Source organism: Pipistrellus kuhlii, unplaced genomic scaffold (genome assembly GCF_014108245.1).
Source record: "Pipistrellus kuhlii isolate mPipKuh1 unplaced genomic scaffold, mPipKuh1.p scaffold_m20_p_6, whole genome shotgun sequence".
NCBI lineage: Eukaryota > Metazoa > Chordata > Mammalia > Chiroptera > Vespertilionidae > Pipistrellus > Pipistrellus kuhlii.
In genome coordinates this window covers 68,631,574-68,753,134 of record NW_023425562.1, presented here as the reverse complement: position 1 = coordinate 68,753,134, position 121,561 = coordinate 68,631,574, and the positions used below count along the sequence as shown (strand labels likewise).

Genomic DNA, 121,561 nt, shown 5'->3' with positions numbered 1-121,561 from the left:
TTCTGGTCATTTCACGATCAAAGCGTGGTTCAAATTGATTATTTGTTGTCAGTAGCAATCAGTATTAATGGTTTTACCTGGTTTTAGAAGCTCATAATACACCACACCTTCCTGATCCCACCAAACGCAGAGCATTGTCTTCTTTCCGAAGCGATTTGGCCTTGCAGATTATGTTAATGGTTGACTTGGATCAACCCATGATTTTGTGCATTTGGGATTCTCAAAATAAATCCACTTTTCATCACCAGTCACAATTTGATGCAAAATAGACTTTCTTTTGTGCTGTTGAAGCAACATTTTACCAACAATTTTTTGGTTTTCCATTTTTCTTTTGTTCGGCATCCATTTTCCTTCCTTTAAAAATCTTTCCCATTGTTTGCAATCGATCAGAAATTGCTGAGCAACGTTTAATCTTTCTGCAAGTTGTTCTTGAGTTTGACACACATCTTCATCCAATAATGTTTGTAATTTTTGGTCTTCAAACTTTTTCGGTTGACCTGGATGCTCTTTGTCTTTCACCTAGAAATCATCATTTTTAAAGTATTTAAACCAGCGTTCACAAGTATCTTGAGATGGAGCATGTTCACCATAAGCTTCCTGAAGTATACGATAACTTTTTCTTCAAAATAAAGTAATGAATTAAAACTTCCCACAAATGCTCTTGTTTTTTTTGTGTGTTTTTTTTGGCACAAAACTCGACATTTTAAAGTGTAAAAATATCTATGATGTTAACACCTTCAGCAAATTAGACATATGAAGTTTTGAAGCTTGCTGTCAATAAAACAAAATAGCATAATACCTTTCTGAAACACTCTCCCCTGTCATTAGAGGCATTTGGGTGAAATAGTTTAAGAAGCATAGCATGCTGAATCAGTAAAACTTGAGTGTGAATTAGTCTACTTCTCTCTCTCTCATGCATACACAAGCATGTACACACACACACACACACACACACACACACACACGCCACTGAGATAACACCTAGAACTCTGTATGTCTGTAACTCACAATGAAATGGCACTATAAGAAGGAAGGAAAGTTGCCTAAATTAAACTGGCTAACTGACTTCTGCCCAGGCCTGGATTTTTTCTTTCTTTCTTTCTTTTTCTTTTGATACCCTCACCTCAGGATATTTTTTCCATTGATTTTTTTAGAGAGAGTGGAGGGGTAGGGGTTGTAGAGAGAGAAACATCAATGTGAGAGAGATATCTCAATTGGTTGTCTCCTGCATGCGCCCCTACTCAGGCTGAGGATAGAGGCTGCAACTGAGGTACATGCCCTTGACTGGGAATAGAACCCAGCACCCCTCAGTCCTCAGGGTGACACTCTAACCACGGAGCCAAACTGGCCAGGGCAGGTCTGGATTTTTCTGACCACAGTGACCAATAGCAATCTGAAGAAGAGTGTCAGTGGGGTGACTAGCTAAGTTTTCAGTCTCTCCAAATAGAAAATTTCTGCAGCACACATTCAGATTGGAAATTGAGGGTTTTGCGAGCCGAGACAGTCTGCTTGATCTATTAGCTGGTTGTAGGGCTTGCCAGGCCAAAGGCAGAAAGCTGGACTCAATCGCCCTACCAGTCATTTCAGGATTTCTTTTTTTACTTCTCGTTTAAAGACTCTCTTCAAAACTCTTGATAATGATGTTTTTAAGCTGATTAACAGGGTTTGAGAAGAGCACACGATGAGTAAGTGGCTGAGGAAAAGACACAGAAGAAAGCTTTAGGAAGGAAGGAAGGAAGGAAGGAAGGAAGGAAGGAAGGAAGGAAGGAAGGAAGGAAGGAAGAAAGACAGGCAGAAAGAAAGAAAGAAAGATAAAAAGAAAGAAAGAAAGAAAGAAAGAAAGAAAGAAAGAAAGAAAGAAAGAAAGAAAGGAAGGAAGGAAGGAAGGAAGGAAGGAAGAGGAAGGAAAGGAAGGAGAAGGAAGGAAGAAAGAAAGAAAGAAAGAAAGAAAGAAAGAAAGAAGAAGAAAGAGAAAGAGAAGGAAGGAAGGAAGAAGGAAGAAGGATGAAGAATAAGAAAAGAAAGAAAGAAAGAAAGAAAGAAAGAAAGCAAGCAAGCAAGCTTTTTTAAGTCTGGAGGAAAGAACCCAGAGGAGGGGATAGAATAATGATTTTTAAGTGCCAGGCACTTACTAACGCACTCCATGAACACTTAGCAGGGAACACAGTGAGGTAGGAGTGATTTAGGACAGACATAAGAAAGGAGTTCCTGAAGCTAAAAACAGCTCATTACAGAACTGGAAATCACAAGGAATCCAGAAGGAAAACACAAGACTCAGACCTTTCACAGATTCTTATCATTATTGAGGAGTTATAATTCCTGTGCACAGAATCTACCAGCAAACCATGATGCCCAGTTGTGTCACAGCAGCCTCTAAATGAAGGAGGTGATGGGGAGGTGAGAGTGGACATCCTTGTCTTTGTGATTTTAGAGGACAACTCTCAGTTTTCACCACTGAGTATGATGTTAGCTCAGGCTTTGTCATATATGTCCTTTATTATGTTGAAGTACTTCCTTTCTTTAAAATTTTTTTTTTATTTTTTTTTATTTTTTTTATTTCAGAGAGGAAGGGAGAGAGAGAGGGAGAGAGAGATCAATGATGTGAGACAGTCATTGCTTGGGTGCCTCCTGCATCCCTGCCCCCCTCCCCACACACACACAAACTGGGGATCAAGCCTACAACCTGGGCATGTATGTGCCCTTGACTGGAATTGAACCCATGGGCCTGCAGTCCACAGGCCAATGCTCTACCCACTGAGTCAAACCAGCTAAGTAGTATTTCTCTTCTAAATCCATTTTGTTGAATGTTTTAATCATAAATGGATGTTGTATGGTATCAAATACCTTTTATGCATCTATTGATAAGGTAATATGATTTTACCCTTTGTTTTGTTAATATGGTATATTACATTAATCGATTTGCATATGTTGAAAGAGTGATTTTTTCTTTAAGTGTGTAACAACATTACTCTGGTTTTGAGTTACAATACTGCAGAATTTATTTACTTATTTATTTTTAAAATATATTTTATTGATTTTTTACAGAGAGGAAGGAAGAGGGACAGAGAGCCAGAAATATTGATGAGAGAGAAACATCGACTAGCTGCCTCCTGCACACCCCCTACTGAGGATGTGCCCGCAACCAAGGTACATGCTCTTGACAGGAATCGAACCTGGGACCTTTTAGTCCGCAGGCCAACACTCTATCCACTGAGCCAAACCAGTTTCGGCAATACTGCAGAATTTAAATTGTATGGAAAATCAGAGTCTTTGCTCTAGATTTTGCAAAAGCATACAAAGTGCTGGCTGTAGAGTAGAAGGATCTGCATTCTGTTTTAAAACCTTTAAACCATAAACTAGTGTTCAAAGGAGCTCAAAGGGCCTTACATTCATGCACTCACTTGTTCATTCATTCAAGAAATATTTATGGGTTTTGGACCAATACTGTTGTTGCTCTGCTCACATCTCCTCTGCCATCCCTGTGCATATCAACAGCCTCTGCTTTTAAATACCAGCAACCTTCTTCCCCACAGCTTTCTCCGGGGTGTGGGCTGGAAATGCCAGGAGCAGCCTTTGACCAGTGATGGATATGAGTTGGTGAATAAATACTCTGGCACCCTCTTTTCTCAGTTTGGGTAACTCTGGGGCATACTTGACATGGTCTCCCAGAGTTCTTCAATGGATTAGACTTCAGCTGTCCACGGTGGGACTTGTTGATGCTGCACTATCTGTTGGCTGTCTTCCCTTCCTTGTCTCATGTCTTGACTTTCTTCCTGGTGATTTCTGGGATCACCTTCCAAATAAACTGGCATCATTCAAATCTTCCTCTCAAGGTCTTCAGTGGAGGAGATCCAACTTAAGGTGAATTTTTACCAGAATCAAGGCATTGAGCTATGTGTTCAGGGAACATAATGATGCATCAGATAGAGCCACTGACTCTCAAGTCCAAAGTCAGACAGGGAATGAGACGTGTGCATAAATATCAACATTAACATGTACAATATTTCATTTTTGTAATATGCTGTGTTTCCTACCCCCTTTCTCTCTCTCTTTCTCTCACACACATATACACATAAACACACTCCACTCAATTAAAAATTGAATGATATAAACTTTTTACAATGAAATAGATTATATTAAAAATAATGAATACCCAACCTGTCACCACAAGTTATTTGAATACATTTTACTGTAATATATCACTTGAGAATACTTATACGATTATCTATATGGTATATAATGTTATATTCCTGCAAATTTCTCTCTACCTTCGTGTTTGCAATCAACTATGATGGGAATATTTACACCACAGAAATTGGCAAATGCTACAAATTAAGAATCCCTCCACCCCTGCAATCTCCCACTTCCAATAGCCAATTGTTACATATTTACCACACAACAAACATATCTGGAATTTTGCAAAAGCCTACTAACTGATGCAGGAGCCTCCATTACACCACCCTAGCTATTCTTTACATCATTGCTAATGTAATCACCTAAAATGCAGATCATATAATATCTCTACTTCTCTGACATTTCTCTTAGCATAACATCTTCTAGGTCCATTCAGATTGTTGCAAATGGCAAGATTTTGTTTTTTATGGCTCAGTAATATTCCATTGTATATTCACATCTTCTTTATACATTCATTTATTGATGGACACCTAGGTTCCTTCCATATCTTGGCTATTGTAAATAATGCTGCAATGAACATAGGGGTGTATATATCTTTCTGATTTAGTCTTTTCATATGATTTCACTTTTAGGTATATAAAAAGCAAAACAAATAAAACAAAACAGAAATAGACATCAAGAACAAACAAATAGTGGTCAGAGAGGAAGTGGGAGAAGGGTGAAAGGTAAAGGGAGATAAGAGGCACACATTTGATCTGAGCATTAAGTAATTTTACTTATTTATAGGACATCTTGAATAATGCCTGGTGTCTAAGACCTAAAAATGTTATATATTGCTATGATGCTTTCCCCCCCCCCATGTGACATTTTATTCTGTTTATCATTTATCATCCTTTCAGAGTTGTTGATAAAGCAAAATCTCCTTTACACCGTAAGATATAACATATTCTCATATTTCTGCCTAGTCTTTTAAAATAATACTTGCAATTTATAATAGAAAGCGAAGTACTGTCACCGTGGCTGGTGAGTTCAATGGCTAGAGCACTGGCCCGAGCATTGAAGGGTCGTGAGTTCAATTCCTGGTCAAGGGCACATACCTGGACTGCATGATCCCTGGCCAGTTGGGGTACAGGAGTCAATCAATCTATATGTCTCCCTTTTACATGGATGCCTCTCTCATCTCTCTTTCTCTCTCTCTCCCTCCCTCATTCCCTTGCACTCTCTCTAAAAATCAATAGAAAAAATATCCTTGGGTGAGGATGAATAACAACAAAAAGAAACCTACTAGGTAATTATTCTCACATGTTTACTTTTTCCTAATAAAATAGCTTTGTTTTAAAACCCAATAGATTCTTTGAATCAGGTTGATTGAATTTTAATTTGCTGACAAACTAAATTTTACTGATTTCAGAGAGGGAGAGGGAGAGAGATTGAAATATCAACGATGAGAGAGAATAATTGATCAGCTGCCTCCTGCACACCCCCTTCTGGGGATTGAGCCTGGAACCGAGGCATGTGCCCTTGACGGGAATTGAACCTGGGACCCTTCAGTCCACAGGCCAATGCTCTATCCATTGAGCCAAACCAGCTAGGGCTAAATTCATTCTTTTTAAGAGTGTATAATTAGATCATGTAACCATCACTATCACCAAGACATGGAACATTTACATCGTCCCCCAAAAGTTCCCTCATGCCATTATGATCACTGTTTGAGACTCATCTCTTATCCTCTCCTTCATCCTTCAGGCTCTGGAGAAACACAGTCTGTAGTTGCCCCTTGTGAGTCATGCTGAGATCACCAGGCCTTTGCCCAGGCTGTTGCTGCATCAGGTGGGCCTTTCACCCACTTCTTGACCTGGCGAACTCCATTCAAGCTTCTCTTGTCACTGTCCTCAGGGAAGGTTAACACCCCTGCCTGTCTCTGCTCATCCCTGTCTGTGGGCTTCTCTCTCTCTGGCCTGCTTACACATGACAGTATTTCATTGGACTGTCATCCAGAGCGATGGCAGGCATCTGTTTCCCAGGCTCTAGCCTGGTGCCGGGCACTGAGCAGATGGGCCTGGAGGGCACTTGGTGATGGGCTTTCTCTCCTGCCGTGGAAGACTGTGTGATCTGGCAGATACAGGTCTATGGCAGACAAAGCAGTGGGGGCAGGCACTCACTCCCATGCAGGCAACCCTCTCCATCTAGTCCTGGGAGGTTCTGGTTTTCCCTAGATACACCTTGGGCGGGAACAAGGCTGAAATACGCTGATGAGGCTGAGCAGGGCCAAGGATGGTGGTTCATGGGTACAGCAGTGGCCAGGCCAGGTCAGAGGATGGGGGGAGGGAGGGGTGACCTGCCCCTGGTGGAGCCTGGTGGAGGAACACTGGACAGGGAGAGAGGAAAGGTTTCCATACTGGAACATATCAACACCCCTTACTCCTAGGGAGTTTGTAATCTTATATTTATTTAACAACATTAATAGAACATGTATTTACTGAGTCTCTACTCTGTGCTGGTACTGGGTCAGAGATGGGTAGAAGACACTATCGCCCCAGCTCCTCGGTGCCCTGTAGACACTCACCTTCTGCCAAGGGATTCTTGCTACTTTGCTCTTGCTGACAGTGCATGAGGACAAATTAAAGTCCCCCCAGAAGAAGCCTTCAACCAAGGACTGGGAGTGGGTAGGTAAATAACCCACTTTTCTTCCTTCCCATCCCACTTTTCTACCATTTTCCTGTGATCCTCTCCAAAATGAGTCACTTAAACCCAAACCCTCCTGTCAGAATCTCTCTCTCTGAGCCGAAACCGGTTTGGCTCAGTGAATAGAGCGTCAGCCTGCAGACTGAAAGGTCCCAGGTTCAATTCCAGTCAAAGGCATGCACCTTGGTTGCAGGCACATCCACAGTAGGAGGGTGTGCAGGAGGCAGCTGATGGATGTTTCTCTCTCATCGATGTTTCTGGTGTGACAAGAGAAGCTTGAATGGAGTTCGCCAGGTCAAGAAGTGGGTGAAGGCTCCCTTCCTCTCTGTGAAAAAATCAATAAAATATATTTAAAAAAAATCTCTCTCCCAGAAAACCTAACCAGCAAATAAAATAAAGGAGGTTTCTGCCCACAGAAACGCCCTGAGGACAGTTGGGTCTTTACTGGGTCAGTGTATCACTCAAGTCTGCTTGCCTATAGGCAGGCACTCAATAAACACAGATGAATGAATTTTCTGTCTAAAACCCAGAGGGGCAATTATTGTCCATCTCACCCATTTCAGAGATGTTAACTGGTTTACCCATGCTCAGTTAGAACTACAATAGATGGTGGCATGTGCCAGCCAGAAGCTGGATTTCTTCCTTTCCTTTTTTTTTTTTTTTTTTAGAAGCTGGATTTCTTGATTTTTATTTCAAGCCTGAGCTTGCCCCAGGAAAGCTAATCCAGGTTAATTCCCGTTGATTAATCATTAATATGCCAATTTCAATACTGAGATTAAAAATAGGAATGAACGGTTTTATTTCACCCCAGCCCCTCTTTATTTCAACAGCTTATATTTTCCACTTCTCCCTAATACCCACTAGTACTACCAGTGACAAAAAGGGGGGTTATATAAAAAAGAAAAAAAAAAGGGGGGGTTATATGAAATTGGCCAAGAAATGGATAACAGGAGCAGGATTCTCAGCCATAGGGGCCAGGGAGATCATTTGGGGGCAGACCAGGCTGCTGCAGCCCTTTTGGCCTCTCAGAAACCTAAATTTCAAAGACCCTAGCTTTGGATCAAGTTCAAAAGAGTTAGGTTTAAGAGAAACTGATATAATAGTTAAAACCGAGGTTAATAATGATCTTAATTAAAAGATTCATTTGGTTATCAAGAGAGGGTGTTGGCTATCATTGGGAAATAACGCCATGTAATGAAGAAGTACTATTTGCTCACTTTTCTGGAAATGGGTGTTTTCTTGGGTCAGACCCTCTCTCCTTCCCCATTCAAGGAGTAAAAGCCAAAGGAGGGCCTGTAATTATTACTCTGCCAACTGTGGTTTGGATGAGATTATGCCTCAGCTATACCCTCCCTAAAAATGAGTGCAATGACGTCCTCTTCCACTCTGTATGTACCTCTGGCCTTTCCACCCAACTCCTCTATTTACTCAAGAAAATTCTTTTTCTGGTGCTGATTGCAGTCTCTTTGAAGATAGGGACTTGCCCTTCCCTGATCTGATCCCCAGCAGTCTTGTCCTCGCAGCCGGGGCCCGGAGAGGGCGCTGTTCGGGGGGGGGGGGGGGGGGGGGGGGGCGGGGGGAAGTTAGTTGGGTTTAAATAGAGTATTTTTCCCGGTTATTGATGGGTTGTGCAGGGTAACACCCACTGCCATCTCAGCTCCTCGGGATGCAGGGGCGCAGGCCCAATGCCACTGGGACTCGAACCTCCTACTGCCCGTCCAGGCAGAGCCCATTTCAAGTCAGCCTCAGGGAGCTGCACCACAGGCCCACAGTGGGCGTGGGCGGCCGGCGCCCCCTCCCCCGTCTGGCGGTGCGGCCAGCCCCGTCCCGCCCCCGCGCGGGGCCGAGCGCCGCGCAGCCCCGCCCCTCCCCGGCTCCGCCCTCCTGGTTCCCTGCAGCTCCTCCCCTCTCCCATTGGCCCAGGCGGAGACCCGCCTCCCTGCCCAATGACCGCCGCCGCTCCTTGGCCTCCCGCGCTCTGACTGGCCAGCGCCCGGCGGAGTGGCGGGGCTCGGGCCAATGGGGAGAGGCGGCCCGATGAATGGCTGGCGCGGGTGGGGAAGGCAGGAGGCGGCGATCCCGGCGGAGGGGGCCGTTCGCCAGCTCCGAGGCAGAAAGTGCCACGACTCCACACGCGCGCACGCAGCCAGCTAGCGGCCGGAGCGGACGGCGGACGGGGCGGGCGGTGTCGGGGTCGCGGTGTCTGCAGCTTCTCGGGGGGTGGCTTTTCGGCGTGAGGCTCGGCCGGCTCCTCTCTCCCGGTTCCGCGGCGGCGACGCGGCTGCTGCCCTCACGCTCTCTCTCTCTCCCGCTTCTCAGGCTGCAGGTAAGAAACTTGGCCCGGCCCTGCAGCGGCCGCCACGGCGCGTGGGCCGGGCCGTCGGGGCGCTGGGGCTGGGGCGAGGGCCGGCCGCGCCGCGAGTGACACGTCTCCTTGGCGGCCCCTCCCCCGGCAGCGGGCGCCGCCAGACGTCGCCGCGGCCGCGGCCCCTCTGGACCCTCGGAGCCCGGTCCGGCGCCGGGGGCGTGTGTGCCGGGCCGAGCCCGTGCAGGGGCGTCAGCCGAGTGCGCCCCACGGGGTGGACTCAACGCTCCCGGCCGTCGGAGTGGCCGGCGGCGGCCCCGCGGTGCGACGTGGCGACCCCTCCCACTCTGCCGGGCCGTCGGGCCGGCCCGCGCGCTCCGAAGTTGGGCTAAGAAAGTTGTCGGCGGGGTGGGGCGGCGCACAGCTGGAGGAGGAAGGGGTTAAGTTTCGGGAAGCGGCCGGATGACGTTGCCGGGCTGCAGTCCGGGCTGGAGGGGGGTGGGGGGACGGGCGGAAGGCTGCGGAGGCTGGCCGGAGGGGGGTGGGGGGAGGGCGGGATTGAATGAGGGGCCCGCGGGCTGAGCGCGCCCGCCTTCGGGCCGCGTCCTGGAGGCGCTTTGGGGGGTCGTGTGGCCCCGGACGGGAGGGCCTGGGACGCGGGGCTGCGGGGGAGGCCGTGCGGGGACCGAGGGCTGGACGGGGTCCGGGCTCTCCGGCGGCCGCCGTGGCAACTTCCCGGAGTGACTGAGGGAGGGAGGCGGCTCCCTGCTCCCCCTGGCGGCAGGGCTGGGGGCACCCTTTTCCCCCACGGCCGGGCCGTGCGGAGCTCAGCGCTCGGGCGCCCGGCGGCGGGGGTACGTGGGCACCTTGGGCCCTGCCTGGCCCGCCCCGCCCGTGCCACGATGAATGGGCTGGCGGTGCCAGGCCCTGGCGGAAGCGGGCACCTCCGGCCCGGCCGGCCAAGCGCGTTGGCACCCGCCCCGGCCGGCCAGGCTCCCCGGTTGCTCTCTGGGGCAGGGGAGGGCAGGCTGGGGTCCGCGCTTCCCTTTGGGGCTCCCCAGATTACTGTTTTTTTTAAATATATATATAGTAGGTTGGGATGTTGAAATGGTTAAAGGAGGGGGGGGTCTTCTGAAATCCCTGCACCGTTGAGGGTGACCTAGACCCAGCTGTTTGACTCCGGGTTCCACTTCCCTGTGTGGAAAACAGGGCTGCTGACGTTCCTACTTGAGAAAATTTGTGCAGCACATGCATGGAGTAATCAACAAGTGCTGGCCGTTGCTGTTGGAATGAATTTTTAGGGGCGTGTGGGGCTTGGGAGGGAAGTGGAGTCGCTCTGGCTCCATCCTATTTGCTGCAAATGCCAGGCTGGATTCCACCCCTATGCCACCATGCTTAGGGCTTTCTTATCTTTAGCCTGGAGATAGTAAAACACACTCACAATTAGGAGCTGGGCAATCTCCCAGGCAAGTGCTGGATAAAACAGGGACCTTGTGCAAACAAAAAGGCAGTTTGGCAATAACTCCTAGGGGTTGGAGGTCAGCAGAGACTAGGAAGCAGGTCAGAGGTCAGCAGAAACTAGAAAGCATCAAGGAAACGAAACTTTGAAGAGTTGTGAGCCTCCCACATTACTGTTTGCTGGAACCTTTAGGGTGAGGGTGCCTGGCTGGCACTTTCTGGAATTTGGGCCTCACATCCCAGGCTGGAGATCTCTTCAAGAACACTGCTGCTGAGGATCCAAAGACCTGGGTCTTTGTCCAGCACTCCCAGGAGTGATAGCTGCATGTTTTACCCCATCCCTATGCATTTGGAGAGCATGTATTCCCCGCTGACCCTACCTCCTTCCTGTTTTACACTTTCCCTCTGTGTTAGTCCTCTTAACTAACTTCCTGTTAAACTGACACCAGGGAAGTCTTGGTGATCCTGCCTCATGCTGCTTGCTTACTGTGGTGATGTCTCAGTTCCTTTATGAATTTTCCAAAGGTCAGCCAGACTATGGTTGCCAACCTGTTTCCCTTTCAGAGAGTAGCTTCCGGCTCTGAGGTCCTGGACCTGCCACTTCCCTCTCTAAGCAAAGAACAGAAAGTGGGGACAGACCTAGCAGGTTGTTTCCCTTTACACGGAGCAATTTGAACTTGGCTTGCAGAGCTTCTGGGCCCTGTATAGTGCAGAACAGGAAAGGTGCTGATTTGGAAATAGAGGGTGGCCAGTGGGTAGAGCTAAAGACATGCTATAACAGAATTCTTTCATAAATGGGAATCAGCCTTTGAACATCTATAAAGAGGTTAAGATGTTAGAGTGGTACTTTGGTGTCTTATTATTTTTTGATGTTGGGAGAGTTTTAAATAAATCTGAAATCATTGAGTCACATTTGAGCAATTTTGTTCTTTGCTGAAATGAACCCTAAGTCAACAAGCTGCAGAAATTATAGCACTGTATTTCATATAAGTGGTTGAATACAAGTAATTTAATTGGAATATTGGTTTATTATAGAGCAGGGATACTTTTAAAAGTGACAAGACCTCATACTCTTCTTACTTGTTCTTTTATTCCTGGAAGCTTATACTAATAGATGAAGGACACTTAGGCGGGGAGTCAAGAGTTCTTTTGAGACACCAGATTTTTCTTTGCTAAAATCTCGTTTTAGGGGGAATATGGTCCATTAGAATTGTGAAGGCAGTGTTATTTCATCTGTACATCTGGAGCTGCAATGGTTAGGGTCTGGCCTGTAACACAATAAAAGTTGACTAAATGAGGTAGACCACAAGTGATATAGTCTCATTAGTTGCTTCTTATCTCATTGAACAAATGAAGATGAGCCCAAGTTTATTTTTTAAAAGTTTAGAATTAGATTCCACAATAATATATATCATATATCTAGGTCTTGCAACAATCCTATTCTAAAGAGTAGGTATGGTTGTCCCTATTCTGTGGGTGAGATCATGGAAACCCAGCCTGCTAGGTGGTTGTCAAGTGAGTTCCCAATGCCCAGTTGCTGGGTGATGTGGGCATAGCCTTCATAATGTTAACCTATCCTATATAATAAAACCCTAGTATGCAAATTGACCCAACAGCAGAATGACCAGTTGCTATGATGTGCACTGACCACCAGTGGGCAGATGCTCAACACAGGAGCTGCCCCCTGGTGGTCAGTGTGCTCCCACAGGGGTAGCTCCACTCAGCCAGAAGCTGGGCTCAGCTGGCGAGCTCAGAAGCCTCTCTTGCCTCCGTGGGAGTGCTAAGGAGCAGCGAGCCGAGTGGTAAGGAGCAAGGGATCCTGGACTGTTAGAGGGTACAGACCGAGCTGAGGGGGAATCACCCCCCCACACACACACACACATACTGCACGAATTTTGAGCACTGGGCCCTAGTAGGTCCTTATAATTCCACACTTGCTGGGAGAATAACTGCCCAAGGGAGGACATAGAACTAGAAGATATAAATTAAAAGCTTTAGTGGAAAGAAGGTAGGAACTCAGTTGAAAATGTGGCAGTGCAAGAAGGTACTTTTAATTTCATTTCTCAAGCATCTTGTGTGCTGGGCCTTCAAACACTATAAATACAAAGTTGTGATATCTAGTTCTTGTCTGAAGAAGCTACCATCTAGAAAACTGTGTTGTCCAATATGGCAGCCACAAGGAATTATTTAAACTTAAAGTTAAATAAAATTTAAAATTCAATTTCTTAGTCATGCCACTCAATTTCAAGTGTTGGTTGGTGGAGATTTAGATCACTTTCATCATCATAGGAAGTTCTAGAGATAGTATTCTCTAAACATTCAAGTCTCTCTGTTCCTTGGAATATTTAGATATATTTATATGTTGAACCATATGAAATTGCCCATTCTATAATAAAAAAGTTGACTAGTGGTATTTCATGCACTTCAAACTAATGAGATATATCACCCTTAGAAAACATTACTAACTCTTTGTGTGCGTTGTAAATTGCATACCAAGAAAAAAGAAAGGAGGTGGGTAACGTAGATACCATAGTGTCTCTGCCTTGGAGGGATTCTTACCAATAGCATCAAAGCGATCAAACCAAACACACACAAAAATTGAACATCTATAAAGAGGTTAAGATGTTAGAGTGGTACTTTGGTGTCTTATTATTTTTTGGGCAAAAAGCATATGGTTTGTAGAGAAAGTAAATATTTAATTCTAAGTGAGAGAGCCTGGGCAAGAGGGCCACTTAGCATTATAGAAAATTAACTTGGGTGCTTTGTAGGAGGCAAATTCTGATGAGATTCCTGAAACAGGTAACCAGACTCCAGGTCTGAAAAAACAGACATATCTAGTATATTTCTTTCAAGTGCTATAAGTGACATGTGTCTCCCACTAGCAATGGGAAACAACTTTATAAAGAAAGTGTTATCATTTCTACATTTAATTATGTTTGCAAAACTGGAACAGCTGCCAGTTCCCAAATTTTGTATGTTCCAATATACAGGCATTTTTATACTTGGCTGACATAAGTTGTTTCCTGGGTCAATTATTATTTGCAAGGCTCTATTATACTAGTGGGCTGATCTTGGTACTCAGAGTAGAATAACATAAAACTAAAGTTAACAACCCAGAATGATGGGCAGCTGCTTATTCTCTTCTTGGTTAGAGAGGAGGTCCACTAAGATTGTGCCAGAAGTTATGAGCTATTTATAGTGATAATGAATATCATCTGCTGGCTCAAAGCTGGAATAAAAGACTATTTTAAGCCCAAACCTTGAATTCCATAAACTATCCCTGATTGAGATATGAGCAAATAAGATCTGCTTTGGATTGTCTTAAGGCTGGTGCCTTGGTCTGCACGTGAGATTTGCTTGGTCAACCTCATGTTACTAAACAATTAAATCACCTTTTAAAAATGGAGAATTTTTTTCATAAAATCTAGATTATTGGGCTCTTGGGGAAAAAATGGGAATTTCTGGCCACAGCAGGTCTGCTACCTTTAATACCAACCATGGACAGTGGTCACACTCTCTGGTCAGGACCTGTGATCTCTTTCACCAGCATCCTACCCTGATTTCCATGACTTGTGTGGGCATTGGCTGTCCCTGAGAGGGCACCTGAGTGGTCACCAGTGTCTTTTGCTTAGCTGGTGGGAGTTTCATTACCAGAAATAAGTAGTTCGACCTTGGACATAACTTTTCTCTTCTTTGGACTATGGTGTCCTCCTCTTAAAAAATTAAACTAGGCCAGATGGCTCCATCTTTCAGGCCACAAATCTTGGTTTATCCTTAACTCTGCTTTCTCATACTTGTATCCTGTATAATAGCAAATTCTGTCAGCTCTACTTTCAACTCAGAGCCAGAATTCAGCTATTCTCACTACTTTCACTAGCACCACCCTGATCCAAATCCCTCTCATGTTGCCTGGGTTATTATTTTTTTATTATTTGATCAATATTTATAATTTTATTTATTTATTTATTTATTTATTTATTTATTTTTTGCCTGGGTTATTTCATTAGCTCTGAAGTGGTCTACTTGCTTTTTGCTTTCAACCCCTGACTTCTAGTCTGTCCCAAGAGAAAATCATGTCACTTTCCCGTTTAAGATTCTCCTTGGCCACTCGCTCTTACCATCTCCTTGCTCTCTGCTCCAATCACTCTGGCCCCCCTCTTTTTTCTCAGGCGTGGTTCTACTTCTGGGCCTTTCTACATGCTGTTGCTTTCTGCGGGGAGCTTCTTTCCAGATGGCCACATGGCTTGTTCCCCACGTGAAGAGTTACTTCCCTGACCACCCTACTTAAAGTGACAAACCCTGCAATCCTTACCTTTACTCCAGCTCCCTGCCTCACCTCTCTGCATGGTTTTCTCTTCATTATCACCATCTGACATGCTGCCCTTGAAGCATAAGCTCTACCAATGGAGGGATGTGTCTGTTTTGTTTCTCCAAGGTATCTCTAATTCTTGGAATAGTGACCAGCACACAGTAAGTGCCCATCCTTGCTGAACTAATGGAAAGATGCCATTCTGCTTGTGTTCTATGAATCTACTATTTATCTTGAAGTCATCTAGATTCTTAGAGCATCAAGTATAAACATATTCCAAAACTAGGTGGTTTTTGGATTTCTTCCAGCCTGGCTACAGTTAGGAAATTAACAGTTACATCCATGGATGGGTGCTCTCAAATGTGGACAGATAGTCCTGCTCTGCCAGCAGAGGCCAGGGATTTGAAGTGACCCTTAGAGGGAGGCTTGGGTGTTTGCTCTCTTCCTAGGGCCCCAAACCTCCATGTTGCTTGTATTGATCTCAGTGCTACCTGTTCTCCATAGTCCATCATTCACACCAGGATCTCTCAGCAGACCGGCCCCTTACCAGGTATTCACACCAGTTCTCTGAGAATTAGCTGATGAGCATTAGGTGAGGCTTGCAGGTGGAATTTGTGTTTGTGTCATGAATGTTCCATAGTGATAGGAGGGAAAATTTGTTCCTTTTAACTGGGATTCCATTCTCTCTTCTTTTAGTCAGACTGAGGAGTACGAAATGTTGCTAAGATTAACCTCCTGCCTCCCCATGTGGTGGTTTTCTTTCTTCTGGGAGAAATTGCCAGTGGAAGCCAAGGAACTGGAGGAAAATTATTGGGGCAAGTGGTCCAGCAAGGGGCCATGCCAGGTCTAGCCCCCTTCTATGTCTCTGCCTTTTTCCCTACTTTTGCTGTTAGGCAAAGAAATGAAAAGCAGATAGTAGATTCTTAGCTGTTTCTAACCAAAGAATAAATGAATTGACACCCTGAATGAAAAGTCTCATTTGTAATGTGCCAAGGGACAGTGAAAAAATCAACTTCAGCTACGACTCTGAAGCCCAGACACTCTTTTCTGTGTTATGGCGCTTTCCTCTTAAGTTGGAAGATCCTGAGCCTTACTTTGAACAGTTTGATTTTTAAAAGTGGTGAGAAGGATGGCACAGTGGGCTTGGCCTTGGACAGTGAGGGTCTTGGGAAGATTAAAGTAAGAGGTGACTTCCCACCTTGACCTTGGTTCTAGCTAAATCGTGTATGTGTGTATGCACAGGTGAGGTCTGGGAGGTGGCAGGATTAAAAGTGCTGCAACAGCCCTAAGTGGTTTGGCTCAGTGGATAGAGTGTGGGCCTGCAGACTGAAGGGTCCCAGGTTCGATTCCGGTCAAGGGCATGTACTTTGGTTGCGGGCACATCCCCATTAGAGGGCATGCAAGAGGCAGCTGATTGATGTTTCTCTCTCATCCATGTTTCTAACTCTATCCCTCTCCCTTCCTCTCTGTAAAAAAAAAAAAAAAAAAAAAAAGCAAAATATGTAGTATATAAAAAAAAATAAAAGTGTTGCAGCAGATTCTCCAGTCATTAATGATGCACTTCCTTCAAGATTCACATGATAATTTTCCTACCAGAGTTGGCATCTGTGTACTATTTTTCTCTTTACTGAAGTAAAAATGCAGTCATAGTCTGTAGAACAATACAGAGTGGGCAAACATAAGTTTACAGTTGTTTGTACGGACAACCATATAATACAAGAATAAACTCTGTTTCACATACCCACTACTGTAAACCTGCTTTTGCGCATCCTGTATAAACTTTGTTTCACAAGTTAAACATCCTATTTAACTAGCAGATCAGGATGATCATATCCCATACTGCCCCCTGCCACGGCTCCTCTTGTGCCCACTTTAGGTGCTGCCCAACCCCCAGGATATCTGCTGTCCTGACTCCTATTTAGCACACAGATTCATTCAGCCTGTGTTAAAACTTTATGTAAATGGAATCATATGGCATATGCTCTTTGGGTCTTTCATTGGTTGTGTGTGAAGTTCATCTATGCTCTTGGACTAGTTCATTTGTTTTTTTCTGTTTATTTTTTGTTAATCCTCACCCGAGGATATTTTTCAATTGATTTTTAGGGAGAGTGGAAGAGCGAGGGAAAGACAGAGAGAAACATCAATGTGAGAAAAACACATCCATTGGTTGCCTCCTTCAAGAGCCCTGACCAGGGCCGGGGTTGGGGAGGAGCCTGTAACCAAGGTATGTACCTTTGATCTAAATCAAACCCTGGGACCATTTGGTCTGCAGGCTCTGTCCACTGAGCCAAACCATCTGGGGGGAGGGGGGGGGCGCTAGTTCATTTTTGTTGTGTAGTACTCCATCATGTGAATGCATCACAGTTTATCCATTTCACTATGGATGAATACTTGGATAGTTTCTAATTTGGGACTTGTAAATTACATTTCAGAGTACAAAGTCTTGCCCCTGACTTTGGTGACTACTTGGCTATATTTCTATTGGATCTCTTCCTAAGAACTAGATTTTGGGACTACAAGGAGACATATGCTCAGCTTTAGAAGGGAGTGCTAGACTTTTTCCCCAAAGTGCTGGTACGACCCTGTTTCCCCGAAAATAAGACAGTCTCTTATATTAATTTTTGCTCCCAAAGATGCCCTAGGTCTTATTTTCAGGGAATGTCTTATCTTTCTATGCGCTAGGTCTTATTTTTGGAGGATGTCTTATTTTCGGGGAAACACGGTAGTATATATTCCCACCAGCAATATATGAGAGCTTGGAATATATTATACAGTAGTTGACTTTAAAAAATGAGTCAAAATGAAGTTTAATTTACCATTGCTGTTAATAAGAAATAATTTTCATGCCGTAGTTTTCCTTGTCAGAGAGAGGATGGTTTGGCTGCAGAATTCCTTAATCAAAGATGGGCCTTTGCAGAGGGCTGTGAAAGAGGGCCAGGTTTTATTGCCTCTAAGCTAATGCTGCCTCTTAATCACAAATCTGAGCAGAAAAGGCAGTTTCTCTTGCCTTAGTTAAATAAGGGAGAAAGAGCTCAGCTGTACTCTGGGCCTGAAGATTTGAGTTCTTCACATGCTCCTCTCACCCAGGTTAATGTAATTACTGGAATATTAAGCAAATTTCTTAAAAACAAAGGAGCCATTAGTTGAATACTAGAGTTTATTTATTATTGGCCTACACTTTCTAACCTGAAAGTATGCACACCTCCTGTTCCTGGAATCCTTGTGCAGAGCCCAGGGTTGGTGGTATAGGACACTACATGCTCCATTCCTCCTGGATTGTTGTATATCCAGGTTTCGCTTTGGAAGGCTCCCTAGCACAGTCACATCTCCTGTCATGCAGGAGAGATGATTTCCTTTTTCTTTTAAGAGTTGATTGGCTGGGATTTGCTTTGGCTATGAGTGACAAAAGTTCCACATGTCAGTATAAAGAAGGAAAAGGGCACTGTATTTCTGATGATAGGATTGACTGGGTGAACTGACTGGGATTGGGTGGGGCAAGTACTACAGATACAGACATCTTCCGAAAGCATTGAATGACTTGGAACATATTGAGGAGGCTGAAGTTTCAGTAAAAGTGGAGTAATTCTGGATAGTATGCACAACCCTGAAAACATTGGGCAAACTGAGTTTTGATGGTGTCTCTGGGCACAGGGGGCAGTATGGTGGAAGACCCTCACTTTTAGAGTTGAAATCACAGAGGGCTCCCATGTGTTTAGGGTGAGGGCAAGTCAGGAGTAGGCCCATTCACCTGCTGTGAATTTGAACTGACAAGTTTCCCCTCATGCAGATCCCATGACCCTAAGTAAGAAATTCTCAGCCAATTTTTAAATTCTTTATTTTAGAGTTTACCTAGACAGGTAGCACTTCTGGGCCAGTCCACCAACACACAGATTTTTGAAGGACTAGACCTTTTTTATAGGCTCAGTGAATTCCCAGGTATCTATGTTTATAAAAGCCTAATATGCAAATTGTCCCTTGGGAGTTTGACCAGGAGTTTGCTTAGTATAATGCGCACTGACCACCAGGGGGTGGCGCAGAATGAAGGAAGGCCCCATCCAGCAGCCAGCAGCCAGCAGCCAGGGAAGGAAGGCCCGGATTGGCCTTGATTGCTGGCCAGGCCTAGGGACCCTATCTGTGTACAAATTTTGTGCACCCGGCCTCTAGTAATTTATAAAGGAAAATGAGGATACTCTAATTAAGAATAACTTAACACAATGCAGAGATCAGGGAGGATAGTCTGAGAAGTGTGTTTAATTGGGGTTCCAGGAAGGAAGAGAGATTATGAGACAGAGTCAGAATATGATGAGATAATAATGAAAAGTTTTATAGAACAGATGAGACACCCATCCCCCAAAAGAAAAAATAAAAGCCACATGTAGATAGTGTAGTGATTGATACATCAACCAAAGAGAAAAATAAAGAGAAGATGAAATGAAGGTAACTTTTAAGACAAAAAACAAGATAGTTTTTCCTAAATGAAATTCTCATGGATGTTCCTGGAAGGAAAGTAATGCTAAATGGGAAGAGTGAGATGTACAAGCAATGAAAAATAAAAAATGTGACAAATACTTTTATTTGCGTAATTCCAAGCAAATGTAAAAGACTAATAATGTTGACAATGGGATTATAAACAGTAACGTTGAATTAGCGCAGAGGGGTAAAGTTTTGTTTAATTTGGTGAACTCTGTATGTTATTTTTTAAAGGTTATTCCTAAGGAATAGAAACAGCATATTCTATGATAGTAGAGAGAGCAAATTGAATGATTTAAGAACAATAAAATAAAGAGATAAGAAAGGAGATGAGGGGGGAAAAAAAATGCCAGGACCATGGCGGAATAGCACAATATAAGATGCTATATTAAAAGTCAAATATATTGGCAATCATATTAAATGTAAGTTTACTAATCACTCTAGTTAAAACAAAGATATATCAGATTTTAAATAGACTAACACAAAATAGTTAAAGAAAAGGTCACTTCATGGTTATAAAAGTTCAATTCTGCTTAAAGATACAGCATTTTTAACTTTGCATCTTATTAACATAATCACAAAAAAATACAAAACAAAAATTGATAGGACTACAATGAATAGCCAAATCTATAAACTATTATAATAGAGAATTTTAGCACATCCTCTTAGTAATTGACAGCTAAACAGACACATAAATAAATGAGGATTAGAACTTAGAACAAAATTATGAATGTGGTCTATGTATGACTGTTATAAATAAAACACTGCAGCCAGCTAATACATATTTGACTTCAAAATTTTTGAAAGATTGGCCACATCCAGGACTTTAAAGTAAGTCTCAATAAATGTCAAAGAATTGAACTTATCTAAAGTAGGTAGCACAATTCAGTTAAACTATAATAGAAATATGAATGAAAAGATAAATAAAAAATCTGTGTATGTGGAAATTTTGTAAAAATCTGCTTCTAGCCCAACTGGTGTGACTCAATGGTTGAACATTGACCTGTGAACCAAGAGGTTATGATTCAATTACCAATGAAGGTCATGCAGGAGGCAGACAATTAATGATTCTCTATCCTATATAATAAAGGTGTAATATGCAAATGGTCGTTGCCTTGAAGCATAAGGACCTACCATATAACAACCGGATCATGGATCAGCAGGAAGGTGGGGCAGTAAGCTACAAGTGGGCTTCGAGAGAGAGAAGAGGACGGTGGCGAGCTACTGGTGCATGGATTCATGCGCAAGGCTACTAGTCTTTGATGTTTCTTTATCTCTATTTCCTCCCTTCCTCTCTGAAATCAATAAAAATATATGTATTTTTAAAATAAAAATCTTCTTCTAGTATTTATTATAGGCCGAAAAAGTAAAAATGTTTTGAAGTAAATAATAAATACTACATATCAAAACTTAAAGGGTATAACTAAAGTATTATTTACAGAAAAGTGTATAACTTTAAATACATATATTAAAAAAATAAAAAAAATAATTGAGCTAAATAATAAGCATCTCTTTCTAGAAATTACGAAAGATGAAATAAAGTTAAAGCAATCAAAGGGAAGTAACAATATGAAGGAATTAATGAAACAGGAAACAGACATATAGTAGAGAAGTTCAATAAAGTAAAAACGTCATTCTTCCAAATGATGAATAATGTTGACAGATATCAAGCAAAATTGACCAAAAAAGGGCATAAGTAATTAATATAAAAAATGTAAAATGGGACTTTGCTACAGATGTGGTTAACATTGGAAAATGTGTAATTATTATGAACAACTTATGCTAAGTAAAAATAAACCAGTGTTATTTGTGTTCATTAAAAACATCTGAAAGATCCAGAGGAGGGGGTGCTGTGCAGAGAACACGTCTTTCTTACCTCCTGACAACATAAATCAATTTCTAGGGAAATACTATTTATCAACACTGAGTCAAGAAGAGAACCAAGAACCTAATAAAAAATATCTCTACAAAAAGCTGCTAGCAAACATCACACTAAACAGCAAGACACCTAAATTTCCCTTTGAGATAAGAAAAAAACAGGATACCTGCTATTATTCCTTCTCTCTAGCACTGTGTGGGAGGTCCTATCCTGTGCAAAGTTCAGGAAAAGTGAAGCAGAAGATATGAAGATTGGAAAGAAAGGAACAAAAACTGATTCATAGGCAATGAACTTTTATAACTGAAGTGACCTTTTCTGTATGCTTATATATGTAGAAAAAAAATTTTTTTTTTTTTTTTTAATCTACAGATATGTTACTAGAATTAGGCAAGGTTGCTTGGGGGGGGGGGGGGGGATTAGTTATATTTCTGTATACCAGCAGCAACAGAAAATGAAACTTATAAAGAGAGACCATTAGCAATAGTGTAAGAACTAGGAAGAACCAAGAAATAATTCTTTCTAAAAGCATGTAAGTCATTGCAGTGCATTATTTTCCTTTATCAGGATACTTGTGTACATCCTGATACACAAGATGACTTAATGGTTGGATCTGGTACTTATAACCATATAAGTGAGTGACTCCTATCCTGATGTCATTTAGTAGAGCCTTCATTCAGTTGATGTGCTGAGGTTTGCTTGGTGGATACAGTACAGAAGAGACTGATCTCTTCCTGGGAGCTTAATGTCTACTGCAGTAGGAATTCTGTTGTGGGCTAGCACATTTTAACTGTTCTTGTCCATTTTGGGAAGTCAGGATTCTTGATTTTAACTGGTAGGCTATGTTGTCTTCATAAATGAGGTGAAGCATGTAAGTTTCTTATAAGCTCTCAGATTTAGGTCTATTTAAGTCCCTACTTTTCCAAAGACTGTTATTGTGGATAAATACAAAAAAAAAAAAAAGAAAAAAAAAAAAAGTCAATTCTTTATTTTTCCCCCCTTAGGCATAGAAATTGAATCTGAAATGGCCGATGAATAAGCAAAGGCTTATAATAGAATACATTTCTATTTTTAGTGTTTAAGCCTTTCTTTAAAACGAGTAGCATTGTTTCTTTAAAGTAGAAAGCTATTTCCATCTTATTAAAGCATGAAATAAATTATTTCAGATCACATCTTTTAGTTACAGTATTTCTCTGTTTCTTTGAGTTAAAAAAATCAATGATTATGCTTAAAATTTTAAATCAGATCTGAAATTTATCTAGAAATGTTAAAGTGAATAAACATGCTTTTAAAAATGTAGTTGAGTTTATAAGGTAGTAAAAGAGATTGTCAGAGGCCATCAATCAAGGAAGGGTGAGGGGAGTGACTGGGACCCAGGAGTAAATTAACCCTGGGGTACGGGTAAGGTGTTGTCAGCTAGAGTTTTCTTGGGTCTTAGGCCTTTGGCTTTAATGTCCAGGTGGTGATAGGGGTTGGTCTAAGGTGGGGAGTGGGACTTTAGTCTCCCTTCATACATCCAAGTAAAATCTGCACCTTTGAAGGTCCGCATCCTCAATGACAGGACCAATTAGTGGCAAGGGGTGGTAACCTGTGGAGCTTATCTGTTTTGTCCCAGGGCTGGGGAGAGAAAATCTCCTGAGAATTATTAACAGGAGGTTCATGCTGGTTGTAAAAAAGTAGTCTAGACCCTGGTTTGAAGAAAATATAGAACCGCTCTGCAGAAACAGCTCCACAACTGAGCCCTGACAGGATTGCCACTATAAAAGGCCCACTAAAGATATACATAATCATTATTAAATTCATAAAAGTAGATAATGAAAAATGTTTATGGGTAAAACATTAAAATGTTTAGGGGTAAAACAAGATGACTTAAAAAAACAAATAGAGCTGAAACCGGTTGGCTCAGTGGTAGAGCGTCGGTCTGCAGACTGAGGGGTTCCAGGTTCGATTCCGGTCAAGGGTATGTACATTGGTTGTGGGTACATCCCCGGTTGGGGGTGTGTAGGAGGCGGCTGGTTGATGTTTCTCTCTCATTGACATTTCTAGCTCTCTATCTCTCTCCCTTCCTCTCTGTAAAAAAAAAAAAAAAAAAAAAAAAAAAAAAAAAAAAAAAAAAAAAAATCAATGAAATATATTTTTTTTAAAAAACCACAAAAACAAATAGAATAAGTTAAAGGACTAATTATACAGCTGGTTAGATTCAGCTGAATAGACAATTGGCAAAATGGAACAAATGTCTGAGGAGTTTTCCCAGATGGTAGCACAGAGAGATTGAGGTCTAATTAGGAGTTCTATCACAAAGAAACAGACAAGAAATTTTTCAAATAACTAAGTGGTTAAAGTTTTTCCAGAATTGATGAAAAATATGACTCCTCAAACGCAAAGAACAACAAGCCCAAGTTAAGATAAATAAAAATAAATATACATAAAAAATTATTTTGCTTAAATCCTTAGAACCCAAACATGGATCTTAATAGTAGTGAGAGATTTTTAGAAAGGTATTATGAAGAAATGACATATTGACTGACAGTCTGCTTCTCAATAATAGCTACCTTTCACCCCCCCCCCCCACCCTCTCACTCCCCACCTCCAAAACAGAGGACAAAATATATCTTCAAAGCAGTGAGAGAAAATAACTATCAGCTTGGAATGCTATACTCAGTTAATCCATTCAGTTTCTTCAGGGCTATAGGACTGAGAAAGTTCATCAAGAGATCTTTGCTCAAAGAACTGGTCCAGGATATACTTTGGGTGGACCAAAAAGAAGTGAGTAAAATGCAAGAAGCATTGATGAGCAAATAAATGGGTAATATAAACATAAGCTCTGGTGTACCAGAGTAGAAAAGGGGCTCACATGAGATGGAAAGGTACCAAACTTCAGGCCTACTACAGGTCTATTGGGGAAATGACTAGAGGCAATGGTGAATGTCAGATATGATTGTTAGGAAAATGCATGGGTAAAAATCATATAAATTATAATTTGAATAGTCATTAAAAAATAGAAAGGGAATATATAACTTTGTACACCATAGCAGAAAAGAGTGTGGCTTAAATATTCCAATAAAATGTAAAAAAGGAAAAGGGGGGAGGGGAAAATAAGCAAAGAAAAAAAGAATTGTGAATAGGAATCACAAAATAAGGGTATAAATAAGTCCAGTTATATAGGAAATCATAATAGATATTGATGGACTACATGTACCAGTTAAAAAGATAATTTGACACACTAGTCTTAAAATTTAGGCAATATGATATTTAAAAAATGAAATATATTTTTATTGATTTAAGAGAGGAAGGAAGAGGAAGAGAGAAGGAAACACTAATGATGAGAGGGAATCATCGTTTGGCTGCCTCTTACATGTCCCCTACTGGGGATCCAGCCCACAACCCATGCATGTGCCCTGACAGGGACTGCAACTGTGACCTCCTCATTCACAGGTTGATGCTCTACCACTGAGCCATACCAGCCAGGCACTATATGCTATTTTTAAGAGTTCTATGTAAAATATATGAAAGATTTGAAAGTAAAGAATAAAAAAATGATTCCAGGTTTGTATTAACCCCCCAAAAGTGGGTATAACTTTTAAGACTTTAATGGGGAAAAAATTCATTGTAGGGATAAAGACCATCACTATATAATAGGGGGGAAATAGCAGCTATTTTATTAGGAAGATGTAACAATTCTGATCTCATCTTCACCTAATTCAGTGACCTCCAAATAAAGCACAAATTGATAGATTCCCAAGAGAAATTGGTAAGTCCATGTTCCTGGTAGGCAGTTTTTAAAGCTGTTAATAACTATTAGATTAAACAGTTTCTGTAAAAGATTATTAAGCTCAAACTAAAGATACAGTGGAACTCTTTACTCCATAGAATACACACATCTCTATAAAAATTGATCACAACCTAGCAAAACTCATCAACTGTCATATTCTAAATTGGTGTTTTTCAAACTATAGAGTTTTAAAGACTAGTTGGTTGTGAAAACCTTTAAGAGATTTTTGATGGCAGAAAATACCATTGTATCCCACATACTAATACTGAGTTATTGTTTCATGAAAGTTTATTTATGTGTGTATATACAGAAACATGCAAATTGTTTGTATCTCTGCTATACCCACAAGCCACGCTCAGCAGCCAATCAGGAGTGAGTGTGCAGATTAACCCAACCAAGATGGTGACAGCCACAGAGCTGGACCAAGCTTCCCCTGCCCTGGCCTCCACTCAAGACTATAAAGTTTCAATTGTAGAAGACAAATCCCAACAAAGATGGCAGTGGCCACAGAGCTGGAGCAAGTAGGAGGCTTGGGTTGTCCCCGGCGATAGAGGAAGTCACGTTTCCCGTGCACCCTGGCCTGCCCTGGCCTCTGTTCAAGGCTATAAAGTTTCAGTTATAGAAAATAAATATATCCTAGATACCTGCTTCCAGCCTATGCTTGGGTCTCTAGAGTGTGTAGCTGGCCTGCAAACCACCACAGGCCCCTTGGGATCCCTCACCCTGAGCCGGGAGACCCTTCAGGGCAAACCAGCTGGCCCCCACCCATTCACCAGGCTTCTATTCTATCTAATAAAAGAGCAATATGCAAATTGACCATCACTCCAACACAAGGTGGCTGCCCCCATGTGGACACAAGATGGCCGCCACAGATGGCCAGTGGGGGAGGGCAGTTGGGGGTGATCAAGCCTGCAGGGAAGGGCAATTGGGGTGGACCCAGGCCTGCAAGGGAGAGCAGTTGGGGGTGGGGGGCCAGGCCTGCAGGGGAGGACAGTTGGTAGGGACCAGGCTGGCAGGGGAGGGCAGTTGTTGGGGACCAGGCTGGCAGGGGAGGGCAGTTGGGTGGACCCAGGCCTGCAGGGGAAAGCAGTTTCAGGAGGGAGGGGATCAGACCAGCAGGGGAAAGCAGTTAGGGGCAATGAGGCTGGCAGGGGAGGGCAGTTAGGGGTGACTGGGCCTCAGGGGAGGGCAATTGGGGGGGACCAGGCCTGCAAAGGAGGGCAGTTAGGGGGGACCAGGCTGGCAGGGGAGGGCAGTTAGGGGCAATCGAGCTGGCAGGGGAGCAGTTAGATACCAACCAGGCTGGCAGGCAGAAGTGGTTAGGGGCAATCAGGAAGGCAGGCAGGTAAGCAGTTGGGAGCCAGCAGTCCCTGGATTGTGAGAGGGATGTCCAACTGCCTGTTTAGGCCCGATTCCAGTAGGATCGGGCCTAAACAGGAGTCAGAGATCCCTCAAGTGGTCCTAGATTGGTGAGGGTGCCGGCTGGGCTGAGAGACACACACCCCAGTGCACAAATTTCGTGAACCGGGACTCTAGAGAGAGTGTGTGTGTACACACAAACAAATATATATATGCTTTTTACATATATGTAAAGGCTTAAGTGACCAAACAACCTGTCGACCAGCCACTATGATGCACACTGACCACCAGGGGGCAGACACTCAATGCAGGTGCTGCCTCCTGGTAGTCAGTGTGCTCCCACAGGGGGTGTGCCACTCAGCTAGAAGCAGGGCCCACAGCTGGTGAGCGTGGCTGCTGTGATGGTGGGAGCCTCTCCTGATTCCACCAGTGCTACTGAGCTTTGGCAGATGCAACAGGCTGGAATGAGCACAATGCCCAGCCCTGTCTTGGCCTCCTGCCTGGCTGTCTACCACTTGGCTCACTGCTACATCCCTTCGGGGGATGTCTGACTGCCAGTTTAGGCCCAATTCCATAGGCTACGTGGGGATTGGACCTAAACTAATATTCATACATCTCCAAAAGGAACCCAGATTGCAAGAGGGGTGCAGGCCAGGCTGAGGATCTGCCCTTCCCACCTTGCACACATTCAGCATCGAGCCTCTAGTTCAGCTATAACCAGGAAGAACTCCTCCTTTTTTGTGACAACATGAATGGACTTTTTCTAAGGGCATTGTGTAAATGAAATAAGTCAGAAAAAGAAAAGCACTGTATGATCTCCAAATCTTAACCAAAAAAAAAATCTCATTTCATAGAAAAAATGATTAGATATGTGGTTATGGTAGGCAGAGGGGAGTAGAAAGGGGAATTGGAAGAAGGTGGTGAAAAGGAACAAACTTCCAGTTGCAAGTTAAATAAGTACTAGAGATATAAAGTACAGTCAATGACATGATGACTGCTGTGTGTTTCATACAAAAGTTAAGAGAGTAAATCCTGAGTTCTCATCACAAGAAAAAAATTTTTCCTCTATTTTGTTTTTGTATCTACATGTGATGATGGATATTAACTAAACCTATTGTGGTAATCAGTCATTTCATGGTATATGTAAGTCAAATCATCATGCTGTACACCTTAAACTTAAATAGTGTTCTATATCAATTATTGTATATCTCAAAACTGGAAAAAAATGGAATCAGTTAAAAATGAGCTTTAACTCCCCCTACCCTCCAAAACAGATGTTGAAACATCAGAGATCTGACAGTTTTACAGGCAAATTCTTCTAAATCTACCAAGAATAGAGTGAAAGGGATGATCTTTAGCTCATTTTATGAGACTCAAGTGACCTTGCTACCAAGACTATATAAAAGAACACTCTGAGAATGACCTTTAAATCCCTTCACTTAAAGGAAACACGTGGAAATACCATATAAAAATGTGAGCAAAACAGGTCTAGATGCAACAGAAAGTCAGAAAAAGACAAGTACTGTATGATCTCCAAATCTTAATTAAAAAATCTCATCTCATAGAAAAAATGATTACATATGTGGTTACGGTTACAGAAAGATTATTAAGAAGGGCTCACCATCAAGAAGGGTTTATAGTATAAGAACAGTCTTTGAGTTAACATAATATATATTACTGTAATGCAATCTATTTCAGATTAGAGAAAATGTCAAGTGATAAAGAAAAAGCATTTGCTAAAATTTAATATCCAGTTGTTAAAGAAAATAAAACTAGGAATGTAAGATAGCTCAACCTGAGAAGACACTTCTCCCAAAAAGCTGTTGTCTGATAGGGAAACGTTAGGAAGTGGCAAACTCAGGGATGAGACCAGGAAGCCCCCTCTTCCACCCAGTCAGCACTGCTGCAGAGTTCTCTCAGACAGATTAAAAAAACAACAAAAAACAAACAAACAAACAAACAAACAAAAAAGAGGGAGACTATGGCTTAGAAACAGCATCTTTTTTCATAGGTGATTATTTTTTAAACAAAGAAAATCTGCAAACTCCCATTTGACAATAGTTTAGCATAGTATGTGGATAAATGAGTGCAAGAATGAATAACTGCTGGTTGTCTATGGCTAGAAGAAAATAAGTCATTTACAAAAGATAACCTTTTTAGTACATTTAAAAAATAATAATTTAATTACAACAAAAAAGATGGGTAAGGCTTAAAAAGCTACTCGCAAATTTAAAAGAATGTAGAGCTTTACCATACTATATTCATTTATGAGAAGCTCCCATAGTGTGCATGGTTAGTTCTTACATTCATCTGTAAATTCAGTGTGATTTAAATAAAAATCATAGTAGTATTTTTTAAAGGGAATGCATAGCCAAAAAATGTGTGATGATGCAGGGCATAGATGAATATACTGGTGGAACAAAGTGTGAATCCAGTAACAGATCAGGGCATATTTCAAACTTGATGGAAGAGAGGTTGCATTTAAGTAACGGGGAGGAATATGGGGAAAGATAAAACAGCCAGGAAATGGTGCTAGGTAATTAAACTGATGGGGGAAAGTTTTATCATGATTTCCTGTCATATGTCAAAGTAAATCCTAGGTGATTAAAAAACTACCTATGAAAAGTATTATTGAGGTTTATAGAGAAAAAACAAAACAAACACTTCTAAACAGTAAAATAATTTCTGTCATAGTGGTTGTCTCCCATCCCAGTGGTTAGAACTTGAGTGGTTGGATTTATAAAGGGAGATTTTTCACTTTATATGAGTGTGTGTGTGTGTGTGTGTGTGTGTGTGTGTGTGTGTGCATGCAAGTTTTCTCATTTTGTTGATTTTTTTAATGAGGAAGGAAGACAGAGAAATATTGATTAGTTGTCTCCCGCACCCACCTCAACTGGGGGTGGAATGTGCAATCTGGGTATGTTCCCTGACTGGGAATCTAAACTGTGACTTGCTGGTCAGGGCAATGTTCCAACCAGCAGAGCCACATCAGCCAGGCTTGTATTGAGTTTTGACTAATAGAAATGTATTGCTTCTATCCAACATAAATGAGTAATTATTTAAATTTGAAGGATAGTGACACTTTTTTCCCTTTAAAAAAAAAATGAACATTCTCTTTTATGTCTCTGAGGAAGTAGCTGTGAAACAAAAATGACAAATCATAAGGCAAATATTAGTAAATTGGACTGCACTAATAGTGTAATTAATAGTTGATATATTATATATTGGTTGGAAGAGGAATCACAGATTTCAGCACAACTAAAACAAATGATTAATATAAAATATGTAAAGGAAACCTACAAACAGGAAAAAAAAAACTGACACAAAAATGGGCAAAGGGCTATGAACAGCAACATAGTAAAGAAATCTGAAAGGCAGTAAACAAGTTGAGGTGTCAGTTTCATTTGATTGGCACCAAGTCTCTAGTTTGACTACAGTAGGAATTGTTGGCAGAGATGTGGGGGGCTTTGTGTCACGGCAGTTTGGCAACATCTGGCATACAGCCTTGCCCACCCTGTGACCCATTAGGTCCAGTTCTAGGTCTGTCATAGAGAAATGTGTACACAGGCACAGAGAACCTGGGAAATGAGCCACACAATAGTTCTGTGTGAATAGCACAAATTTGTAAAACCTAAATGCTTGTCATTTCCAATTGCATTTGTGGTCTAGTTACATAATATAATAGGAATTAAAGCGAACTAAAGCTATGTTTAGTTATGGAAATAAACCTCAAAAACTAAGTTTAATTTTTAAAAAATGTCCAATAATACCTGCAGTAGTGTCATTTATATAACACTCATTAGTACTCAAAGCTACACTATATTTTATTTTTTGAGACACATGCTTATAATGTAAGCATAAACATGTATGCACCTACTACATTTCATGCGCTGAGAGGCGGAGTTTTATTTTAAAATATATTTTTATTTATTTCAGAGAGGAAGGAAGAGAGAGAGAGAGAGAGAGAGAGAGAGAGAGAGAGAGAGAGAGCTAGAAACATTAATGATAAGAGAGAATCATTGATTGTCTGCTTCCTGCATTTCCCACACTGGGGATTGAGCCTGCAACTCAAGCATGTGCCTGGACCATGAATCAAACTGTGACCTCCTGGTTCATAGGTCGATGATGCTCAACCACTGAGCCACGCTGGCCAGGTTAAGAGTTTTAAAAATATCTGAATATTTCTAAAATAGCCCTGGCCAGAGGGTCTGTTTCATTCCTGGTCAGGGTACCTACCTAAGTTGTAGGTTTGGTCCCTTGTCCAGGCACATGTAGGAGACAACCTATTGATGCTTCACTCTTACTTTGATGTTTCTCTCTCTTTCTCTCCCTCTCCTTTCCTCTTTCTCAAACCAATAAAAGCATGTCTTTGGGTGAGGACTTTAAAAAAATCTATAAAAATCAGAAGTAAATGTGGTAAAGTGTTTGGATCTGATAAACCTTTATCAGAGGCAGTAGGATGGTAGGTGAATGGATGTTCATAATATTTTTTTTTAAATATTTTATTGATTTTTTACAGAGAGGAAGAGAGAGGGATAGAGAGTTAGAAACATCGATGAGAGAGAATCATCGATCAGCTGCCTCTTGCACACCCCCTACTGGGGATGTGCCCGCAACCAAGGTACATGCCCTTCACTGGAATCGAACCTGGGACCTTTCAGTCTGCAGGCCGACGCTCTATCACTGAGCCAAACCGGTTTTGGCCATAATATTTTTCTTAATCTTTTGTGTATTAGATAGTGATGCTGATACTACTGTATCTGTAAGGGATTCTATTTCATTGTCGTTCTGTTTTGTGCCTTACTGGTGGGTAACCTTGTGCCCAGGAAATCTATCTGGGGACTTGTTCTCTCTGACCCCTCCTGCCCCATGGTTTTTCTGAGAGCCCACATGAGGCCCACAACAGAATAGCTCATTTGTTAGTGATGAGACCGAGCTCTGGGGGTGCTGTTGAGGGTTCTTTTATAAAACCTAACTCATCCCAATTGCCAAATTGGATTGAATTGGCCAAACCGGACTAGACTTGTCTGGCTACATGACTTAGATATATTCCATGTATAAAGAATTTGGGGTTTCCACTTTCTTTCGTTCCCTAAATTTTTACCCCCTAGGAACAGAAGAAAAGCCATTCTCTCAGGACCCTCCAGGTAGGTCAGTGAGTTTCAGCCAGTTGAGCTTGTGAGTGATCCCCAAGCCTCTGATGGCTTCCAGCTTCCTTCCATCATAGAGCCTTCAACTTTCTATTTTACACTCTTAAGTGTACTAGCAATAGTAAATGTACATACTGTATTTCAGAATTTACAGTTTCCAGAATTAACAGAACATAGGTGCCTTGTGGTTAGCCCATACAGGATATATGGTGGGCACGCACATTCTTTACTAACCTGGGCATGGCCTTTGGAAAATCCAGTGGGGATTTCAGAAGCAAAGCACGCTGAATGATGATCTTGAGAGCACATTGTGAGGCATCACTGGCTTTATCATTTTTGTGAAACAGAGGTTTTCCATGATATTCCCACAAGCTAACCCTGCAGAGCAGCAGGAAGGCTGGCTTTCACTTAGATTTTTTTTCTTTTTTTTTCTGTTTGTGGTGGTACGATCTTACCCTTAAATGTTTTAGTGTATTACTCCTTAAAACTAGGGCTTTTATTTTTCTCTGAAAGATTTCTTTTTAAAAATTCTAAGCTAGGAATTAGTGGTGGGGATGTAATTCCTTTTTAGAGCAACCCATTATACATAAGTTGGGAAGACACATTTGTGTTGCTATCAAACATACACTTGTGTGTATTGCCAAGGGAAATATTCTCCCAAGCTAGCCTTTCTCAATTCTGAACTCAGTACTGAGAATATATTTTTTAGCCCATGTTTGCCTAACTTGAATAAGATTCAAGGCTAATTTTCAACCTTGGCTTTTCTGCCTAAACCACAAGGCTTCAGAGCCCCCACAGTGGTCGGCAGGACAGGCCTGCTTTGTAACAGCCGGTGACCCTGCAGCGCCTCGGGAGACCACCCGTCAAGCGCAGAGTTGTTGGGAAGCCTCTTATAGCTTATGGAGTCTCACTAGGGTGACTTAGGCCCCTGTTGTTGTGCTGACTCTGGAGAAGGGGGTTGTTTTACAGGAAGTTTGTCATCTGAATAGACCAAGTATACAGATTATAATGTAGTTTTTGTACCTGAGTGTGTCCACATTAGTGAAGTTCTGAGTGGTCTTTGTGAGGACATGGAATTTCAGTTGGTGATGCTCACCAAGAAATCGAGGTTGATCATAGAATATTTTAGGCCTTCTTATCTCTCTCCTTTCCCACCCTGTGGATCCCTTCAGGGCTAAGCAGGGCAGTTTCCTTTTCAACACTCAGCTTGTAAACACTTAAAAGTTCCTGGAAGGATTAATTTGGGGCAGCCTCTTGACTATCATATTAGTAAATGAGGGCGCCCTGGCTGTGTGTGGATCATGCTGTCAGAACCCATGGCCAGAGGTCAGAATCTGCTTGTTCAGGTCTAGGGTTCCATGAGCCTACTTCAGTCTTCATTTGCAGAAGTTCTGATCAGAATGAAGGCTTTGACTTGGTTCTGTAGACCCAGGGTGATAAGCTGGGAGCAGTATCATAGCTGCAGCTCACAGAGTTACCACCATGGAAAGCACGTATATGAAGTTCCTATCAGGAGCGCATTAAACCCTCTTCCTGCAAGGGTTTTATTAGAAAGGCACGATGCCGTAGTGTGCTTGTTTTGCAATGATTTTTCTTAGAACATAATGCCGAGACATTTAAAACAGTCTCTCTTCTCAGTTCCTTCTTTGAAATGCCCTAAGGTCAAAATTTAGATTTCATTATTGTTTAGAAATTCCTACTCTGTTTCTCTTTCCTACTCCTACTGGAATAGGAATCTCAACTTATAAGTCAATGGCAAGCCTGGACCCGGCCTGGACACTGTGTCTAGAGATTTTGGGAGGGGGGATGTGCTGGGTAGATGGTTCAACTCTCCTGCTCCTCTCTCTTTGCCCCCCTTCCACTTTCCTTTACCCACCCATCTTATATTAGAGGCTCAGTACACAAAATCCGTTCATAGGAAGGGAGGGATACCTTCAGCCCAGCTAGCACCCTCTTCAATCCGAGTCCCCTTGGGCAATGTCCGGGCATTAGGCATGAACCGGCAGTTCGACATCCCTCCCACAATCCTGGACCACTGGCTCCTAATCGCTCACCTGCCTGCCTGCCTGGTTGGCCTTAACTGCCCCCCACCACCTCCCGCCAGTCTAATCACCCCTCTCTGCCTCTGTGTGTCAACCTGGTCGCCCCTAATTGCCCCCCACTGCTGGCCAGGTTGCTCCCAACTGCCCCCTCACTGACAATCTGGTCGCTCCTAACTGATCCCTCCCCCTTAACTGGCCTGGTTGCCCCTCATGCCCCCATTCCCCACCCCACCAGCCTGGTTGCCCCACACAGCCTTCTTGTTCAGTTGTTGGGTTGTCCCTCACTAAGCCCCCTGCCAGCCTTTGTTGCCCCACGCAGCCTGTTTGTTCGGTTGTTTGGTCGTCCCTCACTAACCCCCCTTGCCAGCCTGGTCATAGGCAGCCATCTTGTGAGGGCATGAGGGTTAATTTGCATATTACCTCTTTATTATATAGAATTCTGTTCTCTAATTCCATTGTTGATCACCTGTAGGGGCTAGGCTGTTTTTCACTCCAGGGGAATGGGAATGTGATAATAACATGAAAATTAGTTGATGAAAGTTGAGTGTATTCAAATAAATAAAACTCTTGGAATTTCTCACTGAAGTTGAATCTAGCCTGGCCTGTCAGTAAAGGGTAGACCAGGATACATCTGACTCTTTGGACTTTGGTCCATGGGCAGTGAGAAGGGGTGGTTCATCCTCTGGTTTGGAATGTGTCCCAGACAAAGGGCCCCTCCCCAGGGCAAGGATTGAACCTGGTGACACTGTCCTCCTTCCTTTGCAGCCTCCAATGTGAAATTCCAAACCTGGAGTCTTATATTTGGTGGACTTCCCAAGACTGATACACCCCCCGTTTCTTAATGTGTGAATTGCAGTTTCCATAATTTTTCAGCAGCTATCATTGGCAAAAGACCATTTTTTACTCACGAAATTCTTGGTCACTTTTTAGAATTGTAATAAAAAGATTTTCATTTCTGACCCTTGGGTAGTTGTATTTATCAACACGGGGGAAAGAAGTGACAGATAGAGATGGCACACCTGGGGCCTCCTGGCTAGAATGTATGCAGCTGGAAGACGCAGAAGTGTTTGCTTTGGCATGTTAACAGGTGAACGGTGCCAGGTGTTAGACTTGGGTCCCTGAGTTTGGCTAGGAAAAAATTCAGAGCTAAGACTGAAATACAGGTGAAAGTTTATTTAGAAAGTCAGAGGTAGAGAAGTGAGCCAGCTAGGCTGCCTGGGTTTAAGACAAGAGAGAGGGGAGAAGACACACACACACACACACACACACATCCAACCTCCCATCTTAAGAGCTTTTTAACTAGAAGTCTCAGAGGAGGATCTCAATAGAATATTCATCAGCTTTCCAGCTTTCCAGGAGTGTCTGCTCAGGGTCATGGTCTCCACTGATTGGTCTGCACCAGGGCAGGGGATCATAGCTAGTCCTGATGTCAGCCTTGGCGTCACCAGGCCTGATCTGGTCTTGCTGCTTTTCCGGGCCTGGAGGTGAAACACAACTGAAGCCTAGATGTTATCTCTAGTTTAACTAAAACTCTGTCTTAGGGGTCAACAACCTTGGTTCCTAAGATTTTTTGATATAAGTCAGAACCTCACTGTCTTGGGGTAATGCTTAAGGGAGTGATGCTGCAAGGGCTTGTTTGGGAGCAGTAGAGGCTTTTTTCCAGCCCCCTTGTTCCTCCTCTACAGAAGGTTTACCGATGACTAGTGACGTAACGGGGGAGGACCACATGATGACCAGTGATATGAAAGATTAGGGGGTCTGAACTGCATGGCCAGCAATATGCTAGGGGAGGAAAGGTCACCCCAGAGATGAGGTCCTTACAGTTGTCCATTGGTAAGCTCCGGGAGCTTTCCACCCTGGTGACCTTTTGTACCTGGCTTATCAAATTCCTGCTCTTCTCATGTCTGTCTTAACTGCCTACGATATCAGGCTCACATGGTTTTTTTCCAATTTGTCTATTTCACATTGCGTAAAAAAGGGTTTCTGACCTAATGTGAAAAAGCAAAAGCTCTCTTGGCAAGTGCTGCTTACATTTCTATAACAATCGACTATGACTTGCTGACACCTCCTAATTTAGTGGAGCATTTTTGCCACAGTCCTCACCACTCCTGATTGTTACACACCTGGCCTGTGCTCGTGCTCATGTTCATGTGCATTTTAACTCCTCCAGTGGGGAATATCTTGAATTGTGATCAAGGCCTCTGAGTCTCCAGGGTATCACATGCCCTAAGTACAGACCTTCAGTCTGCCATCTCCTCAGTGCTTTGTATCTACCAGCACTGAAAAAGACTGCACATATCTTGCTTAGAAATTGCTCTCTTTTACGGAGAGACAGGTTAGAGTGTATGGCATCAGAGATTGCCTGGATTTGTTTCTTCGTTGACTTTATCTGTCTGAAGAATTAGTGAAACCTTAAGTTGGTGGTGGGGGAGGGGATGGAAACTGAATACCTCAGTTTCTGCAGAAAGTAATCTATGTGTATGTGTTTGGCAGGTGAACGGAAAATAAGCCAGAATGGACATTTACGACACTCAAACCTTGGGGGTTGTGGTCTTTGGTGGATTTATGGTTGTTTCCGCCATTGGCATCTTCCTGGTGTCAACCTTCTCCATGAAGGAGACGTCATATGAAGAAGCTCTAGCCAACCAGCGCAAGGAGATGGCAAAAACATATCACCAGAAAGTAGAGAAGAAAAAGAAGGAGAAAACAATAGAGAAGAAAGGGAAGACTAAGAAAAAGGAAGAGAAACCCAATGGGAAGATACCTGACCATGAGCCAGCCCCAAACGTGACCATCCTCCTCAAAGACCCAGTACGGGCACCTGCAATGGCTGTGGCTCCAACCCCAGTCCATCCCTCTATGGTCATTACCCCTATAGCCACGGTACCAGCCATGCCCCAAGAGAAGCTGGCCTCTTCCCCTAAGGACAAAAAGAAGAAAGAGAAAAAAGTAGCAAAAGTGGAACCAGCAGTCAGTTCTGTAGTGAATTCTATCCAGGTTCTTGCCTCAAAGGCTGCCATCTTGGAAACTGCTCCTAAGGAGGTGCCTATGGTGGTTGTGCCTCCAGTGGGTTCCAAGGCCACTGGTGCTATGCAGGGCAAAAAGGGAGACGGGATCCAGAACCAGGGCAAAAAGGCAGAGGGAACTCCCAACCAGGGCAAAAAGGCAGAGGGGGCCCAGAACCAGGGCAAAAAGGCAGAAGGGGCCCAAAACCAGGGTAAGAAAGTAGAGGGGGCCCAAAACCAGGGCAAAAAGGCAGAAGGAGCCCAGAACCAGGGCAAAAAGGCAGACGGGGCCCAGAACCAGGGTAAAAAAGTAGAGGGGGCCCAAAACCAGGGCAAAAAGGCAGAAGGGGCCCAGAACCAGGGCAAAAAAGTAGAGGCTCAGAACCAGGGTAAAAAGGCAGAGGGGGCCCAGAACCAGGGTAAAAAGGCAGAGGGTGCCCAGAACCAGGGTAAAAAGGAAGAGGGGGCTTCCAACCAGGGCAAAAAGGGAGAGGGGGCTCCCAACCAGGGCAAAAAGGGAGAGGGGGCCCAGAACCAGGGCAAAAAGGCAGAGGGGGCCCCCAACCAGGGCAAAAAGGGAGAAGGGGCCCAGAACCAGGGTAAAAAGGCAGAGGGGGCCCCCAACCAGGGCAAAAAACAGGAGGGGTCCCCAGACCAGGGTAAAAAGGTAGAAGTTGTTCAGAATCAGAGCAAAAAGGTTGAGGGAACTCCCAACCAGGGCAAAAAGGCAGAGGGGGCCCAGAACCAGGGCAAAAAGGCAGAGGGGGCCCAGAACCTGGGCAAAAAGGGAGAGGGGGCCCAGAACCAGGGCAAAAAGGCAGAGGGGGCCCAGAACCAAGGCAAGAAGGCAGACGGGGGGCAGAGCCAGGGTAAAAAGGCAGAAGGCACCTCCAACCAAGGTAAAAAGGCAGAGGGGGCTCCCAACCAGGGCAAAAAGGGAGAAGGGGCCCAAAATCAGAGCAAAAAGGCCGAAGGAACTCCCAACCAGGGCAAAAAGGGAGAGGGGGCTCCCAACCAGGGCAAAAAAGCAGAGGGGGCCCAGAATCAGGGCCAAAAGGTGGAGGGGGGGCAGAATCAGGGCAAAAAGGCAGATGGGGCCCAGAATCAGGGCAAAAAGGCAGACGGGGCTCAGAACCAGGGCAAAAAGGCAGAGGGGAGCCAGAATCAGGGCAAAAAGGCAGAGGGGGCCCAGAATCAGGGTAAAAAGGCAGATTCAGTTGCTAATCAGGGCACAAAGGTGGAGAGTACTGCAAACCAAGGGAAAAAAGCAGATGGGCCCTCTAACCAAGGCAAGAAAACAGAGGGAACCCCAAACCAGGGCAAAAAGTCAGAAGGATCCCCCAACCAGGGCAAAAAAGTGGATGCATCTGCCAATCAGGTTAAAAAGGCAGAGTCAGCTCCTAACCAGGGCAAAAAGGCAGATACAGTTCAGAGCCAGGAGGCACCAAAGCAAGAGGCTCCTGCAAAGAAGAAGTCTGGTTCAAAGAAGAAAGGTGAGCTTGGTAAGTAGCTTTGATTTCTTTATGAACTTGGAGGAAATTGCTGTCTTTGAATAGCTTATGAATTTCCTTTGGGGAAGCCATCTTATCAGTTAGCTATTGCCACAACAAAGCTGCATAACAAACATTTTAGATTTCAGCGATTTACACCAGCATTTATTCTTGCTATACTTCTGCTGAATTTGCTAGAGGTTGCTGATCTGGGTGGGCGCTTAACATGTTAAATGTCTGACTGCCTTTTGTGAGTCTGTTCTCTTGTGTACCTCACCTGGTATTTTAGCATAGCTTTATTCATTTCTATGTGTTGAGAGAATAATGGTAGGATAATGTTTACAGGGAGCAGTTGTATTTACCCCTCCAATCCCTCACCCCAGTGTCCTGTTCTCCCTACCCCCATTCCCGTTATGATTCTTTAATACTTTTATTGATTTCACTGAGGAAGAGAGAGAGAGAGAAACATCGGTGATGGGAGAGAATCATTGATCGGCTGCCTCCTGCATGCCTCCCCACTGGAGATCAAACTCACAACTTGGTTATGTGCCCTTGACTGGAATCGAACTTAGGACTCTTCAGTCTGCAGGCCGACCCTCTGTCCACTGAGCCAGACCAGCTAAGGTTTGTTCCATTTATTTAACAGAGCATTTTATGTATGTACTAGAAGCCCGAAGATTTGTGCAAGAATAGGCCTTCCTTCCCTTGGCTGTGGGTGCCACCATCTTTGTTGTGGAGTTACGGTCAATTATTATATTCTGTCTTTATTAGATAGGATAAACTAATATAGAATATTAGTTTCCTGTTATTTTAGTTTATATTATAGGGAAATTGGACCAATGAGTTCCTATTTCATGTTCATCACTCACTTGCTAGAATACTAGTAGTCTTATGTTTTCTTAGTTGATTTGGAAAAAGAATTACATTTGTCTTGATGAGGCATCTTTTGTTGTTAATCCTCACCCTAGGATATTTTTCCATTGATTTTTAGAGAGAGTGGAAGGGAGGGGAGAGAGAAACATCCATGTAACAGAAATAAATCAATTGGTTGTTTCCCGCACACGCTCCTACCAGGGCTGGGGATTGAGCCTGCAACTGAGGTATGTGACCCCGGCCTGGAATTGAACCTGAGATGCTTCAGTCTCTAGGCTGATGCTCTGTCAATTGAGCTAAACTGGCTAAGGCATTGATGAGGCATCTTGTGGGGCCTGAAATGTTTGGACTTAACGTTGGGTAGCACAGGATTCTAGGGTTTTTATTTTTTATTTTTTGGAACTTCTGTTTTTAGCTGGGTTTCCCTTTCTTGCACTTTAGTGAAGCTACATTACCTTTTCTCAGGCTTCTTCCTCCAACTTCAGGGGCTGTGAGGGCACCCATCCTCTGTGAGTGGCTTCGGGCTCCTGCTGAGGGTCAGGGACCATAGGTCAGGCAAACTTCTCAGGTCCTTGAAAACCCAAGTGTCTCAGCCCTGCCAGCACTGGCTGGAGGGAGCACACACTGCCCTTGTTTAAGGTGGTTTTCCACTTGACTTAGCTACCAGGGCATTTGAGATTTGAAGACAGGTATGTTGCTGAGAACAGGCCTGTTTTCTGGCTTTCCAACATCAGGGGTGTTCAGAATAGAGCTTCCTATGTCTTGTGATCATTACCACCACTTACCGCTTTAGACATCTGAGATAAGGCATGAAATAAAATGTGATTATAATATAGAAAATAAACAAAATGGTCCTAATTTGCATGTAATAGAGAACCTTATTCGAAGGAAGACTTAACTTTATGCCTATGGGAACCCACACAGCAGCTTGACTGAGGGTGGTATAAGGCAAAATTTGAAGAGGAAGGAAATACCGTGCTATAGGACAAGAAAGATTGGGTATTATCTATGATAATAAAAACCTAAGTGACCATCACAACCAAACAGATGACCAAACAGGCTGTGTGGGGTGACCAGGTCGGCAGGGAGGTTAGTGCGGGGCGACCAAACGACCAAACAACAGGCTCTGTGGGGCACAACAGGCTGTGTGGAGCGAGCAGGCTGATGGGGGGCAGTTGGAGGCGACCAGGCCGGCGGGGGTGGGGGGGACAGTTGGGGGCGACCAAATGACCAAGCAGCAGGCTGCATGGGGTGACCAGGCCAGCAGGGGGCGTTAATATGGAGCAACCAAACGACTGAGCAGCAGGTTGTATGGGGCGACTAGGCCTGCAGGGGGGGTTTAGTGAGGGGCAATCAGGCTGGTAAGCAGGGGGCAGTTGGGGGTGACCATGCCGGCAGAGAGGGCAGTAAAGGGTGACCAAGCTGGTGGTGGGGGGCGGCAGTTAGGGGCAACCAGGCTGGCAGGGGTGGCAGTAAGGAGTGACTAGGCTAGTGGGGGGGGGGGGTGACCAGGACAGCAGGGAGGGCAGTTAGGTGTGATCAAGCATGCAGGCAGGTTAACAGTTAGGAGCCAGTGGTCCTGGATTGTGAGAGGGATGTCCTACTGCTGGTTTAGGCCCGATCCCCTAAACCAGCAGTCGGACATCCCCTGAGGGGTCCCGGATTGGCTGGGGGGGATCCCCCCTACTCGTGCACGAATTTCATTCACCAGGCCTCTAGTACACATGTGTCAAACACAAGGCCCGCGGGCCAAATCCGTCCCGCCAGGCCTTGCAATGTGGCCCGCACTGCACTGTCATCACTGCACTCCGTTGTGTTTCCATCACAATGACAGTTTATGACTGTTCAGTAAACCATTCGGCCCGCAATTTAGGCTGGATTTTAGATTTTGGCCCCTTCTCTGATTGAGTTCGACACCCCTACTCTAGTAGATAAAACGGTAGTTATTCCTAAACTGTCGTAATTACAAGTAGGGTGCCGACCCACATGGTGGGAGGCTATCACTCCAAGGTTGCAATATGGGGTTCTTGGCCATACAAACAGCCACGTGGGACAGTCAGACATGACTTACATGAAAATAGCCACAAGGGGTAATACGTGTGGCTAATATAACACCTGAAAGGTGAAAGTCTGAAAGCATGGGGAAATATTTTGTGTTCTTATTTTTATTTGTATTATCCTCACCTGAGGGAGAAACATTGATCAGTTGCCTCCAGCACTCACCCCGACTGGGGACCGGACCCACAATCTGGGTATGTGCTCTGACCGGGAAGCAAAACCGCAGCCTTTTGGTGTATAGGATGATTCTCCAAATAACCAAGTCCCCCTGGCTCTTGTATTTTATTTTTTATTTCCCTGAATCTGCAGTGTGTGACTTGAGCCCTGTTTTTCCTGGGGTTGGTATGTAAAGTCACCTTCAGGGCCCTCCGAGGTGGATGCAGGTCACTCCCTGCCCCTACCTCCATAATTGTGAAATCATGGTTTTTCACACTTGGCCTTGCAACTCCATCTCATATATGGTGTTTAGTGTTCCAGAATTAATCTGACTCATATTAGAATCTGTAGCTGTGACTGTCGCCAAGTGAGAAGCAGACCATATTCTTTTCATGCAGTTATACCTCATGTCCTTTGAGGCTCTGGTTAGCCCCAGCTGCATGCTCTTGACCTTCTTGCCTACCATCTGGGGTTGAGCTTCTATGTCTGTCCAGGGTTTTTCCACCTCCAGCCTCTCCAAGGCTGTGCATGCCCTAGAGAAGGGAACTGGATACAACTCTGGGTGGGCTGGCTGGCCCTAGGTGTCCAGAAACTCGGGGACCTGGAGAGTAGCCTTGGTGGGGAAGAGGTAGCCTGATGACCATGGGGAGGAACTTGGGGAATAGGTTCCCGATCACTGGTGTGGAGGAGGCCAGGAAGGGATTTCTAACTCCAAATTGAGGAGACTGACTCAGGTGGAGGAGGGTTCCAGGGCCATGAGGTTTTTGACCATGGGCACCGAAGAACTAGAGTTAGGGCTGTGTTGTCCACTATGGAAGCTGCTAGTCACATGGGGCCATCCATGTAAAAGCATTCAAGTCAGTCAAAAGTAATAAAGTGAAAGATTCTGTTACACTAACCACATTCCAAATGCTCAATAGTCACATGTGGCCAGCAGCTGCTCTTTCGGGCAGTGCAAATGAAGAACAACTAGGCATCAGCACAGTAGCTTCTTTTATTTTCAGCACTGCTCCAAACTGGAGTCATTAGGATTGTGGTTGTCTCTTGGGTCACCTTACAGGTGACTCTATGAAAACAAACACGTCTTTGCAACCCTCTTTTGGTACCATGCAGCTCCTTTCTGCTTTGTTCTGTCTGTCTGCCTGCGTCTGGAGTGGGGTGGGGTTGAGCTCCTGTTGTCTTCCATTTCACAGTGAGATGTGACGAATGAGATCATAGAGGCTGCGACTGGCCATGACACATGACAGATCAGTGGCAAAACTTGCTCCAGAGCTGGGGTCCACCACAGACAGGGTTGCTTTCTTACTCATCATGAGGCCCTCGCTGACAGGTGCCTAGAGGGAAGCCCAGCAGATGTGTGTGGGGGGGGCGGGGGATGGGAGGTAGTACAGGACACACTTCTGTAAGTCCAACTTGGAACTTTTCCAGAACTTTTGATTTAATTTTCCTACAAGAGCAAATCAAGGCCATGTGACAGCTTTTACCATTTGTCTGTGGCTGAATTTGGCAGTGAACACTTGCCTTCCTAATCCCTGCTTTTTAAAATTTATTACTGTATAAATATGTGCTTTCAGCAAACACAGTTCAAGCAGTATAAAATCATAGAAGGTAAAGTAAGTGTTCCTTCCTGCTTCATCCCATTTACAATCCACTTCCCAGGTGGAGCCCTGGGGATCCTCTGCTCATCACACCGAATGCACAGCTGGAGCCTACAGTGCACGTAGCTTTGAACCTGGCTTTCTTTTCTTACAAGTGTACTGGAGACACCTTCTACAGGGCTGCTGCTTTCCATCGCATGAATGTGTCATGACTTAATTAAATGATGTTAGTAGTGTTCATTGTTGTTGGGTTTTTTTGCTCAAATTAATATTTTTTTTGCTCAAATTTTTTGCTAAAATTAATGTTGCAGTGATATATGTATGTTGTGTGAGTATCTCTGTAGAAAGTAAGTTCCTAGATATGTGACTGATAAGTCAAAAAGTAGGTCCACTTTTAGGAAGACAGTACAGCATCATTCTTCAAACACATTCCACAATTTACCCTCGTTGCAGAGTGCAAGAGGACCATATGAGTATTTCCAGAGCCCTCTGAATGATTTATTGCTCATGTGGTACTATGAAAATGGTGACATTTTCAGGGGAGCAGCATAAATCCAGGTGTGGAACAAGGAGAAAATACTTCTTTATGAAACAAAAGGCATGACTCTTGTCTCAATGTTTGGAAAAGAGGGAATTCATGGTACCAAAGAGAAAGTGGAAATTTTCCAGAACTGAAGCTTCTATGTAAGTGTTTGCAGTGCCGTGTGGCCTCTGCTGGTTCTTCATCACAACAGCCCAGCCACCCTCCAGGAGACATGATGACCATGTTGTCAGACATACACAGCTTATGTGGAGAAAGAGGCCATCTTTGGGGGACAGAATTATGAGTAAATCTTAATATCTTCACCCTTCTGCATTTCCCAGTTTTACTGTAACACTCACTTTTTACCTTCTATGATTTTATACTGCTTGAACTGTGTTTGCTGGAAGCACATATTTATACAGTAATAAAGTTTTCTCCTTTTAGGAGAGCTGTCTGTGCCAGGACCTGGAGGAAGGTCCAGATTAGCACAGGGTGGGTCTGGACCCCAGATAAACCAAAAATTTGGCCTTGGGAAGTACAAGGTGCTCGTTCGGGAAACTCCACATTTAGATGCGCTCTAGAATACTGGGCTTCCCCTGGAGCTTGGTTTGCTTGGAGTAGAAGCTGAGCAAGGCTAAGCCCAGGGCATGGCCTTCCTCCCTAGGATGGCTTTATGCCTGACACGCTCTCCATCTGCAAATGCAGAATGTTTACTCTGAGGCCAGAAGGCCACCACGACAGGGCCCAGGAGAGCCCAGCCACCCTCCAGGAGACATAGTTACAATATTTATAACCTCATGATGACCATGTTGTCAGACACACGCACAGCCCATGCTGGAGAAAGAGGCCATCGTTGGGGGATAGGATTATGGGTAAATCTTAATATCTTCACTCTTCTGCATTTCCCAGTTTTACTGTAACACATAGGTATTATTTTTTAAATAGAAAATAAAGAAAAAGTCCACTATTTGTTTGAGTCAAATAAATAGGACTTCATTGTACCAAGCAGAACCCCTGTCTTTTCAGGCGCCGTGAGGCAGCGCAGCCCTGACCAGAGGTTCCCTGAGTATCCTCTGAGCAGCAGGAAGAAATCCTTGCTCTTTTAGCGGGGCCAGGTGGAGGAAAGAAAGTGGCCAGTTTTTCTCATGCTTGTCCCAGCCTTGGGTACCCAGTAAATGGTGGGACCTGCATTTACAAACCTGGCCGTGTTTTGGGGGGCCTGGCAGCTGCATGTTGTGCTAGGCCTTGAGGGGCGGCTTTACCCTCTGCCAGAGCAGGTGGAAATGCAAATAGAATCATGTTATATAACCTAATAAATGGGGCAGGGGTCACCAGAGGTCAAGGGAGATGCGGAGAAATTTTCAGACCTACCAGGAAAACTTTAGGTGTCTGTAACTTAGCAGGGACCTCATCTTCAACTGTATAACTTGATAAGAACACCACCCCTTCCTTCCTCCAATTCTACCTCCCTTCCCCCCTACTGCCCTTTGTGCTGTGGGCTCACTGTGTCTGTGGCCTAGTGCTGGGTCACACCACTGGGAACGTGACACCATTAGGTGCATAGTTTATGAAACTTCTCCATGAATGTATCCCCCTAACATTCTGTTTTACAAGAACAGAAACCAAAGCTCAACTCTATTTTCAAACTTCCCAGAAATCATGTAGCTAGCAAATGCTAGGGCAGGGATCAGGGCTGGAGCTTTGGCCTCCATCTGTGCTCTCCCCTTAGGGCTGAGGCACAGACAGATGTGTACTGAGAGTAAGTTTCATACTCTTTCTTTTGAAATATTAGGTTTTTTGGGGTCTGAAGCTCAAGAGTTTCTGTAGGGCTTTGAGCCATTACTCACTCTTAGTTCTTCAAATTCAACTCTTCTTAAAAAAAAAAAAAAAAAAAAAAAAAAAAAAAAGAACAAAAGTGTCTCGGGAAGAAAGCCAAGTATCAGTATGGTACTGCCACATCTTGGAGAAGCTGTAGATGCTGTTCATGTTTCAGATATGAAGTTGATTTTTTTGAAAATTGAGGAGGAAATAGTCATGCAATTCATAGGACTTTTTAAAGCATTACATTAGACATCATTAAAACACAATTTCCCAGTTAAGATTACTTTTTCTCCAACCAAATAAAAAGGACTGATTCAAAGGTCCAAATAGCATTGCTCTTGACATTATTTGTACTTCATTCCAGTGCATTCGGTCATGAGGGCAGACAAGTCCCTGTGAAGTGCTGGGCTTGGAGTCTGTGCAGGGCCAGCCACCTCTGGGGTACAGACTGATGAGACTGCAGGGCCTGCAGCTGCTGCTGCTGATGCATTTGAGGGATCTTCCATCGAGGGCCCACAAGCCCGGAGAGACCCTTCTCTGTCAATGAATTGCCTTCTGCATAGTGGGGAGGCCAGCAGCAATGCCGGCCCAAGTTTCTCATTTATAGAGATGGATGCCCTCGCCTGCCAGCTTCTGTGATTCAGGGAGATGCCCTCTGGACTAGGGGTCAGCAGGAGTCAGGGGCTTGTCGTCCGTCTCTAAATGAGATGATGGCTTGTGTAGTGTTGGGCTTCAAGGAGTTGCAGGGTAGCCCTTCCTGGGACCCTGGGACTTTTGCCTGGAATTTGGCTCAGGTGGTTGGGGATGCCAACCTAGAAGGCACCCTGAGGTTGGTATCTGGACAGAGCCATGTTCGGAGGCAGCAGCCATTTTGCCTGTGTGTCTGAGGCCTTCAGACTGATCCAGACGTCCCCTGAGAAAATGAGTGTCTGCCATCGGTGTTCACCTCTCACCCCTAAAACCACACACCCCTGTGGCAGGTTTTGCTCTTGAGACCCTGAGTTGACACTTGGGCCTGTGTCCCAACAGTTCTGCTTTCTGTACTCTTAGGCATGGACTTTTCCCTGATCTGTCTGCCTCCAGCCTTGTTTCATTGTGTATCCTGGAATAATTTTTCTCAAATGTAAACCTTGCTCCCTTCTAGACGTTCTCCTTGCCTGTGGAATAAAATCTGGATTCCTGGGGCCTGTAAAGACTTGGACTTACCCTAGCCTCACGCCCTTGCTCTGACTAGTAAGGCCTCCCGGAAGCCTCTGCGCCTATCCTATGCTGGCCCCCTTGCTGAAGCCCCAGCCCTTGCCTTCTCCTTACTCGGCAGTGTTTGGTTCGAGCATCCTCTGTTTAAAAGTCTTTCTGGTGCTGCTGCCATAGTTGCTTCTGTAGTGACGCACACAATCCTGTATTCCTTCTGTGTGGCTCTGCTGCATGATTGTCAGGTGTCCTGTGTCTCTCCCACCTGTCTTAGCTGGCACTTTCACCCCTAGCCTTCTATAGACTGCCGGTACACATAGGTCCATGCTTTGTTCATGAAGACCACCTGAATCTGCCTGTCCTAGGGAGGACTGACAGGCATCTGCAACAACAGCTGGAGCCCACGGCAGGGCTGTGGTGTTAATCTCTCATTGATCACCAGCTGTCTCGGGCTCAGATGCAGTTCCTGGAGAGGTCCCGACGCCCTCCCTGTCGGTTGAGTAAGCTGAGCGTGAGCAGTGCCAGGAGTGTTCCAGTAACGGCCCACTCAAGGGGCTGAGGCTGAAACCGTGCTGCGTTGTGGAACCCAATGGGTCCCCTTTGGCTGGAACCTGATGACTGGGAAGCCTGGTAACTATGCAAGCAGAAAATTTTCCTGAAGGACCCCAGTTGACAGAAATTCCTGTGTGCCTTTTTTGCAAGACAAATTTAATTTTAGGTGATTGAGCCTCCCATGTGGTCACAAAAGGGAGCTTAGTTTTGGAATTTGAAGTGTTATGCACATTATCAGAACTGAGAGCCAAGAGAGGCACATGGCTCCTTGCTTGTATGTGCTGCTCCTTTAACCTACTGAGTGAGAACAGTGGTACAAGGCAGGAGCCAGAGGGTCCACAGGCTGTGTGGTTCTGTCTGCAGGGGTATTTGGGCACCACTTTTGTATGACTTCCATTCCATTGGTGGGAGTAGGAGAAAGGGCAGAATTGCTTCAGTCACCCTGAGCTCTTCCCTAGGTGTGCTGTCCTGTTCCAGGAGGGCCTGTGTCTGTGATTCTCCTGTGATGGGCTTGACGGTGTGACCTTGTGGGTAGATTCGGCAGTGCTTTACCCTGTGCTAGGCATTGTTCAAGCACATTGCAGCAAGGCTTTATGAATGCGGTTTGACAGATCACTAGTAGATGTTGAATCTTTGATAAATTTATTTTAGTGCCTTACGATTTCATATTACCAAGGATTATTTCTAGATTTTGGAGTATTTGCTGGAGTCAGGCGTGCACAAATGTATTAACTCCTGTTAGTGTGCTGTTTGTTGATGGAGTCTGTGTGCCTATCTCCCAGTAATGGGTACCTCATCAAGGTGAGCTTAGAGAGGATCTGAAACCTGTAAATAAATGTGACCCCCACAGATATCCAGAAGTTCTACTTCTCTGATATAGGAAGCATAGAGATGGCACCATTTTTACTTAAAAGACAATGAAAAAAAATGTCAGGTTATTACTTTCTAAAAATACTGTAAAACATAGTGTATGTATGAGTATGGAGAAAGCCTTGAAAGTTTCTGTGAGGGGAATGGGCAGGGGAGAATTAAGTGTTACTATACATAGCTTTGCATTGTTTTACTTGTTAAATGTTTTTATTACTTTGTTTATTATTATAGCTAATAAAATAATACAATTACATTATAAAGTTCTATTGAAGATATATTAGAATGATACTCTTACAGAGTAATCTCAGAAATGGTTTTTGGACTGGGTGTCTTAGGATCCATGTCTCCTAGACCTTCAGGAGGGATTGCACATTGTTGAGACCATGGGGGGGATTGATGCCTGTGAAGGAAATGATATTTCACAGGGAAGTGTAGCTGCATTACCTTGATGTCCCCTTCACCCCAGCAGTGCACTCGGGGCCTTAGGAGTCTAGAAGGATGGTCTTCAAGGAGAGCCTTCAGGAGAGGCCCAAGCCACTGGTCTGAGGCCCCTGTGGGGATGGAGGCTGCCAGGATTTCAGTAGGGAGTGCTTTGAGGGTCCCCAGGGCTGGAAAGGAGCAAACTGACCTGTCTGGTAGAAACAGTGTGAGCCACATGTGTACACCATGTATGGAGTTTAAACCTTCCTAGTAGTCACATTTGAAAAGGCAAACAAGAAACAAATATAATTCATTTTAATGACATATTTTATTTAACCCAGTTTACACAAAACATTATAATTATAGCATACAATCAATATAAAAAAGTTATGAAAGGTATTTAACTGTCTTATATGAAATATTTGAAAATCCGTGGTGTACCCCCACTTGGTTGGTGGCCAGTGTACCAGACAGTACAGGAATAGACCTTTCTGAGTGAGGACAGGAAATTGTCTGGATGGTGCTTGGTTTCAGAGAGGCTGGCCTGCCCAATTTTGCTTCAGGGGTATCTGTGAAACGAGTGGTCCTCCTCCTCTGGGAAAACACTGGCAGTAAACATCCATCTACAGGCTGAGAGGGCAAAGCAGGGAAGCCCGTAAACTATTATAAAAGGCTAACAGTGGGGTTTTCTCCCAATGGTGAACTAGAGAGTGGTTTTTATTTTCTTTTGGTCTAGCTGTACTCAGTTTTTTTCTGGTGTTCATAAGTTACCATTAAAATTATTCCTTATTTTATATATATTTCAATGAAAAGGCAGAAGGTTGAAGGGCACGTGCTTCCTCTCCTCCTCCCCCCAACCCATTTTCATGGCACCCTTGAGCTGTTAGGCCTGTAATGTCACCGTGGTTATTTCTAATCTCAAGGTTCACCAAGGTAAGAGGCTCTAAAATGAAGGTGCTCGGAAGTGCCCGGCTAGCTCAGTCGGTAGAGCATGAGACTCTTAAAATGAAGGTGCTCATAGCAACCAGCTCATCTACGTCCCGCATACTCCTTATTAAGGTATCATGCTAAATGCTTTGACTTGTGATGAAAATATTATGATAAGCCAGAGAATTTTGGGGTTGCTATGGAAACCTCCATTCATTGTCCTCAGGGTGGGCTTAGCTGAAGGGGCCACACAGGTCAGCCTGTTTTCTTTATTTCAGCTCATTTTTGGCCCTGTCATTCAGCTAAAGGGAAGATTTGAGCCTCAGTATAAGGAATTGCCTGGGCATTTCAGGCAGGGCTCTTAGAAGATGGGGCATCTTGGTTCATTCCTTTTTGCTTTGAGAGTCTTTGATGAGAGCAATGTTTCCTGGGGAGTGTAGTATTAGGAGTGTTTCAGAAGTGACCATTGGTTTTTGGCAAATATCTCTGTCTCCTCCAGAAGTCACTAATGGACTGAGGCGTGGGCAGGCCCTTCTGCAAGAACCTAGCTCAGTCTTCCCCCCTAAAAGATCCCTAAGCTTCATCCAGGGAGAACGGGAAATTGTGTTTGAACCTGACTGTGTGGGACCTCAGAGCAACCTTGGAGACATGGGCCTTTTGCTTCCCATGCTTCTCCCATGGATGTGGCTGTGGGCTACTGTGTGTGTGGGGAATGATGGGCTCACTGGTCAGTTAGGACCTGCAGGGCCATAGGGCTTGGTCATGCAGGGGGTGAGCCTTGCTGAGCTGTTTTAGAAAAAAATGGAAGAAAAAAAGACCGATTCTATCTGAGAAAGAAGGAAAAAGCACCTTTGCCTTGATTAATTCTGCTCATTTTGATGATAAGGGTTGGGAGGATATCTCATCTAACCTAGGAAAACTCCACCTTTCTTATCTTGGTGTCTTCTCCATTGGCTGTCTTTGGACACTCAGGAAGCATGTGCAAGGCCCTCAGTTTATTTCATTTCTGAATGCAGATGGCCCCCAACTGACAATGGTTCCACCTACAGTCTTCCAACTTTGCAGTGATTTGAAAGTGATACATACAATAAATTGCATGAGATACTCAACACTTTATTTTTTTTTTTTTTATATTTTTATTTCAGAGTGGAAGGGGGAGAGAGAGAGAGAGAGAGAGAGAGAGTGAGAGAGAGAGAGAGAGAGAAGGAGGGAGACAGAGAGAGAGAGAGAGATTGATTAATGATCATTGATCGGCTGCCTCCTGGACACCCCACATTGGGGATTGAGCCCACAACCTGGGTGAGTGTCCTGACTAGGATTCAAACTGTGACCTGGTTCATAAGTCGAAACTCAGCCACTGAGCCATGCTGGCCGGGTGATAGTCAATACTGTATTATAAAACTAGAAGCCCAGTGCACTAAGATTCATACTAGAGTGGGCTTTCTTTTCCCTGGCTGCTGGCAACTCCTTTCCTCTCCTGCCCAGCCCCTTTCCGCTCAGGCTCTGGAGCCACCTCTTTCCACTCTGGCCATGCCTTCCCACACTGCCCAGAGGCCCTGAGAGACTAGGGGTGGGGCAGAATTCCTGCCCCCTTCACTCCGTGCCTGTGTATGCAAATTAACCACCATCTTTGTTGGGTTAATTTGCATATCACTCCTGATTGGCTGGTGGCTAGTGGAGGTATGGTCAGTTTGCATGTTTGTCTATTAGGTAAGATAGGTTCTGGGCTCCATGACTTCGGAGCTAATGTAAGTGTTCTGAGCACATTTAAGGTCACCTAGGCTAAGCTGTTCAGCAGGTTAGGTGTATAAATGCATTTTAACTTCTGATGTTTTCAACTTATGATGAGTTTGTTGGGACCTAAGTCGAGAAGCCACACCCCAGGCAGCTGGACAGAATCTTTGGCTTTTACTGGCCTTTACTGCTTCAGGGTGTGACTGACTTGGTTGCTCATGTCTGAGTGTAAGTCCTTCTCTCTGCACAGGATCCCTGGACACCGACAGTCCTCTCTGCCTCCCGTACAAGACGCTGGTCTCCACGGTTGGAAGCATGGTGTTCAACGAGGGTGAGGCCCAGCGGCTAATTGAGATCCTGTCTGAGAAGGCTGGTGTCATTCAGGACACCTGGCATAAGGTGGGCCCACATTCTCCTTCCCCCGTTTAGTGGCCTCTGCAGCTGGCCTGGGTGGTTTTGCCTCCCCCGCTCCCTCTCAGGGACCTGTGAATTATAGTGGCTACCTGCTCCTTGCCAAGCTACACAGGGAACAGCCCCCACTCACTTTTCTTGGCAGAACCCTGCTGCCCTTTTCCAAGCAGAGGCTGTATGAATCGCCCTGCAGATCCTTTGGCTTCAGCTATAGCCCAGCTGCGGCTGGGCCGCTGAATCTTAAAGAGCTGGGGCAGTGCTCTGAGTTCCAGGGGGCTAGGGGTGCAACACAGGAGCGGGGGCCCGGCTGGTTTGTGGCCAGGGCTCTGGGTGCAGGAAGGAATATGTGTAGGGACACACTGAGTGAGGAAACCTTGTGATGGGCCCAGAAGCACCTTCCCTCCTGCTGTTGAGGGCCAGGTCAGATGCTGGCACCCACCCTCTGGTACCTTGGTGAATGAGCTGTCACCAGGAAGTGCTGCATGGCACATAGTTATTTGTTCCTTAATCAGAGTTGGAATTGTAGGTAATTATGTTGGAGAATTTTGTGGCATCTTGGTGGTTAGAGAGAGATGTTGGGGGTGCCCTAAAAGATGAGCGGAGTTCCTCCACTTCTGGCCCTTGCTGAGCTGTGATGTGTCATACAGTCGCAGGGAGCTGTTCACTCAGTGAGAATAGAGAGGGGGGTGTGTGTGGAAGGAGGTTTCCTGGTTGTGAGTGAGCTGGAGAAGGTCAGGATGACCTCGCTTCTCCAAGGAGAGAGGCCTGAGCTCCCCTCAGGCTACTGACCCAGAATACACTGCCCCTCCCATGGCTTCTCTGCCTCCGCCAGGGATCTCCGGGCTCTTTGCACACATAATGTAAGGGCTAGGCACTCAACAGGAAACAGTGGCCACTGCCCGCCGTGGAGAGGCTCTGGCCTCCATTGACCCAAGTTAATGGGAAACGCTATGCTCCTAAAAACTACCTCAAAGATCCAGTGCTTTTGCCAAGGGTTCTTGAGGCCCTACAGACTGGGTGTCTAAGGTGGGGGTGGAGGGAAGGGACCCTTTCCCCAGAAATGTCTGGAGTCAGGGTGGAACCTGCTTATCTGAAGCTCCTGCTTCCACTTCATCAGGACACTGAGCCAGAATCTGCTGGGCTGGGGGGACAAACCAAGTGTGTCTGTACCCTCTGTTCACGTGGCTCTGTGGATATTTCTAGGCCACTCAGAAGGGCGACCCTGTGGCGATTCTGAAACGCCAGCTGGAAGAAAAGGAAAAGCTGCTGGCCACAGAGCAGGAAGACGCGGCTGTTGCCAAGAGCAAACTGAGGGAACTCAATAAGGTATGGCCCAGCGCATGCCCCATCCTGAGAGTACCTGGGCCCCTGGGTCGTGGCATTGCCTCCCTACTCTGACTCTGCTCAGGGCTGCCGATGTGACTGCCCCTCGAACCAATGCACACTGTCACTGGGAGCCCGAGGTCAGCCTGTACAGCCCCTGCAGAGCTCCGTGGAGTGGCAGCTTCCTTCTCAGGACTAGGAATGCAGGGTTGTTAAGTAGTGTGGGATGGAGTCATTGGCCTGTTCCACAGTTATGGGCCATCGTTTTAGGGTCTACACTCTGAACAGGAGGATGAGTGCAGTTGACCTACAATTATTTTCGTTGGGCCAAGGGGGCTGCTTTCCTCCCTTTTCTGCTGTCTGTGGAACAATCCTGAGGGAAAGCCTGGCTCCTGTGTCAGCTGATGACTGGTGTGTGATGTTTGTACTCAGTGAACAGCAGTAGCATGAGTCAGGACACATGCACAGGGGCTGCTCTCCCTGTCAGAACTCACTGGGGCTTCTCCCTCTCCTTCTAAGGAGAAAATTCTGGTGTCCCAGTCCATGGGCTAGATTTTGCTAGCACAGTGCTGAGCATTGCCCTCTCCCTCCCCCTGCTCTCTGCCTCCTCCAACAGTGCAACAGGTGCAGGGGGTGGGCCTGCGGATGCCCCACAGTATCTAGGCTGTAGCCCCTCCTCGGGGCACCTTCCATCTGCTCATTTGAGAAGACTCAGAGGTGAAGCAGCGAGTTTCTGTCCTAAATTGAAGGGATGTGGCTTTGAGCCAAATGGCATAGTTTGTTTGGTGGGGAAGGCAGGAGTAGAAGAGGAACCTTTGGTTGGTTACTCTTGGTTAATGCTCTGGCCAGGAGAAGGGGGGGTGTGTGTGAAAATGCAGGTCTCTGTGGCCTTCACTAGAGCTTGTTAGCTTCAGAGGTGTGGGGGACTCAATATGAGGCCTTCACACAAGTCCATCTCGTGTTGTTGGTTAAATGCAGGGTGGCTGGAGCCATTTGCTCTGCGCCCAAGAGCTGACTGCACATGTCTCTTCCTGGTAGACATGACATAGTATGTCCTAAGCCCGTGGTCGGCAATCTATGGCTCACGAGCCACATACAGCTCTTTGGCCCCTTGAGTATGGCTCTTCCACAAAATACCACGGCCTGTGCGAGTCTATTTTGAAGAAGTGGCATTAGAAGAAGTTTAAACTTAAAAAATTCGGCTCTCAAAAAAAACATTTCAATCATTGTACTATTGATATTTGGCTCTGTTGACTAATGAGTTTGCCGACCACTGCCCTAGGCCAGGAGCATTTACACCATGGAAGTGGGCCAGCTCTACAAATCAGAGGTCTTTCTCTAAGAGCCAGCCGACCAGCACACCATTGATTAAGAGTCTATGGTTTAGGGGGAACCAGTATTCCATACCTTCTTACTGGACAAACTGAGAAATGCCTGTGAAAATTTGTTGATACCCCCAAAGTAAGTTTCAGGTGAGGAAAAAAAGGAGTGAGTGTTCCCACAGCTGGCTGGCATGGGGTTGCCTGGCTAGTTCCTTGTGTCTACCGCCTTGAATTTAGGAAGGGCTGCAGGTGTGACGAGTGAATAACTGCAACCTCTGACAGTGATGCTGGCCTCTCTTCCCCACTGCTGGTGTCTCCGGCCCCTGAACCATGCAGAAGGAGGCCCCTCAGACACTGCCCCTCGTGCTGGGCCACTTACTGCTCTCACTCAGTGGTGGCTGCTTCACGAGATTGCCAAAGCCACATAGCAGCTAACCTACAGATGCTCTCCTCGGTTCTATTATATGTCCAGCCCTCTCCTGATAGATCTCCCTGGCAGCCGGCTGCAAGGGCCTGTGAGATATGCAGGGGTGCAGCCCTTGGTTTCATTACTCATCTCACCCTCCAGGAATCCAGGCCTTGGCTCCTAGGCGAGGAGATGTCTGAGGTGTGTCCAGCCCTCCCTCCTCGGTCCTCCCTGCAGTTGCAGCCCAAGGAAATCCTCTCAGGCTCTCAAGTGCTAACCTGGTCCTGCGAGGCACTCTTTATGCTCTGCCAATCGCCTCAAATGCTCTTCACTGCTGAACTGGCTGGGCATTTATTCCCTATCCCTGAAGACTCAATTTGCTTTCCCTCGGGAATCCTTCCAGAGTCCCCAGTTTCTTGTCTCAGCACAGAGGTTGCCATCGCAGTCATATGCCACTGTATCAGTGCTCGTTGATTCTGACCCGCTTGCTTGACTCAGCCTAGCAGGCTGCCTGTCAGCAAGTGGCTGCTGAGGTCTGGGGCCAGCTAAGAAAACACAACCTCTGATGGTTTTGGCATGGTCATCTTTCCTCCCTGTGCTTCTGGAATCCATGGGCATCAGGTTCCTGCATTTCTCTGTTGAGAGTTCGAGACAGAGCTGATGTGTTGATTTCATTTTTGTTGTGTCTCCTAGCCCAGGACCATGAGGCAAGTTATATGAGAAACTAAATTTTGGAAAATGCGGAATTTCTCCTCTCATGAGGACCTGGTTCCCTCCACGTGCTTTCGTTCTCCTGTGGATTGTTCTCTGTGACAAACCCATGCTTCACAAATGGGTGAAGTCTCCACAGAGCTAGGCTCAAGGACCATTTCAGGCACCAGCTGCAGGAGTTAACAGGCATAGGCACCCTGACCTCTGTCCTAGCCTTCTGACAGTCTTCTGGCCTGGGCCTGGGTTTGAGGGACCATGCATGGCTTTGGTACAGCCCTCTGGAAAACCATCTTTCTAGCTGTTGTCTTCTTAGGCACCTGTCATGGGTCCTGTGTCCTGAGTAAAACTCTGGACTAGACCCCATCCTGTGTTCTTTCAGGGCCTAAGTCATGCAGTCAAGAAAACCCTCAGGGAGGTGTGCTCCCAGGGATGTAGTGGGAGATATTCTTGGTGACAGACCCTTTTAATGGAGCTTCCTACTGTCCGTGCCTGACCAGGCTTTGGAAGCTCACACCAAGCAGGGCCCACTCTTGGACTGAAAGCAAAGTGGCGTTTTTGAGCCAGCAGTGCTTGTGCTGGTGCCAAGCCTCCTCTCCCAGCCCAGTCAAAGAAAACTGGGCTCTAGTCCTCCAATCCTCCAGTCCCCCAGTCCCCAGCACCACTGGGGATGCATTTCAGGAAAATGAATCTGACCTTTGCAACTGAATTTAGAATTTGACAAGCAAGAGGAATACTGGGATTCTTAGGTCTTAGGAGAAAACAAAGCCAAGGAGGGCTAAACAAATGCCCTGAGGAAAAGCTGGCCTTTCTCTGCCCTTTAAAAAAGCTCGGAGGCTAAAGGAAGGGAAATCCTATTAGATTCTGCTGGCGTAGGCATCCCAGCTGGATGCCCAGAATTGCAGAGTGGGGATGACTGTCCCTAGACAGATGCTCAGTGCCAGCCTCTGGGTGTCCATTAGTTGTGGTCAGCAGAGGTGGGTGGAGGACGAACCAATGTGGCTGCAACACCTGCTGCTGGTGTGGCTAAGGGCACTCCAAGGTCTCTCTGAGCTTTGGTTTCTTCCAAGCCTGGATCCTATACTAAAAGGTATCTTCATGTTGTTCCATGTTGCTAGTGTGTGGAGTTTTGCTGGGGGAGCTGGCAGGGTCATGTGTATTAGAGGAAGCTTGGTGGAACTATGAGTTACCACAAAGTTGCCCTGCCCTGCTTTAGAGGAGCTGGGCTAGCCAGAGGAGTGGGGCAACTTTTTGTTCCTCCCACTTTCTGTGACCCTGTGGACTCACATCCTGTATTCATTGTGGTATCCGACACTGCCCAGAGCAGACATTTCCCCAAGGAGGATTGAGTAGCTTCCCACACAGAACGGGCCCTCTAGGAGTGGGGCTGATCCCCAAGCCATGATAGGATGGGCAGTGTCCCCACCCCAGCCATCAACTCGGAGCCTGTCAGTCCAGGTTTGTAGAGGTAGGTGTTCTGGGGCCTGGATGTCAGGGACCATGCCAACTGGAGGGTTGTAGTCCCAGTGGAGCTGAACAAGTGTCCCTGGAGAGCCTAGGAAGAGAATAGTGTTTACTCAGCTCTTGCTGGTGTCCATATCCATTATGGCCAAGGCCTGACATCCAGCCCTTAGCTGGTCAAGCCAGCAGGGTTTCCTGGTAACCTCTTGTCTCCTGCTTGCTGTCTGCTGTGGCTAGCGTGGATCTGTCGGAATTCAGGAGACGGGGTCTTGTGCTCTGTTTCGGAAGCTCCTCTGAGCCCTAGCCCCAGGGTTCTGATGCTCTGGGTTCTGATGACCTCTGTCCTATCTGACAAGCTCCTGTACCTGCTTAACTGGCTCTCTGCTTTCTCCAGGAGTTGGCAGCAGAAAAGGCAAAGGCAGCAGCTGGAGAGGCCAAGGTGAAAAAGCAGCTGGTGGCCAAAGATCAGGAGATGACAGCCGTGCAGGCCCGAATGCAGGCCAGCTACCGGGATCACATGAAGGAGGTGCAAGAGCTACAGGGCAAGGTGAGCAGTGGTGTAGGGTCAAGGAGGGCTGGAGTGGTCACAAAGGGCATTTGAGGGTGCCCTCAGGGGTGGGGGTATGGGTGAGTCTATAGAATCTGATTTGTTTTTGAAGGAAACAACTGTTTTTATCTGGCCAGATAGTGGCAGCCAGCCTGCATTGTATATTTAATGATACTAACTACTAGGAAAATGTAACATAAAATTTGAAGAGTTCTTTTTGAAAATTGTCTGTTCCCAAGTGGCCAGCCCCATGTCCTGTCTCCTGAGTGCCTGTGGGTCCAGTTCTCAGCATCCATGTGATCCTAGAGTAAAGCTCTGCCTTTTCCACTTGAGGTTGGAAAAATCACCTAAAGCAAAAGGCTCTGAATGGGGCCAGGGGAGGCATGTCCAGCTTGGCCTACGGAGTCAGAGCACTGGACCTCATCTTCTCAAACCTGTGCTCTACTCATGGTGGGCCACAGGAGGCCAGAGGCAGGATCCCAGGCTTCCTGGGTAGTTTTAGGCTATGACCATGGCTGTGCCCTTTGTCTCAGACCTCAGGCAGAGTGTGTGGAGCATGTCTGGTACTCTGGGCTGAGCACTTTGCTGCCAGGAGGCCTCAGGGGAGAGAGGAGGTGTGTGGTTGGGAGGTCACTATTGGCTCTGAGCTCCTTATGCTAGAGCTGTTCAGTTTCCAGACTCTTGTTCTTAGGGGTCCTGCCCACCTCATGTGGGGAAGCAAGCCCTTGGGGTTTTGTCTGCAGGCTTGTTATCTCACTAATCTGGCTCCAGAAGTCAGCTCCCTGTAAGGCCAAGCAGCACTGATACCCATCAATGGTTTTAGGTCCGGACACTGCAGGAACAGCTGGAGAATGGCCCCAACACACAGCTGGCCCGCCTGCAGCAGGAGAATTCCATTCTGAGGGACGCCTTGAACCAAGCCACTAGCCAGGTGGAAAGCAAGTAAGCTCAGCGCTCCCAGTCGGATTTGGCAGCAGCACAGCCCAGAGGGCCTCTGGAGCGGGGAAGGGTCCCCGAGCCTTCTGCAAGTGCACTCTAGTTTCTTACTGGATCTGGGACTGCTGGGCACTTCTACACCTCCGATTTTAATCTCCAGCCTCATACTCCTCTTACCTGGTTCTGAGCAGCTGAGCCCTTCCAACGCTTGGCTGGCAACCTCTCCTGTGGTCAGACTGCAGGGAGGGGTGAGCCCTGTGATCAAGTGCCCCTCAGGCTCTCGCTGGTGCCAGCGTCTGCTTTCCTGGACGAGCAGATACTATTCCCATGTCTATCTTCACAACATCCTGTTTTGAGGCTTTTAAAAACTCCTGATTGTGACCTAGAGTATCAAGCCTGAGTGGATTGTCCAAGATCAGAGTTTGATGTGGTGTAAGGATCTGCTGTGGGCGTGAACGCTTTGATTCTCCACTGGGAACGAGGTCTGTGCTGGAGGGACATTTGTTTTCGATGCATTGGTGACAAGTACTGCTTCACAGCACACCAACCTGGCCTGTTTAGCAGAGTTCTTGATCTTCGCGTTGCCTCTCAGGATGGAAATGCTAGCAAGTCCACAGCAAGTGAGCGACCTCAGTGGGCAGTACAGAGTCTCAACCATGTTCTTGGAGGAAGGCCCCTGTATTTTCTTTTGATTCAATTTCTTTGCCTCCTCTTGGCCTGAAGCATCCTGAAGGGACTTTCTGGAGATCTTTGTTGTCCCCAGAGCATCTCCTTTTGCTAAGAGGAGAACTGGCTTAGGCAGAGCCCGGGCACCCTCAGTGGGTGTTTTAGCTGGAAGTCCAGGGGACAGTGTTGGCCCAAGATATAGACCAGGGAGGCAAATCAGTGCCTGCACGTCTGTTTTGCTGGTGGGCCTCCTAGCATGGAGTGAGAGCCAAAGGCTACCCTCCCCAGGCCGGTTTCTTTCCTCTGGAGGACCCCTCTGGGTGTGTAGACATCTCATCTCCACCCTGGCCCTTTGGCGGATTGGAGGTTTGTGTCAGGTTCTTCTTGGCAGCCACAGCTGAAGGTGAACATGTGATGGAGGCGCACTCTGGCGTCCCCTCGCGTAGAGTTTGCTGTGGCCTCTCTCCTGGAGAAAGCTCCAAAGGATGGAGACCTGAGGTCCTGAGGAGGCAGCTGCTGACTCTGTCAATTTGTGGGAGATCTGCCCATGTGGATGGGTGTTCCCAGGCCCCTCCCTAGCTGCATATCAGTCCCAAGGAGCTGCCTGCCCAGCCTCCCACTTTCATCCAGGTCCTGGAGTCTAGTGGTTCCCATGAGCTCTTCAGTCTTGGATATTTTAAAAAATATATATTTTATTGATTTTTTACAGAGAGGAAGGGAGAGGGATAGAGAGTTAGAAACACCGATGAGAGAGAAACATCTATCAGTTGCCTCCTGCACACCTCCTACTGGGGATGTGCCCGCAACCAAGGTACATGCCCTTGACCAGAATCAAACCTGGGACCCTTGAGCCTGCAGGCCAACGCTCTTTTTCCATTAATCCAAACCAGCTAGGTCTCCAGTCTTGGATCTTGGTGCTGTCAAACCTGAGCAGATGGTCCACAGAGGGCTTTGGATGGCCTCCCTAGTTCAGATGAGGAAACCCCAGTTCAGAGGTGGAACTCTCTCACCCCAGCAGCAGATAGAGCTGGTCTTGGCCAGGTTCCCTGCCTCCAGGCTTGTGGACAGTCTTGTCTGGTGCTGTCCCTTGGCTGGGCCGTCGGTGCTGTCTTGAAGAGGTGTCTAGTGAAGGAGGCCGGCATGCTGATTACCTCTTCACTCTAGGGAAGGCAGGTGTTGAGTTGCCCCCTTTTCCCTGTCAATCACGTATCCTTTCCTCCCTCCTGAACTTCTCCCTGGTCCTGAGATCCACCTTTAATGAAGTGTTGAGAGCTCTGTTCTGTGAAGGGCCTCAGCCTCCCGCTTCGGGTGGCCTCCAGTGAAACAGGACTCCCATGGGCTGCTGCCCCCAGCCCTGCAGGGGTCCAGGCAAGGCAGCCTGCATCCCAGGGCTTGTTTGGACCCTGGCTGGTAATGAGGAAAAATGTGTCTTACCTTTTTCTATCTGAATTCCCAGATGTCTGGGAGGAGTGTCTATGGGATCTTACAGTGCACATTTTACTCTTCGCTCTCTCTGGTCCACACACCATGCTGGTAAACCCCCACCTGTCTGATAATGCAGGAGGGGCTTAGTGATAGCTCCAAGATTCAGGCAGCTACTTAGGAAAGAGCAGCTGGCCCGGAGGGAGGGCTCCTATCACGGTCCCAGTCAGCCAGGGGCAGCTCTCGGGGCCGGCAAGAGCTGACTCGAGCCCTCTTCTGTCTGTCAGTTGGGGGCTGGTGACTGTCTTGTAGGCAGAACGCGGAGCTGGCCAAGCTCCGGCAGGAGCTCGGCAAAGTGAGCAAGGAGCTGGTGGAGAAGTCGGAGGTGGCTCGGCAGGAGGAGCAGCAGCGGAAGGCTCTGGAGGCCAAAGCAGCTGCCTTTGAGAAGCAGGTCCTGCAGCTACAGGTGAGTCAGAGTGGCAGCCACTTCAGTGCATTGTTCACCCACCTAGCCTGGGACTGGAGCAGGGACGGGCCAGGGCTGCCCAGCCACACAGAGTCCTTCCAGCCATGACTGAGCTGGAGACTCAGGCAGGATGGGAGCTGGAACCGTCAACCTTGGCCTTGTGCGTAATAGTGATAGCTTCCTGTGGGCTACACATTGTTCTAAGCACTTTACAAGCATTACCTTAGCTGATTCTTATTGTAACCCTGTGAGGTAGTTCTGTTACTATCTGGAATTTACCCATAAAGAAATTCAAGGCATAGAGAAGTTAAGCAACTACCCTAAGTTCACACACTGGCAAGATTTCAACCTTCCATTCTTGACACCAAAGATTCTGGGAGTGGCTGGCCACTGGTGGTGAGGGAGACCAGGGCATGGAATTGACATTGAGGCCCTTAGTGTCTCCTGCGGGCTTTATTTTATCTGTAATATAAGCGTGACAGAAGCACCTGTCTTGGGTGGCTGAGGATTAACCATGTGGCTCGCACACAGTGCCTAGAACAGTGTCTTGCACAGAGAAAGAGCTCAGTAAATGCGATCTGTACGAAGGCCCCTCAGGAAACCGCCACGTTAGCCTGGGGGTTTCCGTTGTAGGAAGCATCTCTCTGTGTCATGCTGAAATGAAAATGGGCTTTTTTCCTTTTTCACCTGAGGGTCCTTCACCCTGAGCCAGCTCCTCAAGGGCTCCTGGCTTTACCCAGTGGATGAACTGACTTGAGAAATTCAGTTTTAACAAGGTCGTCGGGGTGGATGGGAGGTTGTTCTGCGTGACCTCAGAGCCAGCTGAGAGTCTGATCTCCCTTCTGTATCCTCATGGCTCTTTTCCCTCTGCCCACTCCCCAGGCGTCTCACAAGGAGAGTGAGGAGGCCCTGCAGAAGCGCCTGGACGAGGTCAGCCGGGAGCTCTGCCGCTCACAGACCAGCCACGCCAATCTCCGGGCAGATGCTGAGAAGGCCCAGCAGCAGCAGCAGCAGCTGGCCGGTGAGGGCGAGGCTTGGCGTGGAGGCCCAGGCAGGGTGGTTAGGGTCTGTGCAGGGGCCAGAACCATAAAGAGAGCCAGTCCTGTTAGTATGTGAGGCAGGGATTGTGCCTTGTCAGTGGACAGATGAGGTGTAGGGGTGAGGCTCACCCCATGGGAGAGTTGGATTGGGCTGGAGTTTGTGAGGGGTGGAAGTTATAAAAGCAGGGTGTGGGGAGGATGGGGGGAGGGGGGATAGCCTTTAAGGCTTGGGTAATGGCTGAAGGTGCTGCTGTCTCCAGCCTTGTTTGCTGTGGGGGAGCCGAGGCTCCTGAGGACATTGCTGGCTTTCTCAGCTGGACCTTCTGGCTCTCCCGGCTCAGTTAGCTCAAGAGGCCAGGTTTGGAAGGTGGGTCTGTGGTCCCTCTGTGCTTACAAATCTGCTTAACAATCAGGAGGGGATGGCGAAGTCAGGGGCACCCAAGGCCCTTAGAGAAAGACGACAGACAAGGTCAGCGACAGCTCCATGGCCACTTGCTCAGTATTTTCTAAGCGACTGCCATGGGCTGAACACTGCTGTGGGTACCCAGGGCATGGCCAGGGGTGAAGCAGTGGGCATCTGTGCGATGTTCCAGCAGGAGAGACAGACATAGGTAGATAGACACATGTCGACAGGGTCAGACAGTCTGTGCTCATCAGATTTCAAATAGCATGAACCTAGAGCAGGGTTGGCAGCTGTTTCTCTGAAGAGCCAGATAGTAAATATTTTGGGTTCTATAGGCCAGATGGTATCTGTCACAACTGCTCAGCTTTGCTGCCATAGTGTAGAGCAGCTCCAGACATTATATAAACAGACAGGTCTGGCTAAGTTTCAATAAAGCTTTATTTACAAAAATGGGTGGTCCCTGGGCTTTGCTGACCCCTCCTCTCATCGCCAGGTGTGGCTTTAGAATTGGCAGTTGGGGAAGGGTGCAGGTGTGTAAGCTGAGATATGGAGAATGGAAGGAAGGGGTAGAATGGTAAGCAAAGCACTCCTGCAAATGAGAACTTGAACTTAGTCTGTACAAGAAGTAGAAGGTCAGCGAGTAACTGAAGCAAGAAAGCAAGTGGTCTGTGTGGGGTCAGATGGGTGACCTGCCCTGTGAAGAGTTTGGGTGCAGTGTTCAGTGATGGAAGGGTTGGGATGGCATGGTCCCATTTGCACTTCTGGATGCTTGGATGGTGGGTTGAGAACAGACTGGAAGGGAAGAGTGGCCCAGGGGACTCTTGCAGTCATTCAGCTCAAAAGGAAATAGTGCTTGTGAGGGAATGATGGACTTGGCAGACAGTAGATGTAGAATCCATAGGCCTGGAAGAGGAGAGAGAGGTGGGAGCCCAGGAAAGCAGAGCAACCTGAATGGGGAGGTTGGAGTGCTGGATTTGAGTTGCCTAAGCAGAGCTTCATGTGAAAGTGTCAGGCAGCTGAGCCTTGGTGTGGGGATGATACCAGAGCTTTGGGACTTTGCAGAGTCATAGACATGTGGATTACATTTAGAACCATGGGACTTACCTGAGGTCATCAAGGAAGGACACCCCCAGAAGACCCCTGTCCTTAATCTCAGCTAATATGAGCCAGTCTCATAGAGAACCAATTTTTAGAAACTGCAACTGAAATCCATTCTAGATTTTCATCATTTTCCCACGAGTGCTCTGAAGGCATTTTATTCTATCCTAGCAAGTCCTTGAGAACAAAGCCAGGGTGTGACTTTCTTCAGTAGCTAATGAGATGCCCAGAGGTCAGAAGTAAGTCTTAAACCCCAGACACACGGAAGAGGCAAGGAGTTCTCGGTGCCTGTGTGCTGAGGGGCAGGCATGGTGCTCAGCCCGGGAATTTGCTGCCCCTGACCTGCCCTTGCTCCCCTTCTGGCCCAGAGCTGCACAGCAAATTACAGTCCTCCGAGGCAGAGGTGAAGAGCAAGTGCGAGGAGCTGAGTGGTCTACATGGGCAGCTCAAGGAGTCCAGGGCAGAAAACTCACAGCTCACAGAGAGAATCCGATCCATCGAAGCCCTGCTGGAGGCAGGCCAGGCCCGGGATGCCCAGGTCAGCTGGCACTTCCTTCCTGGGGCTGACAGGAGGGGAGGGAGAATGCCATCGAGTTCTGAACTCGACCTGGACACCACCATCACCATCACTGTGTAGAGTGATGCGAGCAAATCCCCTCCCCAACCACCAGTTGCCAAGTGAAGTGAGACTCACAGGGACTAAGGAGCTCTCTGTCTCTCATTCCAGGCCAGCCAAGTGGAGGCCGACCAGCAGCAGGCACGGTAAGTGGAGGTGGAGGTGGAGGGCTGCAGCCTCAGCACAGGGTGCCCCTGGACCCTAGGAGCTGGGGCCATCAGTAGGACACACAGCTCCCCTGGAAGGAGCCCCTTTCAGAGGCCCCTGCCTTTCTCCATCCCTCAGTGACAGGAGAGGCCTGGTCAGGAAAGAAGGCAGCAAATAGGTCCTTGCCTTCTCTCAAGGAGCAGGACTGATCTATGTAGAGAGTGCCAGGTGCCTCCTGCCATCTACCCATCTCTCGATTGGGAGGGGCTCGTTGGTCAGCAGTTCTCTGTCTACAGACTTTAGAGACTTAAGTCATAAATCAAATAGAAAGATGGTTGCACAGCCTGAATGAAGAATGTGGGAGGTGGCCCAGGCTTTTTGCACAGATCTGGGACGTCAGTACAGTTCAGAGCTGACCAAGTCGAAGAGTCATTTCACTGCTAGCAGACCTTGTTTTCCCTGTGTTGGCCCAGCATCAGGTGGTGCTCAGGGAGTGTTTGCTGTTGTTAAGGCCAGAGCCCACATCTGGGTGAGGTGGCTCAGGTCAGGGGGGCCAGAGTCCTTGGGACACATCTGGGGTATGTGTCTCTTAGCAGATGTCCAGAGGCTCAGGAGGTGAGCCCTGGCTCAGGGGTCCACAGAACAGGCATGTGGGGGTGAATCAGGGAGGATAGCTTTTGCTCTCGCTGCTGCTAACAGTGAGTCATCTCCTTGTACCTCCTAGCCCATGGCCCATGTTCCCTGGCCTCAGGCTCCAGGGTTTGGGGCTGAGGAAAGGAAGCCAGTTGCCCAGAGGGCCCAAAATGCCTTGCAGCACCCATAATCAAACCCTGTCCAACTTCCTTTTCCAGAAAGGTTGGGGGGGGGGGGGGTGTGTCTTTGTTTCTCATGGTATTTGTTGGAATAGAAAGGTCTTTGCTGTTGTATTTTAAAAATATAGATATAGATTTGTTGATTTCAGAGAGGAAGGGAGAGGGGGGGAGAGGGAAATATCCATCATGAGAGAGAATCATGGATCGGCTGCCTCCTGCACGCCCCCTACTGGGGATCGAGCCCATAACCCAGCACGTGCCCTTGACTGGAATTGAACCCAGGACCTTTCAGTCTGCATGCCAACACTCTATCCACTGAGCCACTCCAGCTGGGGCATTGCTATTGTATTTTAAGGTCAGATTCTGGCCATGCATCGACTTTCTAGGGTACTTTAGTCTCGGTACAAATGGGGTCATTCCTATTCTTTACATCATGCAGATGTGTTGTTTAGCAGAAAAAATTTTTTTAACTTCCTTCTTAGACATGTTTTCGAAAGTTATATCTAGGCCAGGCCATTCTGTTCTGGGGTGGAATTGAGATATCTAGCCCCAGACAGTCTAGAACTCGGACAGTGGTCTGCTGAGTCTTCTTCCTCAGGGCCTTGTTCTTTTGGGGGCCCTCCTGGAGGCAGGCTGTTGCATAATGCTGCTGTGAGGGTGTGAGGGGTCCCAGGTAGGAGTTTGGAGGGTGGTATCAAGTTGCTGTGGGCCTGAAACCAGCATATAAGAAGTCAACAACTGTCTTTAAGGCCAGGTGCAAACTGTATTTGGAATTAAAATATGAGGTGGTTGGTTTATAGTGAATGTCCAATCCCAGAGAGAGAGGTTGGGACAACCAGCATGCTTGGCTCATGCTGGAATTGTGGCTGCTCCTAATATGCATTAGAATAGTGGTCATAAAAGTGTTTTTGGTAGTTGCCCACAATAAGAAGTACAAATCTATATCTCCCTCCCTCCCTGCCCCCTCCCCCGCCCCCTTCCTGTGGCCCTGGCAGCCCTCTGGTAGGAGTCCTTGGTGAGGCTTCTTCTTTTTTTTTTTAATCCTCACCTGAGGGTATTTTTTCCATTGTTTATCAGAGAGAGTAAAAGGGAATGAGGGAGGAGAGGGGGAGAGAGAGAAACATTGATGTGTTAGACACTTAATTGGTTGCCTCTTGCACACACACCCATGGGGACCAGGGATTGCCCTTGTCTGGGAATCAACCTGGTGACCCTTCAGTGCATGGTGTGGGTCGACACTCCAACCACTGAGAAACACCAGCCAGGCCGTTCTAAATCTTAATGCAGTGCACAAGATGACATATCCGAGTGTCCATGTGAAGCCCATTCCTCAGAACAGCTAGTACAGTTATAGTTTCAGCCTTTCACTTTCTAGATGATGGGATTGGACAAAGCCCACTGGGCCACTGCGTCTGGAAGAAGGGTGAAAAGATTATGCCTACATCTTGCCAACCCTGTGGTGTCTGGGGGCCTCACCAAGGGCACAGACTGCAGGAGGAGTCCTTGGGTCCCACAGAATTAGGTTTTGGACAAAGGATGGTCCTGCTGTACGCAGTCAGATGCCAAGAATAGTTGTGTGTGCTGAGTCTCTGGGTGTGCAGGCGCCACATGAATCTATAGCCCAGATGTCCTCGGAGAAAGGACCAGCTGACAAGTTCGGTGGGTTCGGAGCAGGACCATGTTAATCAAGAGCCATGTAACCAGGCAGTGGGTTTGTTTCATTAGAGTAGGGGTGTCGAACTCAATCAGAGAAGGGGCCAAAATCTAAAATCCAGCCTAAATCGCGGGCCGAATGGTTTACTGAACAGTCATAAACTGTCATTGTGATGGAAACGCAGCAGAGTGCAGTGATGACAGCGTGGTGCGGGCCACATTGCAAGGCCTGGCGGGACGGATTTGGCCCGCGGGCCTTGTGTTTGACACATGTGCATTAGAGGAAAAGCTTCTCTGAAAGCCCTACTGTCATGGCCCATCCCTGCTCTGGCCCCCGTGGCTGCTCTGCCCCTGCGGTCTCAGTGGCCATAGTCATTAAGTGGGACTCTGGTGGCCTCTGAGGCCTGCACCCTGGTCCCTGCGCACATAGGATGAGTGAGGGGAGCGGGTGGCAGTTTGGTCTTTCCCAAAAGTCTGTGCCCTGGGAAAGTCGGGAGTGGGAGGTGCTCCTGGCTAGGGTGGGCACCCAGAGGAAGGATCCCTCCCAAGACAAGACTGTGGACGTTGTGTGCCCTCAGAGCCCACAGTGACCCCACTATTTCCTTTCAGCCTCAAGGAATTGGAGTCCCAGGTATCATGTCTGGAAAAGGAGGCCACGGAGCTCAAAGAGGCGGTTGAGCAGCAGAAAGTGAAGAACAATGTGAGTATTGGGCATGTGTATGTGGGGGAGGGGGGACACACACGCTAGCAGCCTCTTTACATGCCATTGCATTGTGCTGGTCACTGCTGAAAGCCTGCCTGTGGGGTCCATCCCCTTAGATCAGCTTGGGTCACGTGTCCTGAAACGGAACCCTCATGAGGACAGAGATGTCTGATTGGCCACTTTGCTGGGGTCACATGGTCAGTCATCTTGAGGCTAGTGTCAGGAAAAGGGAATGTGGCAGTTCCTCTTCTGTATTGTGGGGGAGAGGGAGGGGGCAGCGAGCAGAGGATCCTTGGCTGTATCTTCCTCACCCGGCTACCCACCAACCGCCCCTCACAGAGCCTTTTTCGGGTAGCCCTGTCTGCTCTCCCCAGAGATTCTCCTTGTACCTCTATGTGCCTGGCTTGGCCAGAGCCAGCCAAGGGGTCAGTGCTTACTGTTTGGTGACAGGAACCTCTTTTTCTTAGGAGCCAGGCTGGCCCTCCCTCCTCCAGAATAGCATCTCCCTGAAAAGAAGCCCACCCTCCTCATGCCCTGTGCCACAGCCACCCCATAGGGGGCTGCAGCACCTTGGCCTTGTGTTGTCTGCCCCAGAGAAGCCCAGTGGGTATGGCCCAAGAGGAAGGGTACTTTGTCCCTTTTCAGGCCTCCTGTGGGGGAGCAGGGTCGGGAGGCTCTGTCCTGCTGAGACCCCCGAGGCAGCTCCTGCGGGATATGTAGGATGCTGCCCCGCCTGGCTGCTGACTGTTCCACATCTTCCCCCTCAGGACCTCCGAGAGAAGAACTGGAAGGCAATGGAGGCCCTGGCCTCATCGGAGAGAGCCTTCGAAGAGAAGCTGCGCTCCCTGACCCAGGCCAAGGTCAGTGCCAGCCTTAGACAAGCCTGATAGTGAAGACTCAATCAGCAGCACCTGCGTAGTTTAGCCAACCACAGAACTCACAAACTGCGCGCAGTACAGCCTTGGCCCTGGCGCATCTCAGAGATCCACACCCGGGTCCTCCTCAAGGGCAGCACACGTGCCCGGCTCCTGCATCTTCCTCCCCTCCCCTCCTTGAGCTCACCCTAAGATAACAGGTGTAAATGTACTTTTGGTTGCCTTGTCTCACCTGGGCTCTTTGCTGTTAGGGGGCAGGGATGGGCCGTAGAGGCCATGAGCTCAGCATTGGGCCGGCTTTGAAACCCTGATATTTTGTCCGATCTTGCTGCTTTCTCAGGCCCTCTGCAGTGAGTCATGGTGCAGTAGGCTCTATGATTGCTCTCTGCAGTAAGTCACAGAGGGGAAAGACATCTTTGGCAGCACGTAGGCCTTGAAGTCCACGTTGGTCCTGGGTTCTGTGCAACCCGGGTTGGGGAGAAGGTAGGCATCTCAGAGTCCGGGCCCTCACATCACTTCTGACTGGGAGCCGGTGCTGAGGCTCTGGCCGGGCCTGGCCTGCAGCAGCAGCAAGTGGAGGCCTCTCCATCGTGTCTCATGTTTGCTGTTTATAAGACCTTTGCAGTGAACCTTCAGGAAGCCTCTGAGATGAGGGAGGTGGAGGGCTTGCCTCGGGTCCCATTGTGGCAGCTGTACCTAGACTCCCTTGGGTGACCTAAGAGCCTGCCTGGCCTTTCTGTGGCAAATGCAGACTCTATGACTAGAGATGTCACCTGATTTGCTTGTGGTCACGCAGCCAGATAAAGACGAGAGCTGGGCTCTGGCTTCGAACTCCCACGACTGGGGGCCTGAATGGTGGTCATGAGGTTGGGGTCTGTGGCAGGCATTGTCTCTGGGTCACTGGCGAGGCAAGAAGGGTCTGCTTCTAAGACCCAGACCAGGTGGGTGCTGTGGGCCAGCCGGTGTCTGTGGATGGTCCTCCGTGTGCACGTTGCAGAACAGCAGCCACAGTTCTTACCCAGGCGGCGCCCTAGTGCTGCCCCTGGGCCCAGGCCGTGCGGAGAATGTGGCTGTGGCAGTAGGTCCACCTGCTGTGGTTATTAGAAAAACTTTTAGCCAGAAATCTCCTGTGGCCACCCCCACAGTGTGCAGAGAGGGGATGTTATCTGTCTCCAGGGGGCGCTGCTGTCCTAGGCTTTGCTTTATAGCTACTTTGGTCCTTATGTTTTGAAGAGGAGCCTTAAGGAGGACCGCTGAGGCCGCTGGTGTGGCATGGCCCAGGCATAAGGCAAAGTGGGAATACTGATTCTCCCTCTCCCAATGCTGCCAGTGTCCCGCCACCCCTGGCCAGCAGTAGCTCCTAACTTTGGTGGCTACTGGGAGATACATCTCTTTGCCTCCTTGTCACTTCCCACAGCAGCTCGGACCCCACCCTCCCCTTAGTGTTTAAACCCCCCCACCCCCCCTCAGAAATAGACAACTGATTTAGCCTGAGTATCTGCGGAGAGGTGTTGGGTTAACCCATATCTGCCACATGGGCCAGCCTGCTGTCTCCCTTTATTAGAGTTGAATCTGTTTAAAATAGAGTAGGCACAGGCTAGGTGGCCACTAAGGTTAAACCGCCCCCTCATTCAACCCCATGAAGCTGCCCACCTCCTCCTCTGACCCTCCTCCTTCCCCTTTCTGGGGTGGAAACCCCAGCATCTTTGGGGACACCCTTCGCAATCGCCCCCCGGGAGTCACCCTAAACCTTCATGTCTGAGAATCGCCTTCCCCCCTGCAGGAGGAATCTGAAAAGCAGCTCACGCTGACTGAGGCCCAGACCAAGGAGGCGCTGCTGGCTCTGCTCCCAGCACTTTCCAACTCAGCCCACCAGGTAGAAGGGGGGGCTGTTCCCTTAGACCCCACTGCTCATCAAGAATGTCACTGAGCCCCCTTTGCACATTCACATTGCAGAATTACACCGAGTGGCTCCAAGAACTCAAAGAGAAAGGCCCGGAGCTGCTGAAGCAGCTGCCAGTGAACACAGAGCCGCCCTCGGTAAGCACGGCATACAGGCCCTCGTGGGGCTGCCCCTTGCTTTCCTGTCCGCAGGAAGGGAGGAGTTTTGGTTTAATCAGGCCTCGGGAGAAACCTCTAAGCAGACCCCTGTACTTCCCTCTGCCCTTAGGACCTGGCCGCCAAGCTGAGGGAGGCCGAGGAGACCCAGAGCAGCCTGCAGGCCGAGTGTGACCAGTACCGCACCATCCTGGCAGAGACAGTAAGGCACGAGGGCTGGCCTCTAGCTAGGTTTTCGGCTGGGTGTCTGGGCCTGCAGGGCATGAGGCAGGGTACTAGGTTCAGATGCAGGCTCGGTGGGACTTTGGGCAAGTCACTGCCCAGTCTGGCCCCATTTTGTTGGCTGAATGGTAAAAGGAATGAGGCAGACATCCAGGTCTTCATGACTCCTAAGCTGTGATGAGGGCGGGGATGAAGGTTTGGGGCTGCTCTCAGGGGACAGAAAGACTTGGTCAAAACAAGGAACAGTCTTGGAAGGGAAAGGAAGGCGGGACCATTTGGCTGACAGCTGGCTTGAAGCTGTGGCCTCTGGTTTCAGGAACAGTGCTGGCCCCTCCTGTGCTCCTCATGCTGGGCCACTGAGGTTGCATGGTTGGCAGACTCAGCTGAGATGAGATGAGGCCTGTGGCCTCATTTGGGTCACAGGCCTCATTCCCATGCTTGGCCCACAGCCTTTGTTCATACACCTGCCAGATAACCCCACTCCCGGACTGTGGCCCACCTTGTTCCTCATGTGGCACTGACTGACCAAATCAGAGCAGGGCCACATGGCAGTCAGCCAGTCATCACAGAGGGACTGAGGGACAGGAAGACTCAGTGGTGTGTTTAAGTGGGGTGGGCCTCCAGAGAGAGGGCCCTGCCTCACTGCCTGTCCCCCAAGGAGGGTATGCTCAGACACCTGCAGAAGAGTGTGGAGGAGGAGGAGCAGGTGTGGAAGGCCAGAGTCAGCACCACGGAAGAGGAGCTCCAAAAGGTACAAACTCCTATGCCTCTCGCCATGGCCCAGTGATGAGAGCATTGCTCCAGGGGTCCACCTTCCTAGGAATCCAAACATAACTTACTTAAGAAAGACAGCTGGGTCAGAGTTCCGTAAAATCAGGGGAAAGCCGGTGGCATCATTTGGGAGACAGGAGTCACATTTGCTGGGTTTGGGTGATGCCATATTTATAGGCAACTGCAGAATGACAGATATGTCCTCAACCTCAAGGAGACCACCTTCCCCCCTGCTCACCTCCAGGAAGAGGCTGTGGGGTCATGCTCAGAGTGTGCGGGCACCACAGGGCTTCCTGAGAGATGGGGCTCAAGTTTGACACATTTCTTCCCCTTGCCTTGTAGTCACAGGTCACAGTGAAACATCTTGAAGAGATTGTAGAGAAGCTAAAAGGAGAACTTGAAAGTTCAGATCAGGTTCGTATGGAGGGTTAGAGGGCTACTTTTCTAATTACTGAGAGGCGTTATTATGAGACTACCTTAGTTCTTTCCTCTGTGGACCACGTGTCTTAAGAGTGGCCAGGGCAAGGGTCGGCAAACTTACTAGTTAGCAGAGCCAAATGTCAACAGTACAACGATTGAAATTTCTTTTGAGAACCAAATTTTTTAAACAACTTCTAACGCCACTTCTTCATAATAGACTTGACCAAACTTAAACTTTTTCTAACGCCACTTCTTCATAATAAGCTCACCCAGGCCGTGGTATTTTGTGGAAGAGCCACACTCAAGGGGCCAAAGAGCCACATGTGGCTCACAAGCCGAAGTTTGCCGACCACGGGGCTAGGGGATTTTATCGACCCTGCTTTTCCTTAATGAGGGCCTTTTACAGCCTGAGCTGTTTGAGACCACATGGGCCGTTTGCAGAATGCCCAGCCCTGGTGAGCAGTGGCTTCTGCAGTGGCCTTCTGAGTCGGAGGTGGGCACAGTGCTGTCGGGAGACATTGTCAGCCTTGGCTATGAAGAAGGTACTCCTGATATCCACCTAGCAAGTCCTCTTCCCAACTGCTGAGGGCTGAGAACACAGACCCAGGAGTACTGGAGCTTAGGAAGAATTTTTAGGAAGGGGTTCTGTTGCCATGGACTGGACTTGTTTCTGCCTGGCTTTGATTGGCTCCATAGTCATTGGGCTATGGAGGTTTCTATTAACCCTTATCTCAGGGCCAGCCATCTGTCGCCCATCACCCTGTTCCCCAGTGGCTGACTCTTGGCCTCTGACATGTCCAGGTGAGGGAGCACACCTCGCATCTGGAGGCTGAGCTGGAGAAGCACATGGCAGCCGCTAGTGCTGAGTGCCAGAACTATGCACAGGAGGTGGCTGGGGTGAGTCTTCCCAGGGTCCCGGCCTGCCCAGAGGCTCCTCCTCAGCAGCTCTCACTTACAGGAGCTTAAAGCCCCAGTTCTCCAGCTTTGCTCTAGGCCTTGGGCCAACAGGGCAGGGGTGAGCTGGGATGGTTGAGAATTCTCGACCTGGCTTGGAGATACCATTCTGGGGAAAATGGAATTCAGTCTGTTACTGTTTTCTGATTTCTGAAGCAGAAAGGACAAACCTGGCATCCTAATTCTGGTTTGATCTCAAACCTTTGGCCTTATTTTGCGCGACAGTCCATAAACATTTGCAAAGCTCCAGACAAGATAGACTGTGAATGCCAGCTTTTCCTAAGTCTTCAGAAAGGAAATGGGAGCTGATGGAGGCCTGGGAGCCTACGTGCTCACTCTGCCCTGCATGCTCTTAAGGGTCTGGGTTACAGGGATATAGTAGATTGTGTTTAGGTGTTAACTCACAGGCGCGGTTTTCTCTTCTCTATCCTTTGCCCCCATCACCTGGGTCTGTTTTACTTCTCAAGTTGAGGCAACTTTTATTAGAATCTCAATCTCAACTGGATGCAGCCAAGAGTGAAGCCCAGAAACAGAGCAATGAGCTTGCCCTGGTGAGTGAACATGGGGTGGGACAGCAGCGTGAGGGTGTGTGTGTGTGTGTGTGGGTGTGTGTGTGTGAGAGAGAGAGAGATTAATTTTCAGTCTTGTACATCCTGTCAAAGGTGATGGGGCCTTGTGCACCAGTTTGGTGTTTGGGCCAGGCTTTGATTGGGCTGTACTTAAGGGGCACATTTGCTCAGACCTCTAAGCTGGGCCTGTGGCTGCTGGGACCAGTGTGCTCAGGCCCCACTTCCCATGTCTCCTGGGGCAGAGCTGGGTGTTCAGGGAGGTCTTCCCCTGAGTCCAGTGCTACCTGGAGCTTCTGGGCTTGGCTTGTTTGCCCCCAGGGCTGTCAGCACAGGCCTTGCCCTCTGTGGGACTTCAGACCTTTCTCACTGCAGCAAAGGCTGAGACCAGTTTTGTCCAGCCCGTGGCTGGGAGTCCTGCTCTGCGACTGACAGTCGAAGCAGATTTGCAGAGCTGTGTGTGTGCACTTGACTTCTGGGCCCTCCCAGTTTTCAGTGTTGGTATCTGATCACAGTCCCCACTCCCTGTCATTCAACCCAGCCTTAAAGAGGCAAGCCCACTGGTCCCAATACCAGCTCCAGAGCTGGGGCTACAAATAGCAGCCTGAAAGGCCACAGGCATGTGGTGTTATCTGCATGGTCGTTTTAATAATTCTGAACCAGTTGACAGAAATTGGGAGCTGTTGAATACAAATGGATGTGTCTGGGTTTCTGTAACGGGACCAGTCTCATGCATGGGCTGCCATTCCCACAGCAGCATCTGCTGAGCTTGCAGCCCCTGCATGGTGCACATGCTCCTGACTCCCTGGGGCCTTACCTGGGATTGTTGCACCAAAGAGTGGGTGTCATCCAGACTGAGTCACCGCCTGAGCCCAAGGACCACTTCCTAAAGCAAGATCTGGGTGATAGGCTCCCGGGGCACTGCCCAGGCTGGGGGCACATGTGGAGCAGACGTCCCTGAGTGCTCATCATTAGTCCAGGCAGTTTGGCTTCTGCCTTTAGGGGTTGTTGGAAGGAAGGGAAGGAAGCCAGGGAGCAGGGCCCACACTTGGGGTGTCTGAGACCACCCAATGTCTCCTAGAGAGGTTGGCCAAGGGCCCACCTAAACCTCTTAACTGGAACCTTTATCTGAGCTTCATGGGTGATGATGCTGTTGTCTCTTCAGATCTGAGCTCAATGGTCTGAGGGCTTGGGGATCACTAATGTGTCATTTTTCCCCAGCAGTGGAGCTCAGAGGTACGGGAACCTTATTAGACAAGTGTCCTCTTGTAATCTCTTCTAGACCCCATAAGGGCTCTGAACAGTGGTCTGTGTCTAGAAGGAATCCAGGACCTAGGCAGTGTGATGCATGCTAAGCCTGCCAGCACCTCACTCCCTTTTAAGTTCCTCCACTGTGTGTGCCTTGCATCTACCAGGGGTCGCCTTGCTCCCGGGGAGGGTTTTGTGCCGGCTGGTTTTGGAGCAGAACACGTGGGTCAGGCCAGCCAAGGCCCCTCATTGGTTACAGGTCACAGTAACCAAACAACGTGCCCTGAGATGTTGAGATTATTTGTGGCCCTCCCAAGGTGGGGGGTCTGTATGTGTGTGCAAGGTAGGCGTGCGTCCGGCTGGGTATTTGCACAAACCCACCCCTCCCTGTTTCAGGTCAGGCAGCAGTTGAGTGAGATGAAGAGCCACGTAGAGGATGGTGACGTAGCTGGGTCTCCAGAGGCCCCCCCAGCAGAGCAGGACCCTGTCGAGGTTAGGGCGGTGAGCTGGTCCTCAGATGTCTGTCACTAACCACCCCCGGGCTCCTCTACCCGTTGGAGTGCAGGGACAGTAGGCCTCAGTTCTGGCTAAATACTCGCTACTTGCAGCCTCCACTGCCTGTCCTCCCACCCCTCTGCCCTGATACTCGGGAGTGGGTCATCCAGGCCTGAGGAAGCTGCAGAGCAGGTGAAGGGCAGGGAAGGTGTCCAGGTGGGGTGTTAGAGGCTTGATCTAACAACATGTGCAGAGGGGAATGGAAGAGGGAGGAGGGGAAGCTAGGCCTGTGATTAGGTCTGATCTCTCACTGTGGCCCTTGCAGAGGCATCACTAGCAGGGTGCTTGCTCTCCAACTTTTGACCCAAGTAGGTGCTACCAAGAGCCTTCACCTCCAGGAGGCAGGGGCCTATCACCAGAGTGGCAGTGGGCTGGTTGCTGGATGGGAAGACTGCTGTGGGGCGGGGCTTGTCCAGTGACTCTGAGGCATCCTTGTCCTCATTAAAGGTCAGCAGAGGTCCCACTAGCATCTCCCTTCAGCTACATCAGCTTTTGTACCCCAAAGGCTGAGGCACCATGTCCCTATAAGGGAGAGCTTTTGAATCAACTTGGTTGGCTGGCTGGTAGGCAAAGGCCACTCCAGCTGGACAGAGGCAGGGAGAGGTAGCAACACTAGAAACAGCTAGAAGGTGGAGCCTCCAGGTCTCAACCTTCCCAGGAGCCCTGGGCTCCCAAGAAGGTCCTTCACCAGGTTCCAAAGGATGTTTGGGGTGTTTCCACACAGCTGAAGACGCAGTTGGAGCGGACAGAAGCCATCCTGGAGGATGAGCAGACGCAGCGGCAGAAGCTCACGGCTGAGTTTGAGGAGGTGAGGCCCTGCCTGGGGGTCCTGAGCCATCAGCTGTGTTGGGGATAGTGAAGGGTCCTATCCTTGGGGCTGTTGCTGTACAGTTGGTCACCTGCCTCATGTCCAGAGGCTGGAACTGTTGTCCCATCAAGCTGGGTGCCCTTCCATCTCAAATGGGCTAGTTGAGGGTTTGTGAGGTGACTCCCCAACCCCATGCCGTAAGCCCTCTGCCCCTTCTCTGCCAAGGCTCAGAATGCAGCGTGCCGGCTACAGGAGGAATTGGAGAAGCTCCGTGCCAGTGCCTTGGACTCAGCAGATGCAGAGGCAGCCACACAGTTGAAGGTAGAAGGGCATCCCTTGAGCAGAGCCAGCTCTGGGCACTGGTTTCCCATTGTCATCACCTGGAGCAGGAATGGAAGAGGAGCCACCTTCTAGCCCCTTGGGCAGATGCAGCCTAATTTGGTGTTTTTTGGGGGGAGGGGGGGAGTCCCTAAACCTCCAGTGTCATATATGCCAGCCACTAGTCACTGTGGCTATTTAAATTTAAGTGAAACACAATTTGAAGTTCAGTTCCTCAGTCACATATTGCATGTGTTTAGCAGCCACATCTGTACTGTGCACATCAGAACATCCCACCGTCACAGCTGGCAGTGCTAATAGATAGGCACAGGCCTAATAGTAACCTGTCAGCTCCCGATCATCACTGCCAGTCTGGTGAGCATAAGACAGCATCCTCCCACCTCCCCAATGTGCAGGCTGTTCCCCTTAAACCCTCTGATCCATAGGAGAGACTAGAAAAAGAGAAGAAGTTAACGAGTGACCTGGGACGTGCAGCCACCAAATTACAGGGGCTTTTGAAGACAACCCAGGAGCAGCTGGCAAAGGAGAAAGAGACAGTGAAGAAATTGCAGGAGCAGCTGGACAAATCAGTGAGTATCCTGGCCATGCAGGGCCACTGGCTCTCAAGGGCTGGTGGGAAGGGTTGGGTCTGGTGCTGGAGGCCCAGGACTCCTGGATGCAGGACCTAAAGGAGTCACAGACCTGGGGCAGAAAGTGTGGGGACAGACTTCTGAAGGTAGCATCAGGATGTGCAGCACCCATGCGTCTCTTTGGTGAGCAGTCTGTAACTCTCTAACACACACACACACACACTCTCTCTCTCTCTCTCTCTCTCTCTCTCTCTCTCTCTCACACACACACACACACACACACACACACACACACACACACACACACACACAAAACCAGTCTAAGGCCTGTGGGATCAAGGTCTTCACCCAAACTTGGAACTCTCAGCTCCCACAAACCCTGAGGCATTTCTGCCAGCCCCAGGAGTTAGCTCTGGTTCTCTGATGTGCTGGGTATTTTCTGATGGGCGTGGAAGGTTAACCCAGGGGAACTGGAGGTCCCTAGGAGTTGGGGTGAGTCTTTTTTGCTCCTTGGCTCTAATATCACCCTCCCTCTGCCCTTTGTTCACAGGATGATGGTAGCAGCTCAAAGGAAGGCACCTCTGTCTGAGTTTCCTCTGTGGAAAAAGAAGTTACTGTTCAACTTACCAAAATGCCTTATACATTCCTTAAAAATACACAAACCAACACAGCGTTATCCAGGCCCAACTCCAGTGGCTCTGAGAGAAGCCATTAGAGACAGTCTCTTAGAACCACAGAAGTAGATGTTCCAGAACCCCCGTTTGTAAAAGAACCTGTCACATTCGATAAACACTATTCCCCAGGACGAGCCCTGGACCACCACAGAGCAGACACCAAAGCCCTTATCAGCTGTGACAGACCCCGGGTGTGTGCTGGGGAGGCCGGGACCTCTGGCTGTCTGTATGTCGAGATCAGTGCAATTGTTTTGTCTTTCAGTGGGTCGGGGGCCGGGAGGCGGGCAGACCAGGTGGTGAGTCTCAAATGCTGTGGCACGGACTGGAGGGACCCAGCCCAGCCAGGCAGCAGCCCCTCACCCCTGGAAGAAGTTGCCAACCAGAACTGATATGTGACCTCCTGGATGTTATACCATTAAAATCAACATTGTTGCCCGGCACTGCGGTCTCATCTGCTCTTCTGCTGGGGCTTCCATGCTGGCTTCTGGGCCTGGACAGAGGAATGAAGATGGGCTGGACCCCTTAGGGGAGAGAGCAAGTATGGTTCTTGTTCTCTGAAGTCAGAGATTGGCAGCTCGGCCTCAAGTGGGGATGAAATGCATTGCTTCCTGGTCTCTGGCACTTTCCCCATAGTGCATCCGAGGCCCCCTTGTCCAGCAGGCAGGGGCAGGCCCTGGATGCCAGGTGGCCAGATGCACTGACTGTAGTCCTCACCTTTGAGGATCTGAGGTTACCTGAGCAGGGCTGTGGGTGGACTAGGCTGCTGTGTGCTATGAGCTCAGTGAATAAAAAGGTCTCTGTCCTTCTGGCTGGGGCGTGGACAAACATCCATGCCTCAGGAGGGGCAGACCAGGGCTGGAGCATCCAGCTGAGACTTCCTGGGATCCTCAACCCTCTGTCCTTTGTGGCCCAACACAGCATGGTCCAGAAAACCACTGGGCCAAAAGGCGTGTCGGAGACTTTGTAAGAAATAGGAAGCTGGAGCTTAAGCAAAAAATGGATTTAGAGGCTGAGTTGCAGGAGGAGTTGAAATACCCCAGGATTGGAGGGTGAAACAGCTGCCTGGGTTCTTGTAGGTAGATGTCAGCTGTTCTGTTAAGGGACTGCCCTAACTAAGCACACTCCCATGTCCATCTCCTAACCCTAGCATCCTGGGAGGGGGTCTCATTGGCTGGGGAGTGAGCACTCGGATGGCTGCGGGGATGATGAGCTCCCAAGGAAAGCAACCTTTCGGCTGGTGGGTTAGACTCCTCTGGCATGAGAACCTCAAGACCTTGGGAAGTACTACACTGTGTATCCCTTCACTGCCTTCAGCCCCCACACTTTGAGAATCTGCCGGGAGCCACAGTGCTGACCTTAACCTGCACACCAAGTTGTGGTCCCAGCTCTCCTGGAGCGCCAGGTCTGTGGGCCACCTCCCTGTGCTGTGTGGCATTGTGTGTTGCAGTCATACTGGAAACAGGGAGCTGGAAATTCTGGGAAGGTCTCCCAGAGAAATGAGCCTAAGGCGGAGTTGGAGTTAACCAGATCAGAAGGCATTTGTCAGGGGAAGGAAAGAAGGGTTCAGGCTGAGGGGACAGATTACAATTTGGACAGGCAGGGCCGTAAGTAGGAGCCACCTAGGTTTTTTAGACAAGGGAAGACAACTGTACCTATTCTAGAACTTGGGGCTGAAGCGGAGCGGAGCCCAGGGGACTTGGGACATGGATGTCATGGTTTCTGGCCAGGAGACTGAGTAGGAAGAAATGACCATTATTAATACCTACTACCCTCTGGCTCTCTGGTGAATCTTGCAGTTCCATGGGAGGTGAACCTCCCATTTTTGCAAACAATCCCAATGAAAAGAAGATAACTCACCAAGTAAAAGGCAGGTTACAAACCCATCTCTAATGCTTGGCAATGCACGCAGCCTGGGGTCGTTTGGAAGGAGAATGTCATCTGGCATGTTCAGACTTCATGAAGAGTGGTACTGAGCCCCATGAACCTGTGGCCCCTCACAACTTTCTGCGTGCCCGGTGCCACAGGAGGGCTTAGCACAGGAGGGCTGGCCCTTGCGGCACAACTCATGCTCCTACCTTGCTTCCACTGGGGACCTGGGGGCCTGCGTTTCCATTAAGTTCCCCACCCTGCCTCACTGAGTGCAGAAATGAGAACTCCTATGCCAGACAGATGCCCTCTGAAGGCACAGAAATGGAAGAACCTCGGGGAAAGGAAAGGCACCAGAAACCGTGGGGGTACCAAAAGGCTGCTTTGGGGTTTTGGTTACTCGCTATTCCCTTCTCAGACCACCTGGCGGGGACCCAGTGTGTGCCTGTGAGGAGGAGGTAAAAAAAAGTGCAGTGTGTGGGGCCCAGTGAGACTCAGGAAAATGTTACCTGGGACTCAAGCTCTGAGGGCCTATCATCAGGCCTTCTTCCCTCCAACCCAGCAAGGACAACAGCCCCGAGGCCCAGCAGTGGCATCTCCCAGGCCAGCAGAGGGAGCCCAAGTTTGCCAGGCAATGTGCCAGGCTTCAGTTGGCCTTGTTGCTAGGGCTGTTCCTGGGCAAGGCTTCATCAAGCTGGGGAAGGAGAAAAGAAACAATCAGGAAGGTATGGGAGCAGATTGCAACATAAGAGGCTGGCAGGCCCCTGGTGTGGCACCATATGGAACTGACGTGGGAGCCTGGTTCTGTCTTGGCCACTCTCTGGTCTTGGCCGGTAAGTACAGCGCGACATCCCTACCGCACTGGACCCTTGGCTTTGAAGTCACTTGAAATAAAGCTGTGTGGAGGCAGGAATCATCCAGGCTGGGTTGAAGCATTTGCCAACTAAAAGGCTATGGCTGGCCTGATAGGAAGCACTCCTCTCCCAGGGCCTGGCTACTGCTCATCCAGACCAGCGATTTTCAACCTTTCTCATCCCCTTGTACACATACACTAGTTCCTAAAACTGCAGCACACCAAAAATTGATTTTTGATGACTTGACAAAAATAGGTATAATTTTGATTCATACATACCAGATGGCTGTTGTCATTTACAATCTAAGGGAAAAGAGGTCAGTGCCCCCAAATAAGTAGTACACGTTGCAGCACAGGTTGAAAATCACTTAGACCACCAACAAGCAGTGCTGGGACTAGACACGATCCACAAATGCCTTCTCTAAGCCTCTTTCAGATTTGGGTTTAACAAGATTCAAAGCCCAAAAGAATTGCAGTTCAAGTCACATCCATGGCACGGAATAAGACCTAGCCTTAGAAATCCAGGTTAGAAATGAAGAACTTTTCAGGGATTCAAGGGGAAGCGCTAAGGACCAGAAAACAAGACCCTAATTGCCCTGGTTCTGCTACTCATGAGTTGTGTGACCTTATGCAAGTTATTTGACCTCAGGCTGGCTTCTGAGGGCACTGGCTACAGGCTGGGTAAGTCCCCTTTCTGCTACCTTTCTAGTACTGCACAGAGCCCAAGGACCACCCTGACCAGCCACACACAGCTCAAATTATACCTGAGCCTGGACCCCGCCCCACCACAATGCAATTAAAGGTCCTTTTACTGGAGCTTGGTTTGGATACTGTTTTATTTCAGAAATGCCCCAAATCATGAGAAAGTGATGTATGTGTCCTTAGTTCAAAGAACAAAACCGTCAAGAACCAAAGCTGCACTTCTGGGTATGGACCAAGCCAGCACTGTGGGCAGTTATGCAAAAGAAACCATTCAAACCTAATTCTGTTATTCAAGTCATTGTGTTCACTGTTTTCTCAGATTAGTGTTCTCTGAAATAACAAACTTTACAATCAAATTCTGTATTTCTATTAGTAGTAGCTTTATCTGCTACCAATAGAAATTAGGGCAAAGGAATACTCACTGGATAAAACCTTAGCTTTCCACACACATATTTTTGTCATGTGTTGACTCTTGAAAAAAATGTAAATATGTTTGCTGAAAGCAGAATACACTGCAGTTTTAGTCTTACCAATGTCAGCTAATGTTCCAAACTCTGACATCAGAATGACCTGGAATGCTTCTTTAGCAAGATTCTTGGGCCCCACCCACAGGAATATAAGAAGACTCTCAAAACTTGCCCTACGTAAAAATATAGATAATTAACATCTTCCAATTTCTGGAATAAGAGTGAAGTGTTGGTAGATGTTTCAATTATATCTCTACACACTGCTTGAATTCTTGGCATAGCACACATCACACACAGATGCGCACCTGCCCGGAGTGGTGCTTAAACCAAGTTGTATCGCATGTCCAAGCTAAAACCACAGAAAATACTTTCTAAAACTCCTTGACCAAATACCTGGTTTTAGCTACATGGCTGATTCCTGAGTAGGCCAACCATGGGCCTGCAATGCTTCTCAAGAGGCCTGTCAATATACATAATCACTACAAGCACTGTAAACAGCAAAACAAGAAATTGGGGATGAAAGAATGACAAGTAGCTTATCAGTAAACCAGTAACCAGCACAATTTTCTAGATTATTTTTAACAGTATTTTAATAAAAGCCTTTTTTTGTACCCCAAATAAATCAAAGGAGATAAAAACCTGCTATCTGGATAAACATTTGGATTAAGAAAGATTCCCAACTTTTATACCAACTTTCTCATTTTTTAAGAAGAGGGAGCTGTGATCTTAACTGTAATTATCTGAAATACTCAAACTTCCATAACTTGCCCCATATATGGAAGAAAATTTCCTTTATACCCAACTCAAATGTGAATAATTACACAAGAGAATAAGTTAAAAATGCTTCCTTTATTACATAAAGCCAATATAGCTATTTCTAAGTTCAACTGTTTATGCATCTCTATATTATTCAAAGTGTTAGGTCTGTGATGTTAAGACAATCATATCCAAGTGTCATCAGGTAACAGTTTTCTATGGTTGTCATCTTTTGTCATACCTGCTCCCCATTTCACATACAGTTGACAAACTGTTCTAGGAAATTAAGAAGTTCTCCCAGGCCCCAGAGTAATCATATACCTAATGTTCTTCCCCACCTTACTATGCCAGAAACAAAGTTCTGAAGAAGACACAAAGTTTTCACAAGTGTCCCAGCTTATCAATATACTGCTTTATCACTTTCATTAACAAAGTGGATTACAATGGAATGTTAATTTGCATCTTATCTGTTGTTACAAGATATTGCACATTCTCCTAAAGACACATGATTCTCTAGATGCAAGGTCACTCTCAGAACAGTCTCCCATCTAGTAAGTGGAGAGCTCACCACAGGTGCAAGGAGTTGTTTCCTGTACTCCAACTACGTGCTTGTAATAGTGCTTTGCAAGATCAGCGCTGATTACTGGTATAAGCATTCACAATTCTGAGACAGACTCATTACACATCTGGTAGAATTAAAAGACTGCCTGACTTAATCTTATTGTAGTTAGTGTATTAGTGTTATTACATGTGAGAATTATTTTCCATTCAGTTTCACTCAAGAGAGAATAAAGAATTTGGGCAAAAATTATAACCAGGTTATGACCAATTCTCTAAGCTAAAGAAACAAAGTAATTGCTAAAGTTAACAAAGATGCAATAGTTCTCTTCATATAACCTTGCACTGTTTTGTGAACAGCATTAATTAAAAGGAGCTTAGCAAAAATCTTTACAAGCCAACTCAGCAAAACAGGCATTTGACCAATAAGAATTTAATTTTATACCAATAGAACTTTAGATTTTAGATTTATTTAGGGCCTTTCGCACATGTTTATAGAATATTTAGTTTACTCTAACAGATAACAAGATAGCTCCCCCTCAGTGAGACTCTGGCCTAAACATATTTGCTTTACTTATATAGCAAGAGGATAACATTAAACATGGAAGCTTTTGATTTGTGGCACTGAACCATGATCTACACAGGGCATCCTTCAAAAGCTACAATTAAGGATCCACCTAGCTTTTCAGCAATACAAGCCCGATTGAGGTCTTCTGGCCCATTTGCTTGACATTCGTGTTTTATGCCTACGGAGGAAAAATAACTCTATTTAGAATTATGGCAGTAGTTTACCTATTTCTCTAAGATAGGAAGCTGTTTTAAAAGACCAATTCCAATATGGATAGAAAAGCTGTGGAATACACAAACAATAATATACTACACAGTAATGAGAATAATCTATAACTACATGCATAAAAATGAATGACTAACAAACACAATGCTGACTGAAGCATACATTCTGTATAATTCTATTTATATAACACAAAATCAGCCAAAGCTATTTTATGCTGTTAGAAGCCAGAATATTTGTTATCCTTTGGATGAAAGAGTAAATGGAAGTGGTATGACTGGAAGGGGCAGAAATGAGATTTCTGGGGTTACTGGTCATTGAATCTAGAAACAACAATTAGGTCATATTGTGAAAATTCATTGAGTTCTGCCATAATTTATGACATATGCTATTTTATACGTATGATGTACTTCAATAAAAAGTTAAAAAGCAAGTCTAGCAATATTTTTAAAAAGTAAAAATATGAATTATGATGTTTTGATTGCAGTTGATTTAGTCAAATGTGTTAAAGAGTAAAAATATTTTAAAATGGCATTCTTTTGTTCTACAAAGAATTCTATCACAATGGAAACTGTAAAATGTGTTACTAATTGCTTTCTCAGAAAAATTACATCACCACACTGAAGAATGAGCTCAATTATGGAATTACATACAGTAGCTTCTCTGTAATTAACAATCCCTTAAATAACTACATTGTTTCTGATTTTCCATAATTTTAACAGAATTTCTTAAGCTGCTGAAAATATATTAAGTCAGCTAGCTTTTGGAACACTTAGGACTGATTGGAGAAAACCAGTCATGGTTTCACTAGAAAAAGGTGACAAAGTTGCCATCTTTAATTAATATGACCAGATCAAGTGTATGTAGCAATTCCTTTTACTGAAAGGCCATGCAGAATAAGGATGAGGAATCCACCCTGAATCCTTTCTATTATGTTACGGAAGTGTTAAAGCTAAGGAGTCATGTTAAAACATCAGTTAACCAACTGGTGACTACATTTCTGGGGAATGGGCCAACATCAACTTGAAGGCATGGAGAACCTGCAAGGCCTGAACTACACAGCAGCAGGTTCCCGGAAAAAATGTTGCTTTCCTAAGTAAAACAGCTAGAGCAAACCTGTTCAACTACAAGAACATAAATGTCAGTCACAGTCAAATAAACAAAACAAAAATCACACTGGGCCAAGTCCTTATAACCTTGGCTCACCCAGCTGTATGGAGCTAGCCATGGCAGGAAGAAGGTAGGGCACCCTCTAAGACTAAGCTCATACAATCAAGATGATCTCATTCTACAGCTGAGAGAATCAAGGCCCAAGGAGATTTAGCAGTTTTGGTCAAGGTCACACAGCAGTTAGATGACAAGCTTAGCCCTCAATGCAGGCCTTTGGGCACTTGCCCCATGCTCTTTCAGCATACCAACATCTCCTCCTGGCTGGAGACAGTATGGTCAGGCCATCTCATCAGGATCCCAATCACCCAGTGGGCAAGTCAAACATAACTGGCCAGCTCAAGGAGGGAACTTTCCTTTGGCTACAGATGAGCCAATTACCTAAAATTATACCATTCCAAAGTAAAGCTAGAGATAAAAGTATCCTTTCCCATTTATAAGCATTTCCTTTTTCACTTTATGTTAACTACAATCAAAGGCAAGAGCAGCCCAGCCAGTGTGGCTCAGGGTTGAGCATCGACCTATGAACCAGGAGGTCACAGTTCAATTCCTGGTCAGGACACATGCCCAGGTTTCAGGCTCAATCCCAAGTGAGGGTGTGTGCAGGAGGTAACTGATCAATGATTCTCTCTCATCAATGATGTTTCTCTCTCCCTCTCCCTTCTTCCCTGAAATAAATAAAAATATGTATTTTTTTAAAAAGACAAGAGCAAATTTATCATTTAATATGACCAATGGTGGAGGACACACTGAAAACCAGGTTCAACCTTCTGGGTTTTTCTCAAAACTGTCAGTGTATCCCTTCATGGTTCTCCAAAGAAAATAAGGTGCTCCCTAGAAAAGATATAGCCCCATTTCAGGGGCTCACCATGCCTCGAAGTATTTGGAAGCAAATCTAGACCATACCTTGAAATTTCTTTTTTATTGCATCCTTGGAGCTCGCATAGATCATTTTACTTTTCAGAGGTGCTAGTTCTGGTGCCCTGGATAAAGAGATGCCAAAAATGAAAAAAACAAAACAAAACTGGTTTAGAGAAAGTACAATTTACATCATGTTACACATTTCTATCAGTAATGGAGAAGGGTCTTCAGACTATCTTGGGAGAGTTTTCCTAACTACAGAATTTTTCTATGTCTCCACTTTCTTATAGAGAACTGTTGCAGGTGGCAAACACAGAATGGCTCAGGTTGACCAAGTGGGAAAAAAGTGGAGAACTACTGATTAAAAATCAGATTAATGGGGCCAGAAAAAAAGAACCAACACTGACTGGATAAACCATTGTATTACTGAATTTGTTTTCTTTAAAATAAAAATTTTTTTAATCAATAAAGGCTTGAGTTTAGGTAATAACAACTTATGTAAGACTAGAGGACCAGTGCACAAATTCGTCCACATGTGGGGTCTGTCCGTCCCAGCCTCAAGATCAGGACAGAGCCTCTCAGGAGGAGATGGTGGGAGGTTGGCCAGCCTGCCTGGATCAGGGCACGATCAGGGCTGGGCCACCTGGGAGGAAGGGGCTGCAGGTGATTGCCTAGCTGGCCCTGTCCCTGACTAGGATTGGGGGGTCGACTGGGGGTGGGGCTGGCCATGGGGAGGGCTGTGGGCAGTGGGCCAGCCAGCCCTGCCCCTGAATGGGGAGGGTGAGGAGTGCCAATTTGGGGCCAGAGGCCTGGGGGAGGGGGCCATGGGTGGTTGGTTGGCCTGCACTGCCTCTGATTGCAGTTGCGGGGGGGTGGGGGGGGGTCTGATCTGGGGGAAGGGGCTACAGCAGATCAGGATGGTGGGGGCCCATTGGGGGTGTGGCCATCTGGGGGGAGGGGCTGGAGCAGGTTGGCTGGCCAGCCTTTCCCCCTATTGAGGTGGGATGGTTATCAGGGTGGTAGGGGCCCATTAGGAGCATGGCTGGCTGGAGGAGGGGCTGCAGGAAGTTGGCCACCCAGCCCCACCCCCTATTGGGGTGGGGGATGCTATCAAGGGCAGGCAGGCTGAGGGGAGGGGCTGCGGGCCTATCATGGTAGGGCAGGCTGATGGGGGTGCAGCTGGCGGGGAGAGGGTTGGGGGGAGGTTTGGCCAGCAGGCCCGGCTCTTGATGGGGGTGGGAGAATCTGATCAGGGGCAGGCCAGCAGCAGGGAGGGGCCTCGAGGTTGGCCACCAGGGGCCCCTCTACCTGATCCACAGTGGGCAATTATAGTGACCGATTGTTAGGTGATTAGGGCCATTATGGCAGCTAGTTTGATAGATAGATAGTTAGACAGACAGATATTTAACCCCTTGTGGTTAGAAAAAGTTTTAAAGTAGAGAGAAGTACAAAGAATAATCTGTAGGTCAAGTGTATGCCACTCCAAATTAAGAAATGCTAGTAATATTAACATTTTTGCTTCCGATTTTCTTAAAAAGAACATATTATAAAAGTTCCTTTCCTACCCCTTTTATGTCTATTACAATAGCAAATTCTGACATATGACTATTTGTTTTCCATCTTAGTCTACCAATAAAACAAATCAGAAGGATTTCTTGCCCTAGTCTACCAATAAAACAGAAGGATTTTCTTGGTTTGGCTCAGTGGATAGAACATCAGCCTGCAGACTCAAGGGTCCCAGGTTCGATTCCGGTCAAGGGCATGTGCCTTGGTTGCAGGCACATCCTCAGTAGGGGGTGTATAGGAGGCAGCTGGTCGATGTTTCTCTCTCATCGATGTTTCTCTCTCCCTCTCCCTTCCTCTCTGGAAAAAATAAATAAAATGTATTTTTTAAAAAGGATATTTTTTAAAGCTTAATGGCAATTCAGCAATAGCTATGCCTTAATATGTCAATATTTACTACTATTTTGTATCTATAAGACTTTTTTGTACTGGCCCCATGTTGAATGAATACTGCATATGCTTTACCACTTTCTTCACCAGTAATATTGAAAAATACCAGAAATATTAACAATTGACAGAAAAATCCTATCCTATGCAAACTGCTATCTGTGAATGTATCATTCCGCACAACACCACTATCCTCAGGCCCTCCTCCACTCCATGCTACCAAAATAGCAGAGGATAAATGGAGTGTTAAATACTTTTAAGCACATAACTCCTTTTCACTGCCATATTTCCAGGATATGCCACAGTTCTTAACACAAGGGGCTGACATGGACCTCACCTAGTCTACTTCTACAATGCGGAGATTCTATTCTTGGGAACCAGGAAAAGGACAGTCTCTATGCCTCTCAGATGCTTATTCTTCCCAATCCTAAGGTCAAAGGAGGGAGGCAGTCATAATAATAATCTCAGGTCTGGTCAATGTTTGAACTGCAAAGTTAAGTGGGTACTTTTCTTAGGCAAAATTGGTCAGGGACAGGAAAAAGTATTCACTGCTCTGATTTTACTCTGACCAGATTTAAAAAACACTAGGTAAGAGCTGTTCCCTGGGCCCTTTAAACAGCCTGTTACAGAACATTCTAAATGGTTTCACCTTTTCTTTCAAAAAGCAACAGTACAAAATAAACACTGCACTAACATGGAATTTCCTTTTCTTCTTTTTACTTTTATTTTCCAAATGCTTTTTCGTGTAGAGGATCATTGTCATAGTTAATAAAAAGTATAAAAACCAGGAGCAAATGAAGGAAATATAGGAAGAGTGGGGCAAAATTAGGCTTATATTTGTTTGTATGGAAAATAATGCAATAATCTATATATATAAAAACCTTAGCAACCGTTATGACTGAACAACCAGTTGGCCAGTAGCTATGACATGCACTGACAACCAGTGGGTAGACGCTTAATGCAGGTGCTGCCCCGTGGCGGTCAGTGTGCTCCCACAGCCAATCTCCCATGGCCAGCCAACCTCTTGTGGTCCATCCCCCTGGCCGACTGGCCCGATAGGCCTGAATCGCTGGTCAGGCCAAGGGACCACACCCGTGCACAAATTTGTGCACTGGGCCTCTACTTAATAAATAATAATTCAAGAATAAACTGTGTTTTGTGTACTCACAACTGTAAACCTACTTTCTCTCTACCTATATTCACCAATTTAAAAGCTAAACCTTACTATATTTGTTATAAATAAATAAATGGTTAAGTCAAAATCTTTATTTAGCTGCCACTTTTATTTAGCTGCCACTCAGCTGTAAATCCCAGAATGGCAGTCAGGAACTTTACCTGTTTTTCTCATAGCTGTTTCTCCAGGCCATTACACAATGCTTGGCATGTAACAGAAATTAAGATTAATGAATGCACCTTCACTCAAATCAGGAATGTGCTCCTTTTGTCTCATTAACTACAATACTATCTTTATGTATTACTAGAGGTCCAATGCACAAAGATTTGTGCAAGAATGGGCCTTCCTTACCCTGGCTGCTGGCACCACCTTCGCTCTGGCCGGAGCCGCCTTTTCACTCTGCCCAGGAGCTGCCTTTCCACTTTCCCACGCTGCCCAGACGCCTGGAGCAGCTGGGGCAGTGCAGAGTGCCTGCGCACCACCCCACCCCCGGCTGCTCCAAGCCTGCATATTCAAATTAACCTTCCATCTTTGTTGAGTTAATCTGCATACTCACTCCTGATTGGCTGGTGGGCATCGTTAAGGTATGGTCAATTAGCATCTTACTCTTATTAATGTAGACTAGAGGCCTAGCACGCACTATCTCATGGCCCTGCCCACCCACCTGCTGCACTAATGCCCCGCCCACCAGGCTCATGCCCTGCCTGCTGCCCAGCCCACCCACCTGCTGCACTCACAGTCGTGCTTGCAGCTGTGCCCACCTTGCTTCACCCACACCCCCACTCACTGGCACCAGCCTTGCTGCGATTGGAGCCTGTGGGCCACGGGGGAGGACCCAAGAAGTGCTCCATGCACCTCATGGTGACTGGTTGTTTGGTCATTTTGGTCATGACACCTCTTGGCCTTTTATTATTATATAAGTGGCTGCCAGTCTTGCAGTACAGTAAGTTGCCCTAATATATGCACTCAGACCTCATATTTATATTCCTCACACATCTTTGTTTAGTCAAGTGCAACAGGCTTGCTGAAACAGGTGTGACCTGAAGTTACAATTCTTTAAACCAGAGTTCTTTTGACTTCCTAGCCCCACATCCCAAGGTATTGGTGGCACACAACTGAGAGCTAAGCACACCCTTGCCTTGCCCTGGCTCAGGTCAAAGTATCAAGAGCACCCTCACATCCCCCAAATCCGAGGCTGTTACCATCCCCCCTTCCCCCTGGAAGATAAACAGTCTCACGTAAGAATTCCATATCAAGAAATGTAGCATAATACAATTAAGTGAGGGATACAGGTGTGACTTTTAACTCATACTTAATCTCAAATATTAACTTACTTGAAAAAAACAGGATAATTCATTTAAATAGACTTAAGAAAATCATGTAAAATCAATTTATAACACTTTTTTACTATTTAGAACAACGCTGTCCAATAGAGCTTTCTGTAATGATGGAAATGTTGTATATCTGTGCTACCCAATAATGTGGCCACTAGTCACATGTGGCTACTGAGCATTTGATTAAATTAAATGCAAATAAGTTTTATTGCATTTAATTATTTTATATCTAGCCACAGTGACTAGTGGCTACTCTTATGGACAATGTGAACTATCACAGTTGGAGGCAATGATAGTATCAACTTCAAATGTAGCAAACCACAGGCACAAATAAAGTATAGATGTTTAAAAAAGTAAGAGGCTGGCTCCTGGCATTGCAAGTTAGAGAAGAATTTTGGTGAGATAAACTTTCTTCTCAGTATTCTAGGAAGAGTTTTTAGAGAAATTTTAACTTATAAGGAGTTTAAAGGATGCATAGAAATCTACCACTCTGCATCCTTCCACTGCCAAAATAATCAATTATTGAAAGTCATTTTTCAAGTAAACAAAGAGTAGTTAAAATTTACTTTTGGTCCCACAAACATCAATCTAGCTAAGACCTTTTCTTTTCTTTCTTAATTTAAAATTTTTATTGTTGACACTATGCAAAAAAATTATCAGAAATCTTGTAAATAAAAATTAAATAACAATAATTGCAGACCACTTGACTGAAAACTATTTTGACTGCAGATACTGGCTCTCCAAATGCTAACAACTAACAATGACATTAACTCTAAGTGTTACAGAGACTCAATATTTCTATCACTGCTTACCATAAGAAAAACATCAGCTCCTCTTTTCTGGATTCCTTGGTTTCAAAGCTTGCATCATACAATGCATATCGACAATCTTTCTCTGGAAGCATTCCCACAAAATGCTTGAAAGGATCGGTTATGGTTACACCAACATCTCCAACCAAGATCTCTTTGCCTTCTTCTACAATGATGCACTTTTTGTCTGCACTGAGACAAAAAATGACAGCCTTCTTTCTTTTCTTGATTTCTTCCGGTGTGGAACACTTCCTAACTTTCATGTCATAAAAAATGCGACATACTTCATCAGCAACTTGCACTCCTGAGGCCTATGATGAGAAAAGGAAATCAGAAAGAGGCTTATAACCTTTGCTGTGCCAAATATAGAAACTATGTGTTTGATTATGGACTGATAGACACTTATTAAAATTTTAAGGCATACTTATCATCCAGTAGGAAAACTGCAATCAGTAATTTCAGTCACTGAACATTTACAAGATTACAAATATAAGCGATTCATCACTATTATGTGGAATTAAGGGAAGAGTCATCTTTGCAGCCCCTCATATCTTAAAACCTGAAAAAAGGTACTTCTGAGGTACTGGATTATTTTTTTCTTATAGAGGTGGTTTAGAGCCCTGACTGGAGGTAGTCATCTTTCCAGTTTGATTATTAATATCACCCCAAATTCTTTTCATAATGTATAATAGATGGTCAGAGTGGCTGGGCTGGAAAAATTATTCCATTACTATGGCATAGCTTTCACTAATAAAATAATTAAAAGGTCTTTGTTCTACTCACATTTCAAAATTATGTGATTAATATCCAGTAACATAATAGTCAAATGCCTTTAAAATTATACTTTAAAAAAATCTCCAAGTTTTAAATTAAGATAAGAATAATTAAATTAAGAGACTAAATCTTAATTATTTCCACTACAAAATGCAATATTTATGTGATGTGATAGAGGTATTGGTTAGCTAAAACTATGATGGTAATCATATTGCAATATAAAAATGTATCAAATCAACAACTTTTACACCTTAAACTTACATGTCAATTATATCTCAATTAAAAAAAAAAAGAATACATCAGCCAAAGCCGGTTTGGCTCAGTGGTAGAGCGTTAGTCGGCGGACTGAGGGGTCCCAGGTTCGATTCCAGTCAAGGGCATGTACATTGGTTGCGGGCACATCCCTGGTTGGGGGTGTGCAAGAGGCAGCTGGTCGATGTTTCTCTCTCATCGACGTTTCTAGCTCTCTATCTCTCTCCCTTCCTCTTTGTAAAAAATCAATAAAAATATATATATTTTAAAAATCAATAAAATAAAATAAAAATAAAAAAAGAATACTTCAGAAAATGTTTACTGCCATGACAAAGAATACAGTTTAATTTGATATTATATTGACCAGAAAAATAAGCCTTTTACTGTTATATTTGCTATTTTGAGATGAGAAAGCAGTTGCACAAGATCTCGATAGCAAAAGTTCTAAAACCAGTTTTTAATCTCTTCATCTTCTTTAAGGAATGTGCTACTTCATTAACTTCTTTGGTTTTGCATATTAGTTTTCATAAAGCAAGAGTTTAAACTTAATAGAATATAAATACTAAGCAATGCAAAATTATTGATAACCCAAAATTAATGTCAAGTAATTTGCTTATGAAACAAAAATACATGTAAGATGAAAAGATAACCCATACACTGGAGAAAGTATTTGCAAATAATGTATCCAATAAAAACTTGTATCCAGAATATATAAAGCACCCTTCTAACTCAACAATAAAAATAAAGACAATCCAATTTAAGGGATTTGAATAGACATTTCTTCAAAGATGATATAAAAATGGTCAATAAGCACTTGGGAAAAATGCTCATGATAGTAGTCTTAGGGCAAAATCACAATGAGCTATTATTTCACACCCACTAGGATGGCTATAATCAAAAAGACAACAGCAATAAATATTGGTGAGGCTGTTCAAAAACTGGAACACTTATACATCGCTGACAGAACTGTTAAATGGCACTGCTGCTTTGGGAAACAGTCTGGCTGAGTTCCTCAAAAGTTAAACATGCAGTTAAACACCTAGCAAGGCCACTCTGCTAGGTATATTTACAAGAGAAATAAAAACATATGTTCATACAAAAACTTGTACATGAATGTTAATAACAGCATAATTTATAACAGCAAAAAAATTAGGAAAAACTGATGAATGAATAAACAAAATGTGGTATATACATACAATAGAATATTATTCAGCCATAAAAATGAGGTACTGATACATGCTACAGAATGGAAAAAACCTTAAAAAACATTATGCTAAGTAAAATAAGCCAGGCATAAAAGGCCCCATTATATGATTCTATTCCCACAAAATGTTCAAAGAAGGCAAATCTATAGACAGGAAAATTAGTGGTTTCCAGAAGCTAAGAGGAAGGAGGAATGGAGAGTGACTACTAATTGATATGGGGTTTTCATTTTGGAGTGATAAAATGTTTTAAAACACAATAGCAATGTGGATGCACAATTTTGTAAATACACTGAAAACAAGTGAATTGTACTTTATGATGTGTGAATTATCTATAATAAAAGCATAATATTCTAATTAGACCAGACAACCAAATGACTTTCCAGACATCCTTCCGGACAACCATGCTATAACACCCACACCAGGCCATCCAAGACTATTGCCCCATGATGGCCTTGCAGAGGGAAGCCCAGACCACAACCGGCAGGCTGCGGTGGGTGGGCGGGGCCTCCCTTTGAAAGGGAAGCTCAGGTCCAGGATGCCTGCTGATGGCTGGAAGAAAGCCTGGGTCCTGGGTGCCAGAGGGATGCTGGTGCTGTCAGCCAAGGGAAGGAAGGCCTACTTTTGCATGCATTGGGCCTCTAGTCTACACTAATAAAAGAGAAACATGCAAATTGACCATTACTCAGCTACACCCACAATCAAAAGCAAGTATGCAAATTAGCCCAACAAAGATGGTGGTGGCCAGGCCATGGAGCTGGAGTGAGCAGGAGGCTTGGGTTGCCCCCAGCAATGGAAGAAGCCAAGCTTCCCACCCACCCTGGCCTCCGCTCAAGGCTACAAAGCTTCAATTACAGAAGATAAATAAATCCCAGATACCTGCTTCCAGCCGGGCCTAGCCTCTGCTCAAGGAGGCACTGAAAAAAAAGAAAGAAAAAAAAGAGGGGCTGGAAGCCTGGATTTCTGGGGGTGTGGCCAGCCTGAAAACAGCCCTCAGCTCTTCACTCAGGATGGCCACACTCCCATGAGGAGAGGGTCACCACTGGGGGGCCTGGCCAGCCTGAGTGAGGGGCTAATGGCTGGCCAGGCCCCCCAGTGAGAACCCCCACCCTGAAGGGGGTGTGGCCAGCCTGAAAACAGCCCTCAGCCCCTCACCTCATTGGTGAGGGTCATTTGAACGTGATCAGGACCGTGGGGAGGGGCAGTTTGGAGAGAGCAGGACAGCAGGGAGGCAGTTGGGGGTGAGCAAGCCAGTGGGGAGGGAAGATGGGGCAAGCAGGCGAGCGTGGGGGGTGGGGGGGGGGAGCAGTTGGGGTGAGCAAGCCAGCAGGGGAGGCAGTTGGGGGCAAGCACACTGGTACAGGGGACAGCTGGGGATGATCAGGCTGGCAGGGGGGCATTTGGGGGCAAGCAGGCTGGCGGCAAGGGGCAGTTGAGGGTGAGCATGCCAGAATGCAGAGTGGTTAGGGGCAATCAGGCAGGCAGGTGAGTGTTAGGATCCAGCAGTCCCGGAATGTGAGGATGTCTGACTGCCAGTTTAGGCCCAATCCCTGTAAACTGGCAGTAGGACATACTTTCTGGGGTCCCAGATTGGAGAAGGTGCAAGCCGGGCTGAGGAACACACCCCCCCCCCCCCCCCCATGCACGAATTTTTTAATGCTCTCACAGAATATTTCTTTCTATTGATTTTTAGAATTGAAGGGAGGAGAGACACACAGAGAGAAACATCAATGTGAGAGACACATTGACTGACTGTCTTCCAAAAATGCCAGAGCCAACTAGAGCCAGGGATCAAGCCTGCAACCAAGGTCTGTACCCTGGATTGTAATAAAATCCGAACCCTTCATTCAAAGGACTAATGCTCTCATCACTTAGCAAACCCACTAGGGCTGACATGTTAATTTTGAGGAATAAGACATCTAAGGTGGAGATTTCAACTGGAAATATGAGCATGGATCTAATAGATATTTTGGACTACAGTGAATACCACAGAGTCACCAACATTAAGTAGCAAAAGAGAAACAAGTCAAGGGGACTGAGAAGAAATGACAGGAAAGCTAAGAAGAAAAAGTAAGAAGGGCAAAAACAGCATCCCAGAAGCCAACAGAGGGTATTTTGAGGAAGGAGATCATCAATACCAAAAACTATAGAGATTGAAAATAGACAAATGGGATTGGCAATTGGACCTCTGAGCATTTCAGGAGATTGGAGGAATGAGGCAGAAGTCCAGGGTAATGGGCTGAGGATCCACAGGGAACTGAGGAGGTGAAAACACAGGAGGGTTAATGGTAAAGGGAAAAGGGAAGATTGAGTGTTAACCATTTCTTATTGGGGAAATCTGACGCCATACTAAAAGTTTAAGGGCTCATAATGAAACAAGAGAAAGGAAGCCAAAACACTAAAGAGAAAAAAAAAAAAACCCCACAACTTAATACTGAGTACTTACTATTGTCAGACATTTCTAAATAACAAAAACTCTATGAGAAAGCTGCTACTACTATTATTTGCTTCTTACAGATTTGAAAACAGAGCCATGGAAAGTAAAGTAATGTGGCCAGGGTTACACAGAAACTGGTAGTGGAACTGAGATTTAAATTCATGCAATTTGGCTCCAGAGAATACTCACAAATACTCGTAACTTTTTTCTTCTTCCTCCTCTTCTTAGAGAATACCTTTCAACATTTCATATAACACTGGTTTGGTGGTGATGAACTCCTTTAGCTTTTTCTTATCTGTGAAGCTCTTTACCTGACCTTCAATTCTGAATGATAACTTTGCTGGGTAGAGTATACTTGGTTGTAATGTTCTTGCTCCCCTTTGTGGTCCGCATGTATATCCTTGTTGTAGTTAAGTCTTGATTGTTGTTGGTATCCCTGAGAGGAATTGATCTCCAGGCCAACTGGCTGTATCAGCTGTGTCTACGCAGGGATACCTTCTGTACTGGAGACAGTCTTATAGGATCAGACTTGCAGAATTGCAAAAGCCTCAGTGCTCAGCTTGGATGGGGTGGAGTCTCAGGGCTGAACCAACAGTCTTGGCTTCCAGTCAGTCCTGCCCTTGTGCACATGCCTCAGACTTCTGCCTTCTGCAGCTCCCGAGTTTCCACCTGACAGTCCAGATTCTCCCTGAATGTGGGTGTCCCAGGGGCTCCCCCGGAATTGGGTTGGGTCTCTGTATAATATTTTTAATCCCAGTGCAGTCAGAACTGGGAATCAGTGCAGTCAGGAGCTTCTGACTCCTTCCACTATAGAGAGGCCGCAGCAACCTCCACAGTCAGACCTCTGTGCACACTCACTCGAGCACGACTCTAGACCCTGCAGAGCCAGGCAAGCCGCCCACATTCCGGCATTATGCTTTTAGGGCCACTGTCCCTTTGAGTAAACGGCAATGGCTCCATGGGGCTGCCCGCTGTGGCTCCCAGCTCCCCCAAGTCTCCCAGTCTCTGAGTCTCCGGATGCCTTTCTCTACAGTCCATACTCTACCCGTATAAACCTGGGTCTACAGGGTTTCAGCTAGGGTTGGGGTTCAGTGCAGTCGGAAAGAGTTCAGTGCAGTCGGGGGCTTCCTTTTCCCTCCCGCCAACCAGGCATCGGCCACCCTTCCTCTCTGTGCGTGGATCTCCCTACCTCAGCGCTTTGTGGCTCCGCTGATCTGTGAGCCTCTCTCCTTTCTAGTTGTAGATTTCCCACTCAGCCAGCTTTCCTATGGTTTTGGATGATGTCCGTTCTTTTAGTTGTTGTTTTGAAATTGTTGTGCAAGGTGGCAGCTTAGGAGCTTGCCTAGACCGCTATCTTGGTTTCTCCTCCCCAAACCTGAGACATCTTTAACAATTCCTTCTCCCTCACCTTACTGAGCTCTTTGGTTTTTCATATATTTTTCCAGGACATTCACATCTCTCCCTTTTCATTTCCACTCTTCTAGTCCAAACCACAAATGCATGTTATCTGAACTGTTAAAATAACCTCCCCAAGTGGTTGCAAACCTCTCTGGGAGATGTGTGTACCATACTGTTTCCTCTTTCTGGACACACAGGAAGACTACATTCCCCAGCCTTCCTTGAAAGTTCACCAGCCTGATTCTGCTCAGCAACAGGTGGACACAGTGACACAAACTGCTTCCAGGCCTCTTTAAAAGTGATCTAGCTCCATCTTCCCCTGACAAGATGACCTCAGGAGATATACTTCAAGATAGAAGAGGGCTGCCCAACTCTATGGCACTCTAATAGAGATAAATCTTTATTGTGTTAAGCCAAAAATATTTGGAATTTAATTTAGTAGTTCAAATACAACAGACTGCCCATACCGTTGCTGAGACCCATCCACTCTCCAATTCATTCTCTCCATTGCAGTCAAGGATTTGAAACACAAATCCTACCTACATGTTTAAAACACTTTTATGGCTTTCCTTTGATCTGAGGCTAAAAAGAGTAATTATTGTTTATTATTTCAAGATCTGACCCTACCTACTTCTCTATCCTATCTACTCTCTGCAACCTCAATACCTTGGGCCTTCTTTCAATTCTATTTGCCATGCTCCTTCTCACTTCAAGGACTTTGCTCATACTAAATACTCGGCTATACACTTTTCAGATCTCAGATCAAATTCTCAGTTTGCAAATAAATTTTCTGGGTCAAAACCACTACTTCACACTTCCATGAAATCATGCATCTCTACCTCATAGCACTTAACCACAGATTCAAAGTTCTCTCTTTAAAATTATTTAATGATTGTGTCCCCAAATAGACTGTTTAAGACTGTAAGTTCCTTAAGAAAGACTGTCTATCTTACTCATTATGTTCCTCTGAGGAAATCCAAGATAAATAAAAGACTCCCAATGTATTTGTTTAATTAATGGAGAAGATAAAAGACAGCATATACAAGTCATCAATACTATTATTCCTTGATAAACTCCAATAGAAGAGTTTAAAGAAGGTAGAGATTAAGCTAGGGCAGTGGTCAACAAACTCATTAGTCAACAGAGCCAAATATCAACAGTACGACAATTGATATTTCTTTTGAGAGCCGAATTTTTTTAACTTAAACTTCTTTAATGCCACTTCTTCAAAATAGACACCCAGGCCATGGTATTTTGTGGAAGAGCCACTCTCAAGGGGCCAAAGAGCTGCATGTGGCTCACAAGCCACAGTTTGCCAACCACAGAGCTAGGGTAAAGTAGTACACAGGTAGGAGGTGGAGGTTCACATAAAAACTGACTTAAAGCACTCCAAGATAAGAGGACTGAAAGGATGAAAAGATAGTCCCCGACAAAGGGAACCTGGCACATACAATATGAGAGGATAAGGAGGAGGAAATTGAGATGTGGACTGGGTTCAGGAGAAAGAGACTATAAATGACACGCTCAAGAGTTTGGAGACAATGGATATATTTTTAAAAAGAAAAGTAAAGATGACCAGCAAAACGGCTAATTCAGTAAGCAAGACAAGAAATGATCAAAGCCTTCATTAGGGTAGTAGGAGCAAGTTAAGGAAGAGGGCTGGATGTCAACAGTGTGTAGGTACAAACATTTATACTTGACAACCACTGGCTGCGAGTGGGATGGTGGAAAGGAAGGAATCAGAATAGTTTGGTGATTAGGAGGCTGATTAAATACCCTGGACAGTGTGGCTCAATTGGTTGAAGCATCGGCCTATACACTGAAGGGTCCCTGGTTCGATCCCTAGTTAGGGCACATATAAAAGGCAACCTGTGGCCCTAGTTGATTTGGCTCAGTGAATAGATCAGATCGTTGGCCCGCGGACTGAAGGGTCTTGGGTTTGATTCCAGTCAAAGACATGTACCTTGGTTGCAGGTTCCCTGGCCCTGGTCAGGGTCCGTGCAGGAGGCAACCAATAAATGTGTGTCTTTCACATCAATGTTTCTCTCTGTCTCTTCCTCTCCCTTCCACTCTTTCTAAAAATCAATGGAAAAATATCCTCAGGCAAGGATTGACGATGACAACAACACGCGCGCGCGCACACACACACACACACACACACACACACACGAGCGCGCGCGCGCGCACACACACACAGCAAGCGTACAAAAAAAAAGAAATATTGAATGCATAAATGATCTCCTCTCTCTCCCTTCCCCCTCCTCTTTTTCCCTCTCTCTCCCTCCCCCCGCTCCAATCAATAAAAATAAATTCCTGATATTATTAATATTAATGGATTTGTCATCATCACAAAATCACAAAGAGACATTATGGTGAATCTTAAAATAAAGACAGATGTGATATACGTAATCATTTATGGGTTTTTGTTTAATTGTTTATTTTTTACTTTATTGTGCTTTTACCTAATAGAAAAGGTCCTTTCCCACCAGTCTCACTTTTCAGTATTTTTCTAAAATGTTAGATGACTAAGATATTAAGTACTCATCTGTCAAGAAAGCTAAAGTTTCTTTTTATTTTAAAAAGTAAAATCCAATTTCGTTTTGATTTCTTAAAAATTTAGTTATTTATATTCAATTACAAAGTTTTAACAATAAAGACCATTAAAGGTTATTCTGAATATAGCACCAAATTTTGCTGCATAGCTAGGAAGGAAAATCTTGAGTAAAAATAGATTGCTATTGCAACAAGAGCTTTGTGATTACCTTAAAAAGATATGTTATCCACAACTTCAGTTTCACTGTGTTCTGTACCAGTGACCACTGGAGAATAACAGTTACTCTTAGGACTCCACCCCCATGTCAAAACAGTTGCTGTTAAATAATGATGTCACTGTATTTTATTTCACTTGACGACCAGTTTTAACTTGTTCATGAAGCATAATGGATCTCAAACCCATCTGAGACTCCTTGGCAGAGCTTTTGTAAAAACACTGATTCAGAGATTAAGTAAATACATCAGAGCCGCTGCTTTAATACTCAAGATTCACGCAGTGTACTTTCTCTAAATAAAGTTACTACTCACAAACATAGGGGAAGTAAATGCTATAGAGAATTTGTAACACTGGGTATTTTAAAGGTGTGAATGAGAGAACACACTTAAAACATCAATTCTCTAAATTCTAGCACAAGGGTAGTAATCTCTGAAAGGAGCATCAAGTTTTTCTGATTAAATTTTTGTAAACAACTAAGCCAGGCCAAATCCTAAATGTAGTAGCAGCTGCCCAACCTAAACCAAAATATCAGAAACATTGGTTATTTTTATACTACTAACTTAAGTAGGATATCTGACTTTGGCTCCATAAATAATGCCAAATACACTTTACCCAACACTGATTAGAAAAAACACACAAATAAAAGATACTTTCCTCCATCAGAAGAGCTGAGCCTGAAATATTTGACAGTAGGATATTGCATAGCAGAAAAACACAATTTCAAATTTACAAACACCTGGCAGAAAACTGTGTCTTTCTCAACCCATCAACTGTTAAAAACCCAGCATAACTGCTAATCAAAGAAGTTGGGGACTTTAAAAATGGGTTCACGATTCTCCTTTATTTTACACCATGCATTGAATGACAGTGCTTCAGACATGAGTGACTTTAAGGAAAGATTTTTAAATTTTTTTGTTTGTTTTTTAAATATTTTTTTAATTGATTGATTGGCAGAGAGAGAAAACATCGATTGGCTACCTCCTGATTGAGCTAGTAACCAGGGCATGTGCCCCAAACAGGAATCAAACTGGCAATCTTTTGGTGCACAGGACTACACCCAACCAAGTGAGCAACACTGGCCAGGGCTTTATTTTATAATTACAGTTGACATTCAATATTATTTTGTATTAGTTTCAGTTGTACAGCATAATGGTTAAACAATCATATGCTTTACAAAGTAATCCCCCTGAGCCCGAGAGAAACCAAGATGGCGGCATAGGTAGACACCTAAACTGCAGCCTCGCACAACAATTTCAAAAATACAACTAAAAGACAAAACGAACATCATCCAGAACCACAGGAAATCTGACTGACTGGAAATTCTATAACTAGAAGGAAAGAGAAAATCACTAGGAAAATCAGAGGAGCTGTAAAAGCCTGAGGTACAAAGACATGGGCGTGTGCGTGCGGAGAGGGCAGAGCCTGGGAGGACAGGCTGGCTGAGTGCCTGACTGGCATTCTCTAGCAGGAAGGAGATAAAAGCTCCAGAGACTTTGCTGAACCCCAGTTCTGACTGCACTGAACCCCAGTTTTGGGCAAAACCCTAGGGACCCAGGCTCAGACAGGGGGAATCTGGGCTGTAGGGCAGAAACTCAGGGGAGTGGTGAAAGGCAGAGCTCCAGAGATGCCCACGGAGATGCTCTGGAGATGCAGAGGATGGACTGTTGACTGTGCCGCTGAATTGCCCTAGTGGGAAGGAGACAAAAGCTCCGGACTGTGCTGAACCCCAGTTCCAGGCAAGAATCTGGGAATCCAGATTCATTGGGGGAGAGACTAGACTGTCTGGCAGAGGGCGAAACTCGAGGGAGCCTTTCTCTCAGAGGTGCTTGCAGCAAGTACTGAGGGACACTGAGTGACAAGAGACTCAGGAACCTCATAGGGTGGGGCTGATTGGACGCCAAGGCTCCACCCTGAAACTCCACCCCATCCAAGCAGAGCACAGAGGCTTTTGCAATTTTGCAAGTCTGGTCGAAGAAATAATGTCAGAAAACTTCCCCCACCGCACAGAATCCCAAAAAAAAGGAATCCAAAGAGGACCACATCAAAACACATCATAATTAAAATGCCAAGAGCAAAAGACAAAGAGAGATTATTAAAAGCAACAATAGAAAAACAGTTAATTACCTACAAGGGAGCACCCATACAACTGTCAGCTGATTTCTCAAAAGAAACTATGCAGGCCAGACGGGAGTGGCAAGAAATATTCAAATGGATGAATAGCAAGAACCTACAACCACCGAAACTGGTTTGGCTCAGCGGTAGAGCATCAGTCTGCGGACTTAAGGGTCCCAGGTTCGATTCCGGTCAGGGCCATGTACATTGGTTGCGGGTACATCCCCAGTGGGGGTTGTGCAGGAGGCAGCTGGTCGATGTTTCTCTCTCATCGACGTTTCTAACTCTCCCTCCCCCTTCCTCTCTGTAAAAAAAATCAATAAAATATATGTTTTTAAAAAAGAACCTACAACCAAGATTACTCTACCCAGCCAAGCTGACAATCAGAATTGAAGGTCAGCTAAAGAGCTTCACAGAAAAGAAAAAGTTAAAGGAGTTCATCACCACCAAACCAGTGTTATAAGAAATGTTGAAAGGTATTCTCTAAGAAGAGGAAGAAGAAGAAAAAGGTAAAGATAAAAATTATAAACAAATACATGTCTATCAACAAGTGAATCTAAAAAAATCAAGTGAATAAAAACCTGATGAACAGAATAATCTGGTGAATATCGATACAATAGAATCAGGGGCAAAGAAAGGGAGTGGACTGACAATTCTCGGGGGAAAGGGGTGTGGGGGGGTAGCAAGAGGATGGACAAAAATCCATGGATAAGGACAGTTGGGGGGGGGGGGGTAAAGGTATGGGATGGGGTAGGAGCCGGGTGGAGGGGAGCTATGGGGGAGAAAAGGAGGAACTGTAAGAATCTGAACAATAAAGATTTATTTAAAATAAAAAAATAAGTCTAATAGAGAAAAATAATACTCCCCACTAATCCTTCCCTTAAAAACACAAGCAACATAGGAATATTAAGCACATTAACAAATAGTCTTGTCTTTATTGTTTTCTTTTAAGAGTTTTCCATTTCCTTCAAGATAAAATCCATGCCATGTTAAATCCTTCATGCCTCCTTTCCCACTTCTCCTGACACACCCCCCTTAATTCCAGTCATGTACAATTCTTTGTGAGACCCTGACTATACTAAATTCTCTTTTTATGCTTCATCTTCACCTGGTTAAGTCCTTCAAGGCACACATCAACTCCTCTGGAAATTTGATGTGTGCCTTGGCCCCTCAACACCACCTCTAATGCTACAGCATTATCTGTCACTGTGATTGTCTATTGGTTGTTTGATTCTCTCATTAAATGTGCTCCTTAAGTGCAATAACTAATTCAAGGGATCTTCCCCCCCCCCCCCATGTTTTGTTTTTTTTTTAATTGGTTTGAGAGAGAGAGAGGAAGAGAGACAATGAGAGAGGGCAGAGAGGGAGAAAGGCAGGAAGACAGACAGACAGACATCGAGCAGTTGTACTTGCCCAGACCAGGGATGGAACCTACAACCAGGTAGTATATGCCCTGAGCGGCAATTGAACTGGCAAACTTTTGCTGTGCTAAACAATATACTCCAACCATTTGAGTGAACGATTCAATAGGCCAGGGCTCAGTTGTTGTTGTTTTAAATCCTATTCTACCTAAGAATTATCATCTACTTTATTACGTTTTTAAATTGGTTATCCCTGAAAACTTTTATGAAATGTACTAATGCTTTCAAGATATCCCCCCCCACCACCACCATTCTTTGTTACAACTCTTCAGCCAAGAAAATTGACCAAAAACACTACCCAAACCACATTCATAAATATTTTTATCTGTTTTCTTCTACAAGTTTTATATCTTTAGCTCTTAGGTTTATACGATAACACATTTTATTTTTATTTTTTAAAATATATTTTATTGATTTTTTACAGAGAAGAAGGGAGAGAGTTAGAAACATCGATCAGCTGCTTCCTGCACACCCGCTACTGGGGATGTGCCTCAACCAAGGTACATGCCCTTGACCAGAATTGAACCTGGGACCCTTCAGTCTGCAAGCCAATGCTCTATCCACTGAACCAAACCAGACATGGCTATAGCACATTTTAAGTTAAATTTCCTATATAGTGTGAAACAGAAATCCAAATTCATTCTTTTGCATGTGAATATCCTTTTGTCCTAGTATTCTTTCCCCTACTGAATTAGCTTGGCACCCTTGTCACTTTGGGAAATAAAGAATCTAAACTTTGACAAATGAACTCAACTGTGTAAGAAAAATCTGTATTAGTAGTCTCCAAATATTCACTTTCTCCCTTATTTTCATTATAGTACTTATTACAAACTGCAATGGCCTTACTCAGTTTATTTATTTCTTACCTTTCTCTCCTATTATAATGTATACTTCATAGGGACAGGGACTTTGACTTATATACTGATGAATACCCAGAGTCTAAAACAGTACAGTCCTCCCTTAACATCATCAATAGGTTCTGCAACTTTAAATGAAACATCATATAATAAACCCAATTTTACCACAGGCTAATTGATATAAACAAGAGATAAATTCTTATGGCATTAGAATGAAGTAACATTAAATGAGGACCTGCTGCACTGGTCCCAGAGGACACCTAACAATCATTTATTGAAAGGATGAAATATATTTAAAATGACCTGGAAGAAAATACACCAGATGTTAATAATTTGGTTGGACTTGCCATTACAACTAAATTTTTTCTTAATGTTTTACAATGAATATACATTATTATCCGAATCAGATATTAAGTTAAAGTATTTTTGCCAAACGTTTATATTAGCTTCTTTTATAGATCTCCAACTCAATGACACCACCAACTATCAAGTAGATTAAGTCTAAATATTTGACATTATCATTGATGTCTTTCTTTCCCTTATGCCACACATCTAAATTGTCAGTAAGTCCTGTCAGCTCTACTCCCCAAAATATACAATTGATCCTTGAACAACATGGGTTTGAACTGCGTAGGTCCACTTATACAAGAAATTTTTTTTAATATAAATACCTGTATTCTTTTCAATCTATGGTTGGGAGTCTGTAACAGAGGGCCATTGGTATCATCGATCTACATAATTTATATAGAAGACTTGAGTATCCACATTTAGTATCTGAGAGAGGTTCTGGAACCAAATACCCACAGATACTAAGAGAAGTTAAGTTAGGGGGGAGTCAAAAGTTATATGTGAATCTTTGCCTGTGCAGGGATCATTGTCCCTAACCCCCATGTTGTCCAAGAGTCAATGGTATACCCACTCTAATTGCTTCTCACGATCCCAATAACAATCCCAATTTAACCTACTATACAACCAATTGCCTGAATAATACAATAGCAATAGTCTCTTAATCAGTCTTTGTCCCCATTTGTACATCTCCACACACGAGCCACAGGAATAAATCACATCCTATTCCACTACTTTACACCTTAACACTTCCCACCACTACAAACCCAGCGGTTTCCTGGGATGGTCAGAATAAAATTCAAATTCTTCACCTTAGCCTAAAGGCTCTTCTTATTTTAGCTCTAATCTACAATACATTTCCTACTCCCCTTACCCCTTTTCACTGAATTCTACCTACACATTTTTTTTGTCCCTAGCATGTCAAACTCTTTTAATCAAGGACTTTCTTCTTATAGAGTTCCTTCTGCCTAAAATTTTTTTCACCTGGCCTGCTCTGACAATGAGCATCTTAGCTCAAAGGCCACTCCCTAAAAGGACTTCCTTAACAATCTAGCTAAAAGTAACCAACTCTTCTAGTACTCCTAATTGTTACCCTACTTCCTTCTTACCACTTACAATTACCTGATATGAACTTGTCATTTTTCTCTCCCCGCCGCCCACATTAAAATGTAACTTTCACAAAGGACTTTGTTTTCAGTACTTTCTCCCTAATACCTGGACCATTCTTGGCCTATCAAATTTCTCTACTATTTACTGAATAGTTGCTATATTAAACCCTGAAGACAATGAAGAACTGCTTTTGATTCTCCATTAATTACTTCATAAAAATATAAGTTATTTAACTTTTTAATAACTAAGGTATTTTAAATCAAGAATCAAGTCACCTGAAAAATCAAATTAAAAAGCTGGTCACAAAAAAATTAATAAACTATAATGACTCAAAGTAAAATAACATTAAAGAAATAATAAAACAAGCCCTGGCTTGCTAGCTCAGCTGGTTAGAGAGTCATCCCAATTTGCCAAGGTTGAGGGTTCGATCTCCAGTCAGGGCACATATAAGAATCAATCAATGACTGCATAAATATGTTGAACTACAAATCGATGTCTCTCTCTAAAATCAATCAATAGCCCTAGCTGATTTAGCTCAGTGGATACAGCGACAGCCTGCAGACTGAAGGGTCCCGGGTTTGATTTTGGTCAAGGGCACACACTCAGGTTGCTGGCTTCATTCCCAGTAGGGGGCGTGCAAGAGGCAGCCAATCAATGATTCTCTCTCATCACTGATGTTTCTATCTCTCTCCAACTCTCCCTTCCTCTTTGAAATCAACAAAAATATTTTTTAAAAATAATATCATTCAATAAATAAAAATTTTAAAATGCCCTCTTATTCACCTATTCATGTTCACTAAGTAACATCTGTTGTGGGCCTACTATGAGAGTCATCTTGCTCTTAAAACATACAAGCCCTCAGGAAACATATAATAGTACCTAATACATAGAAACAAACACAGAAAAGTGGCCAAAATGGAGAGATAAAGAAACATGTCACAAATGAAAGAAGAAATCTCCAGAAAAAGAACTGAATGAAATGGGAGCAAGCAAGCTACTAAATACAGAGTTCAAAACAATGGTTATAAGGTGGCTCAAGGGTCTTAATGAGACCTTTAAGACACTCTCCCTCTCCCTTCTTCTCTAAAATCAATAAAAATATATAAAAAAAAATAAGTGAACAAGGAATCTAATGAACAAAAACTGATGAATAAGATAGAACCAGAAGCATAAAAACATGGATCAGACTGATGAATCTCAGAGGGAAGGGAGGAGGAATGGGCAGGAAGAGATTAACCAAAGAACTTCTATGCATAATAGAGGTCCGGTGCATGAAATTTGTACACTGAGGGGGGGAGGTCCCTCAGCCTGGCCTGCACCCTCTTGCAGTCTGGGACCCCTTCCTCTTCATTGCCCACCTGCTTGCTGCTCCTTACTGCTTGACTCGCTGCATTTGCCCCCTAGTGGTTAAGGACCTCGGGAGGGCTCCAGGGCATGTCTGGCCTGTCTTGCTCAATTCCTATCAGCCAGACCCCAGCAGCAAGCTAACCTACTGGTCAGAGCATCTGCCCCCCTGGTGGTCAGTGCACATCATAGCGACTAGTGGACCAGTTGAATGTCTCCCCCCTGGTGGTCAGTGCATGTCATAGCAAGCAGTTGAACATCCTTAGCATATCATTAGCACATTATGCTTTGATTGGTTGAATGGCTGACTAGACAACCAGACACTTAGCATATAAGGCTTTTATTATATAGGATATGTATTACCTTTGGACTCAGACAATAGGGTGGTGAAGACTTGGGGTGAGGCTGTAACTGGGTCGAGGGGGACCATGATTTGGAAAGGGAGGTCATCTGTAATACTCTCAACAATAAAGATTTTTTAAATAAGTAAATAAACCTATTAAAGTAAGAAAAAGGGGGAAAAGTACATACAAACTCTCCCTGAACAGTCTAGTTCCACAAAACATCTTATGAAGTGCCATCAGAGAAATTCATATGCTATCTTAGAACTGTTTCTTAAAGATGTGCAAAAATGCATAGAATTAACACCAGTGTTGGTACCATACTAATTTTCCTTTACAAACAGGCCAATTCACAAAGTCAGATGATAGTCAATCAAGGTGACCACTAGCCACTTGTAGTTTAGTGAATCCCGTTATATGTGGCTAGTGTGATTTTTTATTGCATTTCACTAATTAACTTAAATTTTTTTTAACTTATTAATTCCATTACTGGAAAATTTATAAGTATGCCCAGAGCAACGTATGTGTGTGAATCTACATTTTCAATAGTAAAATTTAAATCTAAATACATGTCAATTATTTCTTATGAAAATTGAACATTTGAATTGATATACTGTAGGTGTAAAATATATACTGATTTCAAACAACGTGTATAAAACAAGAATGTGAAATGTCTTGTTTTTATGTAGATTAAATGTTGACATATTTCAGATATATTGGATTAAATTTCACCTTTTCTCTTTACTTTTACAATGGGGCTATTAGAAACTTTTAAAGTACATATGTAGCCCTAACCAATTTGGCTCAGTAGTACAGCGTTGGCCTGCGGACTGGGGTTCCCAGGTTCGATTCCAGTCAAGAGTATGTGCCTTGGTTTCGGGCATATCCCCAGTGGGGAGTGTGCAGGAGGCAGCTGATCGATGTTTCTCTCTCATTGATGTTTCTAACTATCACTCTCCCTTCCTCTCTGTAAAAAATCAATAAAATATATTTTTTTAAAAATAAAAGTACGTATGTAACTCATATTTTATTTCTGTTTGACAACAATGGTCAAAAGATTACTTACAACATTCTTAAAACAAGATTCCAATGATTTGAGAATTCCTCAGGGCACTACAATTGCCTTAAAAGATTGTGCCCTAGCAAGATGGAGTCTTACAGGTATTTGCCTATGCTTTAGTTTTAGCTCTATTACTACATAGAAATACTACCACTGAAAGAACATGTCATGTGAAACCGCTTTAAAGTAAACACTAATTACATTTAAAGTTGGTGATTTTCTGAAAGCAAGTCAAGATAGAAATATGGGTAGGAAATTAATCTTTCTTTTCTGTGATAATTCAAATGTGAGTACATCCTATAAAGTAAAGCAAAAGTACTGAAAGGAGTAAACAGTCGTCCTTCAATATGATCCAAAAGTACAAACACAGTGACAGACTCGTTTTATTTATTTTTAAAAATATATTTTATTGATTTTTCACAGAGAGGAAGAGAGAGGGATAGAGAGCTAGAAACCATCGATGAGAGAGAAACATCGACCAGCTGCCTCCTGCACACCCCCCACCGGGGATGTGCCCACACCAATGTACATGCCCTTGACCGGAATTGAACTTGGGACCTTTCAGTCGGCAAACTGACGCTCTATCCACTGAGCCAAACCGGTTTTGGCGACAGATTCATTTTAAATGTAGGTTTCTTGCTACAGTATGCACCGAAGTGTACAACTTTTAAATGCTCATCCTGTGCCCTGTTGCAACAAAACAGAGTTCTTGATACTCCCCAGGATAAAAAAAAAAGCCAAACTATCAGCTTTTTCATACCTTTAACTACAGATTAAAATGTGAATTTTAAGAATTTTAATTGCATTTTTACTTGTCAATTGCTTCTTTAAAGATCTACATAAAAATTTATTTTTAATATACAAGAGCAAATCACATAAGCATTACAATGTCAGCTACTGAAAGAATTATCTTCAAAAGTTAAGAATCACTAGACTGAAAACTACTCAACTTTATGGAGGCCCTTGTACAGAAGACTTCACGACGACGAATATAAGTAACAAGTTTGTCAAAGTATTACTATCATGAACCAATCTGATGTTTGTTTTTCTATACTTCTCCCAATGTAAAATTTCAAGCAAAATGAACAGGAGGTGGCTTTTAGAAGCTCGATTTTAAGTGAAACGTCACTTCTAACATCAAGGCAAGGAGGCAGGGACAAAAGAAAAGCTGGGATTAAAATATTTCTGAAGTATTAAGTATAAATCTTTGGGTATGGCTTTCATGGACAATTTAGAAAGGAATATTATGCTACAAGGGAAGGAAGTTCAAGATACTTCAGTAACAATCTTCTACTTATTTATTGTATTTTGTGTGTAGATATGCAAGTAGCAAACAGTACAGGCATACTTTAAAGATATTGTGGGTTGGGTTCCAGACCACTGCAATAAAGTGAGCATCACAATAAAGCCAGCCATAATTGTTTTGCTGATGGAAGTTCTTGCCTTCAATTTGTAAAAAAACTCAACATATATGAAGTATAATAAAGCAAACCACAATAAAAGAAGTATGTCTGTATAGTAAAAAGGCTAGGCCTAGTTATTCAGAGATTAGAGAATTGTTCTGTAAATAAAAACAATGCATATACTCCTAGGCTAGATGAAGTTTTCTTTGGTTAAATAAAAATGAAAGAACAATTAATCTATGATCTGATTTCCCTGTGCTCTTAACATTCATCTCCAAAGTTCAGAGGCTAATTTTTAAACGGATAAATGTAGAAAAGGAAAATAAATAAAAATGGTAATCCTTCAAAACTAAAAACAAAAAATAACAAACCCACCAATGCATATATATATTAAATCTAGTTTTTCAAGAGTTTCAAGATTTTTTCAAATTTCAAATATGGTGTTCATCTCAAAGTATCTTAATTATTACTGAGAGAAAATAAAATATTTGTGTTTTTATTTATTATAAAAACACAAATATTTGGAATCTTCCTGTATACCAAGTTAAACACTTTTGATTCAAACCAATTCTATTTATAAAAAATAGTTATTTTTGTTTTGCTTGCTTTTTCAGTAGACTGTTTTTCAGAGACCTTTTAGGTTCACAATAAAATTGAGCAGAAAGTACAGAGAGTTCCTATATATCCCTTGTAGGGTTTTGTTGCTGTTTGTTGTTAACTGATTAGGAAAAAAATTTTTGCTAGATTAACTGCTTAGGAAAAAAAAATAGTTGTAAGTATAAAGCAAAGATGGAACTCTATCCCGGATCAGTCTGCATTCTGCTGCTACCAGGACCTGACAATGGCAGGTATTAAGAGAGAGTACTGAACTTTCTCTACTTAGCTTGAAGCTTGCAAAGAAACTAGGTGCCAGAGGAGAGAAATATTAATCCTCTGATATGGTTCTGGTCCTGACAATCACCTTCTTGTCGATTTTCTTTTAAGTCTGGGTTTACTTGATGGCTCCACAAATTAGCTTAGATAAAGACATGAGAAGTATTTACACAATGTCAAGTTTACCGATAAGCATGCATGCAAAAAATAAGCTGCAATGAAAAGATACTCAACTCTTACTAATCAGAGAAATACAGATTGGCAAAGGTTGAAGCAAGTAGTGAAAAGACATGGAGAAAAAGGCTCCTAAATATAGATGATAGGATAAATACAACTAGAACCGCTGATGGTAGATTAAAAAATACGTATGAATGGTCTCCAAGCCAGGTTTCTACTTCTGGATATAAACCAAGATGATATTCATTCTGTCTAGAGAAGCAATATATAGTGATATATAAAAATGGAGCCTGGCTAGCGTGGCTCAGTGATTGAGCATCATCAACCTATGATCTAAGGGAGTCACAGTTCGATTCCTGGTCAGGCCCAAGACTTGATCCCCAGTGAGGGGCATGCAGGGGACAGCCAATCAATGATTCTTTCTCATCACTGATGTTTCTCTCTCTCTCTTCCTCTCTGAAATCAATAAAAATATATTTTTTTTGGGGGGGGGAGGGAAGAATGGAAACAATATATTGCAAAAAAAGATAAAAAGGCAAAAAGTTGGGCAAATATCCATCAATAGGGCAATAGATAATCTTAATCTGATATAATAAAAGGCTAATATGCAAATAGACTGAACAGGGAACAAATGAACAACAGAACAACTGGTAGCTATGACAGGCACTGACCACCACGGGGCATGCACAGAACATGGCGGGCATCAGCTGGCAAGATAGTGGAGCAGGTTAACCGGGGCACCAGACCAAGGTGGGGCGCCAGTTGCTGTCACCAGGAAAAGCCTCAGGTAGTTACTGAAAATTCTTTGCTCCTGCACACCAAGATCCCATCCGGTGTGCTTGCACCTGCTGCCGGCGCTGGCCCCACTCGCACCCGCTACTGGCACTGTGCAAGCCTCAGCAGTAGGAGCGGGGCTGCTGACAGACAGGGGGCCAGGGAGCGAAAGGGGCCGGGTGGGGATGAGGAGGATGGGCCAAAACCGGCCCCTATGCCTACCGCAGGCTCGCAGCCCACAGTTCCTTTCAAGGTACACAGATTCATGCACTGGGATCCTAGTCTAAACCAGCGTTTTTCAACCGCTGTTCCGCGGCACACTAGATGTTGCCTGGTGTGCCGTAGGTGCAGACAAGACAAGAATTTTATAATTTTTCACTATTTTGTTTACTTAATATTTCATAATAAAGTAATTATAAAATACTTTCTTTGTGTTTATTTGATTCCTATTCAAGAGAATTACTTTATATATAGTCAATATAGGCACAGAGTTAAATTTTTTAACATTTTCTAATGGTGGTGTGCCTCGTGATTTTTTTCATGAAACAAGTGTGCCTTTGCCCAAAAAAGGTTGAAAAACACTGGTCTACACTAATAAAAGAGAAACATGCAAATTAACTATCACTCCACTACACCCACAACCAATCAGGGGCGAATATGCAATTTAGCCCAACAAAGATGGTGGTGGCGGCCACAGAGCTGGAGCCCCCATCCCCTAGCAAGCCAACCCTCTACTCAAGGCTACAAAGTTTCAATTATAGAAGATAAATAAATCCCAGATACCTGCTTCCAGCTGGCCCTGGCCTCTGCTCAAGGAGGCGCTGAAAAAAATAGAAAGAAAAGAAGAAAAGGAGGGGTTGGGAGCCTGGATCTGGAGAGGGCACGGCCAGCCTGAAAACAGCCCTCAGCTCCTCACCTAGGCTGGCCACACTCCCATGGGGTAAGGGTCCCCACTGGGGAGGGCTTGGCCAGCCTGCAAACAGCCATCAGTCCTCACCCAGGCTGGCCAGGCACCCCAGTGAGAATATCCACCCTAAAGGGGGTGTGGCCAGCATGAAAATAGCCCTCAGACCCTCACACCATCAGTGAGGGTCAGTTGGAGGTGATCAGGACAGCAGGGGTGGGGGAGCAGGCCAGTGGGGAGGTTAGGTGGGGACAAGCAGGCCAGCAAGGGAGGCTGTCGGGGGCAAGCACACTGGCACGGGAGGCAGGGGTGATCAGGCTGGTGGGGGGGGGGGGGCATTTGGGGGCGAGAAAGCCAGCGGCGGGGAGCAGCTGGGGACACGTGGGCCGGCAGGCAGAGTGGTTAGGGACAATCAGGCAGGCAAGCGAGTGGTTAGGATCCTACAGTCCTGGATTGCAAAAGGGATGTCCGACTGCCGGTTTAGGCCCAATCCCTGTAGGACATCCTTCAAGGGGTCCCAGATTGGAGAGGGTGCAGGCCAGGCTGAGGGACACGTGCATGAATTTCGTGCACCAGGCCTCTAGTATAGTCATAAAATGCAAAGTATTCTGCTGTTAAAATAAAGAACCAGAGCCACAACTAAAATTAAAAATCCCCTCATCCCCCAAAATTGACCAAGTTTAATTTTAAGTTGCAAGAGGATACACAAAGTATATGTATCATGAAATCAAAATATCTCTATATATAAAGAGTTAATATGCTAATTGGCCCTAATGGAGTTACAGTAACAACCAATTTGCACACTGACAGACCAATGGGCAGATGTGTGCACGCAGCAGGGGGCAGGAGGCCAGAGCCAAGTTTCCAGAAGTCTGAGGAGAGTGCTTTAAAGGAGCCTAGACTGCAAAGAAGGAAGAGGAAGCGGCCACGGGGAGCTCTTCCAATTCCCCTGCACGGACACCCTATCCCAGCCCCCGCACGCCCAGGGGAACAGGGAGACTGACTGGACAGGAGAAGACTCAGGCTCGGGGTAGCTGCAGCCCACACCTCCAGCTCCTGATCTCTTCCCCACCATCCCTGCCAGGGGTGCCCACAACAATAGTACACCTGAGACCCGCCACTGCTGGGCACATTCCACTGGGGCTAGACACGCCTCTCCTCCCTACAACTCCAGACCCAGGAAAAGACAGGCCTGAGTGGCCCTCCAGGATCAGACCATTTCCCCCCAACAGCAGCAACGCCATCTCCACAGTAGAAGCACGCTGAACCTCGCTGGGGGGATGGTTAAACCCACCCTCCTAGCCTGCCTGGCTCCGCCCTGGCCCAGCCCGGCCCCCATCCCACTCCAGGAGATTGGAGCTCCACCCTGAGCAGATACAACTTCAAAACAGTCACGTACAATAATGACGCCAAGCAGGAAGGTTTGACAGTTACTCCCCCTTCGGCCTCGCCACCCCCCTAACGTCCGACCCCTGCCATCACCTCCAGGAATGACCACCACTGCAGGGCTGCTGGCCAGAGCCCACCCCTCTGAGGCCTGCAAAACTGTCTGCAAAGCTTCCACAGCTACAGTCCCAGGAAACAATCATGTTCTCCTCCCCTAACCAACACATGCCACCTGCTAGGGTACCCATGGGCTTAAAAATAACAATCCCTTCCCGTTTAGATATCATTTACTTGATTAAACATTTGTAGGTTTATTAGCTCAGAACCTCCTCATGACAACCCAGTGAGGTAGGCAGAGAAAAGATTACAATTCCATGAGATATGCATATGTATTCAGAAATGAAGCTCAGAGAGGAAAAGTGTCCCCAAGGGGCAGCACATGCCCCACAGGGGGTGGGGGCAATTTGATTTTAAGTGGTAGCAATTCGAGAATGAGTTAACAGTAATGTTTTTGCATTTCTCATGGTTCTAGGGAGCCTCATCTACAGCGTATCCAACATAATAAAAGGCTAATATGCAAATGACCAAATGGTGGAATGACCGGTCACTATGATGCGCGCTGACCACCAGGGTGATCAGTGTGCTCCCACAGGGGGAGCACCACTCAGCCAGAAGCCGGGGTCACAGCTGGCGAGCACAGCATCAGTGGTGGGAGCTCTCCTGCCTCCATGGCAATGCTAAGGATGCCCGACTGATGGCTCAGGCCCACTAAGCCACCAGTCAGACATCCCCCCAGGGCTCTGAACTGTGAGAGGGCGCAGGCCAGGCTGAGGGACCCCCCCCTCCAGGGACCCCCCCAGGAACCCCTCCCCCACTCCCCCTCCAAATGCACAAATTTCAGGCACTGGGCCTCTACAATAAATATAAAACAAATCAAGGTAATATAGCATATACTACTGCAGATACATACATATATAGCTAAAAGTATGGAAATGGCAATGAGAATGAAATACATTAATTTCAGGTGACTATGTTAAATTTTACCTGAGCCCTGTGCTTTTGGAAAGCAGTACCGGTTAAGAAAGAAATCCACTCCCATCATTTTTTGTTCTGGGGAACAAGTAAAAAAAGGATTCTGCTCTTAAGACTCCCTGATTTACCTGCCTCAGGTTCCCCCCCCCCCCCGCCTTTTTTTTTTTTTTTAGATGTTTCTCATAGCCTAAAAAAGAAATCATTTGCCATCCCCGGGTGGGGGGGGTGGTGGGAATTCGGAGTGGCCTTGATGGACACGTTTCCTCTCAATTGCGATAGCCTAAAAAAGAAATCATTTCCTTAATTGGCTGGTACATTATATCTTTGACCCTGGAGTGGTTGCTTATTTCTGGGATAAGAAGATGCATACTTAAATGTAATGGTAGCAGAACCTTTTTTTTTTTTTTTTTTTAAACAAAGGAACTTGTTATTCTATGTAGTTTTCTGCTTAAAATATTTCTAAATTAATTTTGAAATTATTTTTGAAATTTGATGTAGTCAGAAGAGGTCACAGAAGTCAATCCATTAGTCAGTTTTCTGATATGTTAAATAAGCACATTAACACATACCCAATCTAATCCACTAGGTTGTTATAAATAAAAGTGTTTTTGCTAATCATCAAGTGGTACAATACATTTGTAATTCAGTCTGAGCCAATTAGTTTGGTATGGTAAAGCAGCATTCTGATTAGAATAAAGTTACGGATTAGATTATCATATAGACCTTTACTCTGTTTCAGGGGCAACACTACACTCTTACTACAGAGAGAGCAATGCAGCTATACTGCAAATGAACACACTATCAGTTACAGAGGAGCTAGGAAAGTCTATGTTATGTCTCAATCCATACCCAACACAAGAACTACTGAGCAGATAACCCAAAGAATTTGGTGGGTGGGCTGGTGCTCAATCTTTATATGAGGAAACTGGCACACCCAGCACACACACGCAAAGTTTTGTTTGGAAAGTGTAGATGTGGTTCATGTGGAAGATATGCATCTTTTTTTTTCTTTTTTCCTTTTATTGGCACTGTAAAGTGAAACTTTGAAAACATAAAATTTCATGGTAAAGTGCCCTGGGTTATCTTTTGAGTTGGTTTCAAATTGCTTTACTCCAAAGTGCTTCTGGAATACTTGGTGAGTACCAGGAAGTGATTTTGTTAATGTAGAACAAAACCAACAACAGTTAAAATTTAACTTAAAAAAAAAAAAATGAACCCAGTATCTAGACAACAAATCTAAAAAAGATAAATAGAGGTAAAATGCTAAAATCTGGGATAATAAAGGAACTTTCCATCTTCACAATATTCTATAATAGCTGGACTGAAGGAATATGGTCTATTCTCATGAGGCTTACAGAGAAGAGTAACCAACTTTCTTTGCATATAAGGTCTCCTTTTTTAAAAAAATTCATTAAATTGGGGGTGACACTGGTCAACATGAACATATAGGTTCCAGGTGTGGGTTTCTGTTACAAGATCTGTAAATTGCACTTTGTGCCACCACCTAGTCAAATCTTCTTCTGTCACCATATAAAGTCTTCTTAACCTCTCCACACCAAGAAGTTTGAAATGTATTTGGAATCACCCATGTTGATTTGTGTTTCTCCTCCTCCCCCAAGAACCAGTAAATAAAACAGATTCTTTATTTTATTTAAATTACAAGAATATGGAAGTGAAGCTTTAACTAAAATTTAACTATTTAACTAAAGTTAAAATGCGTGGTCCTATTTTCAAACAAAATAAAGTTTGCAGTCTAGCAACTTAAAAACACAGAATGTCAAATTAGAAGACCCTAAAGCAGGTTTCAAAGCACTTTCGTCAGAGCTGATGGTCTTAACATGTACTAGAATTCAAAACCCTTAGGTTAATATTGCCTTTTAGTATGTAGTAGTATATATATTTATAATCTCAGAGAGGCTAACAATCTTAACTGCTGATCCTCTTTGTGATTTATAGAATTAAACCAAAGAAGAGTCAGAAACTGAACAATATCAAATTCCCAATACGTAACATATGCCCAAGAAACTACTGATTAATCTCATTTCCTTCCACTAATGAGACTATATGCACAGTCAGGAAAGTTGCAATACCTTAAGAAAACCAAAATTATTGTTCACTGAAAACGTTTTGGATGCAAATACGCTGGCACCAACTGCTTCCACGCAAACAGATGCAAAAACTGTAATATTTCTAGCAAAGTGTGGCAAGCCTTTGCCTGCAAAATCACTGACCAAAAATGGTAATGGCGTGTGCAGGGCTACAGAAAATGACAAAATGTCCTAGTTGAGAATATTGAAGAATACTGTTTTACAGCACACACTGGAATTACAGTTGACACGGAGGGGAAAAAATATGTAACTTAAGCAAAGTGTCCACCACCTGGCATATTCTGAGCATGTTTACTTTTTAGAGACTGGGGTAAATTTTTACGGACTTTTAAGAAGTTTAGGTTATCATATAGACCTCCACTTGTTTTTGTTCGTGCCCCCTGCGTCATGCCCACACCTTGCATGCTGAGTTCTGAAGCACAGCCAAACTGTTTACAGGTAAAAAGACACTTTCCAGGCGTCCATGGAGAGGCCGGGCAGGCGAGGGTTAAAGCGGACACTTCCAAGCTAGACGAGCGCAGGGAGAGCTCAGCAGGCAGCGGACGGCCCGGCACGGCCACGAAAAGCGGCTGCAAGGCCACCGGTTCTCAATCCCGCCAGCGCCGGGCTCACAGGGGCCACCGCGCCCTCCAGGGCTGTTCAAGAAAGGCCTTATTTCTATTTTCCTTATCGAGATGGACAGACCTCCCCGGCGCGTCTGTGCCGGCCTTCGGGGAGACGTGCCCAACAAGGCCGCTCCGGATCCCCACGCCCCCCGCCCGGCGCTGGCGAGCCGCACCCCCCAATCGATTCCACCGAGGCGGGGGTTCTAGAACTCGACTCCCACGGGTGGTACCGAGGCCGGGGCAGATGAACCTCCGAGGCGGAGACGCTCCGGGACGGCCGCCAAGCCGCAGCTGCGACCAACGCAGCGGCCGTGGAACCTCCCCGGGACGTGCCAGGGGGCCAGGCGGTTCGGCGGGCGACAGACGCCCACGACCCTCCCGCCGCGGGAGACGCCAGGGAGACGCGGGTCCCTTGGGGCGGAGCGGGGGGCTCCTGGGGTTCGGCGTTCGCCCCTCAGCCCCGACCCCCGCGGCGCCCCAGAGCCTCGCCGCCCCCGCCGCGTCAGCCCACGCCTCGCGCTCCCTTCCACTCACCATCTTCGCCGAGGCGGTCACAGGGACGCGGGGCAGGGAGTCGGCGGGCGCCGAATGTCCTCACAGCAGCGCGGCCGAGCAACCCAGCGAGGCGGCGACGCAGGGCGCGAGCCGACCAAGGGGGAGGGCGCGTGAGCGCGCCGCGGGGCCCTAACGCGACTGCGCACGCACGTCACGCGCTGCTCGCCGTTGCCACGCAACCAGAAGACCGGGTAACGCCCCGCCCGGGGGGTTGTCTCCGGGACTGCAAGCGGGAGAAGGTCTTCCTCTCCTTCTGGAGAATGGGGTCCCCTCACCTCACCAGCTCCGGTTTGAGGGGAGTAGAGATGGGTCCTCTCCTGCGAGGGGCGAGGAGGCGGAGCTTGGCCTGGCACCTGCGGGGCCAGCGGCCCTTCTCCATCCCCCCCCAAAGGGGCGGGGCCACGTGGCGGCCCGCCCACTGGGGGGAAGCTGTTGGCCTTACAAGGAAGTGGCTACCTGGCCAGGTGTGCGCCGCCGCCGGGGCGGGGCCTGGGAGGGGGACGAGGCGGGGAAGCGGGGCTGTGGGGATGGAGTCGCGAGGCCCGGCGGGAGCTGGGGCGCGGGCGGTGGCGGAGGCGCGGGCGGTGGCGGAGGGGTACGCATCCCGCATATTTTACCTACTTTGGTGCGATTCCCGCCATCCTCCCCTGATTGGCCCAGCCGGGCATGTTGGGCCCTCGTCTAAGGGGGGGAAAAAAATCTGCACATTTTTTTCCTCCTTCCGGAGGCGATTTTGGCCTTACCGAGCGCTCTGAGTCACCGCTAATTTCAGGTCTGGAAAAAACAGGGAGTGATTTATTTATCTTTGGGTACAGCCCCGGGAAAGGAGGCTGGCGAGGCGGTCCGCTGGGTGTAGCTGGGAAACGGCCGACTGGTTTTGGGATGATGGCGCCGACCCCGCTGCCCCGTTTTTGGGGGGTTTTAAATTTGGGATTGTGTTTTGCGTTTTTGTTTGTTTTTTTTAATGGGCGGTTGCATCAGAAACACAGTTTTCAGACGACCAGAAGGAATCCTAACTTTTTTTTCTGAGGGTGTTTTTGTGGGAAGTAAAAGGAACAGAAAGAATTTGAAACTGGATTACTTTTTTTTTTTTTTTTAGGTCGTATTTCAATATAAGATACTGAGAAAATCACTACCTCTACCCAAACTGTTTTAATTCACCAAATGGGAAGCTTTTGGACGGGATAGTCAGTGTATGTGTGTGTATCTGGGTTTTTTGTTTTTTAATATATTTTATTGATTTTTTTACAGAGAGGAAGAGAAAGGGATAGAGAGCCAGAAACATCGAAGAGAGAGAAACCGATCAGCTGCCTCCTGCACACCTCCTATTAGGGATGTGCCCGCATCCAAGGTACATGCCCTTGACCGGAATCAAACCTGGGACCTTTCAGTCCGCAGGCAGACGCTCTATTCACTTAGCCAAACTGGGTTTGGCTGTATCTGGTTTTTTTTTGTTTGTTATTTTTCTGGGCATTATCTAAAATCTATGCCCAGAAAGATTGTAGGTGGATTTTGTTCTGACAATTCAGCATGGGAACTCATTCCTTATTGCTCTCGTGTTTTTTGTTTTCTTTCTTTTTAAAAAAGAAATGTTGATTTCAGAGAGGGAGAGAGAAACATCAGTGCTGAGAAAGAATCATTGATTGGCTGCCTCTTGTCCCCCACGTGGGTGAATGAGCCCACAACCCAGGCTTGTGCTGGGACCCAGGATCACACCTTGACCTCCTGGTTCATAGATCCTGGAGCTGTTTTGTTTTCTTTTTAAGAGAGGAAGCAAGTTGTGACATTTCTAAGCCTATACAATTTGCCACAAGATTTTTGGCAGGCTGAGCAGTTGTTCTCAACTTAAAAGGACCTCGTTCAGTTACAGTTATTGGCCCCACCTCTCAGAGTTTCAGACACCTTACATCTGTGATGGGACTCGAGGATTTGCATTTCTAACAATTAACTAGTGATGCTAAGGCCACTGGCTGGGTACTAGCTTTGAGAGGAAAGAACCTTCCTATATCTGCCTGCAGCTGGAACCCATTGTTTCTCTGGTTGCTCAGGATTCAGTGCCCGCCTCCTCAAGATGTCCTTTCTAGTCCAAAATTGAATCCTGTTCATTTAAGGACACAGCCTGTCTGCTCCATCATCTCTCCTGCATTTCATCCTCCATTTTGCCACCAGAGTTAGGTCCAAACAATAAGAATCGGATCCTGTCACATCGCTACTTTAATTTTCCTATGGCTTCCTCCAGAATTAGCAGGTCAGCATGGCCTTTTTGCCTCTGGCCTCAGCCAACCTTTACTGCCTTGTCTCCCATATATTCCATAGTGCCCAGTTTTCTTCCAGAAGCCCTCTTACCCTGAGCCTGCTCCTTTCTCAGCCTGAAATGTTCTTATAACCCCAGTCACTCCTAACTGCCCTCCCTGCTGTCTTGATCGCCTACAACTGCCTTCCCCCCCTGCAGGACTAGTCCCCCATAACTGCCCTCCCCTGCAGGCCTGGTCTCCCCCAACTGCCCTCCCCGCTGCTGGCCCAGTCACCTCTTAACTGCCCTCCCCTGTTGGCCCAGTTGCTCCCAACTGCCCTCCCCTGCTAGTCTGGTTTCCCCAACTGCCCTCCCCTGCATGTCTGGTCCCCCCCAACTGCCCTCCCCTCAGGCCTGGATTTCCCCCTCCCTGCCCCCCGCTGTCCTCCCCTGCAGGCCTTGTACCCCCCCCCCCCCCCAACTGCCCTCCTTTGTTGGCCTGGTCTCCACAACTGCCCTCCCCTGCCAGCCATCTTGTGTCTTGGAGTGAAAGTCAATTTGCATATTACTCTTTTATTAGATAGGATATATATCCACCATCATCAGATTAGGCTGAGTTCCTTGAGAACAGGGCTGTTTAGGGTACATTTTATATGGACTACCATAGCTCCTGATGTAGTAGGTGTTTAATACAGTTTTTTCAGTAAGTAAACCAATATCTGAAGATGTTTACAATTCCTCAAGCAAACTTCTATATCAGTTCACTGTAATTTAAGAAGGAACCCCATTCTTTCAGAAGAGAAAGTAAATAAAGATAAAAATTATGAACAACAAATACGTAACTATCAACAAGTGAATCTAAAAACCAAGGAAATTAAAAAAAAAAATCTGATGAACAATATTAACTGTTGAATATAATAGAATCAGAGGTATGGAAGGGGAGTGAAAAGATGATTCTTGGGGAAAAGGGGAGAGGGGGATGTGGGAAGAGACTGAACATAAACTGCACCTATGGATGAGGACAATGGGGAGTGGGGAAAGGGCAGAGGGTGGAGTGGGAACCTGGTGGAGGAGAGCAATGGGGGGGGGGGGGGGGAAGGAACATTTGTAATAATATGAACAATAAAAACTTATTTAAAAAAAAAAAAGAAGGTACCCCATTGTTCTTAAGGTCCCATTGAATTTTACACACGTTTGCTGGATATTTTCATTCCTCCTCAACCCACAGAAGGAACAAGTTTAAACATAAGGTCTCATTTAAACATGAGATGGGTATATTTCACTTTGCATTTAGGAAACATAATTAACAATATGTTGTTACACACCTAATCTGTGAACATATAGGTACTTTCATTTAAAACCATTTATGAGTGGCAGGGAAGTATAAGTTAAACATTAATGATAATCAGTAGACTATAAAAAGTTTTTTTGCAAGGCAATATAATAACTGTCAGTATATAGTGTAGATAAAAACTATCTAGTTTTTCCTCCACCTGCCCACAAATTCACCTGTTCTCTTGTTTATGTCTATAGCATCTTTAAAAAATAATTTTAATTATATAAGATATGAATATATTCTCATTATAAAAGATCCAAACAACACAATAAAAGAAAGTTCCTTGAGCACCTCTGGTCTCCATTTCCATAGTCCCGGGAGCCTACCTTCTCACAGGTACTCACTGCTGTCACTTTGGTCTATGGCCTCACAGAGAAATAAACTTTGTCCATGTGTGTTGTGCTATTTTGCTTTTGTTGGTGTTTTGTGTAATGGTTTTATGCTGGAATGTGATGTCCTATAGCTTGCATCCTGCTTTTCTTGATTTT

General features: G+C 45.6%; 2 protein-coding genes across 44 annotated transcripts; one reads left to right on the top strand and one right to left on the bottom strand.

Moving 5' to 3' along the window:
• The first annotated feature begins 9,006 nt into the window (after window positions 1–9,006).
• RRBP1 (ribosome binding protein 1) lies at window positions 9,007–77,417 on the top strand. Of its 43 annotated transcripts, none has more exons than XM_045574180.1 (27): window positions 9,007–9,145; window positions 36,054–36,755; window positions 36,816–36,845; window positions 36,963–36,992; window positions 37,293–38,067; window positions 51,029–51,177; window positions 52,393–52,515; window positions 56,804–56,956; window positions 57,780–57,898; window positions 60,293–60,446; window positions 61,329–61,467; window positions 63,356–63,525; window positions 63,715–63,749; window positions 66,825–66,915; window positions 67,686–67,778; window positions 69,577–69,669; window positions 69,750–69,833; window positions 69,964–70,053; window positions 70,732–70,824; window positions 71,187–71,258; window positions 72,066–72,161; window positions 72,686–72,769; window positions 74,429–74,533; window positions 75,312–75,395; window positions 75,621–75,716; window positions 76,160–76,303; window positions 76,854–77,417. In XM_045574180.1, exons 2-27 carry the CDS (start codon window positions 36,075–36,077, stop codon window positions 76,890–76,892), a joined length of 3,822 nt encoding a protein of 1,273 aa, XP_045430136.1. In that variant the 5' UTR covers window positions 9,007–9,145; window positions 36,054–36,074; the 3' UTR covers window positions 76,893–77,417. The 43 variants fall into 43 exon arrangements, with proteins under 43 accessions (XP_045430136.1, XP_045430111.1, XP_036275000.1 ...); XM_045574155.1 differs by lacking the exon at window positions 36,963–36,992 and having other exon boundaries at window positions 36,054–36,935; window positions 37,053–37,568; window positions 37,599–37,652; window positions 37,683–38,067; XM_036419107.2 differs by lacking the exons at window positions 36,816–36,845; window positions 36,963–36,992 and adding an exon at window positions 37,083–37,112.
• A 4,278-nt stretch (window positions 77,418–81,695) lies between these two features.
• On the bottom strand, window positions 81,696–117,756 carry DSTN (destrin, actin depolymerizing factor). The gene is made up of 4 exons (XM_036419122.2): window positions 117,484–117,756; window positions 90,268–90,575; window positions 85,043–85,119; window positions 81,696–82,925 (listed from the first exon to the last, which is right to left on the bottom strand). The coding sequence occupies exons 1-4, from the start codon at window positions 117,484–117,486 to the stop codon at window positions 82,816–82,818; spliced, it is 498 nt and encodes a 165-aa protein (XP_036275015.1). The 5' UTR covers window positions 117,487–117,756; the 3' UTR covers window positions 81,696–82,815.
• Between the last annotated feature and the right edge of the window lie 3,805 nt (window positions 117,757–121,561).

Coding starts and splice junctions, on each gene's coding strand:
- RRBP1 (XM_036419073.2), top strand. CDS start 36,075: ATGGACATTTACGACACTCAAACCTTGGGGGTTGTGGTCTTTGGTGGA. Junction 56,957..57,779: donor TGCAAGAGCTACAGGGCAAG/GTGAGCAGTGGT, acceptor CAATGGTTTTAG/GTCCGGACACTGCAGGAACA. Junction 70,825..71,186: donor CGGAAGAGGAGCTCCAAAAG/GTACAAACTCCT, acceptor CTTGCCTTGTAG/TCACAGGTCACAGTGAAACA.
- DSTN (XM_036419122.2), bottom strand. Junction 85,120..90,267: donor GAGCTGATGTTTTTCTTATG/GTAAGCAGTGAT, acceptor CTCTTTATCCAG/GGCACCAGAACTAGCACCTC. Junction 82,926..85,042: donor AATAAAAAAGAAATTTCAAG/GTATGGTCTAGA, acceptor TTTCCTCCGTAG/GCATAAAACACGAATGTCAA.